The 144,179-nt window shown below is 45.9% G+C and overlaps 5 protein-coding genes and 2 long non-coding RNA genes across 8 annotated transcripts; 6 read left to right on the top strand and 1 right to left on the bottom strand.

Annotated features, from left to right (window-relative positions):
• The first annotated feature begins 34,861 nt into the window (after positions 1–34,861).
• Positions 34,862–35,425, top strand: LOC119181647 (programmed cell death protein 6). Its single transcript, XM_037432894.2, has one exon. The coding sequence runs from the start codon at positions 34,862–34,864 to the stop codon at positions 35,423–35,425; it is 564 nt and encodes a 187-aa protein (XP_037288791.2).
• A 16,677-nt stretch (positions 35,426–52,102) lies between these two features.
• On the top strand, positions 52,103–74,684 carry LOC119181648 (N-acetyllactosaminide beta-1,3-N-acetylglucosaminyltransferase 4). Its single transcript, XM_075874671.1, has 3 exons — positions 52,103–52,603; positions 74,041–74,142; positions 74,229–74,684. Exons 1-3 carry the CDS (start codon positions 52,103–52,105, stop codon positions 74,682–74,684), a joined length of 1,059 nt encoding a protein of 352 aa, XP_075730786.1.
• Positions 74,685–85,541: 10,857 nt separating this feature from the next.
• On the top strand, positions 85,542–140,628 carry LOC142774428 (uncharacterized). Of its 2 annotated transcripts, none has more exons than XR_012886393.1 (2): positions 85,542–85,680; positions 140,382–140,628. It is a non-coding gene; the product is annotated as an uncharacterized LOC142774428 (long non-coding RNA). The 2 variants fall into 2 exon arrangements; XR_012886394.1 differs by lacking the exon at positions 85,542–85,680 and adding an exon at positions 94,077–94,215.
• On the top strand, positions 88,706–89,819 carry LOC119180930 (beta-1,3-galactosyltransferase 5). The gene has a single exon (XM_037432071.2). It carries the CDS (start codon positions 88,833–88,835, stop codon positions 89,808–89,810), a length of 978 nt encoding a protein of 325 aa, XP_037287968.2. The 5' UTR covers positions 88,706–88,832; the 3' UTR covers positions 89,811–89,819.
• LOC119181641 (programmed cell death protein 6) lies at positions 105,124–105,899 on the top strand. Its single transcript, XM_037432889.2, has one exon. It carries the CDS (start codon positions 105,261–105,263, stop codon positions 105,822–105,824), a length of 564 nt encoding a protein of 187 aa, XP_037288786.2. The 5' UTR covers positions 105,124–105,260; the 3' UTR covers positions 105,825–105,899.
• Positions 128,795–134,206, bottom strand: LOC142774429 (uncharacterized). Its single transcript, XR_012886395.1, has 2 exons — positions 133,931–134,206; positions 128,795–128,941 (listed from the first exon to the last, which is right to left on the bottom strand). It is a non-coding gene; the product is annotated as an uncharacterized LOC142774429 (long non-coding RNA).
• Positions 140,629–141,762: 1,134 nt separating the features above from the next.
• Positions 141,763–142,585, top strand: LOC119181649 (ATP-dependent RNA helicase p62). The gene is made up of 2 exons (XM_075874670.1): positions 141,763–141,993; positions 142,081–142,585. The coding sequence occupies exons 1-2, from the start codon at positions 141,763–141,765 to the stop codon at positions 142,576–142,578; spliced, it is 729 nt and encodes a 242-aa protein (XP_075730785.1). The 3' UTR covers positions 142,579–142,585.
• Positions 142,586–144,179: the final 1,594 nt, after the last annotated feature.

Below are 144,179 nucleotides of genomic sequence, written 5' to 3'. Positions count from 1 at the left end.
CAGGAGACAATGGACAACCCTGACGGACCCCACGTGTTATGGAAAAGGCAGCACTTTCCCAACCATCCAGAACTAGTGTGCTTTTCAGACCAGGTTCATGAGATGGCACTCAATTTCCCTTCATGGAGCCAAGTCCAGAAGGATCTCTCAGTTGGTGTCATTTTGAAAAGCCTCTGTGGTGAACTTGGGTTATGCTGGAGAGTTTAGCTGCCTATCTAAGTGTATTTCTAGAACTTCCAGAATGAAAACCACTGCAATATTAGCACTGAACATAACACTTGATCTTTTAAACAAGCGACTACCAGATAAGAAAATTGCTTTGCTTGGCCCTGTTTATGTCTCTGCCTCGAAGTCTCTGCTACTATGTCTTTTTGTTTCGGTTGTACTTTCTAGACGATTTTCAGTAAAATGTGGGGCCAGCAGGGTTGCCACTGATGGCTGCGGTTCGCCAAATTTGCGAACCAAGAGGCCCATGGCGACCTTAACTTATGAATCACGACATGGTGAATTTTAGGGAATTTTCGGCTCCAGACTCGTCTGAGTTATGCATTCAAAACTCCGTGTCTTCAATATGAATGTGCGACAACTTTTTAGGGCGAAGCTCCTTGAGGCATGGGTCGTGCGCCTCCTGTATGTAGTTGACATTTCTCGTTTTATTCCTAAGAATTTTTGCTAGATGGCAGTACTTGTATATGATAAATAAATGATTGAAAGATGCAAGATGGCGGTACTAGATGGACGGACGGACGAACAGACATACAGACAAGTGGACGGGGGGACAAACGTAAAGGCAGATGGACGTGCGGGCGGACGGACGGACGGACGGACGGACAGACAGACAGACAGACAGACAGACAGACAGACAGACAGACAGACAGACAGACAGACAGACAGACAGACAGACAGACAGACAGACAGATGGATGGACGGACGCCGCCAGCGGATGATTCACGGTTCGCCGACAAAACCTTGCGAAGCTTCACCCTCCCTCATCATCATTGACTCCACGGATACACTGTGATTTTATGTACTTTTAATACTTTTAGTACTAAACCACGATATAAGACGTACGTTACGCGCAATTCAGTACGTCTGTACTGTTTCTCGTGTATGTCTTCTCAATTCATATAGATACTGAAGGCATTAGGTCAATGGTGCGTCCACCAGCAACATTCCAGCAAAGTTTCGGTCAACAGACTGCTTCGCATGCCACAAGGTGGTGGTATTATACTGAGTTTTTTTTAGTTTTTTTTTTAGCTTTAACCTTCTTTAGTGTTTCACTTCTTAAGTGGCTAAGTGATGGTTAACCGTGTGTCCCGACCACAGCTGCACCTGTCCTGAATGGCTTCTCAATTTCTTCTCTGCTGTAGTTTTTCTTCATTTGGTATGTAGAATTTAAGTTTGTTATTAGCAGACTTTTCCGGCCTCGGCTTCTTTTGGCAGCCTTCAGAAAGTGCACTGAGGCTAATGTGTAGCGTAGGCATGACCACACAAAAAGTGGGGAGCGGGAATTGTAGTGGTTAAGTGGAATTTTCGAATTTATTCCTGTTGCTTTGTAAATTACTTATTTGATAATTGGTAGCAGTGTTTCCACTCAAATTGAATATTCTAAATTTGCAGGAACGCTTCTGATTGATATGTGGAGTTTAACGTCCCAAAACCACCATATGATTATGAGAGACGCCATAGTGGAGGGCTCCAGAAATTTCAACCACCTGGTGTTCTTTTACGTGCACCCAAATCTGAGCACACGGGCCTACAACATTTCCGCCTCCATCGGAACTCAGCAGCCTCCGCAGCCGGGATGCTATCCCGCGACCTGCGGGTCAGCAGCCTAGTACCTTAGCCACTAGGCCACTGCGGCGGGGCAGGAAGGCGTCTCACGCTGCCCCCCCCCCTTTTTTTAACGACTGCTTTACCTTGTATTCGCTACAACTGAAACTATCACAAACTCTGGGGCACTAGCATTCAAGGACGCTACTGGTGCATGTATGCCCTTTCTCAGCGCTCTCATGGTGAAGTGGGTCATGTCACTACAAGCCCACTACGCCCTCCCACAGTGAAGCTGTGGACGCGACTGGCATGGAAAGACGTCTATATAATTTAAGGGCTATGGATGCTACTGTACTGAACGGGACTATGAACAGTTAACAATTTTTATTACTAGGCATGCACACATATACCTAGTGCTGACATTTTTTTGGCGAAATTTCAAGAAAAATGGCGACATTTGGCGACTTTTCACTGGTCGTTTGGCGAATGTTTCTCGAAAGTCAGTGGCAACACTGGTTGCCAGTGCCACGTCCGTACTTGGAGAGTACACGCAGCACTACATACCCGGTTTGTGGTGGTGGTCAAAGACATCTTAACCATTAAATTGTTACAGAGAGGTCATTCGGTTTCCGCGCAGCGGTCAAATGGAGGCCAAAGGTGCAGGATTGTCATGTACCTTGTGGGGCTAACACAAGGTGAGTACTCGCTAAGAAACTACTGCTGTAGCGCATGTGAACTCATGAGGCATGGCATCAAATCGAGAGCAGAAGTGCAGGTGGCGCCTGCTGCCATAATTAACGTGAGTGCGGCACCATTGAAGGAGTGCAGAAATGGTAGCCGATTCGAGAAGACTGACTGACAGCCATAAGACGGCTTTTACTTGTGGCTATAGTAATGATACAATTATGTGCTAAGTAAGGTATAACAAGCATTGTTGCTAGGCTAGTGTAGGTGGTAATAGCCCCTACTGTGAAGAGTAGGAGCAATATTAACCAGTAAAAGTGAGTAAACCTTGGTAAAATCCGGGTGGAAATTATGTTTTTCGCGATCGTTTTTGAGAAGAAGTACCATGCTCCGGAACACGGAGAATATGCCGACATGCGGGAAATGAACACAACATTAACTACATATATTTATGAAGCAGTTAGTTCAGCTGGATATGAAGCACAAAATTAAAATAAATTAACCAATGTCAACGAGACTACAAAGAACTTAAGACATTTTACAGATGACAGCAATATGAACTTACTCATGATTTCAGATATTATGTATGAGAACTAACAATCGCCAAATAAAGTCAGTTATGCAGGAAAAAAAGGTGACACAATCAATACAGCTATAAATATGTTTAGGAAGAAACAAATTGTCTGAATTCACCGTCATGGCGCAAATATTTTATGTGTCTCTGCCTACGAGGTTAGAAAGGTCATACGTGATTCTTTCGACAAAGACTCGATTTCATCACTGGTGGCGCTAAAAAAACATGAAATAAACTTTTGTCCCTTTACATTCAGTCCATAAACACATCAATGATGGGAGTGAGCTGTGAAAATGCCAAGGTTCCCCTAATATTGAAGGAACGAGTGTCACAGAACGAGCGCTAAAAAAAGGGCGTGACGCCAAATTCTTGCGATAACGGGCGGGAGAAACGTCGCGAAGTCAAAAGAAAAAAAAAAGGAAAGAAAAAGAAAACAAACGGCCAAGGCTCCCCGGGCGCGCGCTCTTCCCGCAGTAGCGTGGCTTCATCTACGAACCTCCTCACCCCACAACAGCGGCCGAGCAAGGCCGCGATTTTTCTAGAACGAAGGAGGCGTGGCCACGCTGAGATGAGTCATCGAACGCGGAGGGCAGTCGAACCGTCTCGCGCCTCTCCCCAGCCTTCGTTGCGCATCACGCCGACGAAATGAGGAGAACTTTCTGGAAGATGGCGCGGAAGGTATTTAATCGAGCAGCCGAGACGAGAAAGCAGGAGGAGACGGAAGTTAACGCCAGAGCGCGTAGGGATTCCGCCGTGTAGTCGGCGAAGGTTTTGGTCCGTAGGGACGAAGCCGGAGATGAAGAGGATTTCCACCTGAGGGGTGAAGGCTCGAGCTACAGGCAAGAGCGTGTGTTTTCCGCTATCGAGCGAAGACGCGTGGCAACAGCTGCGTGTGTGAAGCCGACGTGTTCGGGCGAAGAAGTTTGGAGCTTGGAGAGTGGCCAATTGAAGACGCGAGGTTTCCTGGAAAAGAAACTTCGAGGGCGCGGAACGACAACAACGCTGGACTTTGAGTGAGTGATTCTCGGAAGAGTATCATTCAGACTTTTGTTCCAAGGACTTTGGACTGAATAGGTTTTATATCTCTTTAGTCTTTAAGTGTCTTGGTTGGTCAATGCATGCGACTGCATTGTAGTGCGTATTGTTGTCTGTGTCCGCTGTTTCAAGTGTGGTTGATTGTACTGTGTAGTACGTTGTTTTTTTGGTGACGTATTGTATGTAACTATTGTAAAGTGTGCATACGTGTGTATTGTTTTTGATCTGCCGTTAATGAGAATATAATTTTGTTTGTTCATCAACTCTCGGCTTTGACTTGTTCTTTGGACCACAGCCGGCGTCCGCTGGCGCGCCGAAAAGGACCACTTCTAAATTGTCCACGCTTTCGTGGTGCGGTTCGGAGGGCCAATACTTCGGCCCTTGGAGATAGCCCGGCGATTGCCTCTCGAATTAACGGGACCTGGGTGTGACAACGAGAGAGTCTAAAAAACAATTCTACAAGCCTATTATATAAGAACTAATAAAAATAATCGCGATCGAAATTACAAATAGGCTGAAAGAAACGTTTGTCTGTAACAAGTCTGCTGTGCAAGCCGGCTACAGAAACCTATTTCATTTCATTTTCATTTTATTATACCCCTCAGGGCCAGAGGCATTACAGAGGGGGAGTGGTAAAAGCACAAAAAGGTAACAAAATAAAAGGAATAAAATATGCAAGTACAATAGAGACGCACTATAAGTTAGAAAGAGCCTGAGTATACAATATTAGCTACAGAATTGCGAAAATGTTTACAGTTATTAATGTTTACAATGTCAGCGGGAAGGCCATTCCAATCGCGAGAGGTTCGTGGTAGAAATGATTGATAAAAGTACTCAGTATTACATGAAGCGAATCCAACTTTGTGACGATGATCAGTGCGATGGGATACATAAGATGGTTGAGGGATGAGTCGATCGCGCAGATCAGGATGATGATACATTTTATGAAACAAGGCAATGCGTGACACTTTTCTGCGCAGTGATAATGATGGGAGGGAAAGGTCTGATTTCATAGAAGTTATGCTGGCGGTGCGACTGTAATTAGCGCGAATGAAACGTACAGAGTTGTTCTGAACCATCTCTAGAGCAGTAATTAAGTTGCTCTACATTAATTATGCTCTACAATCGGTGTCGTACTATCTTAGAACTTTAATCATAAAGTTTTTCAGACTACCAAAAGCATGAACACGCAATCACAACCCGATTGTACTGAAACTCCTAGAAAATTGTTCAGTTTATTGTCAAGCTTCTTGATTGACGAAGGAGACATCTGACGTGGCTATAAGAGACGACTTTTTTTCATCATCATAAATGCCTTGGCCCTCGCCAAGGCAGTTGTTCTTGTAAACGTAAGCTGCAAATACGAAGCAAGTGTGTTTGTCCAGTGTACGTGTAACAAAAAGAAACAAAGTACGTATTCTGCACACAGAGCATCACAGCTCTCATTATAAAATGACAAAATAAGTTCATTTTAGAAGAGCACAACTGCCAAAGCATTTGACGCAAAATTAAAACAAGACAACACAATTTCCACAACAGGGAACTCTAAATGCTTTTTTGATAAAAAATATTAGGTGCTCACTGCCGTTTAGTCGCCAAAAATAGAAAAACAAGACGAAAAATTATCAGGCGAATGAATATGAGAGCAGCTATCTACCTAAGAATGCCAATTGGTTTGGCCGACATTTTTTATAGCTCAACACACTCCTTCAAGGCAATACAACACAATTTTACGCAATCGCTGCGGCAAACCTTCTTTGATAAATTACAGATCAGTTGCACCATGATAAGTCATGCAACGTGTGACAATGCTGCCTTCCTTTTTGGCAAACGCTGCCCGTAGTTTGTTACGCACCACCGCGATTGAATTTGTACATACAAGTTGAAAGCAACATCGTTATATGCATGCGCATATCACAACTTGTCAGCAGAGAGTGGTTATATTACAAATAGCTGATCCCATTTATTTTCAACAGCGAAGCCTTTCTCTTCGAACCTTTTATGTCCAGGATCCATGGTAACTCAGTTGTGCATCATAAGTGCTTGTGCGCCACCGACAATTGGTAAATCCCGCTATCGACCCCTAGTGCACTAAACCTTGATGCAACAGTTAGCTCAACAATTGGTTATGTATCACGGAAGTCTCTGTGACCTATCAGAAAACAATCGTTATAAACGCACATCTGCTATAACGTGACACATTGTGGTTATAAGAGGCGGCTGCTTTACTAACACCTCAAAGCTTAACAAAGAGTGTTTAAAAGAGCAGCAATAAATTATATCTGAAAGACTCGCAAAACATAGAAATTTGTAAGCCTACCGAAAGGAACACCGCCATCTTCTCTGTTTCAATGGTGTCCTGCGTGCTTCAACGTTGGCTTGTTGCGTCCATACACATTTCCATGCATCAAATGGTGGTTTCTTAAAAAATTAAATGCGACAGCAGTGGGGTTTATGCCGCTACATTGATTCTGCGAGGCTCTCTATAGAACGCATCACTTTAGAGTGTTGTCCATTCATTGCGTAGCGAGCACTGCTGACGAAGGAATATGGACTTATTGTTCTTGAGTGCACCATCCTCGACAATTGCCTCTTGCCGGAAGGATGTGCTCCTAGACGTGATCAGGCCCACCAAGCACTTAAGAAAAATCCGAGTTCACCTCGCGCTTATAGGCATTTTTCATGTGGTAATTTGTATTTACATATGCGGTCTTTGTTTCCATTGTTTTCTTTTAGGGGCGAAGCTCCTTATAGCGGCACCCGTTCGTCCCTCCTAACCGTTGTAGTGTGTAACAAGTATAACATTTTGCCCTCGAAGGTAGTGCCGGTTAGAGATTTCTTCTGTGCCTTTTTGAACAATAAAAGATAGTGCTCAATGCACATTCCAATGGCTTCTAAGGGGGAATGAGAGAGAGAAGCATTCCGCTTTAATTAACGCGCACGCTGCGATCCCTATTAGCAGCCACTGGCATGTACATTGAGCACTATCTGACAAGAAAGGGTTGCTACGTTATACTCGCTTGGTGTAACCTCCTTAGTTTTAGAAAGGTTTAGCGAGCGTTGAGCCGCAGTGCCATGAATACAATGAAATAGTATATACCATGAACTCGAGGTGGTTAACGGTGGGAAGTAGATACGAAGCGCAAGCCGTAAGAAAGTAAAAGCCGAATTCCCCTATCTCTTCTTTCCCATTAGCAGCCATTGGCATGTACATTGAGCACTATCTGACAGGAAAAGGTTGCATCGTTATACTCGCTGGGTGTAACCTCCTTGGCTTTGGAAAGGTTTAGTGAGCTTTGGGTTGCAATGCCATGAAGACAATGAGCTAGTATATACCATGAACTCGATGTGGTTAAAGGTGGGAAGTAGATACGAAGCGCAAGCTGTAAGAAAGTAAAAGCTGAATTCTCCTCTCTCTCACTTCCCATTAGCAGCCATTGACATGTACATTGAGAACTATCTGACAGGAAAAGGTTGCTACGTTATACTCGGTGGGCATAATCTTCTTGGTTTTAGAAAGGCTTAGCGAGCGTTGGGCCGCAGTGCCATGAATACAGTGGACTAGTATATACCATGAGTTCGAGGTGGTTAAAGGTGGGAAGCAGACCCGAAGCGCAACCCGTAAGAAAGTGGGCGTGTGGCAGCTCTCGTTTAGTCCTTGGAATGTCCGCTGGATGGCGGTGCTTGTATATGGGGAATATATGATGAAAAGATGCGAGATGGCGGTACTTGGAGGGTTGAATAGATGGACAAACGGACACCCAGACAGATGCATGGATGGACGCATGAACGGACGCAGGGGCGGATGCATGGACGAACGCTGGGACGGACGCACGAACAGACGCACGCATGGACGGGCGGATGGACGCATGGACGGTCACACAGACGGAGGCATGGACGGACGGAAGCAAGAACGAATGGATGGACGAATGCTTCGCCCCACTCTCCATCATTCACTCCGTGGATATGCTGGAATTTCTTTTCCTATCCTCTGTTCTTTTCTTCCCTTCCTTAAGGGGCCCCAGCACTTTTTGAGCATGGTCAGAAAACGCCCCCGATCGGTAGTAGAGGCTCCCGACAACACGCGAGCGAAATATTATAGCACAGCACGTGGCCTTGAGTTCACAATAAATTATCGAAGTGAGCCAAAACTTGCTTTCTCTTCTTTCGATTAAAGGTGGAATATGCCCAAAAATCACACGTGAATTACCCATCTATCAGCCATTGACTGATTTGAACATGGCGCCCTCACTCGTTGCAGAGATTGCCGTGGGAGGCCACGACTTGTCCTCGCGTGTGCGCGCGGTCACCCCTGAAAAGTGCGTATTTGAAGAAGAAAAAAAAAAGAATCGGCAGATTCTGCAATGAGAATCGACGTTATGCGAAGTATGCGGAGGGAAGGTTACCGTGTTGCACTTTTTTACTGAGTGACACGTCATTAAATTGCGCTAAATATATGTGCAAACGTTGCATGCACAAACGTATGTTGAAGAGTTGCATATGTTTATATAACCACTCTTTGCACTTGCACAATGATGTTAACAGGAACATGCGTAACAGCAACACCTAAACGTGATGTGAAGCCCTCGTGCTTGTGAAGATGCTGGCCCTAGACACTGCTACATAAATCAACTTCAGTGCAAGGCACCTAAACAATTGACGTTAACATGCCGTGACGGCTGTATCAAAGTAGCACATATGTACTCTTGTGTAGGCAGCACTGCAAGCACTATTAACGTTTCACGAAGATTAGCGTCTATTTTAACAGTAGTCCCGAGACCTGGCGTAGCTTTGTGGTAGAATGCTTAACTGCCACGCAGGATGCTCGCGTTCGATTCCTGCTGAGACCCTAAAATTTATAATTTGCAATCGTCGGTGGTCAACGCTACATATGTCAGGTTTTTCTTAAGACTGCCATTTCTTCTATGCCTTCGTTCGGTAGACGCTACTGTTGTCAGGTATTTCTTAACGCTGACGCGTTCGAATCGCCTATGTGTGTTCTCGTCGTTCCTGGGTAGATACATAGTGTCAATCACCTGTGGCACATACCAACTTACCAGCGGTACCCCCCCCCCCCTTGCGTATGTGCCACTGTCTGGCTGGAAGTGTTTGACGACGCACGTGATGGCATTGAGACATTATTCATGTCTTGACCAACGCGTCATTATCGTCAAACGATCTTACCCTCCCATGCTAATTTTGGTTCACGCCAAGTTAAAGGGGGGACCACGAGAGCAACCAAACATAAGTGGATAGATAGATAGATAGATAGATAGATAGATAGATAGATAGATAGATAGATAGATACGCTCAAAGTCGCCCAAATTAGCTAAGAAATGCCTCGCATTTAAAAAACTAAAATTTCAGCATATCCCCGGGGTGAATTATGGAGAGTGGGGCGAAGCATTCGTCCGTCCATTCAATCTTGTTTCCGTCCGTCCATGCGTCTCTCTTTGTGACCATCCGCGCGTCCATTCTCCAGTTCGTGCGTGCGTCTGTTCGTACATCCACAAGTCAATCCGTGCGTCCATCCATGCATTTGCCCCTGCGTCCATCCATGCGTCCATCCATCCGTGCAGCCATCCGTGCGTCCGTCCATGCATCTGTCTGTGTGTCCGTTTGTCCATCAAGTCAGCACTCCAAGTACCACCATCACGCATCTTTTCATCATATATTCCGCATATAGAAGCACCGCCATCCAGCAGACATTCCAAGGACTAAACGAGAGGTGGACACGGTCACTTTCTTACGGTTTGCGCTTCGTGCCTACTTCCCACCTTTAACCATCTCGAATTCATGGTATATACTAGTTCACTGCATTCATTGCAATACGGCGCAATGCTCGCTAAACTTTTCTAAATCCAAGGAGGTTACGAGCAGCGAGTATAACGTATAGGAACCCTTTATTGTCAAATAGTGCTCGATGTACATGCCAATGGCTGCTTATGGGGAATGAGAGACAGGGAATTAAGCTTTTAAACGCACCCGCTACTATTTTTTTATTGTTCAACAACGCACAGGAGAAGTCTCCTATTGGCACCATCTTGTAGGTCAAAGCGTAAGACATGTTACAAACTACGACGAGAGACGAGCGGGTGCCGCTTTAAGAAGCTTCGCCCCTGAAAAAGTGGTGAAGGCTACGAGGCTCTGTGGCCCTGCCATCCTTTCCTGTCTGGCTGCCGGCACTTTTCTCGGGACGAGAAAAAAGAGGATGCAATTGCAGTATGCGACAAATTTTGTAACTTCACTCGCACGGGACGGATTCTTAAAAGTTTTGCGGCGTTGCAATCGTGAGACAATAAGCTTTTCAAATGAATTCATTCCGTGGGTATTTAAAAAAAGTATTGCAGGGTCCCCCTCCTAAGTTTTTTTTCTTCTATGCTCCCCTTCTCGAACGAGCAAACAGGCGTTGTGTTCCTCTAGGCGGCAGCTGTCAGATGAACCCTCCATATTTCCATTGCGTTATCTTGTTTTTGTGTATACAATTCAAATACTAAATAATGACGCACGCATCAAAAGGCACGCTTTCCTCACCCATCAGTGTCCCTAGATGTAGACAAGTTCAGAAGGATCACCTAGTTGGTGTCATTTTGAAAAGCCTCCGTGGTGAATTTGGTTAGGCTGGACAGTTTAGCTCCCTATCCAAGTGCCTTTCTAGTACTTGCGGTATAAAAACCACTGCAATAATAGCAGTGAACAGAACACAAGATCTTTTAAACAAGCGACTACCAGATAAGGAAATTGCTTTGCTTGGCCCTGTTTATGTCTCTGCCACGAAGTCTCTGCTACTACGTCTTTTCGATTCAGTTGTACTTTCTAGACGTTTTTCACTGAAGTATGGTGGCAGAAGGGTTGGCACTGATGACTATGCTTCGCCAAATGTGTGAACCTATAGCCCATGACGACCTGAAATTATGAATTGCAACATAGTGGATTTTCGGTAATTTATGCTCCTGTGTCGTCTAAATTATGCATTGAAAACTGCGTGTCTTGGATACGAATGGGTGGCAACTTTTTAGAGGCGAAGCTCCTTAAGGCGTGGGTCGTGCGTCTCCTGTATGTAGTTGCCATTTCTCGTTTTATATGCTTGGAATTTCTGCTAGATGGCGGTACTTGTATGTGATAAATATATGATGAAAAGATGCGAGATGGCGGTACTATATGGATGTTCGGACGGACAGACATACAGACTATGGACCAGCGGACAGACAGACAGACAGACAGACAGACAGACAGACAGACAGACAAATGGACGGACCCACGGATGGATGGGCGGACACGGCCAGTGGATGATTCACGGTTTGCCGACAAAAGCTTGCGAAGCTTCGTCCCACTCATCACCGTTCACTCCGTACATACGCTGAAATTTTTTTCTATTTTGATTACTTTTATTGCCAACCCCCGGTAGGAGGCGCACGTTACGCGCAATTCAGTACGTCTCCCCTGTTTCTCGTGTATGTCTCCTCAATTGATATGGATCCTGAAGGCATTAAATCACTGCAGCGTCCCCCAGCAACATTCCAGCAACGTTTCCGTCAGCCAACTGCTTCGCGTGCCGCAAGGCGGAGGTATTATACTAAGTTTTTTAGGTGCTTTAAGAGCTCTGAGCTTCTTTGGTGTTTCACTTCTTTAGTGGCTAGGTGACGGTTAGGCCGTGCGTCCTGACCACAGCTCCAGCTGTTCTGAATGGCTTCTCGACTTTCTCACTGCTGTAGTACTTCTTCATTTGGTATGTAAATTTTAGTTGGTATTAAGATACTTTTCCGGGCTCCACTTGTTTTGGCAGCTTTCAGAAACTGCACTGAGGCTAATGTGTAGCGTAAGCATGACAGCACAAAGAGTGGGGAGTGAGAATTTCAGTGGTTAAGTAGAATTCTCAAATTCATTCCCGTTGCTTTGAAAATAACTTATTTATTTATCAGTAGCCATGTTTCCACTCAAATTAAACTCTCTAAATTTGCAGGACGGCTTCTCACACTGTTCCTTTCTTGTTGTAGCGACTGCTTCGCCTTGTATTTGCAATTACTGAAGCCATCACAAACTCTGGGTCACTAGCATTCAGGGAGGCTACTGGTGCATGTATGCCCTTTCTCAGTGCTCTCAAGGTGAAGCGGGTCATATCACCACAAGCCCACTAACCCCTCCCACAATGAAGCTGTGGACGTGACTGGCATTTAAAGACGTCGATATAATTTAAGGGCTATGGATGCTACTGTGCTGCACGGGACTATAAATATTTAACAATTTTTATTACTAGGCATGCCTCACATATACCTAGTGGTGACATTTTCTGGCGAAATTTAAAGAAAAATAGCGACATATGGCGACTCTCCACTGGTCGTTTGGCGAATGTTTCTAGAAAGTCAGTGGCAACACTGGTTGCCGGTGCCACGTCCGTACTTGGAGAGTACACGCAGCACTACATACGCGGTTTGTGGTGGTGGTCAAACACTTCATAACCATTAAAGGGTTACAAAGAAGTCATTGGGTTTCAGTCCAGCGGTCAAATGGACGCCGAAGGTGCAGGAGTGCCACGTACATTGTGGTGCCTGCATGAGGCGAATACTCGGTGGGAAACCACTGCTGCAGCGCACGTGAACTCATGAGGCATGGCATCAAATCGAGAGCAGAAATGCAGGTGGCAACTGCTGCCATATCTAGCGTGAGTGTGGCACCATTGAAGAAGTGCAGAAAGGGTAGCCAATTCGAGGAGACCGACTGACAGACATAAGACGGCTCTTACTTGTGGCTATAATAATAATACAATTAAGGGCTAAGTAAAGCATAACAACTATTGTTGTTAGGCTAGCGTAGGCGATAGTAGCCCCTACTGAGAAAAGCAGGTGCAATTTCAACCAGTAGAAGAGAGTAAACGTTGGTAAAATCTGGGTGGAAATAATGCTATTCGCGATCGTGCTTGAGAAGAAATATCATGCTCCAGAACTCGCAGAATATGCTGACATGCGGGAAATGAACGCAAAAAAAAACTAGATATATCTATGAAGCAGTAACTTCGACTTCATATGAAGCACAAAAGTAAAACGTAACTCAATTCAGCGAGACTACAAAATACTTAAGACACTTCTACAGATAAAAGCCCGCGAGGCGGCTGAGGAGCTTGGCATCTCAGTCCCCACGTGGGAGCTGCCCGCAACACAGTGATCTGTGTTTTCGAGGACCAAATAAAAGTTTATCCAATCCAATCCAATCTACAGATAAAAATTATCTGAACTTATGATTTCAGATATTATGTATGACAACTAACAATCCGCAAATAAAGTCAGTTATGCAAGTAAAAAAAATGTGACACCATCAATACAGCTCAAATGGAATAATGTTTAGGAAGGAAAAAATTGCCCGAATTCACTATCACGGCACAGATGTTCCATGAGTAACTGCCTACGAGGTTAAAAAGGCCATACGTGATTCCTGCTGCGAAGACGGCATATAGTTGATTTTATCACTGGTGGCACTAGACATACATGAAATAAACTTTGGCGCTTTACACTCAGTTCATAAATACATCAATGATGCGAGTCAGCTGTGAAAATGTCAAGTTTCCCCTAATTTTGAAGAAACAAAAGAGTAATAAAAACAGTCCGAAAAGTATATTATTTAGGAACCAATAAAAATAATCACGACCGTAATTTCAAACAGGCTGAGAGAAACGTTTGGCTGTAATGAGTCTGCTGTGCAAGCCAGCTTCAGGAACGTATGCTCTGCAATCGATGTCGTACTATCCCAGAACTTTACAGCGTAAAGTTTTAAGCAGTACTGAAAGCAGGAACACGCAATCATCACGCGATTGTTCTTAAACTCCTAGAAAATTTTTCAGTCTATCGTCAAGCTCCCTTGAGTGAATAAGGAGTCATCTGACGTGGCTATAAGAGACAGCTATTCTTCATCATCATAAATGCCTTGGCCCTCGCCAAGGCAGTTGTTCTTGTAAACGTCAGCTGCAAATACGAAGCACGTGTGTGTCTGTCCGGTTGTGATGCAGGGTTCTTGTTGCTGATTTGTTTCTCCCGGGCTGAGCCTCAGAGAGTTTTGTTAATAAGGACAAAGCCGTTCGGTTTCCAAGAAACACACAAAAAGTTTAATTGAAAAGAAAAAAAGGCAAAGATTCCTCACAAAACAAAACACTTAATAAACAGTTGACTGGACATGACGAAACACATCTGTAAACACCCAACAAAAACGTTCAAAGTCAGTAACTAAACCTAACGTTCGAAAGGGGCTGAGTGATGGGAGTAGCGCAAGAGTATCGGTGCAGTCTCACCCACAAGTTGGTTTTCGGCGGTGATGAGAAACCGGAACGCCGTGACTCCTGCGTCACTGCGTGGGCTGGACGAGGACGAGGGAACGCTGGCTGCTGGCGACACGTCGAAAAGCCCTACCAAATCGTGATGGTTTCGGCTTGAGGAGCGTGGACACGTCGGAGACGGGAGAACGCAGGCTGGTGGCGACGCGTCCGGGAACTAGGGTCGACCTAGTCAAGCAGCTGGGCGCACAGCTCGGGCCCGGAGCCCGACGGCTGTAGCTCGCCTGCCGGAACCAAAGTCCGCAGGCCCTGGAAAGGAGTTCAGGACCGGATGGCCACGGTCCTTTGGAGCGGGAACCCGACAGCAGGAGGCCCCGGCCGGTGGAAGTCCTGTAGGCTCGGGTCCGGAACCCAACGGCCCATCTTCAGCGCCCGGTCCGGTGACGACCTTCCGCTTGCACTGCCTGCCTCGAATTCCCCTTGCTCTCGTCCCCCCAGGCTCCTGCTTCAGCTCTGGCCCACTTGTCTCGTTCTCATTGGAGATACTACTGTTTCGTGGTGTCAAGCCATTGGGCCTTGAAATCTCCGTGTTCGCTGCCCATTGGATGTTTTACCTTTTGTTTACTTCACGTCCTGCCACGCATCCTCGTGCTTGACGCTCTTTAACGTCGTCATTCTTGTTTAAGCAGCACCGCACGTGCACTCTGGTATTTCTCCTTTTGTTTTTTTTTTTTTTCCGTGACGCGCACTTTTCGAAGGCGCGCACTTTGAACGCGCACCACACATCACATACGCCCCCCTTTTATTCAAGTTTTTTTTTTTTTTAAAAAAAAAAAAAACTGCCGATGAGTGCGCGTTCTGCACTACGTCACAATTAAACCACATATTTGCACCACGCAGTTCAACACATCACCGGGCTACAGTTCGCTACATCGTCCAAATGTCCACACTTAAACTTTAGATTCACCCAATTGCATTTAAAAGTTCTGAAACCCGGAATAAACCTTTTTACTACAAAATCGACTATGGACAAAGCTACTTGTGTCCGCATCTAAAAGTCGAAGTCCAGAAAGAGCTACCGGTTTTCTAACCCTACACTCAGGTTATCGCGTCCCAAACCAGACGCACTGCCCTTCTCGCACGTTTCGAAAGTAACTGTGGCAAACATGCTTTTATGCACTTTCGCTGAAACGCGTGTCTGCGCCCCCGCCGGCCACATGAACGCTTACCGGTCACAGAGGAACAGGGCGCGGTCTCGAGCCGTCGGCGTCGACACGAAACGCACTGAGACACGAATGTCCAAATGCCACAATCTCTCACACAAATGCTTTCTTTTAGTTCACCATCTAATGAACACAAGCTCGGGGTGCCCTCAGCAAGCCCAAACGCTCCGACAAGCGTGTGAGGTTCCTGGATTCTTGAGAAGGGATGCCGTTGTGCTCGGTCATTATACAGCTCATCTTGAGTGGACTTAATTATAGGTTCAAAACCAATCACGTTCTCAGGTTCAAGACCCTGTCTGGCATTCTCCATACCTACTATCGAGCCCACCTCCGATTCGATACTGTTTATTTTGAAGAGTGCTTCAGCACTCCCATCGTGTTTTCTCGGACAAATAGCAGTTACGCTATCCTGTGAACTAGAATCCCCTCTCTCTCTGAGTGAGATATACGTATGGTCTAGGACCATTGACGTGGTGCCTGCTGCTACCTCTGTCGGTACAAAACAATCAGTGGCCACTATATCAGAGCCTTCATGGCATTCGCTGCCATCTTCCCAATGACGTTCTAGCGCTCCTTCCATGGAGCTATTGAGAGGTAGCCCTACCCCTTCCCGAAATGTGCTCGGCCTTTGAGACGTTCTGATACACACCTCATTCTGAATGGAACTTCTTTGTTCCCTGCTATCGAAGCTTTGCTCCACAACATTTTCCACAGCTTCTAGGTCGCCCATATCCAGGCGCTCTTCTTCATAGGTGCTTGGCCTCTCAGAGGTCCCCAAGCAGCTAACGGAAGTAATATGTTCCCAGCCAGAGAAGCTTTCCGTCGCTTCAACAAACTCCTCATGACTCCTGCCTTCTTGGCTGTCCACCTCTCTGCCTTCCTCTATCTGAGCTTCTCGCTCCGAAGTAAGGCTGTCGCGAGGTTCGAGGCCAACCTTGCAGGAATCGACTTCCCTCCAGCAAACGCTGCTATCGGAGCAAACATTCACCGCTTGCTCGACCTTCTGCATCGCCAGCTGCCCCCTTTTCGCCATCGCAAGCTCGAGTCGCCGCTCGAAGTCCACCCTCTCTAATTGGAGCTGCTGCTTCAGTATGCGTGTCTGACGCTCTAGCAACACTTTATTTTCACGCGTTACGCGCTCTAGCTCCTCCTTCTTAGCTCTAAGCACCAATTCAAGCTTTTCCTTCGCCGCCTTTCGTTCTGCAGCCCGTTGCTCACGCTCCCTCTCCATCCGCTCCTCGTACCATACTCTAAACTCCGCTCCCGTCAGTCCCATTTTATCCGCCAACTCAATTAACTCCCACGTGTTCGTCATCGTGTTAACCGCGTCAAAAAATCTACTGGAAAAACAAACGACTTTGTCCTGTCGCTGCGGACGCCAATTTGTGATGCAGGGTTCTTGTTGCTGATTTGTTTCTCCCGGGCTGAGCCTCAGAGAGTTTTGTTAATAAGGACAAAGCCGTTCGGTTTCCAAGAAACACACAAAAAGTTTAATTGAAAAGAAAAAAAGGCAAAGATTCCTCACAAAACAAAACACTTAATAAACAGTTGACTGGACATGACGAAACACATCTGTAAACACCCAACAAAAACGTTCAAAGTCAGTAACTAAACCTAACGTTCGAAAGGGGCTGAGTGATGGGAGTAGCGCAAGAGTATCGGTGCAGTCTCACCCACAAGTTGGTTTTCGGCGGTGATGAGAAACCGGAACGCCGTGACTCCTGCGTCACTGCGTGGGCTGGACGAGGACGAGGGAACGCTGGCTGCTGGCGACACGTCGAAAAGCCCTACCAAATCGTGATGGTTTCGGCTTGAGGAGCGTGGACACGTCGGAGACGGGAGAACGCAGGCTGGTGGCGACGCGTCCGGGAACTAGGGTCGACCTAGTCAAGCAGCTGGGCGCACAGCTCGGGCCCGGAGCCCGACGGCTGTAGCTCGCCTGCCGGAACCAAAGTCCGCAGGCCCTGGAAAGGAGTTCAGGACCGGATGGCCACGGTCCTTTGGAGCGGGAACCCGACAGCAGGAGGCCCCGGCCGGTGGAAGTCCTGTAGGCTCGGGTCCGGAACCCAACGGCCCATCTTCAGCGCCCGGTCCGGTGACGACCTTCCGCTTGCACTGCCTGCCTCGAATTCCCCTTGCTCTCGTCCCCCCAGGCTCCTGCTTCAGCTCTGGCCCACTTGTCTCGTTCTCATTGGAGATACTACTGTTTCGTGGTGTCAAGCCATTGGGCCTTGAAATCTCCGTGTTCGCTGCCCATTGGATGTTTTACCTTTTGTTTACTTCACGTCCTGCCACGCATCCTCGTGCTTGACGCTCTTTAACGTCGTCATTCTTGTTTAAGCAGCACCGCACGTGCACTCTGGTATTTCTCCTTTTGTTTTTTTTTTTTTCCGTGACGCGCACTTTTCGAAGGCGCGCACTTTGAACGCGCACCACACATCACACCGGTGTACGTGTAACAAAAAGAAACAAAGTACGTATTCTGGACACAGAGCATCACAGCTCTCATTATAAATTGACAAAATAAGTTCATTTTAGGAGAGCACAACTGCCGAAACAATTCACGTAAAAATAAAACAGGACAATACAATTTCCCCAACAAGAAAGAACTAATACATTTTAGATTAAAAAAAAGATTAAGTGCATACTGTCATTCCTTCGCAAAAAATACAAAAACAAGGCCAAAAATTATTAGGCGAAAGAATACAAGAACAGCTATGTACATAACAATGCCAAGTGGGTTGGCCGATAATATTAATAGCTCAACATACTCCTTCAAGACAATACGACTCAATTTTACGCAATCGCTGCGGCAAACCTTTGTTGATAAATTACGGATCATTTGCATTATGATAAGTCATGCAAGGTATGACAATGCTGCTTTTCTTTCCAGCAAACGGTGCCTGTAGTTTGCTACGCACCACCAAGGTTGAATTATATTACAAGTCGAAAGCAACATCGTAATCTACATGCACATATCAGAACTTGTCAGCAGAGAGAGGTTAAACTACAAATAGGTGATCCTATTTATTTTCAACGGCGAAACCTTTCTCGTCGAGCCTTTGATGTCCATGATTTATGGTAACTCTCTTGTGCAATATAGGTGGCTGTGCGCCACATACAATTGGTAAATCCCGCTATCAACCCCTAGTGAACTTAACATGAATGCAACAGTTAGCTCAACAATTGGTTATGTGCCACGGAAGTCTCTGTGACCTATCAGAAAACAATCGTCATAAACGCATATTTGCTATAACGTGATACTTTGTGGTTATAAAAGGCGGCTGCTATACTAACACCTCAAAGCCTAACAAAGAGTGTTTAGTAAAAAGCAGCGATAAAACATATCTGAGAGACTCGCAAAACATAGAAATTGGTTAGCCTACCAAAGGGAACACCGCCATCTTCTCTGTTTCAATGGTGTCCTGCGTGCTTTAATGTTGGCATGTTTGCGTCGATACAGATTTCCATGCACCAAACAGCGGCTTCTTGAAGAGGTATGTTGTACAGCAGTGGGGTTTGTGCCGCTGCATATATCCTGCGAGGTACTATATCGAACTCATTTTTGAGTGTTCCCCATTCATCGCATAGCGAGCACTGCTCACAAAGGATTATGGACTTATTGTGCTTCAGTGAACTGCCCTCAACAATTGCCTCTTCCCGGAAGGATGTGCTACTAAGCGTGATCTGGCTCACCGAGCACTTAAGGATAACCGATTTCGCCTCGCGCTTATAGGCATTTTTTCATGTGGTTATTTGTAACTACACAAGCAGTATTTGTTTTCCTTGTTTTTTTCCCCTATTTTCTGTTCTTTTCTTTCCTCCTAAAGGGGCCCCAACACTTTTTGTGCATAGTCAGGAAACGCTGCCGATCGGTAGTAGAAGCTCCCGACAACACGCGAGCTAAATATTATAGCACAGCACGCGGCCTGGAATTCACAATAAATTATCGAATTCGGCTAAAACTTGCTCTCTCTTCTCTCGATAAAAGGCGGAATATGCCCAAAAATCACACGTGAATTACCCATCTATCAGCCATTGGCTGATTTCCACATGGCACACTCGCTCGTTGGAGAGATCGCCGCGGGAGGCCGCGACTTGTCCAGGCGTGCCCGCGTGGTCACACATAAAAAAGGTGCGCATTCGAAGCGAAAAAAAAAAAAACGGCAGATTCCACGTACACGAGAATCGACGTTATGCGATGTATGCGGAGGGAAGGTAACCGTGCTGCATTTTTTTTATTTTATTGAGCAACACGTCATTAAATTGGGCTAAATATATGTGCAAACGTTGCATGCACAGACATAGGTTGAAGAGTTGTAGATGTTTTTATAACCAGTTTTTTGCGCTTGCACAATGATGTCAATCGGAATATGCGTAATAGCAACACCAGAAGCTCATATGAAGCGCTCGTGATTGTGAAGATGCTCGCCCTAGACACTGCTAAATAAATCAACTTCAGTGCAAGGCACCTAAACAATTGACGTTAACATGCCGTGACAGCTGTATCAAAGCAGCACATATGTACTTTTTCGTGTAGGCAGCACTGCAACCACTATTAACGTTTCACGAAAATTATCGTCTATTTGAAAAGTAGTTCCGAGACCTGGCGTAGCTTTGCGGTAGAATGCTTAACTGCCACGCAGGATGCTCGCGTTCGATTCCTGCTGAGACCCTAAAATTTATAATTTGCAATCGTCGGTGGTCAACGCTACATATGTCAGGTTTTTAAGTGTGAAAACACTTTATAAGCGACCCCAAACCATCCACCGCCATCGGCGGCGTCCGCAGTCTTTTCTCTATCTTTAAAAGAAAGAGGACTTGGCGGGCCGCAGCGCGACGCTCTACCGAATGAGCCACCGACGCGACGCTGATATCGGTGTCAGTAACGCGCCTTATACCCCCTCCCCCTTCGCTCGCTCCTCCGCTCTCCTCGCTCGCTGCAGCTGCGCGCGCGCCCCTCTCTCTCGCGCGCCCACCTTCTCTCTCAGTCTACCGTCGAGAGCGGGTCGTGAGGGGGAGTAAAGTTAAAATCCGTTGGCATTCGCCAGTGAGTTAACGTTAACTCCCCCGTGTGATCAAATTGCCATTCCCAGGAACCGTTACACCATAAAGGCACCATAGTGTGATTAATAAATATAATAGTGCGAATTAATAAATACCCCTCATAGCATAACCCCGTGTATTCGCACTTAACCATGTTCACCCTCGGGGAAATGCTTGGGATTTTTTCTTAAGATTGCCATTTATTCTATGCCTTCGTTGGGTAGACGCTACTGTTGTCATGTATTTCTTAATGCTCACGCGTTTGAATTGCCTATGGGTGTTCTCGTCGTTCCTGGGTAGATACGTAGTGTCAATCACCTGTGCCACATACCCACTTACCAGCGGTACACCCCCCCCCCCCCATGCATATGTGCCACTGTCTGACTGGAAGTGTTTGACGACGTACATGACAAGATTGTTACGTTATTCATGTCTTGACCAGCACGTCATTATCGCCAAACCATCTTACCCTCCCATGCTAATTTTGCTTCACGCTAAGTTAAAGGGGGGACCACGAGAGCTTGCAAACGTAAGACAGACAGACAGACAGACAGACAGACAGACAGACAGACAGACAGACAGACAGACAGACAGACAGACAGACAGACAGACAGACGCATGGATGGACGGACGAGGCCAGCGGATGATTCACTTTTTGCCGACAAAACCTTGCGAAGCTTCGCCCCACTCATCATACACTCCGTGCATACACTTAATTTTTCTATTTTCAATACTTTTAGTGCTAACCCCCGGTAGAAGGCGCACGTTACGCGTAATTCAGTACGTCTGTACTGTTTCTCGTGTATGTCTCCCTAATTGATCTGGATCCCGAAGGCATGAAGCCCCTGCTGCGTCCGCCAGCAACTTTCCAGCAAAGTTTCAGTCAGCAGACCGTTTCGCGTGCTGCAAGGCGGTGGTATTATACTAAGTTTTTTTAGGTGCTTTAAGAGCTTTGAGCTTCTTTAGTGTTTAACTTTTTTAGTGGCTAGGTAATGGTCAGGCCGTGTGTCCTGACCACAGCTCAAGCTTTCTTGAATTGCTTGTCGACTTTTTCACTGCTGTAGTACTTCTTCATTTGGTATGTAGAATTTAGGTTGGTATTAACATACTTTTCTGGCCTCGACTTTTTTTGGCAGCCTTCAAAAACTGCACTGAGGCTAATGTGTAGCGTAAGCACGACCACACAAAAAAGTGGGGAGCGGAAATTGTGTTGGTTAAGTAGAATTGTCGAATTTATTTTCGTTGTTTTCTAAATAACTTATTTGATTATCGGTACCCATGTTTCCACTCAATTTAAGTACTCAAAACTTGCAGAAAGGCTCCTCACGGTGTTCCTTTTTTGTTGTAGCGACTGCTTCACATTGTATTTGCTACTACTGAAACTATCGCAAACACTGGTGCACTAGCATTCAGGGACGCTACTGGTGCATGTATGTCTTTTCTCAGTGCTATCATGGTGAAGCGATCATATCACTACAAGCCCACTAAGCCCTTTCACAGTGAAGTTGTGGACGCGACTGGGATTGAAAGACGTCAATATAAGTTAAGGACTATGGATGCTACTGTATGGAACGGGGCAATAAATATTTAACAATTTTTATTACTAGGCATGTCACACATATATTTGCTGGTGATATCTCTTAGCAAAAAAAAAAGTGGCGACATTGGGCGACTTTCCACTGGTCGTTTGGCGAATGTTTCTCGAAAGTCAGTGGCAAAACTGGTTGCTGGTGCCACGTCCGTACTTGGAGAGCACACACAGCACTACATAGGCGGTTGATTGTGGTGATTGATTGATTTGTGGGGTTTAATGCCCCAAAACCAACATATATGATTATGAGAGACGCAGTAGTGGAGGGTTTCGGAGATTTCGACCACCTGGGGTTCTTTAACGTGCGCCCGATTCTGAGCACACGGGCCTACAACATTTCCGCCTCCATCGGAAATGCAGCCGCCGCAACCGGTATTTGATACCGCGACCTGCGGGCTAGCAGCCGAGTACCTTAGCCACTAGACCACCGTGGCGGGGCGGTTTGTGGTGGTGGTGGTCAAACACTTACTAACTAATAAGTGGTTACAAAGAAGTCGTTGGGTTTCAGTGCCGCGGTCAAATGGACGCCCAAGGTGCAGGAGCGCCATGTACCTTGTTGTGCTCGCATGAGGCGAATACTCGTTCAGAAACCACTGCTGCAGCACATGTGAACTAGTGAGGCATGACATCGAACCGAAAGCACACTGCAGAAGTTCAGGTGGCGCCTGCTGCCATATCTAACGTGAGTGCGGCACCATTGAAGAAGTGCAGAAAGGGTAGCCGATTCGAGGAGAGCGTCTGACAGACATAAGACAGATGTTACTTGTGGCTATAATAATGATGCAATTACGTGCTAAGTAAGGTATAAGAAGTATTGTTTGGCTAGTGTAGGTGATAATAGCCCCTAATGAGAAGGAAGAGTGAGAGCTATATTAACCAGTAGAAGTGAGTAAACCTTGGTAAAATCCGGATAGAAATTACACAATTCGCGATCGTCCTTCAGAAGAAATACCATGTTCTAGAACACAGAGAAAATGCCGACACGCACGAAATGAACACAACAGTAAGTAGATATATTTATGAAGCAGTTATTTTAGCTAGATATGAACCACACTATTTTAAAAAATAGTAACCACAGTCAACGAGACTACAAAGAACTTAAGACATTTTGCAGATGACAGCGATCTGAACTTACTCATGATTTCAGATATTATGTATGAGAAGTAACAATGGGCAAATAGAGTCAGTTATGCAAGTAAAAAAAGGTGACACCATCGATACAGCTATAAAAATGTTTAGGAAGGATCAAATTGCCGAATTCACCGTCATGGCGCAAAGGTCCCGTGTGTAACTGCCTACGAGGTTAGAAAGGCCATACGTGATTCCTGCGACAAAGACAGCATGTAGTTGATTTCATCACTGGTGGAGCTGAAAAACATGAAATAAACTTTTCGCTTTTTACATTCAATCCCTAAACACATCAATGATGCGAGTCAGCTGTGCAAATGTCAAGGTTCTCCTAATATTGAAGGAACGAAAGAGTGTAAAAAACAGTCCTACAAGCCTAATACGTAAATCCAATAAAAATAATCACGATCGCAACATCAAGTAGGCTGAGAGAAACGGTTACCTACAACGAGTCTGCTGGGCAAGCCGGCTTCAGAAACGTATGCTCTGAAATCAATGTCGTACTGTCTTGGAACTTTGCAGCATAAAGTTTTTCAGCAATGCTAAAACAATGAACACGCAATCACAACCCGATTGTACGGAAACTCCTAGAAAATTGTTCAGTTTATTGTCAAGCTCCCTTGATTGACGAAGGAGACATCTGACGTGGCTATAAGAGACGACTTTTCTTCATCATCATAAATGCCTTGGCCCTCGCCAAAGGCAGTTCTTGTAAACGTCAGCCGCAAATACGAAGCACGTGTGTGTCTGTCCGGTGTACGTGTAACAAAAAGAAACAAAGTACGTATTCTGCACACAGAGCATCACAGCTCTCATTATAAAATGACAAAATACGTTCATTTTGGAAGAGCACAACTGCCAAAGCATTTGACGCAAAATTAAGACAAGACAACACAATTTCCCCAACAAGGAACAACTCCTAATACTTATTTGATAAAAAAACTATTAGGTGCTCACTGCTGTTTCGTCGCAAAAAATACAAAAACAAGACAAAAAGTTATCAGGCGAGAGAATATGAGAGCAGCCATCTACCTAAGAATGCCAATTGGGTTGGCCGATAATTTTTATAGCTCAACACACTCCTTCAATGCAATGCGACACAATTTTACGCAATCGCTGCGGCAAACCTTCTTTGATAAATTACAGATCATTTGCACCATGATAAGTCGTGCAACGTGTGACAATGCTGCCTTTTTTTTTTGGCAAACGCTGCCCGTTGTTTGCTACACACCACCACGATTGAACTTGATTACAAGTTGAAAGCAACATTGTAATCTACATGCACATATCACAACTTGTCAGCAGAGAGTGGTTAAATTACAGCTAGCTGATCCTATTTATTTTTAACAGCAAAGCCTTTCTCGCCGAGCCTTTCATTTCCAGGATTCATGGTAACTCTGTGGTGCAATATAAATGGGTATGCGCCACAGACAATTGCTTTATCCCACTATCGACACCTAGTGAACTAAACATGAATGCAACAGTTAGCTCAACAATTGGTTATGTGCCACGAAAGTCTCTGTGACCTATCAGAAAACAATCGTCATAAACGCATATTTGCTATAACGTGTTACTTTGTGGTTATAAAAGTCGGCTGCGATACTAACACTTCAAAGCTTAAGAAAGAGCGTTTAGTAAAGAGCAGCGATAAAACATATCTGAAAGACTCGCAAAACATAGAAATTGGTTAGCCTACCGAAAGAAACACCGCCATCTTCTCTGTTTCAACGGTGTCCTGCGTGCTTGCACATTGGCATGTTTGCACACATATACATTTCTATGCACCAAATGATGGTTTCTTAAAAAGGTAAAGGAGACGGCAGTGGGGTTTATGCCGCTACATTTATCCTGCGAGGCACCATATAAAACGCATCGCTTTAGAGTGTTCTACATTCATTGCGTAGCGAGCACTGCTCACGAAGGTGTATGGACTTATTGTGCTTCAGTGCCCTACCCTCGACAATTGCCTCTTCCCGGATGGATGTGCTACTAGGCGTGATCGGGCCCATCGAGCACTTCTAACTTGTTTAAGGAAACCCGATTTCGCCTCGCGTTTATAGGCCTTTTTTCATGTGGTTATTTGTATTTACCCATGCGCTATTTGTTTTATTTGTTTTCTTTTTTCTCTCCTCTGTATTTTTCTCCCCTCCTAAGTTCTTTTCTTTTATGCTCCCCTTCTCGAATGAGCAAGCAGACGTTGTTCTCCTCTAGGCGGCAGTTTTCGGCTGATACCTCCGTATTTCCTTTGTGTCAGCTTGTTTTTGTGTATATAAACTAAACATTAAATAAAGACGCATGCATCAAAAGCCGCGCTTCCCTCAGGCTTATTTCCTTGCCGATATGCCTCGCAGGTTGATGGCTTCATTGTTACGTTTACCATGTTACACCGCAAGGTAAATAAATGATCATACAAATCTTAGTTAGTTAGTTAGTTAGTTAGTTAGTTAGTTAGTTAGTTAGTCTAAATTGTAATGATCACTTCTATAATAATACCAGCTGCTGCAAAAAAATTTAACTCAAGGATCCCATATATGCTTTGATTGATATATGGGGTTTAACGTCCCAAAACCACCATATGATTATGAGAAACGCCGTAATGGAGGGCTCGGCAAATTTCGACCACCTGGAGTTCTTTAACGTGCACCCAAATCTGAGCACACGGGCCTACAACATTTCCGCCTCCACCGGAAATGCAGCCGCCGCAGCCGGGATTCGATCCCGCGACCTGCGGGTCAGCAGCCGAGTACCTTAGCAATTAGACTACCGCGACGGGGCATTTATTCCGACCAAACCATCAGTCGTACCTTTTTTCTAAACAACCCCTGCATGTACAGATAAAGGACGAATAACCTGCGATAATAAATCACATTTACAGGAACAAGCAAGGAGACGTGTTTGTGATTCACTAGGCATATTTTTGCACTGAGCAGTAGACCTGGCCACGGGAAGCTCCCCCCCCCCTTCCCTTATATGCCCCCCCCCCAAGTCCAACCGAATTTTTATCTCATATATATTATATTGTGGTAGTATAGTAGAACAATATGGGATATATTGAGCTCCCCCGGCTGTTTCCGAACGTAGCACGTAGCTTCTTGTTCTCAAAATCTCTAGTGATATTCAGAGAAATAATGGCACTGCATAAAGAGGCATGACACCGTTTGGATTCTAAGGAAGAACATCTCAAGCAAATTCCACAAAGAAGAGGTGTTTTCTTACATCAGAGCTCTTCTGGATCCCGTGAATGATATGTTTGACGCAAACTACCATTTGACACGGCACGACTAAAGTAATTCGCAGCTGTTTTCACTAAAGACCTAACTGCGCAGAACAGTCGAAGAACAATTGACAGAGGGTGAATAACCGCCGTGCTCTTGCTTCAAACAAAGTACTGGAGAGGTCAAGGTGCGTACGAAACGCCAGCGAAACAGCTGAGACACTCGAACGCATTTACGAAGCTTTTTCGCCACTCGTCTTGATGATTCCTTAGTCTCGTCATGAAAGCTTTAGTGATTCTAACGGAGGAACGTTCCATTTCTTCTACTCGTCGTGGGATTTGAGCTTTCCGTCTATCAAGTTGGGTTTCGCTCTTCGTCAACGAGACGCGAAGCCACGAGTAAGACGTAAGGTTTGAATACGAGACGCAAACCTGGAGGCACGGTGAACTAACCACCAATCAGACGACCGTACTCATCGGTGTCGCTTCGAGTACAGATCTCTTCGAGAGTCGAGCATCGAAACGGGATACCTGGGGAGGCACGGCCCTCAAGATGAGCTTTGCCGTAGTCTTTCTGTTAGGGGTCAGGAAGCACAAAGAAAAGTGCTGGCAGAACACGATATTTACGAGGATGTCGTCCAGGGAGACTTCATCGACAGCTGCGAGAATCTCACCTACATGACCATGATGCTGATTCGTTGGACTCGAGCAAAAGGCTCAAAGGCTGAATTCGGGCTCAAGATCGACGGCGACATGATCCTCAGTGTGTATGACTTTGCCATCGTCGTGAACGGTTTGGAATGATTCAAGCGCTCAATGTGGAGTTACTTCTACCATGATCACGGACCCAATCGCAACGTAGATTGCAAGTTGTATGGGTCTCAAGAAGAATACGCGCCAGATACATATCAGACTTCTCTGGGACGGGGTATCTGATTTCCGGTGATGCCATTTCAGCACTAGATGACATTATCTACCCATGAGTGCTTCTTTCCTTTGGAAGACATCTATTTGACCGCCATTGTAGCTGAGAGGGCACAAGTAAGTCGTTTACGTTTGGATAGCTTCTCGAACGAACACAACTGGTACTACCAGCCATGTTCGAATCCCGAGAGTTGTGACATCGCATGGCTGGAGCCCAAGAGCCATGAGAAAACAACGGAGGCTTGCTGTCGGCCGCTTGAACTTCACACTTTGCGTGGGAATAAATGAGCACCAGACGGTGTCCTAGGAATCGGCGTCAGATATTGTTGTTCTTAGGAGGGCTAGTTGGTTTACGAACACTGTGGCAAGTTCCGAAATGAGACTTGGCACGAAGAATCAAACGCCTTTTTTGAAGAAAGGCAGAGAAAATGCAAGCAGCTGAACATTGACCAATAAAAAAAAAGAACTAAACGACCCATTATGCATTCACTGACAATTCCGACTGCTTCAACTATTTTTGTTAAAGGTTTACATGATGCACACAAAATCAAATTTCACGGAATTGTATTTACAACCAAAAACCAGAAACTAGTACCATCACTTGGCCGTTTATACAACACTGAATAATAACTGCTTGAACCGGGAAGACAAAAGTCAACAAAAGTAAAGAAGCTAAATGTAAAAAAAAAAAGATTTGTAAACAAATGACATGTCGGAAAATCTGCCACCAGGAACATCTTAACGACAACAAAACCATGTTACAGCAAACTAAGAAATTTTAATTGAGTCTCAATGTGGCTATTTTTTTTTCAAAGTGCTGCCGATGGCACGCTAACCCAAGTTGTTAATTCACTAAACGTACAATAAAAGTGTGGCGGTTTGGGCTAACTGGTATGACATAACGGCAGATATAGCGCGAAAACAGAACGACGATAGACAAGAGCGCTCGTCTCCTTCTTGTCCCTTTGTCATTCTTCTGTTCTCGCGCTATAGCTACCATCAGATACACGTAATGCATAAGAAGGGAAGAACCCGTGATAGCTCACCCTAAGTGGAACTCCTTGACAAAGAAATGAGATACCTAAAGCCTCCTTTACGACCATGCAACATGTCAGATGTTTTTGTTTTGGTTTTATTGTTCCTGGAATATTTTTATCGTAATTGAAGTGCCTAGTAAGGCCGTGCACACAACTACTGAATTTGCGCACATGAGCACAACTACTCACTTTACACGATCACGTCGATTTACTTAATAATGCTTAGCTCAAAGCGAGAAATTCCGACACAGGCAGCTACTTGCTGACTTCCTTGCATGAGACCAATTCAGACAACTCGTGGAATCTGTCTTATTTTTAAAAACGTTTGGTACAGTTGCTTGTTCAGCATTGTACAACCACGAATATTCTTTAGAAGATTTCATGCACCGTTTATTTGGGGGAAACGGAGCGCAAAGATGGCCAAAATGTGATTTTTAAATTGTCGTGACATAAATGTCCCAGCATTACTGCCATTTGTGTCCACAAAGTGGCGTGTGTTTACGCGCAGTGGAAAGCATTTGAATATCACCCCAAACATGCCTAATCCCGTGACTGCACCGCGGCAACTCGACTTTTAAATGACGTTTTCTCCATACACTACTTTTCGTCAGAAAACAAACATTTCCTCTGTGACCGCTGAAGCTATCAAATGCAAACTTTTGTGACTTCTTTCTAAATATCTATCATGCACCCTTTTTGAAGCAAGAAAATGTTGCCACCAGAATTGTATTTTTACAAAAGTTCTTTTAAAAAATGTTCTAAAATTCTAGTCATAAAACATTTATATTTCGACGCAAAGAACGGCCATGCCAACAATTATTAAGTCAAATTCACAAATGTACCCCGAACACATGTAATAACCACAAGACTTCTTCATTTTCCATGCAAAATTTCTTTAACAAAAGTTTTTTATTTGATTAGTCAGATAATTTGTTTAATATTTTACAACAATTTTGACTTTTGTTGCCAAATGAACAAAAGGTGCAGCGAAATCCCCATTTAAAAAACTTGCAATATTTTGTAAAGCTTGCTTTAAAAATGACACAGCGATGGGCAGTAGCAGTTGCACAGCAGTCTGTGCTATCCGTCCCCCTTAAGCCGACATTCTATGGTGCTTTGTTAGCATTTGTAAATAATTTTTTCTTGCTGTTGTTACCGCTGCAACCCACTTTAACAGCTTTCATCTTATATGAGGTTCACAGTATAACGAATAAAATACTTTAAAAATGACACAGGCTTGTATATGACCTTTCTTTGCGCCGTGACCCTTCGACAGCCAGACATCACTTATAGTATTCTGTTGAGCTGATGAGGCTACTCAAATTTTCGAGCTATTAACAGTGCAAGGCAGCTGTTATATAGCTGTATATGGTCTCCACGATCATGAGGCATGCGTAGGAATGTTTATTTTTCCGCAGCATATGTGTTTAGAAAAAGTGGTTAACAATTTAAAAGGTCATACATAGGTCCTACATAGTCATACATACATATCAAAGGTCATACATAGGCTGCGATTATAGTTGCGAATACCCATGTGCTGAAAGCATGGTAATCCATCGAAGCCCGTCGCACGCCAAATCTTCTCAAGAACGAATGAACTTATCCTCAATATTACAAGCGTATGTAATGCGAATTCTGTGCTTTTGCGTGTGAACACCGAGGTATGTTTATGAATTCTGCTGTACTTCTAAACTCCAAAATTATTTTGACGAGCTGGGGTTCTCTGACGTCTGTTTAAATCGAAGTAAGAAGGTTTTTTTTTTTTGCTTTACACACCAATCGAACAGCGACCGCTGTTTTCGTAATAAAATATCAAAGACCGCCTAACTATACTACTGTGGGTATAGAGCAAAATCCTTTGTATAAAGGGGCATTGAAACGGTTTTGAAGATTTCGTACAAGAGCATTCGGATGGTAATCAAGTCCTGTGCATAATTTGCAGGCCGAGTTAAGCTTTATGATTTCAGTGTTATTTGCATTACACCAATATAAACATGCTCACGCAGTGATCCAGACGGACGAGTTTTTGACTTCCTGCGTTCATTCTACGTAGCATTGTTTCATTGTGCGTAGAATAGGCGAGCGATCAGCAAAATTGAATAGTTTGCACGTGGCGTCATGGACGCAGCTTGAGAACGTGCCGGCTCTCCACGGTGGCGGCTTTGGTGACAAACGAGCTGCTGTGGTTAACCTGATGCAATGTGATAACAACGTTAAAAGAACGCCTCTGAGCGCGGATATCCTTCATATGATTTTTTGATAATACTGAGGTGACCGAAAAAGTCACGTCTTTCAATGCTGGTGCTACGACACGACAAGTTTTAGGGACGTCACTGCGAGACATCTATATGTCAAGCGTACGTCGCTTGAGCTCCGGTAAACAGTGAGCGTCATCTGCATGTTTTACAATGTGTAGACCGGCACTTCGCCATCGTGTTGATCGTAGCATTTCTTTTCACGGAGACCGTAAGCCACTCAAGAGCTACGTTGTGTGCTGCCAACCTAGCGACCATTCACTCGCAAAAGCTTGAAATCGGGGGAGCCGTTTCAGGTAAATGGCGAGCGGAATCCTCTATTTCGGTGTTGTGAGTGTCGTACTCACGCTATAGATCCAATTAGCGCGAAGATTTACTCCTCTGATGAGGTAACTTTCCACCTGAAGACAATACCGTATAGGCCAAGTTTACGCTTATCACTGATAGTACTTAAATACTTCACGATTTTCTTCATCGGTGGCCTTTTGGAGCCTAGGTGAACATAAAGATAAAGTGAATGAGAATGACTATATGCGTTTTGGCAACAGGTTATGCATATCTCAACTAATTAGAGCTGCTTCGTCTCCACAGCACGACGGTGTGCCGCCGGAGTTGATTGCAAAAGCCATGGAGAAGCTAGCGCAGCTCAACTATATAGTCGACTGTGCAGCCATCGGCAGCAGCGGCTGCGCATTAAAGCTCGCATTCACCTCCAGATAGCATCGCGACGTTCAAGAGGAATTCAAATCACGAAGTCTCCACGTCGATGTCACAGCACAGCCGACTTCCGGCGACAGGTACTTTACCCATGCGCCACCGGATTCGCATGCCTCGTCGAGCAAGGTCACGAAGTAGAGATCGAACATTTTCGAACGTGCGGAGCGCACAGGCTACTTTCTCTTGTGTTATTTTTGGGACCCGAATGCATTATGCATAACGTTTTTATTGCCTTCACTTTCTTTTCTCGCTATTTCTCCTTTCATATCGGTATATTACACTCGCTCTATGAGAACCGAACCTGCCGTAGACTTACCTCCGGCTCCTTGCCTATCTCGGCCCACACACAGTATTTTAGTTAATGTGTTTCGTGACCTGTACACGTGATACAAATGTTATCACGAGCATTGACGCCTCGTCACCTCCGGAGGAATCATCATTCACTGTTTTTGGTAATTGTTCACAAGACATGTCTGAAGTTTTTTTTTTAATATTCGTTTGAAGAACTCATGAGCAAGACTTCAATTACAACTAGATATTGCACGCAAGAGTACTCCTCAGTTTTTTCAATGGTTTAGGCTAAGGAGTGATCGTACTGTAGCTGCGTACTACCTTCGAAGACGACGATGAAAGCCCAGGTGGCCGTTCATGCTGCTGCATCTCAAATATCTTAGGTTATTGTTCATAGAAATCGTTGTAGATTTCACCCCAACACAAATCGTGGATAGGGAGCGTGGCGACGGATGTGAAATTCTTTCGTCACAGAATCTGTTTCAAATTCAGGATGGAAGGAAGAAAGAAGAAAGGATGGAAAGGAAGGGAAGTCAACCAGACGCGTTTCTGGTTTTTATCCTACGATGGGAGAAGGAGAATAATGGGTGGAAAAGATAGATAAATACAAAAAGGTAACATAAAACAATCATAGTTTCAAACTTCGAGAAACACATGTATATTTGTATTAGCCATATTTGTGATGATCGGAAAAACGCCGGATGATTTGGCAGGGAATGACCGCAATGTTAGCTGCGAATCAGTGCCTGTCTGTGTTCTTTTACTTCGTCATCATCTCGTGCGTGCTGTTCAACAAAGATGATCGAAGGGGACTCTGGCCCGTACAACCTTCTTTGCTTCTTTCAGAACTGATGCGCTACTTTTTAGCTTTGGGCAAAATTTCGCCACTTCAGAAATAGAGTATACATAGCAAATCTTTGCGGTGAATGTTGTTGCAATGTGACTAGCTGCAAAGCAGTTCGGTTGTAGCTGTTGCTTGTCTCAGTTTTTGTAATAGGTTTGTGTGAATTTCAGGAACGTCGTGTCCATGACGGAACAACGTCAGTGAAATCTTTTTACACCCCTACATAAAACACTTTTATGTTAGAACTGAAGTGATGGCCTGTTTCTCACAAAGCCCTTAACTTGGCCGCTGGATTCGCAAGAGTTACTATGAGAATATAAGCAGTGTCTTCTGCATGAACGTCAGAAACTTGTGTGGTCAAAGCACTGCTATTCAGATAATAACGAAACAAGTCTGACTGAGTAATGCAATGGGGCTGACTGAAACGCGTTATTTTCACATTTCATATTTTTTATTAAAAAATATGAAATAAAAGTAGGGATAAATAGTAGGGATAAAAAGCGGAATAAAAAGTAGGTATCAAATTCAGTCTTTCCGTATAATAAGGAATAAACACTAACAGAATATTTGATGACGTCTACTTAAGTTGTAAAAACGGATTCGGTTGTATCAGTGCACTGGTAATGACATTCACTATGCTACAAAAAACTGTCGAGTTACCTTGACGAACCCCAGCCCAAGGGTCATAGAACCAAACTATGAGAAATTCGAAGGAGCTATACATATTCCAGTTGTTTGGAAAAGTGTTTCTGCGAAGGCTTTCTTTATGTTGAAAATGTACGACAGGGGACAAGTTATGGTTCGCTGTTCTGTCTTCTGCACGACAAGAACAAAGCAGGGAGCGTGTAAAACTACGTTTGCGGGAGAAAGTACTTCATGATGCCTTTTGACAGCGTAACTTAGCGATCACAACTCCATGGTGTACTATGGCACGATGTTTTCGAGACTATCAAGACTGGCCCAATGTACAAGCCCTTTTCTACAGACTGTACAGAGAAAACAAATGAACAGCTGTACATAAGTTCGTGTTTAATGGAAAGGGAGAAATGGGCAGGGGGATCCTGGAGTGGATGAGAGAGCAAAAGAGACTGTACACAGAATTCTTGCGTCCTCATCGGCTTCAGAAATATAGCCGCCTCGTAAAAGCTGATGGAAGGCGCATGGTAATAACCAGTCCGTCTTACAATGCTTCCTCTGATGCATCAACTGTTCGCTATGCATGTGTGCGCTTTCAGTTATCCCCAAACTGACGTTTACCTTTTTGACGCGACATCCTTAACAAGCTCGTTTCGCAGAAATTCTGGTGTCGGCATCGGTGTCCACGTCGTTGTTTCTGAATGAGAAATGATTGTTGTTAATGATCGAAAAATTAAAAAAGGTCAAAATATTATGAATAATACAAAACTTTGGTCCGAGTCAGCATTGAACTGGAGTCGTCTGCGTGGCAAACATGTATGCCTCAGAGCCGCAATATAGCTCAAAACGTATTCAGAGCAAAACACAACATAAATGTCATGTATAGCAAGAGAAGCCGCTACAATGCACGCAATAATTCGTAGCATAAGCGCGGAATCGCGCCAGGCGTCAAAAGATGGGAACTGTGCAAAGATTGGTTTTTTAAAGCCCATTCATTACAAATCACTGATGCATGTGTGTTGTTTTAGAGACACGTATTGGGCCCTTCGATGCTTCGCAAAAGGAACAATTAGGACGTAGTGGCACTTAACACACGCACTTGCAGTAGATGATCTGAGACAGTTTGAAGCGGCCACTCTTACGTCAACAGTTGTTCTGATTGAGGCCTGCATCGAGAATGGGAGCTGTGCTAGCAGTTTAGAATGTAGTAATCATAGAACCCGATACGCTACCGCCTTCTAATCTTGCAGATGAAGCTCAAGTGTCGTCCAAAATTTTGTCTTCTGTAGAGGTACTATAGGAAAATTATTGGCTTGCTGGTTTGGCTCGGCTTGGCAGGCCTTATGTGGGACTATACGGGTGATGCGTGGTCTAGCCTCCATCGTCTCTGGACCCAAATAAGATTTTCATCATCAACATCATCATCATAAACTTATTATTAGTTGGGATAGTTCAAACCAGCCGGGTTGTCATTATTGATATCTTATTCGGAGCACTAATTTGGCACTCGGCATGCAAAATTGAACTAGGCATACGTACGTCGGCCTCCGGTCTTTAACCCACGGCATAGTACCGTGCGATTCACTTCCAAGCTAAGAAATACCGCCAGCGTCGTCCCGTGGCTAGCGATGTCTTCGTACGGATCGTACGGCTCCTACAGACCTCAGACGCCAAGAGCCGACGTCAACTACCTACGCGATATCTTCAACAAGGTCGACAAGGATCGCAGAGGGCGCGTAGACGCGGTCGAGTTGCAGCAATGTCTCTCCAACGGCACCTGGAAGCCCTTCAATCCGGAAACGGTGCGCATGATGATCAACATCTTCGACCGCAGCCGCAAGGGCACGCTGAGTTTCGATGACTTCGTGTCCCTTTGGAACTACATCAACGACTGGCTTCGGTGCTTCCAGGACTACGACAAGGACCGCTCGGGTTCTATCGACAGAAACGAGCTTCGCGACGCGCTCAGAAGCTTCGGATACAGTCTGAGCGACGGAACGATCGATCTCCTGCTCATGAAATACGACCGTGAGAGGAAAGGATCAATCACCTTCGACGACTACATCCTGTGCTGCGTCACTCTTCAGACATTCACCAGTGCCTTCAAGAGTTACGACACCGGCATGGACGGTTACGTCACGATAAGCTACGAAAACTTTCTAAAGCTCGGGCTCGGCAATTTTATGCCATAAACTTAGAACCCTCCGACTCGTAACGTGCTCAAAATTTTCATGGGATTTTTTATAAACTGATGGTTTTTACGAAAACTCTGAGGCCAAGCAATATATTGTAGTGTTGAGGTGTTCGGAGGATTCTTGCGGCCTGCCACCGATATGTTGCCCACCGTGAGAACTTTATGTTGGCTTGAAGTTTTGCCTTAACGTTGATTGAAGTGCAGTAAATGTGAAGACTACAATCATTTTCATCAACTGGGGATAGCGTACCCATTGTACCAGTTTTAAATTTTAAAAATCTCGATGTAACGGACTATACAAATTTGCATACTGCGCCAGCCTCTGCACTTTTTGGCATCTTAAAGTGGGCTTTAGCGCAATAAACAGGGACAAGACAAGCACCACACGAACATAGTGGTAATGCTTTTTGTGGTCCATTTGTTCCCACTTTTTTTTTGCGCTAAAGTCTACCATGATATTGAACTATTTCGCCTAGCAAGCCAGCCTTCCGATTTATTTTTTTTTTCGCGGGGAGCGTTAGGAGGCATTTCCACATTTGAGAGTTAACCGCATATGTTCCATCTTGTACACACAAGTAAATTTTCATTCACCTCAATCTGCTTCGCGTGTTTTTGTTCCGCAGCACATTTCGGCTACATGCACCACCATGTTAATCATAACCATCAAATTTCTCATTTTTCTCCTTGCGTCCATATCAGGGCCAAAACCAATTCCGTAATTCGTCAATCTCCCGGTGCTCTTTTGTTGCGGTCAATTTATCCCCATCAACTTGCCAATCTCGACCACCAGGTCAGCAGCCGAGCATCAAAACGACAGCTCCACCGCGGCGAACATCGGTGGCCAATAGTCGACCGAATGTTGGCAACTTGTTAAAGGGGGATGGATAGCAAAAGCAAGTGTGCAACTACTACTGGGCATCGCTCTGTTGTTTTTCAAGCAAGCTCCACAGCATTTTTCAAATTGCTTGAATCAAAATTTTACTAGATGTTTTGTGAATAGGGCATGCAAATAGAAAGTCATTTTAAAAATATTGAAAAAGCTAACATTCTACTGTATTAATTGTTTAACAAATATTTGTGAAAAATATTTTGCTTGCCAGTAGAATGGTGAAATCTCTTCTTGTTATTACACGTGCCTAGGGAACGATGTAAGATACAAAAAACACCGTTAGGTTAGGTTAGGTTAATTTGGTTTTTTATGGCGCAAAAGCAGCTAAGGCTATGCTGCACCAGACAAGACTTTCAGAAATGGACACTAAAAAGATGAGATTTCAAAGCTTATTTAACAGGTTACATTCTTTCAGAAACTTTAGCAAGTCAAGCAGAGGTACTAGAGCGTCATCTCCTAGGAACAAAGCAGGGTGTAAAGGTACGTGTTGTTTGTATAGCTTGCTGAAATGTTTTTGTCTCTGTGTTTCAATGGTAGGACATGTGATTAGGATGTGCATAAGTGTTAACGCTTCTTGGCATTTTTCACACGTTGGTTGTTCTTCCATTGCGAGTAAGAAGTTGTGTGTCAGGTGTGTGTGTCCAATGCGAAGTCGGCATAATACAACTTCAATAAACCGTTGCTGGTGACGGCAGGTCTTCCATTCCCCGAGTGTAGGTTTCACCAGGTGGAGCTTATTGTTCGTGCAGGTGTCCCATTGCTTTTGCCATTTTGCTAGTAGGGCCAGGCGAATTGTTCTCTGGATATCTTTAAGGGGAATTTTTACTTTTGTTACTGTTTTATGGGCTGCCTGGGAAGCATACTTATCTGCTTTTTCGTTTCCGGGTATCCCAACATGACTTGGGACCCAGCAGAAACGAATGCAGGTTGCCTGGCTGTTTAAGTATACCATGTTTAGAATGTCGCCTACTATAGGCTCACATTCGGATTTTATATGCAGTGCTTTTAGTGTGCTTAGTGAGTCGGTGTATATGATTGCTTTCTTGTATTTTTCAGCGATGATTTTCCGAACTGCTTCACTCAAGGCATAAGCTTCAGCTGAAAAAATAGAAAAACTACGAGGTACTTTCACAGAAATTGCGCTTTTCGTCGTCACAATCCCAATACCCACGTGGTCCTCCGTTTTTGAGCCATCTGTGTAAAATTATTCGTAATCCCTATATTCGTGCTGAAGTGTATAAAATTCTTGGATTATGTGTTCTAGTGGGGTGCTTTTTTTGTTGAAACGGCTTAGTGAAAATTCGCATAGCTGTAACAGGTCAAACCATAGCGGCAGTCTTGGTGGTTTAATAGCGACATCTAGTGATCCATCAGGGATGGTATAAAAGCGGTAGTATTCCTCGAAACATAGGACAAGTGGTTTGATTAGTTTCAGTTTGTTGAGGTAGTGTGAGCGCGAGTCACATTTTGCGGCAATTTCATAGCAGATGTGTTCAGGTGACGACCTTATTCTTAGAACATATGACAAGGTTAGTAATGCTCTTCGATCACATAGAGGGGGCTCATTGCATTCTTTGTGTAGACTTTGCACAGGTGATGTTCTGTAAGCACCATTTGACAGACGGAGACCGAGGTTGTGTATAGGGTCAAGACGGCGGATGTATGAGTTTCGCGCCGAGTCGTAGACTATGCATCCGTAGTCTAAAATACTGCGTACAAGAGATCGGTAAATACGTATAAGTCAGAGTCGATCGGAACCCCAGTGTTTATGGGAGACTACTTTGAGCACATTAAGTGCTCTGTTTGCCTTAGTTTTCAGTGCATTTGTGTGTGGGAGAAAGTTTAGTTTTCGGTCGAATGTGATTCCTAGAAATTTTTGTTCTTGTTTTACCGGCATGTTGATGTTGTATAGTTTGAGCGCGGGTTCAGGGAACAATCCTCTCTTTTGCGTAAAGAGAACAGCTGTGGTTTTTTGGGCTGAAAAGCGGAAACCATTTTGGTCGGCCCATTTCGTAAGCCGAATTATTGTAATTTGGAGTTGCCTTTCACAGGATGATAGGCTGGAGGCTCGGCATGCAATTTGGAGATCGTCAACATAGATGGAGTGCATGACTGTACGGGGTATAGTCCTGTTGATGGAGTTTATTTTCACTATAAACAGGGTGGTGCTCAAAACGCAGCCCTGTGGTACACCATTTTCTTGGACAAATATTCGTGACAGTACCGTACCCAAACGTACATGAAAAGTTCTATTCGATAAAAAATTGTGTAAGCAGTTCAGCATTCTTCCGCGAATCCTTAAGTTAGCTAGATCTCTGAGAATTCCGTATCTCCAAGTTGTGTCATATGCTTTCTCTAAGTCAAAGAAGACCGAGAGACAGAACTGTTTGTGTAGAAATGCTTGTCGTATTTCTTGTTCCAGCCTAACAATGTGATCAGTGGTGCCCTTTTTGTATCCGCACTGGTGTGCGTCTATTAGGTGCTCCGATTACAGAGTGAAGGTAACTCTCATATTTATCATGCTTTCGTAAGTTTTTGCGAGGCAACTTGTTAATGCAATGGGCCTGTAGCTACTTGGGGTTGTTGGGGGTTTACCAGGCTTTAGGAATGGTATCACTATGGCTTTTTTCCAATCTTCAGGCATTATGCCAGAGTCCCATATTTTGTTGAAGAATTGGAGAAGTGCCTTCGCGGATGCTTGGGATAGGTGTGCCAACATTGTGTAGTTTATCTGGTCAGACCCTGTTGCCGTTTTTTTACCGGCAGAAAGTATCCTGTTCAATTCGTGCAGCGTAAGCAGAAGGTTATAACTTTCATTTGAGGTACTGCTAGTAGGCAATCTTTGTCTTTCTGCATTTTCTTTATATTTCAGGAATGTATTGGTGTAATTTGCTGAGCATGACACCTTATAAAAGTGTTCTCCTAATTGGTTGGCCTGGTCCTCTAGTGTTGATTGTGTGTCTGGACTTGTAAGCAGTGGTATTGTGTAGGAGGAGTACTCTCCCTTGAACTTCCTCACCCTGTCCCAGGTGTGTTTAGATGTCACTGAACTGTTAATTGATGATATGCATTTTTGCCATGAATCCTTTTCTGTCTGTCTTCGAATAAATCGGGCTCTGGCTTTTGCCTGTTTGAAGTTGATGAGGTTGGCGTAGGTGGGGTATCTTCGTAGAATTCCCCAGGCCTTATTTTGTAGTTTTTTGGCATCAGTACACTCGTTTGTCAACCAAGGGTTGAATTTCTTGCGTACGATGCCGGATGATTGCGGTATAGCTTTTTCTGCTGCTAAGATTAAAACTTTGACGAACTTTTCGTTTAGTTCGTCAACAGAAAGCTCCGTTGAGAAAACTTCATCGAGCTTAGCGTTTTCTGTGAAAACTGTCCAGTTCGCTAGCTGCAGTTTCCACCGGCGTGGCCTGCTTGTTAAAGTTGGGTAAGATGGTATGAGTTTTATGATGCCGGGTTGATGATCACTACCATAAGACGTGTTGACGACGTCCCATTTAAAATGGTTACAAATACACGATGAACACATGGCGAGATCTAAGCAACTAAAAGTGCGAGAGGTTGGTGAAAAGTAGGTAAAAGCACCGGAATTAAGAAGGCAGATGTCATTCGATAAAATGAAATCTTCCACGGCTTGCCCTCTTGCGTCAGTTTTGTCGCTACCCCAAAGGGTTGATTTACCATTGAAATCCCCAACTAAGATAAATGGTTTTGGCAACTGTTCCACTAGATTTTCTAGGTTTTTGGTGGTGAAAAGGGTGTGAGGTGGGATATACAGTGAGCAGATGGTGATGGTTTTGTATGATAGAATGGTCACGGCTACGGCCTCGAAAGATGTGTTTATTTGGACATCTCGTGTAGGAGTGCTGCCCTGCACCACTATGGCTACTCCTCCTGAAAGACAGTTGCAATGTTCGCGGTCCTTTCGGGCAACTTTGAAGCCTTTTAGGAAATGACTGTGTTTTGCACCAAGATTTGTCTCTTGGAGGCAAAAGGCTACTGGTGAGAATTTCTTAATGATGTCCTTTATGTCACCTAAGTTATGAATTAAGCCTCTACAGTTCCATAGTACGATAAAAGCCATGGCAGAATAAAGTTAAGTAAATATACTTCATGAGATTGATCGGTATAAAAGATGATAGGTGACAATATTACGAAATAGAAATAGAGAGAAATACGATAACCATTACGGTTATCGCTTTTTTATTGTGGTTACTGGGACTTTGTCCTTGTCCTGTTTGGTACGCTCGAGAGAGCGCTTGTCCTTCGGTGTCGATGACACCGGAGTTTTGTGGTCGATCTGCATTGCCTTGTCTGAGGCGCTGGAAGATCGAGAGTGAGGCGCTGAGAAACTGATCTCAGGCCTTGGCATTCTATTGTGTTTAGGGCCCAGGGAGACCGGAGTCTGCGAGCCCTTTGATGTGCATGGAGCAGCTGGCGCTGCTTCTTTTACGGGGGCGGTTTGAGTCACCATAGCACCACTGGGTGTGGTAGCGGTCGACTCCTGAGGCCTTTGTGACGCTGCCCCCGACTGCGTCACATCGGCGTAACTTCTGTGGAAAAGGTACGATAGCCGTGTTCGCGCTTCGCTGAATGATATTTTAAAAGCGAAGCTCCTTAAGGCGTGGGCTGTGCGTCCCCTGTATGTAGCCACCTCTCGTTCAGTTCTAAGTATTACGCTAGCCACCGCCCGATCTAAAGGGTACAGCCATATCCATCCGTCCATCCGTCCATCCGTCCATCCGTCCATCCATCCATCCATCCATCCGTCCGTCCGTCCGTCCGTCCGTCCGTCCGTCCGTCCGTACGTCCGTCCGTCCGTCCAAAAGATGCAAGATGTTATAAACTAGACGGCGGTACGTGTAGTTGATTATGAAAGATGCGAGGTGTTATAAAATAGGAATGATGCCACATATGGCGCGTGTCATCGTTCGATATAGTGCGGCGACGTACGCTAGGGGGAGCGTTGCAATAAAATCGAGTGGGCGAAATGTACGGAGGATTCATGGTTTACCAGGCTTACCTCCGGAGCTTCGCCCACTCATCATCATTCACTTCGTGGATATGGCGGCATTTTTTTTTGACGGTCAGAGCGATCACTTCTTTTTCTTTTTTCCAACATGGGCATGACCGGGAATACGCTGGGTGTAACCCGTCACAGTTAACACAGTGGGGTGAGGATGAACAGTTTTCTGATTTGTGGTCGTTTGCGCTGCATTTTGCGCATGTTTCTTTGCCTCTGCAAGAGTGCGAGGCGTGTCCGAATCTCTGACATTTGAAACAGCGCCTGGGGTTGGGAATGTAGGGTCTGACATTTATATTTAAGTACCCAGCCTTAAGAAAGGTGGGCATTTCACATGTTCCAAAGGTTAGTATTACGTGTTTGGTGGGCAATTCCTCATTATTGCAACGAATTACAATTCTTTGGACTTTGATGACGTTTTGGTCTTGGAAACCTTCGAGGAGCTCTTCGTCACTAAGGCCTAAGAAGTCCTCCTCAGAGATTACTCCCCTGCTGGTGTTTAGAGAGCGATGGACCGAAACGGTGACAGCTGTTTCTCCAATGCTGGTTAGTTGGGATAGCTTAGGCACTTGGTCTTTTTCGGTTAGCTCCAAAAGGAGGTCACCGCTTGACATTTTGAATGCTTTGTATGTGGGTCCTATTTTTTTCTTTTAGGCATTTAGCCACCAAAAATGGGGATAATTTTCTTATAGGTGTGCTGTCACTGTGGATAATGTGGTACTTCGCGAAAGTAACTTTAGTTTCTTTCGAGACGTGATAACTTGCTTCGGTGCGGCCTCTCTTGCGAGACCGATCAAGGTCGGCGGATGCTTGTAAAGCCATACAAGTATGAATGTGTTCGGTAACAGTGGCGACCACCCACCACGGAGCCCAACAAGGGGACGCGGTTGGACTTGTTAAAACAAGCCCTCCCGACGCCAGCCGTACGCTGTCACTATAACCCAATGTAATTATCCAAGGTGGGATACCTACACAAGGTTAACCCTTGCCGCCATGAATATCGGAAGAAAACGGAAGAGAGTAGAAGACAGGCCAGATAAATAGTAAGAGATAAAGACGAAGATGTAGGGAGAGAGAGATAGGAAAAGGCGACTGCCGATTTCCCCTGGGTGGGTCAGCCCAGGGGTGCCGTCTACGTGAAGCCGGGGCCAAAGGGGTGTGTTGCTTTAAAGGTCCAATCACCCAGCATCAGCTCAACCCCCAGGATCCCCTTTTCCCCGGACACGGCAAAGCCACGCACGGCTAGGCGTGGGAGGGAGTAGAAACTCCCCCGTTAGCTCGGGTCCGTGGTGTCGCTACACACCAAACGCCTGCTTGCGCAGGCGCCCCGGCGGGAAAAAAAAACACCGTGGCCAAGGGTATCCATTTGAACAAATATAATTACAGGCATGACCATCCTTCAATTAAAAATTCAGACGTGTGATGGTTAGAGATTTAGGGCTTCTTTCTTCAAGATAACGTTCGCAAAAATACAATTTTGGTCACAAGGCTATTATTTTTCTTCAGTAAGGGCGCATGTTACGTAAAAGAAGTAATAAAACTTTGAACTTGAAAGCTGCAGTGCTTACATATAAATTTTTCCTCTCCTGGCGAAAAGTAGTGTTTGAAGAAAATGCCACGTAAAGTTCGAGCTGTCGCAGTGCGGTCATGGAACCAGGCGCGTTTGGGGCCATCTTTAAATGCTTTCCACTGCGCGTGTCAGTAATGCTGAAACATCATGCTATCGAAATCAAAAAATAGCATTTTTAGTCAATTTCGCACTCCATCTCTTAAAGCGTGCTGTCAGGATAGCTTATAGGGTTCATGATTAGAGACTGAAGTTTGAGAAAACGATTATTTTGTTCTTTGTGCTTTTATCAACCCTCCAGAAACACTTGAGCAGATATTTTGTGTCTGCCCAGCATACGCACGTGAACGATAAACACTGATTTCTTCTACTGAACTATATCGCAGTAGGTCATTAACTGATGAGACCATGTTGGGCCCTTGGCCAGACACCAACAGTGCAACTGCGGTCACAAGAGCAGTTATAACCTTTTTGGAAACAACTGGACTATGTGCGCGGTTATGAAATGTGTCTTAGCTAGAAAGAACACTACATACTCACATCTCTATCTCACCATCGTCATTCATTAATCTTTCTTTTCCCCTTTCCCTTCCCCCAGTGTAGAGTAGCAGGCTAGAGCAAGCTATCGCTCAGGCCGACCTCTTAGCCTTTCTGTAAATAGACTTACCTCCTCCTCTTATCACCCCTCTTTAATCACATATTAAAGGTTAAAATGGGCACAAATTAGAGGTTACGACTTATAAACACGTATAGAGGTTCAAATTGCCTTTTATAGAGCTTTGATGATGCCTAAGTTTTTTTATATTTTTACCCTTGCGCCTAAATGCATTAAGTGCATATAAATTCCCAATTTGTAAATAAACGCCTACATATACTATATCAAACCCCTAATTTTGCTTTCGAGGACAATTTCATTCAGACCACTATTTAGACTACTGGGCAAATCATACTGTTGGAAACTATGGGGTTTCAACTTAGACTTACACTACAGTAACTTAGGTTAGGTTCGAAAAAGAATAACTGAGGCTGATTTGAATTCAAAACACACACATTATTATATATATATATATATATATATATATATATATATATATATATATATATATATATATATATATATATATATATATATATATATATATATATATATATATATATGCCACAAGTAAACATCGCTTACTTGAATGCAGGAACAGCGCAACCTAGAAGTAGTTACTTCGTAACTACGGAAGCGAAAAAAACAAGGACAGAAAGGAGCGCTCTTTTCTGTCCTTGTTTTTTCGCTTCCGTAGTTACGAAGTAACTACTTCTAGGTTGCGCTGTGCCTGCATTCAGTTATGTCCTACCAACTTGCCCAAGCTTCCACGCTTCATCGCTTACTTGTAGCAAGGTTTGGTTATCCCCCAAGAACCGAAGTTGTAGGCTAGACATTTCAGGAGCCGATGCACACGGGGCCCGGTTCCACTATCATGTTCTGCGCTTAAAGGTGAAGTTGAAGCGTCCTTCAAATTTTGTTTGTAATCTACTTCTTAAGGTGCTCCTCGATAGGGTAGAAACTGACCCTACGTGATTAGACCCGGCCGAATCGAGGTTTCTTTCCCTTCAGGTCTTGTAGCAGTGTGGCTATCTGCTCATGTGCTACCCTCCTCAATAATGCGAACGAGAGACCCAGGAGAGTGTTGATTTGACAGCGGACGCTTCGAACACCGCGCTACAAATAAAGGGGAAAAAGTCAAGTAGATACCTCTTCTTGGAATCGGTATAACACGAAAGCGAAGCGGGCCTTCACAAAGGTAGCTGAGCGTTCATTGTGCATTATTTCGCCACAAGTACGAAGGAATGAATGGTACAGCAACAAATTGCAAAATCACGCGAAGAAGGACAAGCCTGCAGCTCGAAACTTCAAGCGTACACCTCAAGCAGAAAGCCCACACGGAGTGAGCATACACAGGGCATGTGCGGACTATATAGCAACTGTCACAGCTCAACACTGAAAGCGCGCTATTCAAACAGGATTACTCACGGAAAGAACACTCAAGTATGCAGAGGGCAACGCGAGGAACTGTCACGATTATTACTTCTTCCTGTATGAGAAGCGTGCTCGTTTCGTCGACGCGGCCGCGGCAGCGAGTGAAGTGACCTTCGCGCTCCCCCAAATGACGAGTCTCATAAGCGCGTGTTCAGGGGGGACCGCACTCCGTGGAAGCAGCAGGTATAGAAACGCTAAACTTGATGACCCTGAGAGCACATCCAAAGCGAGACCTTCGCGGCATCTGGCTACTGATGGCAAAAACGCGTGAAGTTACGAAAACTCTGAGGGCCATTAAACAGTATATGGTGTATTAAGTGGATTGCCCTTAGCATTCTTGACCTAATATGTTTCGTGGGGTAGTGGTCAGCGCCACGCGCTTAAGATAAAGTCGTCGCTGGTTTGACTCCACACGGCATATCCTATACTGCTCGTTTTTAGGGGCGGAGCTCCTTATAGCGGCACCCGTTCGTCCCTCGTAGTCGTAGTGTCTAACCAGTCTTACATTTTGACCTCCAAGGTGGTGCCGGTGGGAGATTTCTTCTGTGAGTTGTTGAACAATAAAAAATTCGCGGAGTGCGCGTTAACTAAAAGCCAAATTATCCTGCCTCTCATTCCCCCTTAGCAGCCATTGGCATGTACATTGAGCACTATCTGACAAGGAAGGGTTGCTACGTTATACTCGCTGAGCGTAACCTCCTTGGTTTTAGAAAGGTTTAGCGAGCGTTGGGCTGCAGTGCCATGAATACAGTGAACTATTATATACCATGAACTCGAGGTGGTTAAAGGTGGGAAGTAGACACGAAGCGCGAGCCGTAGGAAGTGTGCGTGGCCTCCTCTAGTTCAGTCTTTAGAATGTCCGCTGGATGGCGCTGCATATGCGGAATTTATAAATGAAAGACTGCAGGCATAGATACAGGATGAGGGCGTGCTGGGGGAACTGCAGAATGGGTTTCGGAAACACAGGAGATTGGAAGACAATCTGTTATCACTGACGCTGTGCATCGAAATATCAGAAAAGGAACAAAGGCCCCTGTGGCTAGCATTTTTAGATATCAAGGAAGCGTACGCTAGCGTGGTTCAAGAGGAATTGTAGGGAATACTGGACACACTAGGCGTGGAACATGTTGTCACTAATCTTTTAAAGGATATCTATAAAGGTAACAAGTTAGTTATAAAGGGGGAAAAACAGGTATCCAAGCCTGCAGAGGTCAAACGGGGGCTTAGGCTGGGGTGTCCCCTGTCACCCTTATTATTCATGATGTACATACAAGGATCAGAGGCCAAATTAGAGGGAAGTGGACTGGGCTTCAACCTTTCTTTCGTAAAAACAAAGAAACCTCATTGAACAGGCACTACCAGCATTGATGTACGCAGATGATATAGTGCTAATGGCTGACGACATGAAGATTTGCAGATATTGGTGGACATCTGCGGTAATGAGGGAGATGGGTTAGATTTTAGATTCAGTAACGAAAAATCAGCGGTCATGATTTTTAATGACAATGAAGGTAGTGAGCTTAAAATACAGGAGGTCACGCTAGAAATAACAGATAAATGCAAATATCTGGGCGTATAGATAAGCAATGGGGCCGAGTACCTAAGGGAACACGAAATATACGTGACGCCTAAAGGTAACAGGAATGCAGCGGTAATGAAAAACAGGGCACTGTGGAATTACAATAGGTATGATGTTGTCAGAGGAATATGGAAAGGGGTCATGGTTCCTGGTCTGACGTTCGGCAATGCGGTCTTGTGCATGAGATCAGAAGTTCAAGCAAGATTAGAAATTAAGCAACGTGGAATAGGTAGGCTTGCCTTAGGAGCTCACGGGAATACACAAAATCAGGGAGTACAAAGTGATATGGGATGGACATCATTTGAGGGCAGCGAAGCTAGCAGCAAGATAAAACTTGAGAAGCTATTGAGGGACATGGGGGAGGAGCGCTGGGCTAGGAAGGTAGTCAGCTCCTTGTACATGAAGAATGTCGATACAAAATGGAGGAAGCGAACCAGGAAGTTGACTGGTGAATACTTAGCAAACAGCAGGTGGCCAAACTAAACAGAACTATCGGTTAAGAAGAAAGTGAAGGAAACGGAGACTGACATGTGGAAAATGGGCATGATTAAGAAGTCGGCACTAGAGGTCTATCGAACTTTTAAGCAGGAAATTGCCAAGGAAAGGATCTATGATAATACTCGGGGTAGTTCTCTACTGTTTGAGGCAAGGACGGGAGTACTGCGAACCAAGACATATCGGGCCAAATACGAAGGGGTAGACACAGTATGCAGTGCGTGTGGAGAGGAAGAAGAAACTGCCGAACACTTGATAATGTTCTGTAAAGGGCTTCACCCTTGTTACGGCTTGGAAGGAAGAAGCGCCGCTCCGCCGTCAGCTCTATCGCCGGTCACGCCAGCTTTCCTGTCGCCCAATGAGTCGCCGAGGCCATCAGTCACCGCTGCTGCTTGAAGGGACGACAAAAGGGTCCGCATTTGAAGGACGGGAACTCGCCTTTGCTTGCTGCTTGGTCTGGATAATTGCTCAAATCTTCGACAGCGTCTGTCAGACTGGGCGCCGAAGGGATTGAGAGCCGAATCTCCAGGCCAAACTTAACACCCTTTAGTTCAGGATGATGGCGCAGAGTTTTTCAAAGCACTGGGGTTTAAGGATCGGGAGGGCAAACTAGACTTTAAGCGGGTAGACTTAACTAGAAGGAGGTTATCTGATTGGTGGCTAAAGCCAAGGCACGAGTGAAAATTAAACTCTTCACTCCAAAGTACGAATCCTCAATCTCACTTTCTAAGGAAAAAAATAAATATAGTTTTTGGTTCATTAAGTATTACGGCTTGGTGGCGCTAGCCACCGCCCGATCTAAAGGGTACAGCCATATCCATCCATCCATCCATCGATATAAAGGAAAGACTGCAGGCATGGATAGAGGATGAGGGCGTGCGGGGGGAACTGCAGAATGGGTTTCGAAAACACAGGAGGTGTGAAGACAATCTGTTCTCACTGACGCAGTGCATTGAAATATCAGAAAAGGAACACAGGCCCCTGTGGCTGGCATTTTTGGATATAAAGATAGCGTACGATAGCGTGGGTCAAGAGGAATTGTGGGGAATAATGTACACACTAGGCGTGCAACATGTAGTCACTAATCTTTTAAAGGATATCTATAAAGGTAACAAGGTAGTTATAAAGTGGAAAAACAGGTATTCAAGCCTGCGGAGGTCAAACGGGGGCTTAGGCAGGGGTGTCCCCTGTCACCCTTATTATTCATGATGTACCTACAAGGATTAGAGGCCAAATCAGAGGGAAGTGGACTGGGCTTCAGCCTTTCTTTCGTCAAACAATGAAACCTCATTGAACAGGCACTACCAGCATTGATGCACGCAGATGATATAGTGCTAATGGCCGACAACAATGAAGATTTTCAGATATTGGTGGACATCTGCGGTAATGAGGGAGATAGGTTAGATTTAAGATTCAGTAACTAAAAATCAGCAGTCATGATTTTTATTGACAATGAAGGTAGTGAGCTTAAAATATAGGAGGTCACGCTAGAGATAACAGATAAATACAAATATCTGGGCGTATGGATAAGCAATGGGGCCGAGTACCTAAGAGAACACGAAATATACGTGACGCCTAAAGCTAACAGGAATGCAGCGGTAATGAAAAACAGGGCACTGTGGAATTACAATAGGTATGATGTTGTCAGAAGAATACGGAAAGAGTCACGGTTCCTGGTCTGACGTTCGGCAATGCGGTCTTGTGCATGAGATCAGAAGTTCAAGCAAGATTAGAAATTAAGTAACTTGGAATAGGTAGCTTGCCTTAGGAGCTCACTGGAATACACCAAATTAGGGAGTACAAGGTAATATGGGATGGACATCATTTGAGGGCAGGGAAGCTAGCAGCAAGATAAAACTTGAGAAGCTATTGAGGGAAATGTGGGAGGAGCCCTGGGCTAGAAAGGTATTCAGCTACTTGTACATGAAGAATGTCGATACAAAATGGAGGAAGCGAACCAGAAAAATGACTGGTAAATACTTAGAAAACAGCAGGGGGCCAAACAAAAAGAATTATCGATTAAGAATATTGTGAAGGAAGCTGAGACTGATACGTGGAGAATTGGCATGATTAAGAAGTCCGCACCAGAGGTCTATCAAACTTTTAGGCAGGAAATTGCCAAGGAAAGGATCTATGATGATACTCGGGGTAGTTCTCTACTGTTTGAGGCCAGGACTGGAGTATTGCGAACCAAGACATATCGGGCCAAATACGAAGGGGTAGACACGTAAGCAGTGCGTGTGGAGAGGAAGATGAAACTGCCGAACACTTGATAATGTTCTGTGAAGGGCTTCACTCTATAGTTGAGGATGATGGCGCAGAGTTCTTCAAAGCAGTTGGGTTTAGGGACAGGGAGGGCAAAATAGAATAAGCGGGTAGAATTAACTAGGACAACAAACATAACTATGCAACAATGGCACACGTTGTTGATACAGTTGTTGATAGTTGAAAATAGTTACGCCGGTGTGCTTTGTAATTAGTAGCCCTTTAATAAACCACCCGTTGCGAAACTGACATGTTCTGACGGTTGGTATGATTCTGCGCTTCTGCCACTGAAGATAACATGTGTTAATGACCCCTCCTTGCACTACATAACATTGATATTGTTTTTTTTTCGTTCAGAAATATTGAGCTCAGACGTGGCTATGTGACAGAAAACTTGCTTTTCCCGCAGACGTCCTGCGTTAAATGCCCTCTTGAACAAAATATTTTTCCCTGCTTTATTTCAATCTATTCAGAATTATCGCTCATGGACAACGCTGACACGAACCCCGGCGAAACGAGCTCTTTTACGGCATTGCTATAGTGGAGAGATCGCATTCTGCGAATTGTGCCTGAAGAAGGACAATTGCATGGCTATGTTGAACCGTTAGCTTCTTTGTGCTACCATAAAAAAAATCCAGAAATTTCGCCTTAACCTGGGAGGCGATGCTCACCCTTGAGGACCTGCAGACCAACAATTCGTCGCCAGGGCCAAGAGGGCAGTAGAAGCCAGAGAGTTCCTGGACTAAGGAGCCCTCCCACCTCAGCGTGACACCAGCCATTGCCCGGCGCACTGTTTTGAAAATAAACGTTTATTTCTCTCTCTCTCTCGCTGTCCTGTCACAGATAAATGAGGCGCACAGTTTCGCTTTGCAAATGGCATAGATGCCTACACTTACTTTGCCCAAGATTACGGACATTTGAATCTTGAAGTGTCTTTTGCCTTCCTATTCCCGCGCTTAAAAGGTGCTTTCAAAATGCCCAAAAATTTGGCCTTTGTGAATTATACAGTAAGCTTACAACGCAACTAAATACGCTGTTTAGTCTCCTTATGTTAATGAACCTGAAACCTGGTATTTAAGAAGTTTAAGAACGGTTTAACAACTTTCAACTAGATGTTTCTAAGCGTTTAACAATAAGAACTACCTGACAATGATGCCCAGGAAATATAGGGTACGTTATTAGCAGTAATTTGAACAACTCCGAATGAAGAGAGGTTGAAGAAAAAAAAATACCCTGCGGCAATGTATTTGTTCGTTCACTTGACATTTATATTACAATTACCTCTAATAACATCTCCTATATTTTTTTTCCTGTTTGTTCTCAATATTATGTCTAACAAAGGAAATGAGCCCTTAAATTTACGCTTCTCTTCAGTTGGCATCCTTTGATTGATATAGAAGAAATTTCAATAAGTTATGGGTGGCCAATAGTTGACGAAATTTCGGTAACTAATTAAGGTACGCTGGCTGGCCACCCATAGCTGGTTTATGATCATAAGAAACTTAAACAGCGCAACTAAACCCGGTGCTCAGACTTATACTAGGCAGCTTGGTAACCGGAATTCGGGACGTTTAAAATGCCGTAACAACTTTCAATTGACCGTCGGTGTGGGTTCTATCAACTTTCGCTAGTATCATAATATCTGAAGTTTTACATCCTAAACATTTCACATGAAAATGAGAGAGCGTTGTAGAAGGCTCCGGAAATATTGGCCTTCTGGTGTTCTCTATAGCGTCCTAATATCACACACTACACTCTAGCATTCAATTCGCCTCCCCAGAATTGCGACTGCCGTAAGTGGGACTGAACCCGCGAACTTCGGGCCTGCAACCAGGCATCTTAGCCTCTACACCGGTGCGGTGTACACACCGTAAGCTTCGCGTTGTGGTGTGTAAACATCTGGGCATCTCCAAACCATGTCTTACCGAGCAACACTGGAGTAGTCAAACAGCGCTGCAGTTTCTTCCTTTCAACGTCTAAGCGTACAATTTTATAAAAAGTATACGCTTCTGCATTCTTTTCATATTCTTTGCCTGGCACACAATCATCATCGTTAGTGGCCGCGCCAAGCAGCGATTTTTTCGGCACTACACCCACGCTGCTGTGGCGTAAGCAGCTCTGGAACGTGCAGATCATGGCTTGTTGGAATGTGGTTTGAGCTGTCATACCATGGAATCCTGGTAGGATATATAGATACAATTAGGTGCCCCTTGTAGTCCTCAATCGGTGTCAATTCCTCAAACGCTATCGTGTGAAAACCATGACAAACATCTATTACCATTCCAAACACCCTGCGGCTTAAAGGTTACTCACCAAACGAAAAGATCGAAGCATTGTAAGCTCATACCACTCACTGAGGCAAGAAAACAAACTAAAAGACGTCACAGTGACGTCACTCAGCTTGCACCTGCTACAATCAAAAGTTCAAAAAGCTCACGTTTAGTAAGATTTGCCAGCTAGAGAGCAATAGAAGAGTAACACGCATAGCTTTCCAAGTTTTTCGCTGCTCCCATCGGCAGCACGTGGATCTTGCCATGAAAGCACCATTTCTTCGAACACGACGGCACTTTATACCACTGCAGGCGCTACCGTTTCGTATCATTGTGTGCATCCTCTATTTCCTATATCAGTTTATGCTACCCTCTTCATCAACGAGATGTGGCGATCATAATAGAGAAGTATCGTTTCAATACCAAACGAAAGTAAAATTTTGTGTACGAACTGCCAACCGAACCACCATACTTATAGGCGTTGTTTCGAGCGCTGACAACTTCGAGAGTCGAGCGGCGATCCGGGATACCTGGGGAAGAACGGCCCTCAAGATGGGCTTCGTCGTAGTTTTTCTGTTGGGAGCGACACCATACCAGGAAGTACAGAGGAAGGTGTCGGCAGAACACGACATTTACGGCGACGTCGTCCAAGGAGACTTCGTCGACAGCTACGAGAACCTTACTTACAAGAGTGTGATGCTGCTCCGCTTGGCCCGAGAAAAGTGCTCAGATACTGACTTCGTGCTCAAGATAGACGACGACGTGCTGCTCAGTGTGTGGGACCTTGCTGTAGTAGCGAATAGTTTGGGAGGAATCAAGCGCTCAATGTTAGGTTATCTGTATCGCGGCTTCCGACCCCATCTGAACGTAGCTTCGAAGTGGTGCGTGTCTAGGGATAAATACGGACCAGATACGTATCCGGACTTCCTCTTGGGCACGGGATATCTGATTTCTAGTGACGCCATCTCCACACTAGAGGACGTTACTCACGACGAGTGCTTCTTTACTCTCCAAGACATTTACATGACCGGTATCGTCGCGGAAAGAGCGCAAGTAAGTCGTTTAGCGTTAGCTTGCTTCTCCTACAAACACGAACAATATGATCAACCTTTTTCCGAACCCAGAGTCTTCACGTTTCACGGTTGGAGCCCAGCGATGTTAAGGAGTCGATGGAGACGCACTGTCGACATCTTGAACTTCACACTGTGCGTTGGAATAAGACCCAGATGGTATCCTAGGCCTTCATAAACAAGATGACTGTTTGACATTTTTGCTGAGATCTTGTTATTGGCGTTCCCCAAGGCTGACCTGCCACTCGTCCCCACGGCCACACCAGCGGCCGCTGCAAGCTCTTGCAGCAGCCAGGGTAACCCAGCAGCTAAGGAGGTCCCCTCGACCTCTGGATCAATATACGAAAGGCCAATTGGACCCATTGGAGTGAATCATGCTTTATTTGTGCCGTTGTAAAACGTTTACTGGAGAGAACATTTCTAAAGTAACTGACCGCATTTCTACTGGGTATATTATAATAAGAGCGCTGATCTATGGACAGATATACCAAATGTTTACGGAGCAAACCGAGAATAATTATGCGTTACGGGAATCGAAGCAAATACCAAGCGTCCTCAAAGTTTTTTTTTTTTACAAGTGTTATTGATAACATTCCCTGTTGTTTTTATTGGGGTCAATCACCGGCACAGTAACTATAGATTTTCGTTTTTTGTTTGATCTACAATAACTTATTGCCACCCACGTTAACTTTACCGCCCTTCCAGTTGATCACACCTCTCGCAACCTGCGTGTGTACAGAAGTTTGCCATACAAGTCTCCAGTATACACAGACGGCACTGAAAAAAGGGCACATCTCATTAAACGCTGATCGTTTATTTTGACATTAGGATCAATTTTCTGATGGTGCACTTGCTGACATTGACGCTATCGTGACGTCAGGCTACAGTATCAATTCTGGTGACTGCGCCGGCAGAATGCGCCGGCATAGCTCTTCTGGATAACGCCAGACACCAAGACATTCAAAATGGCCCCTCGCACGAGCGTCACCAACGGAGTCAAGGAGCGGAGATGTCGTAGAAGCATACATCCCGAGAATTGCAGAGAACTGTTAAAATGTATTAGTACCGTGTCATGATGTTTGCGTTTGGTATTAACAGAATATAGCCTTTAATATGATGATGTAATTAACTTTTCTGGGTGCACTTCCATTTGTCTGCACAATTTCTAGGGATTAGAATTTCGTATGACGCACCTGCCATCCGATGTCATCAATATATATATATATATATATATATATATATATGATTCAAATACAGAAGTTCCGTGGGTCCGGTGCAAATATAATTAAATAAAGGAGCACACTTACAAAAATTGGATAGTTTTTTACTCTACGCTTCGGCCGTGGCACGGCCTTCGTCAGGATTAACAGAAATACGAGTATGTGGCTGCTATTGTGGGCAGGCATGAACACGCGAGTACAAAACACGTGCGATCAGCATGTGAGTGTCACAAAACTTTTGAAACAGTCGTGACTAGACTAAAAAATGATTAGAAAAAAATATAATACAATAGACAAGATTATGGGCATGTAAAGAGGCATTTGTAACATTCACCATTGAGAACGATGATCACGCATGAAAAAAATATGATAACCTTTAGAAAGAAGAGAATACGTTAGGGATGCTTCTTTATATATTTCGCAAAAATGCGGACGTCAGGGCATCGTAGAAAGGCCTGACACTTTGCCTACGCATTCGTTAATGACGGATAACAAACTATTGAATTTGTGAATGAAGAACGATACTCGAATTTCGCGATCATGGTGTGATTTAAAGCCTGATTCTAATAGCGTCACCATAATCTTGTCAAACGAATGACCTGGTAGATGAAAATGCTTGGACAATGGGAGATGTGGCAAACTGTTTACGTGTGATTTTTTATTGTTGAAACGGATACGAAAGGATGTCTCGGTTTTACCGACGTATTGCATGTGGCAGATTGAGCATTCAAGTAAGTAAATGATGCTGCTGCTATCGCAGTTTAAGTCCCCTTTAATCCTAAGTGAAAAGTTAGATGCAGTGCTTTTAGCAACAGTCGCAGTGGTTATGTGCGGACAAACTTTACATTGCGGTTTTTTTACTGGGGTGACAACCAACAGGAGCAATTAATCTAGTCTTGGAAGAAGTTACCATGTGGCGCAAAAGCAAAATTACAAGTTCCTTGATCTCCGTTATACTACCTTAGATCTCCGTTATACTACGTTGATCTCCGTTATACTATTCAGTGAAGATGTCCTTAAGCCGATCGCTCTGTTTCAATAGGTTGTAACGCTTTCTGAGTATATGCGACACGTTAGGAATAGATGCAGAATGCGTTAGAACGATGTTAGAACGGAAGGTGGCGCTGGTCGTTTGTCCATATCGATGAGCTCTTCCCGGTCGAGACATTTGGCCCGCTGGAGAGCGTTGTCGATTATTTGTGAAGGATATTGGTGTTCAGTTAATGCTTTACGGAACTGGTCACAGTTGCGAGTGAATCCCCTGTTGTCCGAACAAATTCCTTTAAAACGGATAGCTTGGCTATAGGGGATACTTGTTTTGCAGTGTTTGACATGTCTGCTTTTAAAATGAAGATATCTTTGTCGGTCAATGGATTTCCTGTAAAGGTTCGTCATTAGTTTACCATTGCTTAAAGCTACACTGACGTCAAGGAAGTTTATGGTGAATGGTGAATAAGAGTGGGAAAAGGAGATGTATGGTGCCACGTTGTTGAAATCTGCAATGAAATATTGTAATCCCGCTCCACCATTGTGCCAAATTAAGAAAATGTCGTCAATGAAGCGTTTGTAATAAAGTGGTTCAAAGTCACGAGGGGCGAGAAAGTTATTTTTTAGGATACCCATGAAGATGGTCGCATAACTGAGACCTATTTTTGTGCACATCGAGGTGCCGCTGGTTTGAACATAATGTTCACTGTTAAATTCAAAGTTGTTAAGCTCGAGTATCAGTGCTAAAATAGTGCCCGAGGTGGAACCGTCGATGGGTTTGTCATTTACCAAGTCATTGTATGCTTGAAGTACAGAATGAATCCCGTCCGCATGGGGTATATTTGTGTACAGTGACACCACATCCAGTGTGACCAGAAGAGCCTCACTCGAAACAAGCATATTTACAATGTCACGCAGAAAGTGATTAGTGTCCTTGACATATGAAGAAAAGTTAGGAGGAATGGAACTAATTAAGCTGTCTGCATATCGAGACAGGCTTTCCGTGATGGTCCCTATTCCTGAAGTTATTGGCCGGCCTGGATTGTTTTGTTTATGAATCTTAGGAAGCGGATAAAATCTACCAGCTACCGGACTCAGGGGAACTAAGGATTTAAGCGCAGTTTCTAGAATTTTATTTTTTCGTACAAGCTCCTTTAAAGTTTATTTTACTTTGGTACTGAATTCCTCCGTTGAGTCGTAGCTCAAATGTCTGTAAAATGTGTGGTCATTCAATTGTCTGTGGGCTTCACGAAGGTAATCAGCCTTATTTAATATTACGATTGTTCCACCTTTATCAGCCGGTTCGATGACGATGTCTCGGCAAACCATGGTTTGGATCGCTTATTTTTCTTTGTCGCTTAGGTTGCGGTGAAACGGCGATTGCTTTTTGTATGCTTCGAGTACATCTCGCTGCACTGCTCGGATGTAAATATCGAGACATTTATCCCTTTGGGAAGGGGGAGTCCAGTGCTTAGTAGAAAAAAACGCTGTTTTGATAGACAGAGGCCGATTATGAAAGTATTCGCGTAAACGCATGCTTCTTTCAAAATTGTGTAAGTCACTGATTTGTTGAAATTTATTGTATCCTCCAGTGGCAGGATAAAAGTTTAAACCACGGGAAAGAACGCTCAATTCCTCAGCCAATAACGTGGCACTAGAAATATTCACTATATTTCCAGCTTCTGCGGAGCACGAATGCACTGAAGACGTTGCGTCATCAGGAGTGCTGACGCTTGTGCAAATGTTATCGCGCATCAATTTGTCGCTGAGCTCGTGAATCTTATATATATATATATATATATATATATATATATATATATATATATATATATATATATATATATATATATATATATATATATATATATATTTGTGTGCATGTGCGTGCGTGCGAGTGCGTGTGTGTGCGAGTGCGTGTTGTGAGCGCTGACTGAGCGGTTCATCACCTTCACCTGAGCATACAAATAGTGCTCGGTTGCTGGCTCGCACGTCTGCATTGAAGATACAATCGTCACTCCTTCGTACCTGACGTCGTCTCAAGTGGTGGAGGTGCTGGGTAGCGGCTAAAACAGTGGGTGGAGCGTGTCTCAGAACTTCATCTCGCACTCTCGTGCCAGTTGGCCTACCTCGCCGCAGTGTTAGCAGCGGTGTTTGGAGCGTGTGGACCAGAAGTTGCGTGCTATGCGCCCACGTTCTTTGCAGCGGTAGCAGACGTCCGCCACTGCGTCGTTTCTTCCGGCCTCTGGGCAGTCCCGCCTGATGTGTCCCAGGTCTCCGCAGTTGTAGCACTTGCGGTCATCCCGCACGCTGTTTAAGCAGTCCCGCGAGATGTGACCCAGCTTGCCGCGCAGGTAGCACTTGTGTTGTACACGTATCCCGAAGGAGTACGGCCACCAGCGTGGGTCCGGTCTTAGCGAGCCGCAGGGCACGCGTTAACCGTCGCCGTGGCGGGAACACGATACTGCTCAAGTCGCAACACTTTATTGTGGCAACACCAAACGCAGTACAGCCCGTTGCAAAAAGGCGCGGCGGGAAAGCAAGTAGGCTTATCCACGCCACGGGCACAAAGTACTACACAGGGGTGCCACGAGCACGTCTCCGCGGTAAAGGTGATCCACGGAGACACCGGAACAAAGGCCCGGTTGCTCGAGCGAGGGCAAAGGCGCTCGCGTTGGCTTCGAAGGGAGACGGGTCGGCGTAGCGAGGCCACGCACTAGGACACCGTACCGCCCTTCGGCCGTGCGTACGCAGCGGGGCAACAACAGGTGAGCGTTCGCCTTGGGCGCGTGGCGCCGTCAGCGAAGTCCGACGAGCCCCCGACTGACGGGAGTCGACGGACGGAGAAGATTGCGTGGCTCACCGTTTGCTGTCCCGGAGAGTATCTGACCGCTCCCGACGCAGCGCGCGAAAACCTCTCGGGGTTCCCCGCGCGCGACGCCACAGTCAACATCCGCTTCCGGGTGAGGGAGTTAAACGTCACTCCGCTCTCCCACCACGGCAGACAGCAAAGGAGTGCAGACATGTCGGGACATGAGAACGGCAGAAAAGGCGGCAAAGCCCGCGCAAAGGCAGCGGGCTAGCCTCAATTCCCACATTCCCTCTCCTAAATTTGCCCTTTACCGGTCTGTAAAAGGCAGCCGGACGTCACCCATGCAGTTAAAATGACACTGCTATGAGCGACAGCTAACCTCAGTCCAGCCCTGTTACTGCTGCTAAAAATGATTACAAATGAGGAACAAAAACATAAATAACAAAATAAACACATGACACTATACAAATAACTGCGGAAGGGAGCACAGCAACGTGTCACTAGTGTTCGTGGTGCTGAAGGGGGATAGCGTCCAGTGCGCGGAGGGGCGGAAAAGGGCGTGACAGTGTCCGCTGGGTGCGATGCCCGAGTGCGAGGTCAGAGGTACGGGAGGGGGCTCAATGATGGCTCGTTGCGGGTTTTGATAAGCAGCGAGTCCGACGAACGCTGCGTCGGCTGTGCTTCGGAGGCCCCGCATTTCTGGCTCGATGATGGAGCTGGGACGTTGCGCGAAGCCGGGCCTCTCCAGTGGTCAGGGAGGCCGAACCACAACTGGCTGCGAGGCGCCCTGGCGTTGGCCGGCAGCATATAGCTGCTTTCAGCTGGCCTCGCGCAGGAGCCATGGTGGGAAAGGCAGCGTGGCTTCTTCGGCGACGGCCGAGAGCAGAGCACAGCCAGACGGTCTGACGTCAGTGGGTCAATGACCCCCCAGCACCTCCAGCGTCCGCATCGATGGGGGGAAGCCATGACGCACTCTTCGCGGGGTCGCACCGAAGCGTCACGCACTTACACACGCACGCACACACACCGCCGACGGCTGCGCGAGCGTAGGCGCAAAGCGTCCTTCGTCTCTCTCTCCCGGCAAGCACCGACACAGCTCCCTCCGCGGTAGACGAAACGAACACGGGAAAAAAAGTAAAAACAGAGCAAAATGACACACAATATCTGGCAAAAAAAAACACAAAACACAGATAACACTTAATATTAGACAAAAGAAACATAAAATACACATGAACACTTCAAAAAAAAGAGAAACACTGGCAGCAGACAGGGCGGGGTCAACTCCTTTACGAGAAAAGGCCGTAAAGAAGCTAACCTATACGGAGGCTAGACAGTAAACTGAGGGCCTTCGGTTGCGGAGAAGTCCGCCGTCCGGCGCGAAATCACAAAAAGGTGACCGCTTCCTCAGATTATACCGGTGCGGGGTCCGAATGCGGTCCGCCGCTCCGGGTGTGCCCCGTTGCTTGCGCGAAGTGCCGATGGGCTCTGGCGCGAGCTCGTGAGACCGTGATACAAAGGGTTTCAGGTCTGCGATATGGGCACGGCTGAGTTTTCCCGTATGGGAATCTTTCAGCAAGTACGCGAGTGGAGTGCAAGCTTTCTCCACTCGGTACGGACCAAGCCACTTAGGAGCGAGCGAGGTTAAGAACCCCTTACTGGCATCGCTAAGGGCGTGGTTGCGCTTCAGGACAAGATCGCCCACCTCAAAAACTAGGTCGCGATGCTTGCGGTCATATTGGGCCTTCTGCTGAGCCCTGGCCGACGCCAAACTTTGCCTTGCTTTGCAGAAAGCTCGACAAAGCCTGTCCCGAAGTGCCAACGCGTAAGCAGAGCAGTCTGCCGGCGCCTCCTCGTTCTCGAGCTGGCATTGAGTGACGCTGGTCACCGGATTTGCCAACTCCCTTCCAAAATTTAAGAAGGCGGGCGAGAAACCAGTTGAGCGACTCTCGGATGTTCAAATAGCGAACGCGAGCTCACTCAAATGGTCTGCCCAGTCCCTTTGACTTTCGGCAAAGGCCGCCAACATCGGTTTGAGCGTACGATTGACGCGCTCCGTCAAATTGGACTGGGTATGGTAGGGTGAAGTAGTGCAGTGATCAATTCCGAGGGAACGGCACGTGACACCAAACACCCGAGTGGTGAAATACGAAGCATTGTCAGTGATGAGCCTTTCCGGGAAGCCGAACCGGCAAAACACTTCCTGCAGCTTCTCAAGCACCGCTCGCGCTGTCACCTTTCGAAGTGGGAAAAGTTCCACCCATTTCGAAAAGTGATCAACGACTACCATCAGGTGAATGAAGCCCTGCTTACTTCTGGGAAATGGTCCCATTAGATCGCAGGTGGCCACTTGCCACGGGCGCTCACTGACAATCGGTTTCATCAGACCGGGCGGTTTGCCACCCCTTGATTTCACCGTTTGACAGACGCGGCAAGAACGGCAATAGCGAAAAATGTCTCGCTTCATGCCGGGCCAAGTCACAACGCGGCTCAGTTTTGCAAAAACTTTCGAGCCACTCAGGTGACCGGCCATGGGTTCGTCGTGAGAGGATCGCAACAGTGCGGCTCTCAGACTTTTGGGCATAACCACCTTAAGCGGGTCTATGGACTCGTCATCAGTGGCTATATACTTCAGCAGGAGCCCGTCATGGTCCAGCAAATATGAATCCGCCGGGGACTCAGCGACACACGCTGGTTCGAGCCCCCTATTCGCGCCCGCTGCAGGGCAAGCAGCGTCACGGCGCTCCGTCTCGTCGAGACAGTCGTTATCGGCGCCCGCTGCAGGACAAGCAGCGTCACGGCGCTCCATCTCTCTGAGACCGTCGCATATTTCGCGACAAAACGGGTCACTTTGCTGGGCCTTCAGAAGCTCTTCTCCGCTGAAAGCGATGCCCATTCTCGCTAAATGGGGGAGTCTGGTATCGCGCCCACTCAGGACCGCAGCAACAACCGCTTGAGTCGGCGTTACGGGTTCGCTCTCGGCCTCGTGGCCTTCGGAAAGTTCCCCCGCTCGGCCGCTTCGCGGTGCGCCGCTTACCTGGTTAGCAGCCAAGGTTTGTCCGCATGGGGACTCACCCTTCACGCCGAATGGCGGCGAAGCTGCTGTTTCGCCCCTGACGCTTGCAAGTGCTAAGGCACCGCTAGCGGCTGTCGCACCGGGATCAAGGTCCTCGGCTGACAGTGGGGCACGAGATAGCGCGTCAGCTACCACGTTGGTGCTCCCCTTTCGATACTGCACCGAAAAGTCATAGTGCTGTATCACGAGAGCCCAGCGCGCCAGCCTGCCGGCAGGCTCACGGAGCCGCATCAGCCAGCTGAGCGCACTGTGATCCGTTTGCACTACGAATTTCGTCCCATCAAGATAGACGTCAAACTTCCGCAGTGCAAACACGATGGCGAGGCACTCCTTTTCGGTCACGGAATAATTTTTCTCCGCAGAGACCAAGGAGCGGCTGGCAAAGGCCAACGGCTGCAACACGCCATCGTATTCCTGTAGGAGAACAGCTCCTAAACCCAGATCGCTCGCATCAGTTTGTACAACGAACGGTCTGGTCAGGTCGGGGAGCTTGAGCTGTGCTGTCTCCGCTATGGCGTTAGACAGTCGGCAAAACGCCTCCTGCTGCTCAAGTCCCCATTGCCACTCGGCAGACTTACCCAAGAGTTTGCTCAAGGGCGCCTGCAGTCGGGCACAGGACGGAATGAAGGAACGGTAAAAGTTGACCATTCCTAAAAAGCGGCGAAGGCCACGTACGTCCTTGGGCACGGGAAATTCGAGAATAGCTCGAAGTTTCTCCCGATCCGGCTCTACTGAGCCTTCGCCCAGCGTAAACCCGAGCAACTGAACACGGGTCTACGCTAATTGGACCTTAGCGGGGTTAAGTGTCATCCCGGCGGTCCTCACCCTCTCGAGTACATCGGCAACATGGGCCAAATGCTCTTCGAAGGTTCGTGAATAAATCACGATGTCGTCGAGGTAGCACATGCAGTATGACCACTTTGCTTCCCCGAGGACGCGGTCCATGAGTCTTTGAAACGTCGCAGGAGCATTGCAAAGACCAAAGGGCATACGAGTAAACTCGAACAACCCTCTGTGGGACGTGAACGCAGTTTTACACTGGTCACGGCTACCCATCCGGACCTGTAGGTAACCTTTAGAGGCGTCAAGCGTGGTAAAGTACCGTGCATCACCCAGGTTACCTACGATGGAGTTTATCGTGGGGAGCGGATAGGCATCCTTACGAGTCACTCCATTCAGACGGCGATAGTCGACGCACAGGCGATGTCTGCCATCTTTCTTAGGCACTAGTATAATTGGAGACGCCCAGGAGCTTGACGAGCGGCGAATAATGCCAGCCGCAAGCATGTCATCTAGCAACCCATCGATAATCTGCCTTTTGGCGAGACTGACGGGCCTGGGGTTACACTTCAAAGGAAGCGCGTCACCAGTTTCGATCACATGGCTCACAAAATCGGTGCAGCCAGGTTGATCGGTGAAGAGCTCGTCGTACTGACATAACAGTGTCGACAGACGAGCCTTCTGTGCTTCATCCAACTGAGTCGCGCAGGCGACCAAAGGATGTAGTGCCTTTTCGTGTCGTGTCGGTCGATCCACGCAGGGGTTTCGAGCCGACGAGCGCGGAACGCCAGGGTACGACCCCGGAGTTGGCGCACGACACGGTTCGTGCCGCGCCTCTCGTTCCCGAAGGGGACTGCGAGAGGGCAAATGCGGTGAGCGGGGGCTTGGCCCCGAACTCTGCGCAGGACACGTTTCCGACGCTTCTGCCGCAAAGGCGACGGTAAGCGCCGGCGGGCTGATGAACGGCTTGAGTTGGCAAAATGGGCCATCACGATAGCCGCCATTCGCAATGTCCACAACGATACCGGTTTTAAGGAGAAAGTCCCGACCGAGAATCACTGGAACATTGAGCCCTGGAAGATGAACAAGACGGCAGCGTCTCATTCGATCTCCCCATCTGACAGTCAACCTTGCAGCGCCTGCCGAATGGGCCACGCCTTTCGCAAGGGTGAATGTCGTTCGGCTGTCCCGCAAGCGCACCGAGTGCTTCTGCAAGTGGGACAACACCCGTTCGCCGAACAACGAGGCCCTAGTGCCCGTGTCCAGCAAAGCCGAAAATTCACGGCCGGCAATGGTGACCGGAATGAACGGCGCGTGCGTATCAGCAAGAAAAGTGCTTGCCCTGCACGCAGAGGGAAGAAGCAAAGGTTGGGTCGGTCGTGCATTCACGAACGACCCGGAAGCCCGTTTCCCTGCCTCGCAGGAGGCCTGGATCCGGTGCATTCCCTTGCTATGTGCCCTCTTTCACGGCAGCGGTAACAGCGCACTCCATCACGGTCTGTATTCCCAGACGGAGCAGCTTCGAGCTGTCGTGATCGGCTCGCTACGTTATCGTAGGATACGTTTCTGCGAGCCGCACCTCCTACATTACGTTGGGCGAAAAGCGTCCCTGTATGGAGGTTTCAGGCGGAGCAGCGCAGGCTGCCCGCCTTTCATGCCTAAAGGGGTCAAGAGCGCGAGCGCTCAACTCCCACGCACAGCCGGTTGCAGCCGCAAAGGCGGCGCCGAGAGGCTGTTGCCGTTGGGGAAGGGTCATGGCCCCTCTCCAAGCGCAGCGCGGCTCAAGGGCATCGCTGGCTGGCGGCGGCGGGCGATAGGCACGCGCGGCGAAAATGTCGCCTTGGATGCGCTTCGCCTCGGCGGCCGACGCTTCCAAATCACTGAAGCGGCCGCCGCGCAGGTATGCCGAAAAAGTCGGATGTGCCTGCCGTATCACCCGTTCGACGCGTTCCTCGTTCGAGGCTCGGGGCTCAGCGATAGAATTAACTTCATCCATCGCCCGTACATACTCCTGTAAAGACTCGTCAGGAGCTTGTGTACGGAGCTCGAGCTCTCGCCGCATCCTACTTTCGTAGTCAGCGGGTAGGTATTCGCGCAAAAAGACCGCACGAAATTCCTCGAGGTTTGCTGCACGGTAACCGGAAAGCCGATACCATCTCGCCGCCGTGTCAGTCAGTGCAGCTGGAACAACACGTTCGAGCACCACCTTATCCAAACCCATCGCTGTCTGATAACGTGACAGAGAGTCGAGGTAATCTCGGGTGGTGAGCTGATCACCGTATCCGCTGTAGGTTGGCACAGGCAACATAACAGCGGGGTGACCGCTTTTCGGACCAGCCGAAAGCGTTTGCACAGCTCCCGAGAGTGCTTGGATCATCTGCACGGCGTTTTGCAGCAAAGTCTGCGTCGTCGCACCGGCTTCGTAGGAAACCGTTGGTGCGTTAGCGGCGCGGTCGAGCGAAGACGAGCAGTCGCCCAGCTCGATCAGTGGGGCGGTTTCAAACAGACCACCGCCCTGCGCGCCATTCCCAGAGCAAAATAGCCTCCTTATGGGATTTGCCTGTTGTCGAACCAAAGGCGCACTTGGTGCGGCTACCATCGACAATTCAGGCGCCTGCTCAGCGTGCGTTCGAAGTGTCAGTTGCACGGCTGATAGCGGGCAAAAGTCGGCGAGGGCCCCGTCAATTCCGCAGGGAACCGACTGCGAGCGCTGTGCCGACGAACTGCCATGCATGCCGAAGGGCGCATTAGCAGTCGGAGGCGCTTTGGCGTAACGTTCAGGTAGGGCAAGAGGCCCATTCCGAAGCGATGCGCCGTCTCCAAAGGGAGCGGCTAGGCGCCTCGTGCGTCACCGCAATAGGGGGTGCCGACACGGACGGGTGTCGAAGGCGCTTGTGCGTAACGTTCGGGTAGGGCAAGAGGCCCATTCCGAAGTGACGCGCCGTCTCCAAAGGGAGCGGCTAGGCGCCTCGTGTCGTCACCGCAATAGGGGGTGCCGACACGGACGGGTGCAGTAGGGTTCCCGTCAATAGAGGCAATGGCCTCCGTGTGCAACGTGGCATCCGCTAAAAGGGACAGCGGACAAAAGTCCCGCGAAGCAGCCATGTTGCGACGAGCCGAATCGCGCAGGCGAACTGACTCGCTAAGAGCAGTCAAAAGCTAGAGCTTTTGATACAGCGTTGGGCGCCAGTGTGGTGTACACGTATCCCGAAGGAGTACGGCCACCAGCGTGGGTCCGGTCTTAGCGAGCCGCAGGGGACGCGTTAACCGTCGCCGTGGCGGGAAACACGATACTGCTCAAGTCGCAACACTTTATTGTGGCAACACCAAACGCAGTACAGCCCGTTGCAAAAAGGCGCGGCGGGAAAGCAAGTAGGCTTATCCACGCCACGGGCACAAAGTACTACACAGGGGTGCCACGAGCACGTCTCCGCGGTAAAGGTGATCCACGGAGACACCGGAACAAAGGCCCGGTTGCTCGAGCGAGGGCAAAGGCGCTCGCGTTGGCTTCGAAGGGAGACGGGTCGGCGTAGCGAGGCCACGCACTAGGACACCGTACCGCCCTTCGGCCGTGCGTACGCAGCGGGGCAACAACAGGTGAGCGTTCGCCTTGGGCGCGTGGCGCCGTCAGCGAAGTCCGACGAGCCCCCGACTGACGGGAGTCGACGGACGGAGAAGATTGCGTGGCTCACCGTTTGCTGTCCCGGAGAGTATCTGACCGCTCCCGACGCAGCGCGCGAAAACCTCTCGGGGTTCCCCGCGCGCGACGCCACAGTCAACATCCGCTTCCGGGTGAGGGAGTTAAACGTCACTCCGCTCTCCCACCACGGCAGACAGCAAAGGAGGGCAGACATGTCGGGACATGAGAACGGCAGAAAAGGCGGCAAAGCCCGCGCAAAGGCAGCGGGCTAGCCTCAATTCCCACACACTAGAGAGACAGGCCAGCACCACTCCTTCTCTCGTCCGGCTTGCAGTCCCTGGAGATGTGTCCCTGCATGTGGCAGATGTAGCAGGTATTTTCCTGCTCCTTGAAATCGCGTGCAATGTGGCCCATCTCCCGTTCCACTTGCGACGGGAGTGAATCGCACGGCAAACTGACCGAAGATTCGTCGTCGTGTGGACTAGCATCCACTGATACACTATACCCAATATCAGAAGACATCGTCACGTACGCCGTGCAAGCACTGAATTAATTAAAAAACCGCCCTTTGTATATGCTCTGCGGCTCACACCAACAGGTGTTCAAGTCACGCATTAGAAACGACGAGTTTACAGGGCCCGTTTGCACACAATGTAACAGAAATGGTCGAGCGGTAATGCGGAAACCAGTTGCGTGACGACGTACAGAGGAATAAGAAACCATCCACAACAATGGGGAGACGTCAGTACTCGCTTTGCGATAGATCGATGGCCTTTTATCTCTCTAAAGAGGGGGCCACATGCAGTACTTATGTTTGGCACGAGAAAAAAATTAAGATGTGATGTTGGAAACAAAGCGCTGTCTCCTTCATTTAAAACGAAACTAAAGTGCAGCATTGGCCCACTATAGACTGGTAAATTATTCTTTACGATCTTTGCTCGCGTTCCATTCGGCACCAAAAGCCCGTCACTGGGCCAAACCAAAGTTCCGAAATCATTTCCTTTAATTCACGTGCCAGGTAGAGGTGTGAGCAAAAGTGTGCAGAACACGGGATCACTTGGCCACGGGATCCACGTGATCACAGGAACAAGGGGATAAAATTTATTTTGTGTGCTTGGCTTCATTAAGTTTTGCAAGGCTAGCTACGCTTATCCGTGAATCAAGCGGCATAAATAACTACGTGATCCCGGCGCTGGAACCGGCACCATCGCCACCTCTACGTCAAAAAAAAATGACCCCGTATCTGCATGTTACACCGCAAATGTCGTCGAAAGACGATAGTCTTGCGTCTGGAGAGAGTGAATGACACATTTATTTGATCTGCGCGAGAAAACTGGTGAGTGGTATTCTGGAGGCGCAGCGAGTGTCTCGAGCGTGCAGGGGAGGCGAACGAGTGCATCAAGTCACGTTACACGTGAAACTTGAGCGTTGTCTGGCAGTTATCCTAGAAAACGAAGTGCGCGGCGTGTGCGCCCGTCTCGGAGGCGATAAGGTGTAGAACGCAAGGCGACGGGTAGGGGCCACCACCGTGTCGTCTTAGCAAACCGCTGGAAACACTTGCTTTTTCGTGCAAGCGTTGCATGGTCAGCGCAGCGTGATGAACGCTACGGTCCTTAGAATTACTTATGTATGCTTTTTGTAGTATAAATACACACATGCAGAATATTGACGTGTTGTTGTGGTTTCTCAAATATGCGCAATAATTGCTTTTCAATTGACAATCGCACAAGTCTGAATGCTGAAGCTTGATTTAAATTGGTAGGCGCTGCGGATGAAGTCGGCCGTTTGGAGTATCGTTTGATCACTTTAGTGCTGTTTATGATACCGTTAAGGGTGGACAGACAGACAGACAGACAGACAGACAGACAGACAAAGACGCACGGATGGATGGACGGACGCGGCAAGCGGATGATTTATGGTTCGCCGACAAAACCTTGCGAAGCTTCACTCCCCTTCATCATCATTCACTCCATGGATACCCTGTGATTTTTTCTAATTTATTACTTTTAGTACTAAACCCCGATATCAGGCTCACGTTTTGCGCAATTCAGTACGTCTGTACTGTTTCTTGTGTATGTCTTCTCAATCCATATGGATCTTGAAGGCATTAAATCACTGCTGCCTCCGCCAGGAACATTCCAGCAAAGTTTCTGTCAGCAGACTGCTTCGCATGTCGCAAGGCGGTGGTATTATACTAAGTTTCTTTAGGTGCTTTAACAGCTTCGAGCTTCTTAAGTGTTTCACTCCTTAAGGTGCTAAGGGACGGTTAGGCCGTGTGTCCTTACCACAGCTCCAGCTGTCCTGAATAGCTTCTCAATTTCTTCACTGCTGTAGTACTCCTTCATTTTGTATGTAGAATTTAAGTTTGTTATTAGCATACTTTTCGGCCTCGGCTTCTTTTGGCAGCCTTCAGAAAGTGCACTGAGGCTAACGTGTAGCGTAAGCATGACCGCACAAAAAGTGGGGAGCGGGAATTGCGGGGGTTCAGTAGAATTTTCGAATTTATTTTCGTTGCTTTGTAAATAACTTATTTGATTATCAGTACCCATGTTTCCACTCAAATTAACTACTCTAAATTTGCAGGGAGGCTTCTCACGCTGTTCTTTTTTTTTCTGTTGTTGTAGCGACTGCTTCACCTTGTATTCACTACAACTGAAACTATCACAAACTCTGGGGCACTAGCATTCAGGGACGCTACTGGTGCGTCTAGCCCTTTCTCAGTGCTCTCATGCTGAAGCGGGTCATATCACTACAAGCGCACTAAGCCCTCCCACGGTGAAGATGTGGACGCCACTACATTGAAAGACGTCAATATAATTTAAGGGCTATTAATGCTACTGTAATGAACGGGATTATGGATAGTTAACAATTTTTATTACTAGGCATGCCACACATATATCTAATGGTGACATTTTTTTGGCGAAATTTAAAGAAAAATGGCGACATTTGGCGACTTTCCACTGGTCGTTTGGCGAATCTTTCTCGAAATTCAGTGGCAACACTGGTTGCCGTTGCCACGTCCGTATTTGGAGAGTACACGAAGCACTACATACACGGTTTGTGGTGGTAGTGGTCAAACACTTCTTAACCATTAAATGGTTACAAATAGGTCATTGGGTTTCAGAACAGCGGTCAAATGGAGCCCAAAGGTGCAGGAGTGTCATGTACCTTGTGGTGCTAGCATAAGGTGAGTACTTATTAAGAAACCACTGCTGTAGCACATCTGAACTCATGAGGCATGGCATTAAATCGAGAGCAGAACTGCAGGTGGCGCCTGCTGCCATATCTAACGTGAGTGCGGCGCCATTGAAGAAGTGCAGAAAGGGTAGCCAATTCGAGAAGACCGACTGACAGACATAAGACGGCTTTTACTTGCGGCTATAGTAATGATACAATTAGGTGCTAAGTATGGTATAACAAGTATTGTTGCTAGGCTAGTGTAGGAGATAATAGCCTCTACTGAGAAGAGCAGGAGCAATATTAACCAGTAGCCCCGCCGCGGTGGTCTAGTGGCTAAGGTACTCGGCTGCTGACCCGCAGGGCGCGGGTTCGAATCCCGGCTGCGGCGGCTGCATTTCCGATGGAGGCGGAAATGTTGTAGGCCCGTGTGCTCAGATTTGGGTGCACGTTAAAGATCCCCAGGTGGTCTAAATTTCCGGAGCCCATCACTACGGCGTCTCTCATAATCATATAGTGGCTTTGGGACGTTGAACCCCACATATCAATCAATATTAACCAGTAGAAGTGAGTAAACCTTGGTAAAATCCGGGTGGAAATAATGCTATTCACGATTGTTCTTGAGAAGAAATACCATGCTCCGGAACACGGAGAATATGCCGACATGCGGGAAATGAACACAAGAGTAACTACAAATATTTATAAAGCAGTTATTTCAGCTGGATATAAGCACAAAAGAAAAAAAAAGTAACCACAGTCAACGAGACTACAAATAACTTAAGACATTTTACAGATGACAGCAATCTGAACTTACTCATGATTTCAGATATTATGTATGAGAACTAACAATCGGCAAATAAAGTAAGTTATGCAGGTAAAAAAAGGTGACACAATCAATACAGCTATGAATATGTTTAGGAAGAATAAAATTGTCCGAATTCACAGTCATGGCGCAAATGTCCCATGTGTAACTGCCTACGAGGTTAGAAAGGGCATACGTGATTATTGCGACAAAGACGGCATGTAGTTGATTTCATCACTGGTGGCGCTAAAAAACATGAAATAAACTTTGTCCCTTTACATTCAGTCCATAAAGACATCAATGATGCGAGTGAGCTGTGAAAATGCCAAGGTTCCCCTAATATTGAAGGAACGAAAGAGTGTAAAAAACAATCCTACAAGCCTATTATATAAGAACTAATAAAAATAATAGCGATCGCAATTTCAAATAGGCTGAAAGAAACGTTTGCCTGTAACAAGTCTGCTGTGCAAGCCGGCTACAGAAACTCATGCTCTGCAATCGGTGTCGTACTATCTTAGAACTTTACAGCATAAAGTTTTTTCAGCAAGACTAAAAGCAGGAACACGCAATCATTACAAGATTGTACTGAAGCACCTAGAAAATAGTTCAGTTTATTGTCAAGCTCGTTTGAGCGACTAAGGAGTGATCTCACGTGGCTGTAAAAGACAGCTTTTCTTCATGATCGTATATGCCTCGACCCTGGCCAAGGCAGTTGTTCTTGTAAACGTCAGCTGCAGATACGAAGCGCTCGTCCATTCCAGGAAAAAGCACACGTTTCAATAGGTGTGTGCACGTGCGTATGTGTGCGCGTAAAAGCGTGTGTTTGTCTGATGTACGTGTAACAAGAAAAAACAAACAAAGTAGGTTTTCTGCACACAAAGTATCACAGCTTTTATTTTAAAATGCCAAAATAAGTTCATTTTAGGAGAGCACAACTGTCAAAACATTTGACGCAACAATAAAACAGGACAATACTATTTCCCCAACAAGTAAGAACTCTTAATGGAGGCGGACATGTTGCAGGCCCGTGTGCTCAGATTTGGGTGCACGTTAAAGAACCCTTGGTGGTCGAAATTTCCGGAGCCCTCCACTACGGCGTCTCTCATAATCATATGGTGGTTTTGGGACGTTAAACCCAACATATCAATCAGAAAGAACTCCTAATTCTTTTTCGATAAAAAAATATTAGGTGCCCACTGCCGTTCCGTCAGAAAAAAATACAAGTTAAGACAAAAATTATCAGACGAATGAATATAAGAACAGCTATCAACCTAATAATGCCGATTGGTTTGGCCGATAATTTTTGATCTCCTTCAAGGCAATACGACACACACTCCTTCAAGGCAATACGACACAATTTTACGCGATCGCTGCGGCAAACCTTTATTGATAAATTACGGATTATTTGTACCATGATAAGTCATGCAACGTGTGACAATGCTGCCTTCCTTTTCAGCAAACGCTGCCTGTAGTTTGCTACGCACTACCACGATTGAATTTGATTACAAGTTCAAAGCAACATCGTAATCTACATGCACATAATGTGTCAGCAGAGAGTGGTTAAATTACATTTTTTACAGCAAAGCCTTTCTCGCCGAGCCTTTCATTTCCAGGATTTATGGTAACTCTGCGGTGTATTATAAGTAGGTATGCGCCACAGACAATTGCTTAATCCCGCTATCGACACCTAGTGAACAAAACATGAATGCAACAGTTAGCTCAACAATTGGTTATGTGCCACGGAAGTCTCTGTGACCTATCAGAAAACAATCGTCATAAACGCATATTCGCTATAACATGGCACTTCGCGGTAATAAGAGGCGGCTGCTATACTAACACCTCAAAGCTTTACAAAGAGGGTTCAAAAGAGCAGCGATAAAATATATCTGAAAGACTCGCAAGACATACAAATTTGTTAGCCAACCGAAGGAAACACCTCCATCTTCTCTGTTTCAACGGTGTCCTGCGTGCTTGCACATTGGCATGTTTGCGCCCATACACATTTCTATGCACCAAACGATGGTTTCTTAAAAAGGTAAAGGAGACGGCAGTGGGGTTTATGCCGCTACATTGGGTGCACGTTAAAGAACCCCAGGTGGTCTAAATTTCCGGAGCCCTCCACTACGGCGTCTCTCATAATCATAGAGTGGTTTTGGGACGTTAAACCCCACATATCAATCATTATGCCGCTACATTGATCCTGTGAGGCACTATACAGAACGCATCGTTTTAGAGTGTTCGCCATTCATTGCGTAGTGAGCACTGCTCACGAAGGAATATGGACTTATGCTTCAGTGCAATGCCCTCGACAATTGTCTCTTCCCGGAAGGATGTGTTACTAGGTGTGATCAGGCCCATCGATCACTTCTAACCTGTTTAACGAAAACTGATTTTGCTTCGCATTTAAAGACGTTTTTCATGTGGTTATTTGTATTTACATATGCGGTATTTGTTTTCTTTGTTTTTTTCTCTCCTCTGTCTTTTTCTCCCCTCCTAAGTTCCTTTCTTCTATGTTCCCCTTCTCGAACGAGCAAGAAGACGTTGTTTTCCTATAAGCGGCAGTTGTCGACTGATACCTCCGTGTTTGCCGATGACATTGCATTGCTGAGTAACTCGGGGGACGAATTGCAACTCATGATTACGGAGTTAGACAAGGAGAGCAGAAAGGTGGGTCTTAAAATTAATCTGCAGAAAACGAAAGTAATGTACAACAACCTCGGCAAAGAGCAGCGCTTCGAGATAGGTAATAGTGCACTTGAAGTTGTAAAAGACTATATCTACTTAGGGCAGGTAATAACCGCAGAGCCGAACCACGAGATTGAAGTAACTAGAAGAATATGAATGGGGTGGAGCACATTCGGCAAGCACTCGCAAATTATGACAGGTAGATTGCCACTAACCCTCAAGAGGAAGGTATATAACAGCTGTATCTTGCCGGTACTTAGCTACGGAGCAGAAACCTGGAGACTTACAAAGAGGGTTCAGCTTAAATTGAGGACGACGCAGCGAGCAATGGAAAGAAAAATGGTAGGTGTAACCTTAAGAGACAAGAAGAGAGCAGAGTGGATTAGGGAACAAACGGGGGTTAAGGATATCATAGCTGAAATCAAGAAGAAGAAATGGACATGGGCAGGGCATGTAGCGCGTAGACAGGATAACCGCTGGTCATTAAGGGTAACTGACTGGATTCCCAGAGAAGGGAAGCGGGTTAGGGGGAGACAGAAGGTTAGGTGGGCAGATGAGATTACGAAGTTTGCGGGTATAAATTGGCAGCAGCAAGCACAGGACCGGGTTAACTGGCGAAACATGGGAGAGGCCTTTGTCCTGCAGTGGACGTAGTCAGGCTGATGATGATGATGACCTTCGTGTTTCCTTTGTCACCTTGTTTTTTGTGCATACAAACCAAATGAAAAATAATGACGCATGCATCAAAGGCCGCGCATTCCTCAAGCTTATTTTTTTGGCGATATGACTCGCAGGTTAATGGCTTCATTGCTACGTATACCGTGCTCCACCGCAAGCTAAATAAATCATATTGCAAACCTTAGGTTTTAGTTTAGTTTCAGTCAGCCAGTCAGTCAGTCAGCCAGTCAGTCAGCCAGTCAGTCAGTCAGCCAGTCACCCAGTCAGTAAGTCAGCCAGTCAGTAAGTCAGCCAGTCAGTCACTCATTCAGCCAGCCAGTCAGTCAGCCAGTCAGTCAGTTAGCCAGCCAGTCAGCCAGCCAGTCACTCAGCCAGCCAGTCAGTCAGCCAGCCAGTCAGTCAGCCAGTCAGCCAGCCAGTCAGTCAGCCAGCCAGCCAGTCAGTCAGCCAGCCAGCCAGTCAGTCAGCCAGCCAGTCAGTCAGCCAGCCAGTCGGTCAGCCAGCCAGTCGGTCAGCCAGCCAGTCAGTCAGTCAGCCATCCAGTCAGTCAGTCAGTCGACATTTTTTGTAATGTTCGCTCTAATAGTAATACCAGCCGCTTCGACAAATTGAACTCAAGGATCACATATATGCAATCTATTCCAACCAAACCATCAGTGTTATCTTTTTTCTAAGCAAACCTCGCAAGTATAAATAAAGAACGAACAACCTGCGTTATTAAATCACATTTACAGGAAGAGGCAAGAAGATGTGTTTGTGATTCACTAGACATCTTGTTGCACTGAGCAGTAGACCTATAGCTACGGAAGCAGTATACCTAGCCCCCTTCCCACACACGCCCCCCCCCTTCCACCCAAAGTCCAACCGAATTTTTATCTCATGTATAATATATTGTGGTAGTATAGTAGAACAATATAGGATATAATGGGCTCCCCCGTCTGTTCCCGAACGTAGCACGTAACTTCTTTTTCTCAGAATATCCAAAGATTTTCAGAAAAATAATGGCACTGCATGAGAGGCATGGCACCGTTTGGATTCTGAGGAAGAACATTGCTAGCCAATTACACGAAAAACAGGTGTTTTCTTCCATCAGAGCTCTTCTGAATTCTCCGAATGAAATGTTTGCCGCAAACTAGAGCTTGGCACGGCACGACTAAAGTAATCCGCAGCTGCTTTCATTAAAGGCCTAACTGCGCAGAACAGTCGTAGAACATTTGACGGATGGTGGGTAACCAATGTGCTCTTGCTTCAAACAATGTATTGGAGAGGTCAAGGTTCGTACGAAACGCCAGCGAAACAGCTGAGTCACACTCACGAATGCATTTTATGAGCCTTTTTCGCCACTCGTCTTGACGGTGCCTTCATCTCGTCATGAAAGCTTCAGTTATTCTAATGCAAAAACGTCCTATACCAGTGCTAGCATTTCTTCTGCTCACCGTGGGTGTTCAGTTTTCTGTCTATCATGTTGGGTTTCGCTCTTCGTCGACGAGATGCGGAGCCACGAGTAAGGCGGTAAAGTTTGAATACGTCACGCAAACCTGGAGGCATTGTGACCCAACCGCCAACCAGACCACCGTACTCATCAGCGTCACTTCGAGTGCAGATCACTTCAAGAATCGAGTGGCGATACGGGACACATGGGGAGGCACGGCCCTCAAGATGGGCTTCGTCGTAGTCTTCTTGTTTGGGCGACACCGGACCAGGAAGTACAAAGAAAAGTGTTGGCAGAAAACGATATTTACGGTGACGTCGTCCAGGGGGACTTCATCGAGAGCTACGAGACTCTCTTCTACAAGACCGCGATGATGATTCGTTGGACTCGAGCAAAATGCTCAAAGGCTGAATTCGTGCTCAAGATCGACGACGACATGATCCTCAGTGTGTGGGACCTCGCCGTCATCTTGAAAGGTTTGGAAGGAATCAAGCACTCAATGTGGGGCTACTTGTACCGTCATCACGGACCCAATCGCAACGTAGCTTCCAAGTGGTATGTATCTGAAGAGGAATACGCGCCAGATACATATCCAGAATTCCTCTCTGGCACAGGCTTTCTGATTTCGGGCGACGCCATTTCAGCCCTGGATGACGTTATTCACGACGAGTGCTTCTTTCCTCTGGAAGACATCTATTTGACCGCCATTGTAGCTGAGAGGGCACAAGTGAGACGTTTGCATTTGAATGGCTTCTCGAACGAACACATCGGATACTACTAGCCATGCTCGATCCCGATAGTTGTGACATCACATGGCTGGAGCCCAAGAGCCCTGAGAGAACAATGGAAGTTTGCAGTCAACCGCTTGTCACACCTGTCCCGTTTATTAGGGAGGCAATCGCCGGGCTAATTCCAAGAGCCAATGTATCGGCCCCCCGAACCGCACCACGAAAGCGTGGACAATTTAGAAGTGGTCCTTATTGGTGCGCCAGCGGACGCCGGCTGTGGCCCAAAGAACAAGACAGAGCCGAGAGTTGATAAACAAACAAATTATATTCTCAATAATGGCAGATCGAAAATAATACACAAAAATGCACACTCCACAATAGTTACATACAATACGTCACCAATCGGACAACGTACTACACAGTACAATCAGCCACACTCAAAACAACGGACACAGACAACAATACGCACTACAATGCAGTCGCATGCATTGAACAACCAAGACACTTAAGGACTAAAGAGATAGAAAACCTATTCAGGCCAAAGTCCTTGGAACAAAAGTCTGAATGATACTCTTCCGAGAATCACTCACTCGAAGTCCAGCGTTGTTGTCGTTCCGTAGTTCTCAGTTTCTCTTCCAGGAAACCTCGCGTCCTCAAATGGCCACTCTCCAAGCTTCAAACTTCTTCGCCGGAAATCCGTCGGCTTCACACACGCAGCTGTTGCCCGCGTCTTCGCTCGATAGCGGTAAACCCACGCTCTTGCCTGTAGCTCGAGCCGTCCCTACGGACCAAAAACTTCGCCGACTACACGGCGGAATCTCTACGCACTCTGGCGCTCACTTCCGTCTCCTCCTGTTCTGTCACTACGGGCAGAACCTTCGCCGACTACACGGCGGAATTCCTACGCGCTCCGGCGCTAACTTTCCGTCTTCCCCTGTTCTCTCGTCTCGGCTGCTCGATTAAATACGTTCCGCGCCCCTTCCAGAACGTTCTCCTCATTTCGTCGGCGCGACGCGCAGCGAAGGCTGGGGAGAGACACGAGACGGTTCGACAGCCCTCCCCGGAGGATGATTCACTCGGTCTGACCACGCCTCCTTCGTTCTAGAAAAATCGCGGCCTTGCTGGGCCGCCGATGTGGGGTGAGGAGGTTCGTCTGTGAAGCCGTGCTTCTGCGGGGAGAGCGCGCGCCCGGGAGCCCTGGATGTTTGCTTTCTTTTTTTTTCTTTTTACCTCGCGGCGTTTCTGCCGCCCGTTGTCGTAAGGATTTGGCGGCGCGCTCTTTTTTAGCGCTCGTTCTGTGACACTGCCCCCCACTTTAAGAATATTATCTCATAATATTCAAAACCACACAAACGAGCGTGAACAGTCACCACACATTCTCACAGACTGTAACACAATCCGTCGCTCATGACACTTCACATTCACAATATATCACTCAATACAATCTTATATTGTAGTTCGATTCCACAGCACATGAAATATAACCACAGGCACATGATTACAACACTTCATCACACATTCCAAACAATACAAACGTACAAGGTTCTGTCTATACAACAATTATACAACACTATACATCACATCACAGCACAACACTTCGACACTTGTGACACAGGATAACAAGAACATTAACACAACATATGTCACTCAGCCCTGCCAAACACATTCTGATTCCACCTCAGCACCTATCTTGAGTACTTCGAACAGCGCTTGCGCCCCTTTTTGCGGTGTTCGCTCGATCTCTTCTTGTGCTTCCACGTTCTTTTTCGGGGAGCCCTTTCCAACGACGATATCTGAGGCGTCGTCTCAGCCATCGTTGTCTCTTCCGACACCGTTAATGCGTCATTACATTCGACGGGTCCTGTCTGTGTATTTACCCGCTTGATGATGCCTCTACATCTTGCCCGGCTGGCCAACTCCGTCTCCTTTACACTGTCAGTCGGTTGAGGTCGTGCCGACGTACGTCCAGTTGCTCGGCCTGTGAACTTATTCGACACGATCGTCTTCTCCTTCGCTGTCTCTTGCGCCGCAGCTTCACCTTGGGCTCTAGTGAGATCCGTCACTGGCTGCTCCTCCACTGTATCTCGCGGCCGCTGTGTTGGCGAGGGCTCTATCTTCGGGTCTTCTCCCAAACATTCTGGATCATTCGGCCCTCGCGCCCCGACGATGTTTCCGATGACAAGGTCGTAAAGGGGGGTCGTCATTCATAGAGCGGTAACTTTCCCGCTGAAGTACGGGGTTTCCACCTCAATCTCTGCTTCGGGAAGTATCCGGACCGTACGGTCAATTAGGCAAACCGGTTTCGTTCTGCCTGTCAACTCACTTTCCCGTACCAAATTTCTCCGAACGATAACAGTGGAGCTGCCGGTATCTCTTAACACCGTAACTTTTTTGCCCGCAACTTTTCCAGGCCGCGCTGGCATTCCTTTCGTAACACCGGTTGGCTGTTTTGACATTACAGCACCGACAATAGGAATTTTCTCCCCATTTTTCAATTCTACGAATCCGTCGGTGACGGCATTATTATCGGATTTCGGTGCCACTTGCACACAGGATACCTGGTGAGTTTGACTCGCTCCGTTTCGACATGCATCTGCTTTGTGCCCAGTCTGACCACACTTAAAACATTTCACTACCATAGGGCTCGTAAAGATCGTTCGACAGTTTTTCGCGCGATGACCCACTCGGTTACACAGAAAACATCGCGGAATGTTCTCTGGTGCACGCTTCTTTTCTTCGGGAGCCAATTTCTTCGAATCATCGGGACACTCCTTCTTTACTTTGGCCAAATTAGTGCCACCTTGCACTTCCAAGAATTGATCAGCCAATTCAAGCATTCCTTCAAGTGAGTCAGCCTTCCTCTCTTTTAAGTACAGTGACAGGCTTGGGTGGCAACTAGTAAGAAATTGTTCTCTAATTAGGAGCTCTCTAAGCTCATCGTACTCCTGCGCTGTTCCTGAAAGTTCAATCCATCGGTCGAAATAATGGCAAAGTCGGGCGGCATACTGCGTAGCCGTCTCACCATCAGTTGGCTTTCCTGTCCGAAATCTGTCCCGGAATCCTTCCACAGTGAATCTAAATCGCTTCAACAAAGCAGTTTTCACCTTTGCATAGTTGGCTGCATCGGTCGGCGTCAGCCTACCGTACACACTGAGCGCTTCACCGCTTAAGCAAGTACTCAAAGCAGTTGCCCATTGATGTTCCGGCCAATTCTGGCTCTTCGCAATCGTCTCAAATCGGTGGAGGTACGCGTCTAGGTCGTCCTTCCTTTCATCAAACGCTACGAGCAGCTTGCTTGGGTTCAAGCGGAAGCCGTGATCCTCTCGTTCGCTGCTTTCAACTCTAGCTTGGACCGGAGTTTCACTTCGCTGTTGCAAACGGAGCCGCTCGAGTTCTATCTCGTGCTGTCGCTGCCGTTCCCTTTCCTCTCTTTCTTCTTTCGCCCTCTCAGCTGCCAGTCTTTCTTTCTCCAGCTCCAACTTCAATTGCAGCTCTCTTTCTTCTTTCAGCTGTCGCTCTTTTGCTTCTCTTTCTTCTCTCGCCCTTTCAGCTGCCAACCTCTCTCTCTCCAACTCAGCTTCTTTTTCCGCTTTGGCTCTTTCGACCGCCAACTTTTCCCTTTCCAGCTCAGCTGCCTTTTCCTCTTTGACCCTCTCTTTTTCTTCTTTTTCCCTCTGGGTGACCCACTTCCGTAGTTCGGCGCCGGAAAGACCCATCTTCTCACCAAGCGCAACTAACTTTTCGAGATCCATTGTGTCTCGCAACTCGCAATTAAAACCTTGCCGCGTGCAAAAAGTATCTGCCTAAATCGGTCTATCGGAACACTCCCCTGCACTCGTTAACGAGAACACTGAACAACACACAAAATCGTTCCGATAGCACTATCAACAACTCGAGGCTCTTTCTCACTACTTTGGACACACTGTGCACCAAAAGGTCCTGTTTCGCGGACGCCAGATTAATTGTCACACCTGTCCCGTTTATTAGGGAGGCAATCGCCGGGCTAATTCCAAGAGCCAATGTATCGGTCCCCCGAACCGCACCACGAAAGCGTGGACAATTTAGAAGTGGTCCTTATTGGTGCGCCAGCGGACGCCGGCTGTGGCCCAAAGAACAAGACAGAGCCGAGAGTTGATAAACAAACAAATTATATTCTCAATAACGGCAGATCGAAAATAATACACAAAAATGCACACTCCACAATAGTTACATACAATACGTCACCAATCGGACAACGTACTACACAGTACAATCAGCCACACTCAAAACAACGGACACAGACAACAATACGCACTACAATGCAGTCGCATGCATTGAACAACCAAGACACTTAAGGACTAAAGAGATAGAAAACCTATTCAGGCCAAAGTCCTTGGAACAAAAGTCTGAATGATACTCTTCCGAGAATCACTCACTCAAAGTCCAGCGTTGTTGTCGTTCCGTAGTTCTCGAAGTTTCTCTTCCAGAAACCTCGCGTCCTCAAATGGCCACTCTCCAAGCTTCAAACTTCTTCGCCGGAAATCCGTCGGCTTCACACACGCAGCTGTTGCCCGCGTCTTCGCTCGATAGCGGTAAACCCACGCTCTTGCCTGTAGCTCGAGCCGTCCCTACGGACCAAAAACTTCGCCGACTACACGGCGGAATCTCTACGCACTCTGGCGCTCACTTCCGTCTCCTCCTGTTCTGTCACTACGGGCAGAACCTTCGCCGACTACACGGCGGAATTCCTACGAGCTCCGGCGCTAACTTTCCGTCTTCCCCTGTTCTCTCGTCTCGGCTGCTCGATTAAATACGTTCCGCGCCCCCTTCCAGAACGTTCTCCTCATTTCGTCGGCGCGACGCGCAGCGAAGGCTGGGGAGAGGCACGAGACGGTTCGACTGCCCTCCCCGGAGGATGATTCACTCGGTCTGACCACGCCTCCTTCGTTCTAGAAAAATCGCGGCCTTGCTGGGCCGCCGATGTGGGGTGAGGAGGTTCGTCTGTGAAGCCGTGCTTCTGCGGGGAGAGCGCGCGCCCGGGTGCCCTGGATGTTTGCTTTCTTTTTTTTTTCTTTTTACCTCGCGGCGTTTCTGCCGCCCGTTGTCGTAAGGATTTGGCGGCGCGCTCTTTTTTAGCGCTCGTTCTGTGACACCGCTTGAACTTTACACTTTGCGTGGGAATAAATAAGCACCAGATGGTGTCCTAGGAATCAGTACCAGATATTGTCGTTCTTAAGAGGGCTAACTGGTTCACTAACACTGTGACAAACTCCGAAATGAGACTTTGCTTGAAGAATCAAACTTTTTCTTTGGGGAAAGGCAGAGAAAATACAGGAAGCTGAACAATGGCGACAAAAAAGCGCAATACAAGACACTTTATATTGACTGAACTTCACGATTGGTTTCACCATCAGTTTTGATTAATGTTTACATGAAGCTCGGAAACGAAAATTTTATGGCATTGTTATTACAATCAAAAACAACAAAAAAGACCATGGCATGGCCGTTGGTACAACACTGATTAAAAACTGCTTAAACCAGGAAATCATAAGTCAACAAAAGCCAAGAACCAAAGTATAAAAAATGTTTGTAATCAAATGACACGTCTAAAAGAAACTGCAACCAGGGGCAACGTAACGACCACATAAGCATGTTGAAAACAAACTACGTGAACTGAAATGAGGTTCAATGTTGCTATTTTTAAGTGCTACAGAGAGAGATAGAGAGATAAAGATGCAAGGAAAGGCAGGGAGGTTAACTAGACGCACATCCGGTTTGCTACCCTACACTGGGGAAGGGATAAAGGGGAGAAAAGAGGTTGCAGAAAGATGAGAAGGTACACACAATCACGAGCACACTCGGGGAGCACACACAGTGTACAGGCGGTCGCTCAGGTTTGTTGACTTTAGGTAAAGCAGCAGTGCTTTACTTGCTTTCTGCGCAACTGAGGCAGATGCCCAAGGTCCTAGTATTTTCTGCACACAAAATGGTCTGGGGTCAAGTCGATTCAAAACCATCCCGAGCTGGCATCGCTGTGTGCCGTAGCAAGCGCAGTTGCACAGGACGTGTTCGATGGTCTCTTCAGCTCCGCAGTAGTCGCATGTAGGAGTGTCTGCCATACCAATGCGAAAGGAGTACACCTTTGTAAATGCAACACCCAACCAAAGGCGGCATAACAGTGTCGCATCGGAGCGGGAAAGTTGTGATGGTAGCTTTAGCTTGAGCGAAGGATCCAGTTCATAAAATTGACACCTTTGGAAGCTGGTAGACGACCAGAACGTGCGTGTGAGATCTCGAGCCAGCAGGTAAAGTTGTCTTGCTGCATCATTCCTTGATAGAGGAATCGGGACTACACGGGTTTCTTCATGGGCTGAGCGGGCTGCATCATCGGCTAATTGATTTCCGGTAATACCGATATGTCCAGGCAGCCATTGATATATAATATCGTGCCCTCGTGCTAGAGCTTCATGATGGCAATGTCTTATTTCTTGTACCAGTTGGTCATGACTCCTCCTACGCATGGCAGACTGCAAACTCTGAAGCGCTGCCTTCGAATCACAGAATATGACCCATTTTCCTAGACGTTCTTGAACGAGATATTGTAAAGCAGCCCTTATAGCAGCAAGCTCTGATGCCGTAGATGTAGTCATATGCGACAACTTAAACTTGATTGTCATTTCTGCAGCCGGAATTACAGCGGCACCTGATGAGCTGCTGGACGAGACGGACCCATCAGTGTATATCTGCGTTCGGTCTAAGTACAACTCATGTAATAATAGCAGTGTTGCTTGCTTCAATGCTACTCTGGAGTGACTGCTTTTCTTTTTGATTCCCGGAATTTCTAGACGTACTTGCGGCTGGTCGAGGCACCACAAAGGACAAGCCGTTCTCGCAGCTGGCGTATATCCTGATGGAATGCTGTTTAGGTACTTGGCTATGACGTCTGAAAACGTAGCACGTGGTCTTCCGGAAGGTAGAAGGGCCAAGTGGTGGTCGGGGACACGGCTAGCATGTCGAATGTGCGCTCTGAGGCAATCCACAACTATATATGTCCTGACCCGAAGGTCTTTGGCAAGCATTATTGTGGCATAAGTAGAAGCGCATCGGGGCAGTCCTAGGCAGATACGCAGTGCCTGACCCTGCAAACTCTCCAATGAATGAGTATTCAATTTGCATGTGTTAGTCAGTGCTACAAATGGCATAATAACACATGCTGATAATTTACCAAGGGCACACATAATGCGCAAGAAGGGAGGAGCTTGTATTAGATCAGCATAAGTAGAACGCCTTGACAAAAACGCTAGACACCTTGAGTCTCATTTAATATTATGCAACTTGTTGTCAACTGTTTTTCCTTTGATTTTTATTGTTTCTGGAATGATTTAATTGTACTCTACGGGCCTAGTAAGACCATGCGAAGAACTACTCAATGTGTGCACATGAGACTTTACACGATCATCTCTATCTACCTTGTAATGCTTGACGCACAGCTCAGGCTACTACTCACCGACTTCCTAGCATGAAGTAGATTCAGACAACTCGTGGGATCCGCCCATTTTTTTATAACTTTATATATAGTTGCTCATTTAGTAGTGTACAACAATCAATATTCTTTTGCACATTGCATGCATCGTTGTTTAAGCCGAAATTATATGAAGTTTTGTTAGCGTTTGTAAATGAATTCTGTTTCTTACTGTTGTGCATGCCGCAACCTTCTTTCATGGCTTTGGTGTCATGTTAAGTTCGCAGTACATTTAATAAAATGTTTTATAGTAACACAGGCTAGTGTATGACCTTCCTTTGCGCCATGACCCTTCGACAGCCAAACATCATTTAGAAATGTGCTAGGTTGTTATATGGTGGATTTGGGACGCTCAACGCCACATATCAATTATTAATATGCTGGGTCGATGATTTCAAACTAATTTCGAATTATCCGTTTACGAACTATTAGTACTGCACGACAGCTATAATAAAGCTATCTATGACCTCCACGATCGAAAGCATTCGTATAGGAAACATCAAAAGTCATAGACTATGATTAGCAGTCACCCATGTGCTGAAAGCCTGGCAATCCATCGAAGCCCGTCGGACGCAAGAACTGCTAAGGAACGAATCAACTTAATTTTAACAATCTAAGTGTATAGAACGGAAAATCTGGGCTTCTGCGCGCGAACACCGAAATATGTTTGTAAATTGTGCTGTAGTTCTAAACTCCGGAATTATTTCGACCACCCATGAGGTTCTCTGACGTTCATTTAAATTTACGTATGCAACTAAGGTTGCATGGCGGGCTTGTTGATTATTCATGTTGTTCAAGGAATAGCGCATCTAGGGCGGGACAGAGAAGAAGACACAGAACACATACACGGCACTAACTTTCAACAATGCGGTTTAATCCGAGAAACAGCAATACTTATACCCAAACATGGCGCGTCGCAACCACGTGCTAGAACCAGAAAATTGTGATCTATTGCAACTCATGCGACATCCAAATAATGCAATTCTTTCAATGGTAATGATACCGATGGCTTGCTTATACATGCGTCCCCAAACTTGGCAATGAATTTCGCATCTATAATGAGCCTTGTTATTCGGTTAGTGCTTCTTCCGATTATGCTGGTGCGATTAAAGATGGGTTGGCATCCGCATTATTTGCAGTGAATTGCAAGAAAACCCTCAGGCTGTGCCTTGGCCACGTTATTCTTGTGTTAGTTCAGCCTATCACAGCTATATAGGCCAAACCGGTAGATGCATCAATGATGCATCTACACTCGCAGCTAAGTACACTCGCGGCTAAGTGTACCTCGCTGTTGTCACCGTCTGGCTGTTTGCGGCCACGTCCACTAGGGAGATGCGGCAGCACATGCACAGCGTTGGCTGCGTCCGTCACGTTAACTGTTTGCTTCCAGGTACAGTTGCATATGTGTAGGTGAGTTGTTCTCTATTTATTAAAGATGGCATGTGACACAGGTGCTACTTCCACAAAGACAACGTGGTCCGAAGATGAGAAACAGGCGCAAAAATATCACATACGTTGTGCTACAAATCCGTCAATCGCCACTGCCATCGTTTCCAAAGTACACTTCGCTTCCTCGTGTAGCAGCGAACCGCCAAAATGACACCTCGTGAGCGTAAGTACACTCGCTCAAAGTACACTTAAGTTGCTACGTGTGACAGGGGTATAAGTTTTCTGCGTTCACGGTGATTTGCATTACACCAATATAAATATGCTAATACAGGGACTCGGGCGGACAAGTTCCTGGCTTCCTGCGTCCGTTTTATGTAGCATTGTTTCATTGGGACTAGTTAAGACAAGCCAATCAGCAATATTTAGTATTTTCCACGTGACGTCATGAATCCAGCTTGTGAACATGCTGGCACTGCGCGATGGCGGCTTTGGTGACAAACAAGCTGCTGTGGTTTACATATCTCAATGTGATAACGACGTGGAAAGAACGCCTCCTAGCGCGAATAATGCGCATGTGATGCTTTGATAATACTTACGTGATCGCCAAAGTCACGTCCTCTAATGCTGGTGCTCCGATACGACAGGTTTCAGCGACGTCGTTATACTGCCAGACATCTTTGTGTCCAGCGTTGCTCCGGTAAACAGCGAGCGTCATATCCACGTTTTACAACATGTAGACGTGCGCTGCGCGATTGTTTGACCTTCACGTTCCTCTTTTTGGAGACCATGTCACCCAAGAACTGCGTTGTGTGCTGCCAGTGTAAACACCACTGGCTCGCAAAGGTTGACATCGTGGGAGCCATGTCAGGTGAAAGGCGAGCGGAGTCCTAGTTTGGTGGTGCTATGAGCGTCGGGCTCACGCTGTCCAATCAGCGTCAAGATTTACTTCTCTGCTGCTGCAACTCCGTACCTAGGGACAAGACCACAGTGGTGAAGTTTACGCTTATCACTGATAGTACTTGAATACTTTGTTTTTTTTTTCTCCATCGTTGGTTGTTTGGAGATTGTAGGCGTACATGAGAATATATTGGGGCTGGCTGGATGCGTTTCGGCAACAGGTGAAGCATATATCAACCAATGAGAGCTGCTTCGTCTGCAAAGTACGACGGCGTGCTGCCGTCAGTTGATTACAAAAGCAACGGAGAAGCTAGCACAGCTTAACTGGTTGACTGCAGTCATCACCTGCAGCGCCTGCGCGTTCATGCTCGCATTCACCTCCAGATACCATCGCGATGTTCGAGAGGAAATCAAATGACGAGGATTCCACCTAGTTGGTGCAGCACAGCAGATTTCCTGCGATAAGTACTTACCCATGCACCTCCGAATTTAATGCCTCGTCGAGCAGTGTCCCGTTGTAGAGACCGAACATTTTAGAACGAGTGAAGCACACAGGCTACTTCCCCTTGTTTTATTTTAAGTACCAAAATACGTAAGCTATAACAATGTTGTTGCCCTCGCTTTCTTTCTTGTAATTTTCGCTTTCATATCGGTGTATTACACTCGCTCCATGAAAACTGAGCTTGCCGTAGTCGAGTCTCTGGCTCGTTGTCTATCTTGGCCCAGACACAGCATTTTAGTTGATATGATAGGAGACCTCTGCGTGTTACAAATGTTATCACGAGCGTATGTCTCATCACCTCAGGAGGAATCATCATTCACTGTTTCCTCGAACTGTTCATAAGACATGTCTGAATACTTTTTTCTGTATTCGTTTCAAGGACTCGTAAGCAAGGCTTCCGTTACAACTAGATATTGCACGTGAGAGGACGCATTAGTTTTTTTTTTTTTTTAATGGTTCAGGCTGTGGAGTGACCGTATTGTGGCTGCGTATTGACTTCAAAGACAATGAGCAAAGTGCAGGTGGTCGTTTTCGCTGCTGCATCTCAAAGGTCATAGGTTATTATTCAGAGCAATTGTTGCAGGTTCCACCCCAACGTAAATCGTGGATAGAGAACGCGGCGATGGATAGGCAATGCTTGTCACAGAATCTGTTAACGAAGACTTTTAACCATTCCAGCCTCAGACGGTGATGGGAGTGGCTCCCGAAAAGAATTTAGCAGAATATATATTTGGCCGTTTCGCACACCTCCGTTCAACAGGTACGTGTTCACATTTTCGCTTGCTGCTTAGAAACAAGTAGCACGTTCAGATGGTACTTCACTAAACAGGAATACGCATGGAGCGCAAGTAAACAATTCAGGCTCAGCCGGCTAGCCCGCCTCGGTGGTGTCGCAATTACAACGCTCAGCTGCTGGCCCAAAGGTCGCGGGTTCGACCTCGGCAGCGGCGGTGGCATTTTTATGGAGGTGAAATGTTACCCTACATTTACTACCCCGTTGAATAAACTATGCAAAGTGATCGCATGATCTTTTTTATTGTTCATTTATTTTTGTCTTGTTTTCATGCTTTTTTTCTTTCTGCAGGCTACACCTGAATATTTGCTGTTCCCTTCCAATAACATTTTAGTTGAAACTAGCGCTTGTCCAGCGTCATTCGCTCGTCTTACGTACGTGCAAGCAGTGGGATAGTCAGGGTGAACAGTGGAAGTGCCTCAGACAGGCTGGCCGACCTTTCGATAGGAGGACCTATGTCCTCCTACCTAGCTAAATGTGCATGTAGCTAGCTAGCAAGCCAGCTACATGCACATATCACAACTTGTCAGCAGAGAGTGGTTAAATTACAGATAGCTGATCCTATTTATTTTTTACAGCACAGCCTTTCTCGCCGAGCCTTTCATTTCCAGGATTCATGGTAACTCTGTGGTGTATTATAAGTAGGTATGCGCCACAGACATTTGCTTAATCCCACTATCGACACCTAGTGAACTAAACATGGATGCAACAATTAGCTCAACAATTGGTTATGTGCCACGGAAGTCTCTTGGATCTATCAGAAAACAATTGTCAAACGCAAATTTGCTGTAACATGGCTCTTTGTGGTTATAAGAGGCGGCTGCTATACTAACACCTAAAGCTTAACAAAGAGCGTTTAGTAAAACATATCTCAAAGACTCGCAAGACATAGAAATTTGTTAGCCTACCGAAGGAAACACCTCCATCTTCTCTGTTTCATTGGTGTCCTGCGTGCTTGCACATTGGAATGTTTGCGCCCATACACATTTCTATGCACCAAACGATGGTTTCTTAAAAAGGTAAAGGAGACGGCAGTGGGGTTTATGCCGCTACATTGATCCTGTGAAGCACTATATACAGAACGCATCGTTTTATAGTGTTCCCCATTTATTGCGTAGTGAGCACTGCTCACGAAGGAATATGGACTTATGCTTTAGTGCAATGCCCTCGACAATTGTCTCTTCCCGGAAGGATGTGTTACTAGGCGTGATCAGGCCCATCGATCACTTCTCACCTGTTTAAGCAAAACTGAATTTGCCTCACATTTAAAGGCATTTTTCATGTGGTTATTTGTATTTACATATGCGGTATTTGTTTTCTTTGTTTTTTTCTCTCCTCTGTATTTTTCTCTCCTCCTAAGTTCCTTTCTTCTATGTTCCCCTTTTCGAACGAGCAAGAAGACGTTGTTTTCCTATAGGCGGCAGTTGTCGACAGATACCTCCGTATTTCCTTTGTGTCACCTTGTTTTTTGTGTATACAAACCAAATAATAAATGATGACGCATGCATCAAAAGCCGCGCTTTCCTCAGGCTTATTTCCTTGGCGATATGCCACGCAGGTTAATGGCTTCATTGCTACGTTTACCGTGCTCCACCGCAAGGTAAATAAATCATATTACAAACCTTTAGTTTAGTCAGTGAGTCAGTCAGTCAGTCTGACCAGTCAGTTAGTCTGACCAATCAGTCAGTCAGTCAGTCAGTCTGACCAATCAGTCAGTCAGTCAGTCAGTCTGACCAATCAGTCAGTCAGTCAGTCAGTCAGACCAGTCAGTCAGTCAGACCAGTCAGTCAGTCAGTCAGACCAGTCAGTCAGTCAGTCAGACCAGTCAGTCAGTCAGACCAGTCAGTCAGTCAGACCAGTCAGTCAGACCAGTCAGTCAGTCAGACCAGTCAGTCAGACCAGTCAGTCAGACCAGTCAGTCAGTCAGACCAGTCAGTCAGCCAGACCAGTCAGTCAGACCAGTCAGTCAGTCAGTCAGTCAGTCAGTCAGCCAGTCAGCCAGTCAGTCAGCCAGCCAGTCAGTCAGCCAGCCAGCCAGCCAGCCAGTCAGCCAGCCAGTCAGCCAGCCAGCCAGCCAGCCAGTCAGCCAGCCAGTCAGTCAGCCAGCCAGTCAGTCAGCCAGCCAGTCAGTCAGCCAGTCAGTCAGCCAGTCAGCCAGTCAGTCATCCAGTCAGTCATCCAGTCAGTCAGCCAGTCAGCGAGTCAGTCAGCCAGTCAGTCAGCCAGTCAGTCAGCCAGTCAGTCAGCCAGTCAGTCAGCCAGTCAGTCAGCCAGTCAGTCAGCCAGTCAGCCAGTCAGTCAGTTAGTCGACATTGTTAGTAATGTTCGCTCTAATAGTAATACCAGCCGCTTCGAAAAATTGAACTCAAGGATCACATATATGCAATCTATTCCAACCAAACCATCAGTGTTATCTTTTTTCTAAACCCTCGCATGTATAAATAAAGGACGAACAACCTGCGTTATTAAATCACATTTACAGGAACAGGCAAGATGATGTATTTGTGATTCACTAGACATCTTGTTGCACTGAGCAGTAGACCTATAGCTACGGAAGCAGTAGGCCTAGCCCCCTTCCCACACACGCCCCCCCCCCTCCACCCAAAGTCCAACCGAATTTTTATCTCATGTATAATATATTGTGGTAGTATTGTAGAACAATATAGGATACAATGGGCTCCACCATCTGTTCCCGAACGTAGCACGTAACTTCTTTCTCTCAGAATATCCAACGATTTTCAGAGAAATAATGGCACTGCATGAGAGGCATGGCACCGTTTGGATTCTGAGGAAGAACATTGCAAGCAAATTCCACGAAAAACAGGTGTTTTCTTCCATCAGAGCTCTTCTGAATTCTCCGAATGAAATGTTTGCCGCAAACTAGGGCTTGACACGGCACGACTAAAGCAATCCGCAGCTGCTTTCGTTAAAGGCCTAACTGCGCAGTACAGTCGTAGAACATTTGACAGATGGTGGGTAACCAATGTTCTCTTGCTTCAAACAATGTATTGGAGAGGTCAAGGTTCGTACGAAACGCCAGCGAAACAGCTGAGTCACACTCACGAATGCATTTTATGAACCTTTTTCGCCACTCGTCTTGACGATGCCTTCATCTCGTCATGAAAGCTTCAGTTATTCTAATGCAAAAACGTTCTATACCAGTGCTATCATTTCTTCTGCTCACCGTGGGTGTTCAGTTTTCTGTCTATCATGTTGGGCTTCGCTCTTCATCGACGAGATGTGGAGCCACGAGTAAGGCGGTAAAGTTTGAATACGTCACGCAAACCTGGAGGCATTGTGACCCAACCACCAACCAGACCACCGTACTCATCAGCGTCACTTCGAGTGCAGATCACTTCCAGAATCGAATGGCGATACGCGACACATGGGGAAGCACGGCCCTCAAAATGGGCTTCGTCGTAGTCTTCCTGTTGGGGGCGACACTGGACCAGGAAGTACAAAGAAAAGTGCTGGCAGAAAACGATATTTACGGTGACGTCGTCCAGGGGGACTTCATCGAGAGCTACGAGAATCTCACCTACAAGACCGCGATGATGATTCGTTGGACTCGAGCAAAGTGCTCAAAGGCTGAATTCGTGCTCAAGATCGATGACGACATGATCCTCAGTGTGTGGGACTTTGCCGTCATCTTGAAAGGTTTGGAAGGAATCAAGCACTCAATGTGGGGCTACTTGTACCGTCATCACGGACCCAATCGCAACGTATCTTCCAAGTGGTATGTGTCTGAAGAGGAATACGCGCCAGATACATATCCAGACTTCCTCTCTGGCACAGGCTATCTGATTTCGGGCGACGCCATTTCAGCCCTGGATGACGTTATCCACGACGAGTGCTTCTTTCCTCTGGAAGACATCTATTTGACCGCCATTGTAGCTGAGAGGGCACAAGTAAGACGTTTGCATTTGAATGGCTTCTCGAACGAACACATCTGGTACTACCAGCCATGCTCGATCCCGATAGTTGTGACATCGCATGGCTGGAGCCCAAGAGCCCTGAGAGAACAATGGAAGTTTGCAGTTGACCGCTTGAACTTTACACTTTGCGTGGGAATAAATCAGCACCAGATGGTGTCCTAGGAATCCGTACCAGTTATTGTCGTTCTTAGGAGGGCTAACTGGTTCACTAACACTGTGGCAAACTCCGAAATGAGACTTTGCATGAAGAATCAAACTTTTTCTTTGGGGAAAGGCAGAGAAAATACAGGCAGCTGAACAATTGCGACAAAAAAAAAGCGCAATACAAGACATTTTATATGGACTGACCTTCACGATTGGTTTCACCATCAGTTTTGATTAATGTTTACATGAAGCTCGGAAACGAAAATTTTATGGCATTGTAATTACAACCAAAAACAACAAAAAAGACCATGGCTTGGCCGTTGGTACAACACTGATTAAAAACTGCTTGAACCAGGAAATCATAAGTCAACAAAAGCCAATAACCAAAGTATAAAAAATGTTCGTAATCAAATGACACGTCTAAAAGAAACTGCAACCAGGGGCAGCGTAACGACCACATAGGCATGTTGAAAACAAACTACGTGAACTAAAATGAGGTTATATGTTGCTATTTTAAGTGCTACAAATGGCATAATAACACACGCTGATAATTTACCAAGGGCACACATAATGCGCAAGAAGGGAGGAGCTTGTATTAGATCGGCAGAAGTAGAACACCTTGACAAAAAAGCTAGACACCTTGAGTCTCATTTAATATCGTGCAACTTGTTGTAAACTGTTTTTCCTTTGATTTTTATTGTTCCTGGAATGATTTATTTGTACTCTACGGGCCTAGTAAGACCATGCGAAGAACTACTCAATGTGTGCACATGAGCACAACTGCTCACTTTACACGATCATGTCTATCTACCTTGTAATGCTTGACGCACAGCTCAGGCTACTACTCACCGACTTCCTCGCATGAAATCGATTCAGACAACTCGTGGGATCCACCCGTTTTTTAAAACTTTATATATAGTTGCTTATTTAGTAGTGTACAACAATCAATATTCTTTTGCACATTGCATGCATCGTTGTTTAAGCCGAAATTATATGGTGTTTTGTTAGCGTTTGTAAATTAATTCTGTTTCGTACTGTTGTGCATGCTGCAACCTCCTTTCATGGCTTTGGTGTCATGTTAGGTTCGAAGTACTTTTAAAAAAATATTTTATAGTAACACAGGCTAGTGTATGACCTTCCTTTGCGCCGTGACCCTTCGACAGCCAAACTTCACTTGGAAATGTGCTAGGTTGTTATATGATGGATTTGGGACGCTCAATCTCACATATCAATCATTATTATGCTGGGTCGATGATTTTAAACTAATTTCGAATTATCCGTTTACGAACTATTAGTACTGCACGACAGCTATAATAAATCTATCTATGACCTCCACTATCGAAAGCATTTGTATAGGAAACATCAAATGTCATAGACTATAATTAGCAGTCACCCATGTGCTGAAATCCTGGCAATCCATCGAAGCCCGTCGGACGCAAGAACTGCTAAGGAACGAATCAACTTAACTTTAACAATCTAAGTGTATAGAACGGAAAATCTGGGCTTCTGCGCGCAAACACCGAAATATGTTTGTAAATTGTACTGTAGTTCTTAACTCCGGAATTATTTCGACCACCCATGGGGTTCTCTGACGTTCATTTAAATTTACGTATGCAACTAAGGTTGCATGGCGGGCTTGTTGGTTATTCATGTTGTTCAAGGAATAGCGCATCCAGGGCGGGACAGAGAAGAAGACACAGAACACATACACGACACTAACTTTCAACAATGCGGTTTAATCCGAGAAACAGTAATACTTATACCCAAACATAGCCCGTCGCAACCACGTGCTAGAACCAGAAAATTGTGATCTATTGCAACTCATGCGACATCCAAATAATGGGATTCTTTCAATGGTAATGATACTTACACATGCTACTTATGGCTTGCTTATACATGCGTCCTCAAACTTGGCAATGAATTTCGCTTCTCTAATGAGCCTTGTTATTCGGTTAGCGCTTCTTCCGATTATGCTGGTGCGATTAAAGATGGGTTGGCACCCGCATTATTTGCAGTGAATTGCAAGAAAACTCTCAGGCTGTGCCTTGGCCACGTTATTTTTGTGTTAGTTCAGCCTATCACAGCTATATAGGCCAAACCGGTAGATGCATCAATGATGCATCTACACTCGCGGCTAAGTACACTCGTGGCTAAGTGTACCTCGCTATTGTCACCGTCTGGCTGTTTGCGGCCACGTCCACTAGGGAGATGCGGCAGCACATGCACAGCGTTGGCTGCGTCCGTCACGTTAACTGTTTGCTTCCAGGTACAGTTGCATATGTGTAGGTGAGTTGTTCTCTATTTATTAAAGATGGCATGTGACACAGGTGCTACTTCCACAAAGACAACGTGGTCCGAAGATGAGAAACAGGCGCAAAAATATCAAATATACGTTGTGCAACAAATCCGTCAATCGCCACTGCCATCGTTTCCAAAGTACTTTTCGCTTCCTCGTGTAGCAGCGAACCGCCAAAATGACACCCCATGAGCGTAAGTACACTCGCTCAAACTACACTCAACTTGCTACGTGTGACAGGGGTATAAGCTTTCTGCGTTCACGGTGATTTGCATTACACCAATATAAATATGCTAATACAGGGACTCAGACGGACGAGTTCCTGGCTTTCTGTGTCCGTTCTGTGTAGCATTGTTTCATTGGAACTAGTGAAGACAAGCCAATCAGCAATATTTATTAATTTTCCACGTGACGGCATGAACGCAGCTCGTGAACATGCTGGCACTGCGCGATGGCGGCTTTGGTGACAAACAAGCTACTGTGGTTTACATGCCTCAATGTGATAACTACGTAAAAAGAACGCCTCCTAGCGCGAATAATCTGCATGTGATGTTTTGATAATACTCACGTGATCGCCAAAGTCACGTCCTCTAATGCTGGTGCTCCGATACGACAGGTTTGAGCGACGTCGTTATACTGCCAGACATCTTTGTGTCCAGCGTTGCTCCGGTAAACAGCGAGCGTCATATACACGTTTTACAACATGTAGACGTGCGCTGCGCGATTGTTTGACCTTCACGTTCCTCTTTTTGGAGACCATGTCACCCAAGAACTGCGTTGTGTGCTGCCAGTGTAAACACCACTGGCTCGCAAAGGTTGACATCGTGGGAGCCATGTCAGGTAAAAGGCGAGCGGAGTCCTAGTTTGGTGGTGCTGTGAGCGTTGGGCTCACGCTGTCCAATCAGCGTCAAGATTTACTTCTCTGCTGCTGCAACTCCATACCTGGGTACAAGACCACAGTGGTGAAGTTTACGCTTATCACTGATAGTACTTGAATACTTTGTTTTTTTTTTTTCCTCCATCGTTGGTTGTTTGGAGATTGTAGGCATACATGAGAATATAATGGGGCTGGCTGGATGCGTTTCAGCAACAGGTGAAGCATATATCGACCAATGAGAGCTGCTTGGTCTGCAAAGTACGACGGCGTGCTGCCGTCAGTTGATTACAAAAGCAACGGAGAAGCTAGCACAGCTTAACTGGTTGACTGCAGTCATCACCTGCAGCGCCTGCGCGTTCATGCTCGCATTCACCTCCAGATACCATCGTGATGTTCGAGAGGAAATCAAATGACGAGGATTCCACCTAGTTGGTGCAGCACAGCAGATTTCCTGCGATAAGTACTTACCCATGCACCTCCGAATTTAATGCCTCGTCGAGCAGTGTCCCGTGGTAGAGATCGAACATTTTCGAACGAGTGAAGCACACAGGCTACTTTCCCTTGTGTTATTTTAAGTACCAAAATACGTAAGCTATAACAATGTTGTTGCCTGCACTTTCTTTCTTGTAATTTTCGCTTCCATATCGGTGTATTACAATCACGTCATGAGAACTGAGCTTGCCGTAGTCGAGTCTCTGGCTCGTTGTCTATCTCGGCCCAGACACAGCATTTTAGTTGATATGATAGGAGACCTCTACGTGTTACAAATGTTATCACGAGCGTTGATGTCTCATCACCTCAGCAGGAATCATCATTCACTGTTTCCTCGAACTGTTCATGAGACATGTCTGAATACTTTTTTCTGTATTCGTTTCACAAACTCATAAGCAAGGCTTCCGTTACAACTAGATATTGCACGTGAGAGGACGCATTAGTTTTTTAATGGTTCAGGCTGTGGAGTGACCGTATTTTGGCTGCGTATTGACTTCAAAGACAACGAGGAAAGTGCAGGTGGTCGTTTTCGCTGCTGCATCTCAAAGGTCATAGGTTATTATTCAGAGCAATTGTTGCAGGTTCCACCCCAACGTAAATCGTGGATAGAGAACGCGGCGATGGATAGGCAATGCTTGTCACAGAATCTGTTAACGAAGACTTTTAACCATTCCAGCCTCAGACGGTGATGGGAGTGGCTCCCGAAAAGAATTTAGCAGAATATATATTTGGCCGTTTCGCACACCTCAGTTCAACAGGTACGTGTTCACATTTTCGCTTGCTGCATAGAAACAAGTAGCACGTTCAGATGGTACTTCACTAAACAGGAATACGCATGGAGCGCAGGTAAACGATTCAGGCTCAGCCGGCTAGCCCACCTCGGTGGTGTCGCAATTACAACGCTCAGCTGCTGGCCCAAAGGTCGCGGGTTCGATATCGGCAGCGGCGGTGGCATTTTTATGGAGGTGAAATGTTACCCTACATTTACTACCCCATTGAATGAATTATGCAAAGTGATAGCATGATCTTTTTTATTGTTCTTTCATTTTTGTCTTGTTTTCATGCTGTTTTTTTTTCTTTCTGGAGGCTACACCTGAATATTTGCTGTTCCCTTCCAATAAAATTTTAGTTGAAACTAGTGCTTGTCCAGCGTCATTCGCTCGTCTTACCTACGTAAAAGCAGTGGGATAGTCAGGGTGAACAGTAAAAGTGCCTCAGACAGGCTGGCCGACCTTTCGATAGGAGGACCTATGTCCTCCTAGCTAGCTAGATGGCTAGCTAGCTAGCTAGCTAGCTAGATGTGCATGTAGCTAGCTAGCTACATGCACATATCACAACTTGTCAGCAGAGAGTGGTTAAATTACAGATAGCTGATCCTATTTATTTTTTACAGCAAAGCCTTTCTCGCCGAGCCTTTCATTTCCAGGATTCATGGTAACTCTGCGGTGTATTATAAGTAGGTATGCGCCACAAACAATTGCTTAATCCCACTATCGACACCTAGTGAACTAAACATGAATGCAACAGTTAGCTCAACAATTGGTTATGTGCCTCGGAAGTCTCTTGGATCTATCAGAAAACAATTGTCAAACGCAAATTTGCTGTAACATGGCTCTTTGTGGTTATAAGAGGCGGCTGCTATACTAACACCTCAAAGCTTAACAAAGAGCGTTTAGTAAAACATATCTGAAAGACTCGCAAGACATAGAAATTTGTTAGCCTACCGAAGGAAACACCTCTATCTTCTCTGTTTCAACGGTGTCCTGCGTGCTTGCACATTGGAATGTTTGCGCCCATACACATTTCTATGCACCAAACGATGGTTTCTTAAAAAGGTAAAGGAGACGGCAGTGGGGTTTATGCCGCTACATTGATCCTGTGAGGCACTATATACAGAACGCATCGTTTTAGAGTGTTCCCCATTCATTGTGTAGTGAGCACTGCTCACGAAGGAATATGGACTTATGCTTCAGTGCAATGCCCTCGACAATTGTCTCTTCCCGGAAGGATGTGTTACTAGGCGTGATCAGGCCCATCGATCACGTCTAACCTGTTTAAGCAAAACTGATTTTGCCTCGCATTTAAAGGCATTTTTCATGTGGTTATTTGTATTTACATATGCGGTATTTGTTTTCTTTGTTTTTTTCTCTCCTCTGTCTTTTTCTCCCCTCCTAAGTTCCTTTCTTCTATGTTCCCCTTTTCGAACGAGCAAGAAGACGTTGTTTTCCTATAGGCGGCAGTTGTCGACAGATACCTCCGTATTTCCTTTGTGTCACCTTGTTTTTTGTGTATACAAACCAAATAATAAATAATGACGCATGCATCAAAAGCCGCGCTTTCCTCAGGCTTATTTCCTTGGCGATATGCCTCGCAGGTTAATGGCTTCATTGCTACGTTTACCGTGCTCCACCACAAGGTAAATAAATCATATTACAAACCTTTAGTTTAGTCAGTCAGTCAGTCTGTCAGTCTGACCAGTCAGTCAGTCTGACCAGTCAGTCAGTCAGTCAGTCTGACCAGTCAGTCAGTCAGTCAGTCAGTCTGACCAGTCAGTTTGACCAGTCAGGCAGTCAGACCAGTCAGTCAGTCAGTCAGTCAGTCAGTCAGTCAGTCAGTCAGTCAGTCAGTCAGTCAGTCAGCAGGTCAGCCAGTCAGCCAGTCAGCCAGTCAGTCAGACAGCCAGTCAGTCAGTCAGTCGACATTGTTTGTAATGTTCGCTCTAATAGTAATACCAGCCGCTTCGAAAAATTGAACTCAAGGATCACATATATGCAATCTATTCCAACCAAACCATCAGTGTTATCTTTTTTCTAAGCAACCCTCTCAAGTATAAATAAAGGACGAACAACCTGCGTTAATAAATCACATTTATAGGAACAGGCAAGAAGATGTATTTGTGATTCACTAGACATCTTGTTGCACTGAGCAGTAGACCTATAGCTACGGAAGCAGTAGACCTAGCCCCCTTCCCACACACGCCCCCTCCTCCACCCAAAGTCCAACCGAATTTTTATCTCATGTATAATATATGGCGGTAGTATAGTAGAACAATATAGGATATAATGGGCTCCCCCGTATGTTCTCGAACGTAGCACGTAACTTCTTTCTCTCAGAATATCCAACGATTTTCAGAGAAATAATGGCACTGCATGAGAGGCATGGCACCGTTTGGATTCTGAGGAAGAACATTGCAAGCAAATTCCACGAAAAACAGGTGTTTTCTTCCATCAGAGCTCTTCTGAATTCTCCGAATGAAATGTTTGCCGCAAACTAGGGCTTGACACGGCACGACTAAAGCAATCCGCAGCTGCTTTCGTTAAAGGCCTAACTGCGCAGTACAGTCGTAGAACATTTGACAGATGGTGGGTAACCAATGTGCTCTTGCTTCAAACAATGTATTGGAGAGGTCAAGGTTCGCACGAAATGCCAGCGAAACACTCACGAATTCATTTTATGAACCTTTTTCGTCACTCGTCTTGACCATGCTTTCATCTCGTCACGAGAGCTTTAGGGATTCTAACGCAAAAACTTTCTACACTAGTGCTAGCATTTCTTCTGCTCGTTGTGGGTCTATCAAGTTGAGTTTCGCTCTTCGTCAACGAGATTCGCAGCCACGAGTAAGGCGGTAAGGTTTGAATATGTAACGCCAACCCGGAGGCATTGTGAACTAACCACAAATCAGACCACTGTACTCGTCGGCGTCGCTTCGAGTGCGGATCCCTTCGAGAGTCGAGCGGCGATACGGGACACCTGGGGAGGCTCAGCCCTCAAGATGAGCTTCGTCGTAGTCTTCCTGTCAGGGGCCAGGAAGTACAAAGAAAAGTGCTAGCAGAACACGATATTTACGAGGATGTCGTCCAGGGAGACTTCATCGACAGCTACGAGAATCTCACCTACAAGACCGCGATGATGATTCGTTGGACTCGAGCAAAATGCTCAAAGGCTGAATTCGGGCTCAAGATCGACGGCGAAATGATCCTCAGTGTGCATGACTTTGGCGTCGTCGTGAACGGTTTGGAAGGATTCAATGTGGAGTTACTTCTACCGTGATCACGAACCCAATCGCAACGTAGATTGCAAGTTGTATGGGTCTCACGAGGAATACGAGCCAGATACATATCCAGACTTCTCTGGGATGGGGTATCTGATTTCCGGTGATGCTATTTCAGCACTAGATGACGTTATCTACGCATGAGTGCTTCTTTCCTTTGGAAGACATCTATTTGACCGCCATTGTAGCTTAGAGGGCGCAAGTAAGTCGTTTACGTTTGGATGGCTTCTCGAACGAACACAACTGGTACTACCAGCCATGTTCGAATCATGAGAGTTGTGACATCGCATGGCTGGAGCCCAAGAGCCTTGAGAAAACAATAGAGGCTTGCTGTCGGCCGCTTGAACTGCGCACTTTGCGTGGGAAGAAATGAGCACCAGACGGTGTCCTAGGAATCGGCGTCAGATATTGTTGTTCTTAGGAGGGCTAGTTGGTTTACGAACATTGTGGCAAGTTCCGAAATGAGACTCGGCACGAAGAATTAAACGCCTTTTTTGAAGAATGGTACAGAAAATTCAAGCAGCTGAACATTGACCAATAAAAAAAAAGAACTAAACGACCCATTATGTATTTACTGACAATTTCGACTGCTTAAACTATTTTTGTTAAAGGTTTGCATGATGCACACAAAAGCAAATTTCACCGAATTGTATTCATACCAAAAACCAGAAAAAATACCATGACTTGGCCGTTTGTACAACACTGAAAAATAACTGCTCGAATCGGGAAGTGAAAAGTCAACAAAAGCGAAGAAGCAAAATGTAAAAAAAAAGGTTTGTAAACAATTGACATGTCTCAAAATCTGCCACCAGGAACAACTTAACGACAACAAAACCGTGTTACAGCAAACTAAGAGATTTTAATTGAGTCTCAATGTTGCTATTTTTTTTCAATGTGCTGCCGATGACACGCTAACCAAAGTTGATAATTCACTAAACGTACAATAAAATTGTGGCGGTTTGGGCAAGTTGGTATGACATAACGGCAGATATAGCGCGAAAACAGAACGACGACAGAGGGACAAGAGCGCTCGTCTCCTTTTTGTCCCTTTGTCATCGTTCTGTTTTCGCGCTATAGCTAGCATCAGATACACGTAATGCATAAGAAGGGAAGAACCCGTAATTGCTTGCCCTAAGTGAAACTCCTTGACAAAGAAATGAGATACCTAAAGCCTCCTTTAGGACCATGTAACTTGTCAGATGTTTTTGTTTTGGTTTTATTGTTCCTGGAATGTTTTTATCGTACTCGAAGTGCCTAGTAAGGCCATGCACACAACTATTGAATTTGCGCACATGATCACAACTACTCACTCTACACGATCACGTCGATTTACTTATTAATGCTTAGCTCAAAGCGAAAAATTCCGACACAGGCAGCTACTTGCTGACATCCTTGCATGAGACCGATTCGGACAACTCGTGGAATCTGTCTTATTTTTAAAAACTATTGGTACAGTTGCTTGTTCAGCATTGTAGAACCATGAATAATCTTTTGAAGATTTCATGCAGCGTTTTTTGAGGGGAGACGAAGCGCAAAGATGACTAAATTGTGATTTTCAAATTGTCGTGGCACAATATCCCAGCATTACTGGCATGTGTGTCCACAAAGTGGCGTGTGTTTACGCGCAGTGGAAAGCATTTGAATATCACCCCAAACCTGCCTGATCCCGTGACTACACCGCGGCAACTCGACCTTTAAATGACGTTTTCTCCATACACTACTTTTCGTCAGAAAACGAACATTTCCTCTGTGACCACTGAAGCTATCAAATGCAAACTTTTGTGACTTCTTTCTAAATATCTATCATGCACCCTTTTTGAAGCAAGAGAACGTTGTTTTCACCAGAATTGTATTTTTACAAAAGTTCTTTTAAAAAATGTCCTAAAATTTTAGTCATAAAACATTTATATTTTGACGTGAAGAACGGTCATGCCAACAATTATTAAGTCCTATTCAGAAAGATACCCCGTACACATGTAATAACTGCCAGACTTCATCATTTTCCATGCAAAATTTGTTTAACAAAAGTTTTTTATTAAATTAGTCAGATAACTTGTTTATCATTTTTGCAACAATTTTGAATTTTGCTGCCAAATGAACAAAAGGTGCAGTAAAATCCTCATTTAAAAAACTTGCAATATTTTGTAAAGCTTGCTTTAAAAATGACACAGCGATGGGCAGTAGTAGTTACACAGCTGTCTGTGCTATTCGTCCCCCTTAAGCCGACATTCTATGGTGCTTTGTTAGCATTTGTAAATAATTTTTTCTTGCTGTTGTTCCCGCTGCAACCCACTTTTACAGCTTTGATCTCATATGAGGTTCACAGTATAACGAAACAAATATTTTAAAAACGACACAGGCTTGTATAAGACATTTCTTTGCGCCGTGTTCCTTCGACAGCCAGACATCACTTATAGTATTCTGTTGGGCTGATGGGGATACCTAAATTTTCGAACTATTAAGAGTGCAGGACAGCTGTAATATAGCTGTATATGGTCTCCATGATCATGAGGCATGCGTAGGAATGTTTATTTTTCCGCAGCATATGTGTTTAGAAAAAGTAGTCAATGATTTAAAAGGTCATACATAGGTCATACATAGTCATACATACATATCAAAGGTCATACATAGGCTGCGATTATAGTTGCGAATACCCATGTGATGAAAGCCTGGCGATCCATCGAAGCCCGTCGCACGCCAAAACGTCTCAGGAACGAATGAACTTATCGTCAATATTACAAGCGTATGTAATGCGAATTCTGTGCTTTTGCGTGTGAACACCGAGGTATGTTTATGAATTCTGCTGTACTTCTAAACTCCAAAATTATTTTGACGAGCTGGGGTTCTCTGACGTCTGTTTAAATCGAAGTAAGAAGGCTTTTTTGCTTTACACACCAATCGAACAGCGACCGCTGTTTTCGTAAAAAAATATCAAAAAACCACCTAACTATACTACTATGGGTATAGAGCAAAATCCTTTGTATAAAGCGGCATTGAAACGGTTTTGAAGATTTCATACAAAAGCATTCGGATAGTAATCAAGTCCTGTGCATAATTTGCAGGCCGAGTTAAGCTTTACGATTTCAGCGTTATTTGCATTACACCAATATAAACATGCTCACGCCGTGATCCAGACGGACGAGTTTTTGACTTCCTGCGTTCATTCTATGTAGCATTGTTTCATTGTACGTAGAAAAGACGAGCAATCAGCAAAATTTAATAGCTTGCACGTGACGTCATGGACGCAGCTTGTGAACGTGCCGGCTCTCCACGGTGGCGGCTTTGGTGACAAACGAGCTGCTGTGGTTAACCTGACGCAATGTGATAACAACGTGAAAAGAACGCCTCTGAGCGCGAATAACCTTCATATGATGTTTTGATAATACTGAGGTGACCGAAAAAGTCACGTCCTCTAATGCTGGTGCTACGACACGACAAGTTTTAGGGACGTCACTGCGAGACATCTATATGTCCAGCGTATGTCTCTAGAGCTCCGGTAAGCAGCGAGCGTCATCTGCCTGTTTTACAATGTGTAGACCGGCACTTCGCCATCGTGTTGATCGTAGCATTTCTTTTCACGGAGACCGTAAGCCACTCAAGAGCTACGTTGTGTGCTGCCAACCTAGCGACCATTCACTCGCAAAAGCTTGAAGGTAAATGACGAGCGGAATCCTCTATTTCGGTGGTGCTGTGAGTGTCGGGCTCACGCTATAGATCCAATTATCGTGAGGATTTACTTTTCTGATGAGGTAACTTTGCACCTGAAGACAATACCAAATTGGCCAAGTTTACGCTTATCATTGATAGTACTTAAATACTTCACGATTTTCTTCATCGGTGGCCTTTTGGAGCCTAGGTGTACATAAAGATAAAAAGAATGAAAATGACTATATGCGTTTTGGCAACAGGTTAAGCACATCTCAACTAATTACAGCTGCTTCGTCTCTACAGCACGACGGCGTGCCGCCGGAGTTGATTGCAAAAGCCATGGAGAAGCTAGCACAGCTCAACTATATAGTCGACTGTGCAGCCATTGGACGCAGCGGCTGCGCATTCAAGCTCGCATTCACTTCCAGATAGCATCACGACGTTCTACAGGAATTCAAATCACGTAGTCTCCACGTCATTGGCACAGCACAGCCGACTCATAGGTACTTTACCCATGAGCCACCGGATTTGCATTCCTCGTCGAGCAAAGTCACGAAGTTGAGATCAAACATTTTCTAACGTGCCGAGCGCACAGGCTGCTTCCCCTTGTGTTATTTTTAGTATCGAAATGCATAAACTATACCGTTTTTATTGCCTTCACTTTCTTTTCTCGCAATTTCTCCTTTCATATCAGTATATTACACTCGCTCTATGAGAAATGAACCTGCCGTAGCCTTGCCTCCGGCACCTTGCCTATCTCGGCTCAGACACAGTATTTTAGTTCATGTGATTTGTGGCCTCTACGTGATACAAATCTTATTACGAGCGTTGATGCTTCGTCACCTCCGGTGGAATCATCATTCACTGTTTTTGCTAATTGTTCCTAAGACATGTCTGAAGTTTTTCTTTTTAATATTCGTTTCAAGAACTCATGAGCAAGGCTTCAGTTACAACTAGATATTTCCCGCAAGAGTACGCCTTAGTTTTTTAACCGGTTTAGGCTGAGGAGTGATAGTACTGTAGCTGCGTATTGCCTTTGAAGACAACAAGGAAAGCGCAGGTGGTCGTTCACGCTGCTGCATCTCAAAGGCCTTAAGTTATTATTCATAGCAATTGTTGTAGGTTCCGCCCCAACGCAAATCGTGGATAGGGAACGTGGCGACGAATGTGCAATGCTTTTGTCGCAGAATCTGTTTCAAATTCAGGAGGGAAGGAAGGAAGAAGGAAGGAAGGAAAGAAAGAAAAGTCAACCAGACACGTTTATGGTTTTCTATCCTACGCTAGGGTAGCGAGAATATTTGGTTAAAAAGATAGATCAATACAAAAAGGTAACATAAAACATTCATAGCTTCGAATTTCGAGAAACATGTATTTTATCAGCCATATCTGTGATGGTCAGAAAACGCTGGATGATTTGGCATGAAATGACCGAAATGTTAGTTTCGAATCAGCGCCTGTATGTGTTCTTTTACTTCGTCGTCAGCTCGTGTGTGCTGTTCAACCAAGATATTCGAAGAGGACTCTCACCAGTACAACCTTCTTTGTTTCTTTCAGAACTGCTGCGCTACTTTTTAGCTTTGGGCAAAATTTCGCCGCCTAATAAATAGTGTATACATAGCAAATATTTGCGGGGAACGTTGTTGAAATGTGGCTAGCTGCAAAGCAGATCAGTTACAGATATTGCTAGCCTCAGTTTTTGTAATAGATTTTTGTGAACTTCAGCAACGTCCCGTCCGTGTTGGGATAACGTCAGTGAAATCTTTTTCACCACAACACTTTCGTGTCAGAACTAAAGTGACTCATTCATTCATTCATTCATTCATTCATTCATTCACAAGCTTTATTTGTGTCCCGAAGCCTGGTACTTTCAGACCGAGGCGGGCCGCGTCCACGTCGGTACCGCCAGGCCGAGCCTTGTGGCGTCATCGTGGACCTTCTGGGCTGCCCGTCGTTGGTCTTGATGAGACGCGCTTCGCACCATCGTCTGCCAGTATAGTCATTGTTCTTCGGAGTCGGCGAGAGTCACGGGACAGCCCGCCAGCATGTGTCTGATCCCAATGATGCCATCGCACGCGTCACACTTGTCTTGAATGTTACTCTCATGGAGAATTTTATGTATGGCCTGTTTGTCACAAAGCCCTGAACTTGGTCACTGGATTTGCTGAAGTTACAATGAGAATATAAGCAGTGTCCTCTGCATCAACGCCAGAAACTTGTGTGGTTAAAGCACTGCTATTAAGATAATGGAACATGTCTGACTGAGTAACGCTATGGGACCGATTGAAACGCGTAAATTTCACATTTCATATTTTAATTAAAATGATTCCTGGTGGAATAAAAGGCAGAAATCAAATTATTTCCTTCCGTATAATAAGGAATCAACACTACAGAAATTTGTTGAGGTCTACTTAAGTAGGTAAAAAATATTCGGTTGTAGCAGTCCACTGTAAATGGAATTCACTGTGCTACAAAAACTGCCGAGTTACCTTACCGTACCCCAGCTAAGGGTCATAGGACCAAAGGATGAGAAGTTTGAAGGAGTTTTACATATTCGAGTTATGTGGAAAGGTGTTCCTGTGGAGTGCTTTCTTTATGTTGAAAATGTTCGACAGGGGACAAGAAATGGTTCTCTGTTCCGTCTTCTGCTCGACAAGAACAAAGCAGGGAGCGTGGAAAGCCACGTTTGGAGGAGAAAATATTTTATGATGCTTTTTGACAGCGTAACTTAGCGATCACAACTCCACGGTGTACTATGGCACGATGTTGTTTTCGAGGCTATCAAGATTGGCCCAATGTCCAGGCCCTCTCCTACAGACTGTACAGAGAAAATTAACGAACAGCTGCACATATATCATTGTTTAATGGAAAGGGGGAAATGAGAAGGAGGATTCTGGAGTGGATGAGAGAGCATAAGAGACTGTACACAGAATGCTTGCGTCCTCATTCACGTCAGAAATATAGCCACCTCGTAAAAGCTGATGGAAGGCGCATCGTAATAACCAGACCATCTTACGATGCTTCCTCTAATGCATCATCTGTTCGCTTTATAAATATGCATCTGTGCGCATTCAGTTCTCCCCAAACTGACGTTTACCTTTTTGACGCGGTAGTGTTAAAGAGATCGTTTCGCGAAAATCCTGGTGTCGGCGTCAGTGTCGGCGTCATTGTTTCTGAGTGAGAAATTATCGCATTGTTATGACCGGAAAAAATGCAAAAAAGATGAATATATTATGAATAATAGAAAATACTTTGGTCCGAGGAAGCATTGAACTGGGGCCGTCTGCGTGGTAAACAAGTATGCCACAAAGCCACAATATAGCTCGAAACTTATTCAGAGCAAAACACAATATGAATGTCATGTATAGCGAAAAAAGTCGCTGCAACGCACGCAATATTGCGTAGCGGAAGCGCGGAATGGTGTCAGGCGTAAAAAGATGGCAACTGTCCAAAAAGCTGTTTTAAAAGCCCATTAATTACAAATCACTGATGCATGCGTGTTGTCTTAGAGACACGTATTGGGCCCTTCGATGGTTCGCAAAAGGAACAATTATGGCGCAGTGGCACAACACATGCGCTTGCAGTATACCTTCTAAGACCGTTTGAAGCGGCCAATCTCACGTGAACAGTTGTCCTGATTGAGACCTGCATCGAGAATGGGAGCCGTGCTAGCAATTTAGAACGTGATAAGCATGGAACCCGATACACTGCTGCCTACTACACTTGAAGATGAAGCTCAAGTGTCCTCCAAAATTTTGTCTTCTGTAGAGATACTATAGGAAAACTATTGGCTTGCCGGTTTTGCTCGGCTTCGCAGGCCCTATGTGGGACTAGACGGGTGATGCGCGGTCTAGCCTGCGTCGTCTCTAGACCCAAATAAGATTTTCATCATCAACATCATCATCATAAACTTATTAATAGTGGGGATAGGTCAAACCAGCCGGGTAGGCATTATTGATATCTTATTCGGAGCACTAGTTCGGCACGCGGCATGCAAAATTGAACTAGGCATACGTACGTCAGCCTCCGGCCTTTAACCCAATGCGCAGTTCCATGTGATTCACGTCCAAGCTAAGAAATACCACCAGCGTCGCCCCATGGCCAGCAATGTCTTCGTACGGATCGTACGGCTCCTACAGACCTCAGACGCCAAGAGCCGACGTCAACTACCTGCGCGATATCTTCAACAAGGTCGACAAGGATCGCAGTGGGCGCGTAGACGCGGTCGAGTTGCAGCAATGTCTCTCCAACGGCACCTGGAAGCCCTTCAATCCGGAAACGGTGCACATGATGATCAACATCTTCGACCACAGCCGCACGGGCACGCTGAGCTTCGACGACTTCGTGTCCCTTTGGAACTACATCAACGACTGGCTTCGGTGCTTCCAGGACCACGACAAGGACCGCTCGAGTTCCATCGACAGAAACGAGCTTCGCGAAGCGCTCAGAAGCTTCGGATACCGTCTGAGCGACGGAACGATCGATCTCCTGCTCATGAAATACGACCGTGAGAGGAAAGGATCAATCACCTTCGACGACTACATCCTGTGCTGCGTCACTCTTCAGACGTTCACCAGCGCCTTCAAGAGTTACGACACCGACATGGACGGCTACGTCACAATAAGCTACGAAAACTTTCTAAAACTCGGACTCGGCGTTTTTATGCCATAAACTTAGATCCCTCCGACTCGTAACGTGCTCGAAATTTTCATGGGATTTTTTATAAACAGATGGTTTTTACGAAAACTCTGAGACCAAGCAATATATTGTAGCGTTGTGGTGTTCGGAGAATTCTTGCGGCCTGCCACGGATATGTTGCCCACCATGAGAACTTTCTATTGGCTTGAAGTTTTGCCTTAACGTTAATTGAAGTGCAGTAAATGTGAAGACTACAATAAATTTCATCACCTGGGGATAGCGCACCCATTGTACCAGTTTTAAATTTAAAAAATCTCGATATAACGGACTATACAAATGTGCTAACTGCGCCAGCCTCTGCACTTTTTGGGATCTTAAAGTGGACTTTAGCGCAATAAACAGGGACAAGACAAGGACCACACGAACATAGTGGTAATGCTTTTTGTGGTCAATTTGTTCCCACTGTTTTTGTTTGCGCTAAAGTCTACTATGATACTGAACTATTTCGCCTAGCAAGGCAGCCTTCCGATTTTTTTTTTTCGAGGGGAGCGTTAGGAGGCATTTCCGCATTTGAGAGTTAACCGCATAAGTTCCATCTTGTACACACAAGTAAAGCTTCATTCACCTCAATCTGCTTCGCGTGTTTTTGTTCCGCAGCATGTTTCGGCTGCATGCACCACCATGTTAATCATAACCATCAGAATTCTAATTTTTCTCCTTGCGTCCATATCAGGGCCAAAACCAATTCCGTAATTCATCAATCTACCCGGTGCTCTTTTGCTGCGGTCAATTTATCCCCATCAACTTGCCAATCTTGACCACCAGGTCAGCGGCCGAACATCAAAACGACAGCTCCACTGCGGCGAACATCGGTGGCCAATAGTCGACCGAATGTTGGCAACTTGTTAAAAGGGGATGGATAGCAAAGGCAGGTGTGCAACTACTACTGGGCATCGCTCTGTTATTTTTCAAGCAAGCTCCACAGCATTTTTCAAACTGCTTGAATTAAGATTTTACTAGATGTTTTCTGAATAGGGAATGGAAATAGAAAGTCATTTTAAAAATATTGAAAAAGCTAACATTCTACTGTATTAATTGTTTAACAAATATTTGTGAAAAATATTTTGCTTGCCAGTAGAATGGTGAAATCTCTTCTTGTTATTTCACGTGCCCAGGGAACAGTGTAATATACAAATAACACCGTGGCCAAGGGTATCCGTCGGAACAAATATAATTACAGGCATGACCATCCTTCAATTAAAAATTCAAACGTGTGATGATTAGAGTTTTAGGGCTTCTTTCTTGAGAATAACTTGCGCAAAAATGCAATCTTGCTCAGAAGGCCATTATCTTTCTTCAGTAAGGGCGCATGTTGCGTAAAAGAAGTAACAAAAGTTTGAACTTGAAAGCTGCAGTGCTTACATATAAATTGTTCCTCTCCTGGCGAAAAGTAGTGTTTGAAGAAAATGCCATGTAAAGTTCGAGCTGTCGCAGTGTGGTCACGGAATCAGGCGCGATTGGGGCCATCTTTAAACGCTTTTCACTGCGCGTGTTATTGCGCCGCTACGTGGAAGCGCTTGTCAGTAATGCTGAAACATCATGCTATCAAAATTGAAAAATCGCATTTTTAGTCGATTTCGCACTCCATCTCTTAAAGCGGGCTGTCAGGATAGCTGATAGGGTTCATGATTAGCGACCGAAGTTTGAGAAAACGCTCATTTTGTTCCTTGTGTTTTCATCACCCCTCTTTAATCACAAGGTAACGGCTAAAATGGACACAAATTAGAGGTTACAAATTATAAACACGTATAGAGAATCAAATTGCCTTTTATAGAGTTTTGATGAAGCCTAAAATTTTTTATATTTTTACCCTTGCGCCTAAATGCTTGTAAGTGCATAGAAATACCTAATTTGTAAATAAACGCCTACATATACTATATTGAACACCAAATTTTGCTTTCGAGGACAGTTTAATTGAAACCGCTATTTACACTACTGGGCAAATAATACTGTTTGAAACTATGGGGTTTCAACTTACACTTACACTCCGGTAACTTAGGTTAGGTTCGAAAAATAATAACTGGGGCTGATTTGAATTCAAAACACACACACACATACATTATATATATATATATATATATATATATATATATATATATATATATATATATATATATATATATATATATATATATATATATATATATATATGCCACAAGTAAACATCGCTTACTTGTAGCAAGGTTTGGTTATCCCCCAAGAACCGAAATTGTAGGCTAGACATTTCAGGAGCCAATGCACACGGGGCCCGGTTCCGCTATCATGTTCTGCGCTTAAAGGTGAAGTTGAAGCGTCCTTGAAATTTTGTTTGTAATCTACTTCTTAAGGTGCTCCTTGATAGGGTAGAAACTGACCCTACGTGATTAGACTCAGCCGACACGAGGTTTCTTTCCCTTCAGGTCTTGTAGCAGTGTGGCTATCTGCTCATGTGCTACCCTCCTCAATAATGCGAACGAGAAACCCAGGAGAGTGTCGATTTGACAGCGGACGCTTCGAACACAGCGCTACAAATAAAGGGGAAAAAATCAAGTTGATACCTCTTCTTGGAATCGGTATAACACTAAAGCGAAGCGGGCCTTTACAAAGGTAGCTGAGCGTTCATTGTGTATTGTTTGGCCACAACAACGAAGGAATGAATGGTTACTGCAACAAATTGCAAAATCACGCGAACAAGGACAAGCCTGCCGCTCGAAACTTCAAGCGTACACCTCAAGCAGAAAGCCCACACGAAGTGAGCATACACAGGGCATGTGCGGACTAAACTGTCACAGCTCAAAACTGAAAGCGCGCTATTCAAACAGGATTACTCACGGAACGAACACCCAAGTATGCACAGGGAAACGCCAGCAACTGTCACGATTATTACTTCTTCCTGTATGAGAAGCGTGCTCGTTTCGTCGACGCGGCCGCGGCAGCGAGTAAAGTGACCTTCGCGCTCCCCCGAATGACGGGTCTCATAAGCGCGTGTTCAGGAGAGACCGCGCTCCGTGGAAGCAGCAGGGATAGAAACGCTAAACTTGATGACCCTGAGAGCACATCCAAGGCAAGACCTCTGCGGCATCTGGCTACTGATGGCGAAAACGCGTTAAGTTACGAAACTCTGAGGACCATTAAACAGTATATGGTGTATTAAGTGGATTGCCCTTAACATTCTTGACCAAATATGTTTCGTGGTGTAGGGGTCAGCGCCACGCGGTTAAGATAAGGTCGTCGCTGGTTTGACGCCACGCGTCATATCCTATACTGCTCGTTTTTAAGGGCGAAGCTCCTTATAGCGGCGCCCGTTCGTCCCTCGTAGTCGTAGTAGTAGTGTGTAACCAGTCTTACATTTTGACCTCCAAGGTGGTGCCGGTGGGAGATTTCTTCTATGCTATGTTGAACAATAAAAAATTCGCAGAGTGCACGTTAACTAGAAGCCGAATTATCCTGTCTCTCATTCCCCCTTAGCAGCCATTGGCATGTACATTGAGCACTATCTGACAAGAAAGGGTTGCTAAGTAATACTCGCTGAGCGTAACCTCCTTGGTTTTAGAAAGGTTTAGTGAGCGTTGGGCTGCAGTGCCATGAATACAGTGAACTAGTATATACCAAGAACTCGAGGTGGTTAAAGGTGGGAAGTAGACACGAAGCGCAAGCCGTAAGAAATTGTGCGTGGCCTCCTCTAGTTCAGTCCTTGGAATGTCCGCTGGATGTCGCTGCATATGCGGAATATGCGGATAGATTATGCACTGATGTCACATAGAATTTATGATAAGCTCAGGGGAATGCACATAGATGAAGGTGGCTCCAGAAGTCTGGGTAGTGATCACAAACGTATCAAGCTAAGTTTTGGAAGATCAGTGAAAGTGGGAAGGAGACAAGATGAGCAACTACAGGAAAATTTTTATGCAGAAAGGCAAATTGAAATAGCCACTAAACAAATTGAGAAAGTAATCACGGAGGATAATAAGACAGTGTGGACATACACGAATCTAATTACTCTTTGAGCTAGAGCTTGCTAAGACGCGTGACAAGTCACCCAGGGAAAGAAAACAAACCCAAAGGTTGGTGGGATGAGGAAGTTAAGATAGCCATAGGAAAACGTCAGGAAGCCTCTAGGGAACACAGACATGCTAAGCAGCGGGGTGAACTGACAGATGATGTTGAAAGAAAATGGGAAACTTTTCTAAGCTGTAGAAGGGATGCATCCCTTCTGATCAATGAAGGGATTAGAAGAAAGGGAGCTCAGTGGCTGGCAAAAGTACATAAAAAAGATAGAAAGGCAGCTGCGAAATTTTGGAACCATCTAAACTCCCTAAAAAATGAGACGAGCCTAGAGCAGAGTTTTATAACTACAGCCCAAGGTGCTAGGCTAGAAGGGGACGAAGCTATTGAATATATAAGAACAAGGATGACAGAAAAATTTCAGTAAAGAAGTACTTTATGCACCACAATAGACAAGGAGGAATCAAGTGGTGCAATGGCTCCATTTTCGCGAGAGTGGGAAAGGGCTGAGAAAAGGGTTCCTAGTAGTACATCAACAAGCCCAGATGGCACTCCAATTAGGCTGATAAAGACATTAGGTCTGAAGTCTAAGCAGGCTTTGAGAGAGGCAGTGAGCAGAATAATAATCGATGGTGAAGTTCCCGATGGATGGAAACTTAGCAGGATGAGCATGATCTATAAAGGAAAGGGGGACAAAGCTGACATAAACAACTACCGTCCTATGACAATGACATCAGTGGTCTACAGGCTGGCGATGCAGATTATAAAGGAAAGACTGCAGACATGGATAGAGGATGAGTGGGTGCTGGGGGAACTGTAGAATGGGTTTCGGAAACACAGGAGGTTAGAAGACAATCTGTTCTCACTGACGCAGTGCATCGAAATAGCAGAAAAGGAACACAGGCCCCTTTGGCTAGCATTTTTGGATATCAAGGGAGCGTACGATAGCGTGGTTCAAGAGGAATTGTGGGGAATACTGGACACACTAGGCGTGGAACATGTAGTCACTAATTTTTTAAAGTGTATCTATAAAGGTAACAAGGTAGTTATAAAGTGGGAAAAACAGGTATCCAAGCCTGCAGAGGTAAAACGGGGGCTTAGGCAGGGGTGCCCCCTGTCACCCTTATTATTCATGATATACCTACAAGGATTAGAGGCAAAATTAGAGAGAAGAGGACCGGGCTTCAACCTCTCTTTAGTCAAACAAGGAAAACTTATTGATCAGGCACTATCAGCATTAATGTACGCAGATGATATAGTGCTAATGGCCAACAACAAGGAAGAACAACAAGGTAATGAGGAAGATAGGTTAGATTTAGATTCAGTAAGGAAAAATCAGCAGTCATGATTTTCAATGACAACGAAGGTAGTGAGCTTAGAATACAGGGGGTCACGCTAGAGATAACAGATAAATACAAATATCTGGGCGTATGGATAAGCAATGGGACCGAGTACCTGAGGGAACACGAAATATACGTGACGACTGACGGTAACAGGAATGCAGCAGTGATGAAAAATAGGTCACTGTGGAATTACAATAGGTATGATGTTGTGATAGGAATATGGAAAGGGGTCATGGTTCCTGGGCTGACGTTCGGCAATGCGGTCTTGTGCATGAGATCAGAAGTTCAAGCAAGACTAGAAATTAAGCAACGTGGAATAGGTAGGCTTGCTTTAGGAGCTCACTGGAATACACCAAATTAGGGAGTACAAGGTAATATGGGATGGACATCATTTGAGGGCAGGGAAGCTAGCAGCAAGATAAAATTTGAGAATCGATTGAGAGAAATGGGGGAGGAGCGTTGGGCTAGGAAGGTTTTCAGCTACTTGTACCTGAAGAATGTCGATACAAAATGGAGGAAGCGAACCAGGAAGTTGACTGCTAAATACTTAGCAAACAGCAGGTGGCCAAACCAAACAGAAGTATCGGTTAAGAAGAAAGTGAAGGAAACGGACACTGACATCTGGAAAATGGGCATGATTAAGAAGTCCGCACTCGAGATCTATCGAACTTTTAAGCAGGAAATTGCCAAGGAAAGGATCTATGATACTACTCGGGGTCGTTCTCTACTGTTTGAGGCCAGGATGGGAGTACTGCGAACCAAGACATATCGGGCCAAATACGAAGTGGTAGACACAGTATGCAGTGCGCATGGAGAGGAAGAAGAAACTGCCGAACACTTGATAATGTTCTGTAAAGGGCTTCACCCTATAGTTAGGATGATGGCGCAGAGTTTTTCAAAGCACTGTGGTTTGGGGACCGGGAGGGCAAAATAGACTTTAAGCGGGTAGACTTAACTAGAAGGAGGTTATCTGATTGGTCGCTAAAGCCAAGGCACGAGTGAAAATTAAACTCTTCACTGCAAAGTACGAATCTTCAAACTCACTTTTTAAGAAAAAAAAATGAAAATAGTTTTTGGTTCATTAAGTATTATGGCTTGGAGGCACTAGCCACCGCCCGATCTAAAGGGTACAGCCATTTCCATCCATCCATTCATCCATATAAAGGAAAGACTGCAGGCATGGATAGAGGATGAGGGCGTTCTGGGGGAACTGCAGAATGGGTTTCGGAAACACAGGAGGTTGGAAGACAATCTGTTCTCACTGACGCAGTGCACCGAAATATCAGAAAAGGAACACAGGCCCCTGTGGCTAGCATTTTTGAATATCATGGAAGCGTACGCTAGCGTGGTTCAAGAGGAATTGTGGGGAATAATGGACACACTAGGCGTGCAACATGTAGTCACTAATCTTTTAAAGGATATCTATAAAGGTAACAAGGTAGTTATAAAGTGGGAAAAACAGGTATCCAAGCCTGCAGAGGTCAAACGGGGGCTTAGGCAGGGGTGTCCCCTGTCACCCTTATTATTCATGATGTACCTACAAGGATTAGAGGCCAAATTAGAGAGAAGTAGACTGGGCTTCAACCTTTCTTTCGTCAAACAAAGAAACCTCATTGAACAGGCACTACCAGCATTGATGTACGCAGATGATATAGTGCTAGTGACCGACAACAAGGAAGATTTGCAGATATATGTGGACATCTGCGGTAATGAGGAAGATACGTTAGATTTCAGATTCAGTAACGAAAAATCAGCAGTCATGATTTTTAATGACAATGAAGGTAGTGAGCTTAAAATACAGGAGGTCACGCTAGAGATAACAGATAAATACAAATATCTGGGCGTATGGATAAGCAATGGGGCCGAGTACCTAAGGGAACACGAAATATACGTGACGCCTAAAGGTAACAGGAATGCAGCGGTAATGAAAAACAGGGCACTGTGGAATTACAACAGGTCTGATGTTGTCAGAGGAATATGCAAAGGGGTCATGGTTCCTGGTCTGACTTTCGGCAATGCGGTCTTGTGCATGAGTACAGAAGTTCAAGCAAGATTAGAAATTAAGCAACGTGGAATAGGTCGGCTTGCCTTAGGAGCTCACGGGAATACATCAAATCAGGGAGTACAAGGTGATATGGGATGGACATCATTTGAGGGCAGGGAAGCTAGCAGCAAGATAAAACTTGAGAAGCTATTGAGGGAAATGGGGGAGGAGCGCTGGGCTAGGAAGGTATTCAGCTACTTGTACATGAAGAATGTCGATACAAAATGGAGGAAGCGAACCAGAAGATTGACTGGTAAATACATAGAAAACAGCAGGGGGCCAAACCAAAAAGAGTTATCGATTAAGAAGATTGTGAAGGAAGCTGAGACCGATATGTGGAGAATCGACATGATTAAGAAGTCCGCACTAGAAGTCTATCAAACTTTTAGGCAGGAAATTGCCAAGGAAAGGATCTATGATAATACTCGGGGTAGTTCTCTACAGTTTGAGGCCAGGACTGGAGTATTGCGAACCAAGACATATCGAACCAAATACGAAGGGGTAGACACGGGAAGCAGTGCGTGTGGAGAGGAAGATGAAACCGCCGAACACTTGATAATGTTTTGTGAAGGGCTTCGCCCTATAGTTCAGGATGATGGCGCAGAGTTTTTCAAAGCAGTTGGGTTTAGGGACAGGGAGGGCAAAATAGACTTTAAGCATGTAGAATTAACTAGAAAGAGGTTATATGGTTGGTGGCTAAAGTCAAGGCACGAGTGAGAATTAAACGCTTCACTGCAAAGTACGAATCCTAAACCTCACTTTTTAAAAGGGGAAAAAATAAATCTACTTTTTGGTTCAACAAGTATTACGGCTTGGTGGCACGAGCCACCGCCCGATCTAAAGGGTACAGCCATATCCATCCATCTAGTCATCCATCCATATGAAGAAAAGATGCGAGATGGTGGTACTTGGAGTGTTGAATAGATGGACGACTGGACACACGGACAGATGCATGGACGAACTCACGGATGGCTGCACCGACGGATTGATTGATTTGTGGGGTTTAACGTCCCAAAACCACCATATGAATGTGAGAGACGCCGTAGTGGAGGGCTCCGGAAATTTTGACCACCAGGGGTTCTTTAACGTGCACCCAAATCTGAGCACACGGGCCTCGACATTTCCGCCTCCATCGGAAATGCAGCCGCCGCAGCCGGGATTTGAACCCGCGACCTGCGGGTCAGCAGCCGAGTACCTTAGCCACTAGACCACCGCGGCGGGGCATGCACCGACGGATGGACGCATGAATGGACGCAGGGGCGGATGCTTGGACAAACGCAGGGATGGACGCACGGATGGACGTGCGGACGCATGAACAGACGCACGCACGTATGGGCGGATGGACGCATGGACGATCACACAGACGGAGGCGTGAAGGACGGAAGCAAGAACGAAGGGACGGACGGATGCTTCGCCCCACTCTCCATCATTCACTCCGTGGATATGCTGCCATTTTTTATTTTGGTCAGAACTCATTCATATCGTTGGTTCTTCAAGCTTCTCCCCGATCAGATAATCATTTGACAAACCATCAATAATGTATCTGTTGTTTTGTTGCGCAAGGGCCATTTCATGGCCAAAGAGCGCCAGTTCATCTTACTAAAAATATGGATTGTCAAACTATCGACCATATTCTTGAAAATCTATTATAAGTACAGTCGGAAAGTTCCCATTACGACATAACGCGTCCTTTTGCGAGTTGACCAAGTGCCCACCCCGTGTTTGTAGGACAACAAGCGTAACTATGCAACAATGGCACATGTTGTTGATACAGTTATTGATAGTTGAAAATAGTTACGCCTGTGTGCTTTGTAATTAGTAGGCCCTTAATAAAACCACCCGTTGCGAAATTGACATGTTCTGACGGTCGGTATGATTCTGCGCTTCTGCCACTGAAGATAACATGGGTTAATGACCCCTCCTTGCACTACATTACATTCATATTTTTTTTCGTTCAGAAATATTGAGCTCAGACGTGGCTATGTGATAGAAAACTTGCTTTTCACGCAGACGTCCTGCGTTAAATGCCCTCTTGAACAAAATATTTTTCCCTGCTTTATTTCAATCTACTCAAAATTATCGCTCACGGACAACGCTGACACGAACCCCGGCGAAACGTGCTCTTTTTTGGTATTGCTATAGTGGAGAGATCGCATTCTGCGAATTGTGCCTGAAGAAAGACAATTGCATGGCTATGTTGAACCGTTAGCTCCTTTGTGCTACCATAAAAAAATTGCAGAAAATTCGCCATAATGTGGGAGGCGAAGCTCACGCTCGAGGACCTGCAGACCAACAACAACTCGTCGCCAGGGCCAACAGGACAGTAGAAGCCAGAGGGTTCCTGGACTAAGGAGCCCTCCCACCTCAGCGTGACACCAGTCATTTCCCGGCGCACTGTTTCGAAAATAAACGTTTATTTCTCTCTCTCTCTCGCTGGCCTGTCACAGATAAATGAGGCGCACAGTTTCGCTTTGCAAATTGCTTAGATGTCTACGCTTACTTTGCCTAAGATTACGGACATTTGAGGCTTGAAGTGTCTTTTGCCTTCCTATTCCTGCGCTTGAAAGGTGCTTCCAAAATGCCTAAAAATTTGGCCTGTGTGAATTATTACAGTAAGCTTGAACAACGCAACCAAATATGGTGTTTAGTCTCCTTGTGATAATGAACCTGATACCTAATATTCACGACGTTAAAAACGGTTTAAAAACATTAAATGTTACTTCAGCATCTAATAATAAGAACAACCCGACAATGGTGCCCAAGAAATTAAGAAATTATAGGGTATGTTATTAGCAGTAATTTTAAAATAACTCTGAATGAAGAGAGGTTGAAGAAAAACTGCCCCGCGGCAAGTTATTTTTTCGTTCACTTTTTTTGCTTCACGTATATATTACAATTACCTCTAATAACATCCGCTATATTTTTCTTCCTGTTCTCAACGTTATCATGTCTAACAAAGGAAGCGATCCCTTAAATTTACGCTTCTTCTCTTCAGTTGGTGTCCCTTAAATGATATTGAAGAAATTTCAATTAGTTATGGATGGCCAATAGTCGACAAAATGTTGGTTACGTATTAAGGTACGCTGGCTGGCTAGCCGTAGTTGTTTTATGATCATAATAAACTTCAACAGTGCAACTAAACCGTGTGCTCAGACTTATATTAATCAGCCTAATAACCAGAATTCAGGACGTTTAAAAATGCTGTAACCACTTTCGATTGACCGTCGGTGTGGGTTCTATCAACTTTCGCTAATATCATAATAACGGAGGTTTTACATCCCAAATATTTGACATGAAAATGAGAGACAACTTTGTAGAAGGCTCAGTAATTGTTGGCCATCTGGTAGTCTTTAATGGGTCCTAAAATAACACAGGACACTGAGATCTCTAGCATTCAATTCGCCTCCACAGAAATGCGACTGCCGTAGCTGGGACTGAACCCGCGAACTTCGGGCCTGCAACCAGGCAGGCATCTTAGCCTCTACACCGGTGCGGTGGACACACCGTAAGCTTCGCGTTGTGGTGTGTAAGCATCTGGGCATCTCCAAACCATGCATGTTTTACCGAGCAACGCCGGAGTAGTCAAACAGCACTGCAGTTTCTTTCTTTCAACGTCTAGGAGTACATTTGTAGAAAGTATACGCTTCTGCATTCTTCCCATATTCTTTGCCTGGCACACCCTCATCGTCGTTAGTGGCCGCGCCAAGCAGCGATTTTTCCGCCACTAAACCGACGCTGCTGTGGCCTAAGCAGCTCTGGAACGTGCAAATCATGGATTGTTGGAACGTGGTTTGAGCTGTTATACCGTGGAATCTTGGTAGGATATATAAATACAATTAGGTGCCCCTTGTAGCTGTCAATTCGTGTCAATTCCACAAACGCTATCGTGTAAAAACCATGACAAACATCTATTACCATTCCAAACACCCTGCGGCCTAAAGGTTACTCACCGAACGAAAAGATCGAAGCATTGTCAGCTCATACCTCATTGTCATTGTCATACCTCATAGCTCATTGCCAGCTCATACTTACACTGATGCAAGAAAACAAACTAAAAGACGTCACACTGACGTCACTCAGCTAGCACCTGCTACAATCAAAAGTTCAAAAAGCTCACGTTTAGCAAGATTTGCCAGCAGGAGAGCAATAGAAAAGTAACACGCATAGTTTTCAAGTTTTTCGCTGCTCCCATCGGCAGTACGTTGATCTTGCCATGAAAGCACCATTTCTTAGAACACGACGGCACTTTATACCACTGCAGGCGCTACCGTTTCTTATCATTGTGTGCATCCTCTATTTCCTATATCAGTTAATGCTACCCTCTTCAACAACAAGATGTGGCGATCATAATAGAGAAGTATTGTTTCAATACCAAACGAAAGTAAAATTTTGCGAACGAACTGCCAACCGAACCACCATACTTATAGGCGTTGTTTCGAGCGCTGACAACTTCGAGAGTCGAGCGGCGATACGGGATACCTGGGGAAGAACGGCCCTAAAGATGGGCTTCGTTGTAGTTTTTCTGTTGGGAGCGACAGCATACCAGGAAGTACAGAGGAAGGTGTTGGCAGAACACGACATTTACGGCGACGTCGTCCAAGGAGACTTCGTCGACAGCTACGAGAACCTTACTTACAAGAGTGTGATGCTGCTCCGCTTGGCCCGAGAAAAGTGCTCAGATACTGGCTTTGTGCTCAAGATAGACGACGACGTGCTGCTCAGTGTGTGGGACCTTGCTGTAGTAGCGAATAGTTTGGGAGGAATCAAGCGCTCAATGTGGGGTTATCTGTATCGCGGCTTCCGACCCCATCGGACCGTAGCTTCCAAGTGGTACGTGTCTAGGGATAAATACGGGCCAGATACGTATCCGGACTTCCTCTCGGGCACGGGATATCTGATTTCGAGTGACGCCATCTCCGCACTAGAAGACGTTACTCACGACGAGTGCTTCTTTACTCTCGAAGACATTTACATGACCGGTATCGTCGCGGAAAGAGCGCAAGTAAGTCGTTTAGCGTTGGCTGGCTTCTCCTACAAACACGAACAATACGATCAACCATGTTCCGAACCCAGAGTCGTGACGTCTCATGGTTGGAGTCCAGCGATGTTAAGGAGTCGATGTAGACACGCTGTCCACATCTTGAACTTCACACTGTGCCTTGGAATACAACCCAACCAGATGGTATTCTAAGCCTACATAAACAAAATGACCATTTGACATTTTTGCTGAGCTCTTGTTATTGGCGTTCCCCAAGGCTGCCCTGCCACTCATCCAGACGGCCACACCAGGGGCCGCTGCAAGCTCTTCCAGCAGCCAGAGTAACCCAGCAGCTAAGGAGGTCCCCTCAACCTCTGCACCAATATATGAAAGGCCAATTGACCCATTGGAGTGAATCATGCTTTAGCAGTGCCGTAATAAAAAGTTTACTGGTGAGAACATTTCTAATGTAACTGAGCGCATTGCTACTGGGTATAATATAATCAGAGTGCTGATCTATGGACAGATATACCAAATGTTTACGGAGCAAACCGAGAATAATTATGCGTTACGGGAATCGAAGCAAATACCAAGCGTCCTCAAACTTTTTTTACAAGTGTTATTGATAACATTCTCTGTTGTTTTTATCGGGGTCAACCACCGGCACAAACTATAGATTTTCGTTTTTTGTTTGATCTACAATAACTTATTGCCACCCACGTTAACTTTATCGCCCTTGCAGTTGACCACACCTCTCGCAACCTGCGTGTCTACAGAAGTTTGCCATACAAGTCTCCAGTATACACAGACGGCACTGAAAAAAGGGCACATCTCATAAAACGCTGATCGTTTATTTTGACATTAGGATCAATTTTCTCATGGTGCACTTGCTGACATTGACGCTATCGTGACGTCAGGCTACAGTATCAATTCTGGTGACTGCGCCGGCATAGCTCTTCTAGATAACGCCAGACACCAAGACATTCAAAATGGCTCCTCGCACGAGCATCACCAACGGAGTCAAGGAGCGGAGATGTCGTAGAAACATACATCCCGATAATTGCAGAGAACTGTTAAAATGTATTAGTACCATGTCATGATGTTTGAGTTTGGTATTAACAGAATATAGCCTTCAATATGATGATGTAATTAACTTTTCTGGGTGCACTTCCATTTGTCTGCACAATTTCTAGGAATTAGAATTTCGTACGACGCACCCGCCATCCAATGTCATCAATATATATATATATATATATATATATATATATATATATATATATATATATATATATATATATATTTGGCTTATATAGATGGCGCTGACTGTCGCTCCTACTTCTAAATTCACAGATAAACCCAAAAAAGTGGATGAAGGGAGGGCCGCTGTGATAGCTCAGTGGTTAGAGCATCGAACGCGTAATTCGGAGGTCGTAGGTTCGATTCCTGCTCACAGTTGGTAATTTTTTCATCCACTTTTCTTTCTTCTTATTTACATTCCATTGGTTTTAATAACTTCCCCTGTACATTCCTTGGCATTACTGTCTGGTATATCTCATATATATATATATATATATATATATATATATATATATATATATATATATATATATATGATTCAAATACAGAAGTTCCGTGGGTCCGGTGCAAATATAATTAAATAAAGGAGCACACTTACAAAAATTGGATAGTTTTTTACTCTACGCTTCAGTCGTGGCGCGGCCTTCGTCAGGATTAACAGAAATACGAGTATGTGGCTGCTATTGTGGGCAGGCATGAACACGCGAGTACAAAACACGTGAGATCAGCATGTGAGTGTCACAAAATTTTTAAACAGTCGTGACTAGACTAAAAAATGATTAGAAAAAAATATAATACAATAGACAAGATTATGGGCATGTAAAGAGGCATTTGTAACATTCACCATTGAGAACGATGATCACGCATGAAAAAAATATGATAACCTTTAGAGAGAAGAGAATACGTTAGAGATGCTTCTTTATATATTTCGCAAAAATGCGGACGTCAGGGCATCGTAGAAAGGCATGACACTTTGCCTACGCATTCGTTAATGACGGATAACAAACTATTGAATTTGTGAATGAAGAACGATACTCGAATTTCGCGATCATGGTGTGATTTAAAGCCTGATTCTAATAGCGTCACCATAATCTTGTCAAACGAATGACCTGGTAGATGAAAATGCTTGGACAATGGGATATGTGGCAAACTGTTTACGTGTGATTTTTGATTGTTGAAACGGATACGAAAGGATGTCTCGGTTTTACCGACTTATTGCATGTGGCAGATTGAGCATTCAAGTAAGTAAATGATGCTGCTGCTATCGCAGTTTAAGTCCCCTTTAATCCTAAGTGAAAAGTTAGATGCCGTGCTTTTAGCAACAGTCGCAGTGGTTATGTGCGGATAAACTTTACATTGCGGTTTTTTTACTGTGGTGACAACCAACAGGAGCAATTAATCGAGTCTTGGAAGAAGTTACCACGTGGCGCAAAATTATAAGTTCCTTGATTTTCGTGATACAACCCGAGGTGATTCAGTGAAGATGTCCTTGAAGGCGATCGCTCTGTTTCATTAAGCTGTAACGCTTTCTGAGTATAGGCGACACGTTAGGAATAGATGCAGAATGCGTTAGAACGATGTTAGAATGGAAGGTGGCGCTGATCGTTTGTTCATAACGATGAGCTCTTCCCGATCGAGACAATTGGCCCGCTGGAGAGCGTTGCCGATTATTTGTGAAGGATATTGTTGTTCAGTTAATGCTTTACGGAACTGGCCACAGTTGCGAGTGAATCCCCTGTTGTCCGAACAAATTCCTTTAAAACGGATAGCTTGGCTATAGGGGATACTTGTTTTGCAGTGTTTGACATGTCTGCTTTTAAACTGAAGATATCTTTGTCGGTCAATGAACTTCCTGTAAAGGTTCGTCATTAGTTTACCATTGCTTAAAGCTACACTGACGTCAAGGAAGTTTATGATGACTGGTGAATAAGAGTGGGAAAAGGAGATGTATGGTTCTACGTTGTTGAAATCTGCAACAAAAGATTGTAATGCCGCTCCCCCATTGTGCCAAATTAAGAAAATGTCTTCAATGAAGCGTTTGTAATAAAGTGGTTCAAGGTCACGAGGGGCGAGAAAGTTATTTTTTAGAATGCCCATGAAGATGTTCGCATAACTGAGACCTATTTTTGCGCCAATCGAGGTGCCGCTGGTTTGAACATAATGTTCACTGTTAAATTCAAAGTTGTTAAGCTCGAGTATCAGTGCTAAAATAGTGCCCAAAGTGGAACCGTCGATGGGTTTGTCATTTACCAAGTCATTCTATGCTTGAAGTACAGAATGAATCCCGTCCGCACGGGGTATATTTGTGTACAGTGACTACACATCTAGTGTGACCAGAAGAGCCTCACTCGGAACACGCATATTTACAATGTCACGCAGAAAGTGATTAGTGTACTTGGCATATGAAGAAAAGTTAGGAGGAATGGAACTAATTAAGCTGTCTGCATATCGAGACAGGCTTCCCGTGATGGTTCCTATTCCTGAAGTTATTGGCTGGTCTGGATTGTTTTGTTTATGAATCTTAGGAAGCGGATAAAATCTACCAGCTACCGGACTCAGGGGAACTAAAGATTTAAGCGATGTTTCTGGAATTTTATTTTTTCGTACAATCTCTTTTAAAGTTTATTCTACTTTGGTATTGGATTCCTCGGTTGGGTCATAGCTCAAATGTCTGTAAAATGTGTGGTCATTCAATTGGCAGTGGGCTTCACGAAGGTAATCAGCCTTATTTAATATTACGATTGTTCCACCTTTATCAGCCGGTTTGATGACAATGTCGTCTCGGCAAACCATGGTTCGGATCGCGTGTTTATCTTTGTCGCTTAGGCTGCGGTGAAACGGCGATTGCTTTTTGTATGCTTCGAGTACATCTCGCTGCACTGCTAGGATGTAAATATCGAGACATTTATCCCTTTGGGAAAGGGGAGTTCAGTGCTTAGTAGAAAAAAACGCTGTTTTGATAGACAGAGGCCGATTATGAAAGTATTCGCGTAAACGCATGCTTCTTTCAAAATTGTGTAAGTCACTGATTAGTTGAAATTCATTGTATCTATCCTCCAGTGGCAGGACAAAAGTTTAAACCACGGGAAAGAACGCTCAATTCCTCAGCCAATAACGTGGCACTAGAAATATTCACTATATTTCCAGCTTCTGCGGAGCACGAATGCACTGAAGACGTTGCGTCATTAGGAGTGCTGACGCTTGTGCAAATGTTATCGCGCATCAATTTGCCACTGAGCTCGTGAATCTTTTCTTATATTTATATATATATATATATATATAAGGGGAAGAAGTGTATACCTAAGGGCTCGTTTTTCCGTGTTTTTAACACAATAATAATGAGATATAACAGACAGTAATGCCAAGGAATGTACAGGGGAAGTTATTAACATTAATGGAATGTAAATAAGAAGACAGAAAAGTGGATGAAAAAATTACCAACTGTAAGCAGGAATCGAACCTACGACCTTCGAATTACGCGAAGGTTCGAATTACGGAAAATTCGAAGGTCGTAGGTTCGATTCCTGCTTACAGTTGGTAATTTTTTCATCCACTTTTCTTTCTTCTTATTTACATTCCATTAATGTTAATAACTTCCCCTGTACATTCCTTTGCATTACTGTCTGTTATATCTCATTATATATATATATATATATATATATATATATATATATATATATATATATATATATATATATATATATATATATATATATATATATTTATATATATATATATATATATATATATATATATAGTGCCACAAGGCAGTAGTGGGATTGGGGCATAAAGCGGTAGAGGGTCCCTGGCTAAAAGGGAAGACTACGAAGTGGATAGAGACTGGTTCCAGCCCGCCAGTGCGCCAGGCATTGTGATCGCGTGTATTCGTTGTAAATATCTGTAAATATACGTTTTCTTGTAAGATTATTGGTGGAGGTGCTGGGTACGCCTACCTGGCTTTTCCGGCAAACCAACACGGAACTTCGGAGTGGTCGCCACCTTCATTTTTCTGCAATGGCTCAACAGGCCCACCCACAAGAGCAACAGCAGCCGCAGCTGCAGCAGCAGCAGCAGCAGCAGCAGCAGCAGCACCAGCACCAGCACCAGCACCAGCACCAGCACCAGCACCAGCACCAGCACCAGCAGCACCAGCACCAGCACCAGCAGCACCAGCACCAGCAGCAGCAGCTGCCTCCTCTGATTCTCCTGCCTCCACGAGACCCCGGACCCTTCTCGGGCACAGGCAAGGACAAGGTGAATGTTGAAGATTGGGTCGCTTTGTACGAGCGCGTGAGCGAATACTATAGGTGGGACCCTACGTTGATGCTGGCCAACGTTGTATTTTACTTGCGGGATACGGCGCTCACCTGGTACGAGACGCATGAGTCGGAGTTGACCAGCTGGGACGTTTGCAAACTGAAGCTTCTCGAGTTATTCAGCAGGCCATTTGGGCGACAGCAGGCCGCAAGGAAAGACCTGGAATGTCGCGTGCAGACATCGACAGAATCGTATGTATCTTACATACAGGACGTATTGGGCCTCTGTCGAAAGGTGGACGAGAACATGAGCGAAACTGACAAAATCGCTCACATATTGAAGGGAATTGCCGATGACGCGTTCAATCTGTTGATCGTTAAAGATTGCGCCATCGTCGACGCGGTTGTGAAGGAGTGTCAGCGCTTCGAGCACGCCAAGAACCGTCGCATAACCCGCCAGTTTGCGCGTCTGCCTAACACTGCAGCCACTTCGACCTGTGAAGACAGCCCCAAGTTCACGCAAGCTACATCGTCCGAAAATGTCACCCGAATCGTTCGTCGCGAACTCGAAGCAATGGCTCCTGCAGCCATCGCCTCTGACGGTCCTCAAGACAACGCATCCACCGTCTCCCTCATCCAAGCCGTCGTTCGCCAAGAAATAGCAAATCTCGGCATCACACCTGTTTGCGCTGTTCGCACCACCGAGAGCTCGGCTTCTGTTAACCAGATTCCGGTGTACCCTTCACGCTACCCTTCCCGCTACCGGAACCCTGCTGAATGGAGAACGTCGAATGATAGACCAATCTGCTTTCACTGCTCTCGCGCCGGCCACATTGCACGCTACTGTCGCAATCGTTGGTCATCCAATTCATCTTGGAACACTGGGACATGGCGTCGCTTTGAAGGCAGTTCTCGCCGCTTTTCTACTCCGTACGATCCACAGCCTGCTCCTACTAACGTTCAGGGCCGAAGGTTCAGCCGGTCGCCATCACCCCAAGGCCGCCGATCTTTTTCCCCGATGATTCCTCGATCCAGGTCCCCTGCACGACCTGGGCCCTCAACCTCGGGAAACTAGACCATGCAGCTCCCGGAGGTGACGCTGCATTAACGACCCATTCTGCAAATCCTCTGTTGACGATTCCTACATGCCGCAATATTTTGGACCTTTTGGTGGATGATGTTACCGTTACAGCCCTGATAGACACTGGTGCACAAATTTCAGTCATGAGCGCTGCTCTCTGTACTAAACTCAGAAAAGTGATCACGCCTCCTATTAAGTGTGCAGTAATGCTTGCCGATGGGAGCACATCTGCCGTTCTCGGCATGTGTACCTCTCGCGTATGTATTGCTGGGCGCCAGACCGTCGTATTGTTCACCGTGCTTGAGCAGTGCCCACATGACGTGATTCTTGGCCTCGACTTTCTCTCTGCGCACTCCGCCCTTATCGACTGCTCGACAGGTCTTCTTCAGTTGGAACTGCCTTTTGGCGCCGCTGTTGCCCATGACGCTCAAAGTCGCCTTTGTGCCACCGAGTTCCTGCATCTTCCACCGCAAGCCGCGACTTACGTGCAGCTCGTGTGTGATCCGCCTGTGCGCGATGGTGAATATGTCGTTTCACCTATTACCGACGTTGTGCTAAAGCACTCCATTGCTGTCCCGCACACCGTGGTGAGAGTATGCCACAATCAGACCCATCTGTCTCTTTTGCACTTTGGTTTCTCCACGCATGTGCTGCCTGCTGGTATTAAACTAGGCGTCATGTCGTCGCTGCAAGAGTGTGATATTTCTGAACTGTCGGCTCAGCAACCTACTCCGCATGTCAACTTGCTCACTGCGCCCAACCTGTCAAGCATTGACATTGCCAAAATGATAGCGCCAGATCTTTCGCCCTCCGAAGCACAAGACCTCCACCGTCTGTTGACATCCTATGCGGACATATTCGATCTTGACAACCGCCCTTTAGGCCAGACATCAGTTGTGACCCATCACATCAACACCGGCGATGCCAACCCAATTCATCGCCGCCCTTACCGCGTCTCCGCCGCCGAACGCTCTGTCATCCAGAAAGAGGTCGAGAAAATGCTCGCCAAAGGCGTCGTCGAACACTCATCTAGTCCGTGGGCATCCCCGGTAGTGCTCGTCAAGAAGAAGGACAACACATGGCGGTTTTGCGTCGACTATAGACATCTCAACAAGGTCACTAAGAAGGACGTTTACCCTTTACCAAGAATAGATGACGCCCTTGACTGCCTTCATGGCGCAAAGTTTTTCTCGTCCATTGACCTTCGATCTGGTTATTGGCAGATCGCTGTTGACCCACGGGACCGAGAAAAAACAGCATTTGTAACCCCCGATGGGTTATATCAATTTAAAGTAATGCCGTTTGGGCTTTGTAATGCGCCGGCCACCTTTGAGCGCATGATGGACTCCCTTCTGCGCGGCTTCAAATGGTCCACTTGCTTATGCTACTTGGATGATATAATTGTTTTTTCACCGACGTTCGCAAGCCATCTAGAGCGACTGTCCAGTATTCTCCAAGTATTTCGCAACGCTGGTCTCCAGCTGAACTCTTCCAAATGCCGTTTCGGCCGTCGCGAAATAGCTGTACTTGGTCACCTCGTTAACGCATCTGGGGTACAGCCCGATCCGGACAAAATTCGCGCATTGACTCAATTTCCCGTGCCCTCTTCTCATAAGGATGTCCGGAGCTTCCTTGGTTTGTGCTCCTATTTTCGCCGCTTCATCCGAAATTTCGCCGATATTGCGCGGCCTCTCACCGAGCTTCTTAAAAAAGACGTCCCATTTACTTGGAATTCGCCTCAGAGTGCTGCATTTTCGGCGCTCATTGCAGCCCTCACGACTACGCCAATATTAGCCCACTTCGATCAGACTGCCCCGACAGAAGTTCGTACGGACGCGAGTGGCCACGGAATTGGTGCTGTTTTAGCTCAGCGTCAGCATGGACGTGACTGTGTCATCGCCTACGCCAGCCGCCTTTTATCCCCTGCCGAGAGGAATTATTCAATCACCGAAAGAGAGTGTCTTGCTCTTGTTTGGGCTGTCGCTAAATTTCGCCCGTACCTCTTCGGCCGCAGTTTTACTGTTGTAACTGATCACCATGCACTCTGCTGGCTTTCCTCGCTAAAGGATCCCACGGGACGTCTCGGTCGTTGGTCTCTACGCCTCCAAGAATACACCTTCTCGGTCGTGTATAAATCTGGTCACCTCCATCAAGACGCCGACTGCCTGTCACGGTATCCAGTGGATCCACCAGACGCCACAGAGAGAGCTACGGAGGCTTGCGTCTTATCAATATCAGACTTTCTTGATATCGCTTCTGAGCAACGCCGCGACCCGGATTTACTTCCCATCATAGAAAGCCTGAGTTCCGCTACTCCACCCACTTCTCTGAACTTGTATTTCCTTCATGAAGGAGTTCTCTACCGCCACAACATGCGCCCTAACGACCCTGACCGCCTTCTCGTCGTGCCTTCCCATTTGCGTGTAGATGTTCTCCGACAGCTTCACGATGAACCTGCCGCTGGTCACCTGGGAGTCACTCGCACTTATGATCGCGTCCGGCGCCGTTTTTTCTGGCCACGCCTATATCGCTCGGTGCAAAAGTATGTTGCCAGCTGCGACCTTTGTCAACGTCGAAAACGACCAACATCGCTTCCAGCTGGCCTTCTTAACCCTATTGAGATCCCTACTGAACCATTCTACCGCGTAGGGCTCGACCTTCTCGGGCCATTTCCCACTTCTGCATCCGGGAACAAATGGGTTGCCGTGGCGACCGACTACGCGACACGTTATGCGATCACCCGCGCTCTTCCAACCAGCTGCGCTACCGATGTCGCCGACTTTCTGCTACATGACATCATATTGCATCACGGCGCTCCTCGACAGCTCGTTACTGACCAAGGCCGATATTTTTTATCTCGCGTCGTCCAGGATATCGTACGTTCCTGTTCCACGAACCACAAGTTCACAACGGCATACCATCCACAAACTAATGGACTTACAGAGCGCCTAAATCGCACTATCACGGACATGTTGTCAATGTATGTTTCTCCAGACCACCGTGACTGGGACGCAACGTTACCCTACGTCACCTTCGCTTACAACTCCTCCAGACATGACACCGCAGGCTATTCCCCGTTCTACCTTCTTTATGGACGGAAACCCTCTCTGCCTCTTGATACACTCCTTCCCGCTGGTTCAAGCTCCCCTGTCACATACGTCCGCGATGCCATAGAGCGAGCCGACGCAGCACGACAGATTGCCCGAGAACGACTCATGCTTTCTCAAGCCTCTCAGAAAGATCGATACGATCGTCACCACCGTGAAGTTTCGTATGCACCAGGTTCTCTCGTACTCTTGTGGACCCCATGTCGTCACATCGGCCTCTCCGAAAAACTTTTATTTCGCTATGACGGACCATACAAAGTCCTTCGCAAGATCAGCAACCTCACCTACGAGATACAGCGAGTCGTCGACGAAGCGCACTCAATGCCACCACCATCCACTGTTGTGCACGTCGTCAGACTGAAGCCTTATGTGTCACCCAACACTCCCCTTTCGTGACAAGCGCCGGGTCGGCGCTTTAACGCCGCGGGGTAGTGCCACAAGGCAGTAGTGGGATTGGGGCATAAAGCGGTAGAGGGTCCCTGGCTAAAAGGGAAGACTACGAAGTGGATAGAGACTGGTTCCAGCCCGCCAGTGCGCCAGGCATTGTGATCGCGTGTATTCGTTGTAAATATCTGTAAATATACGTTTTCTTGTAAGATTGTAAGATTAAACGACATATATATATATATATATATATATATATACAGTGTGTGCGTGTGTGTGTGCGTGTGTGTTGTGTGCGTGTGTGTTGTGTGCGTGTGTGTTGTGTGCGTGTGTTGTGAGCGCTGACTGAGCGGTTCATCACCTTCACCTGAGCATACAAATAGTGCTCGGTTGCTGGCTCGCACGTCTGCGTTGAAGATACAATGGTCACCCCTTCGTACCTGACGTCGTCTCAAGTGGTTGAGGTTCTGGCTAGCGGCTCGAACTGTAGGTAGAGCGTGTCTCAGGACTTCATCTTGCACTCTCGTGCCAGCTGGCCCACCTCGCCGCAGTGTTAGCAGCGGTTTTTTGGAGCGTGTGGACCGGAAGTTGCGTGCTATGTGCCCACGTTCATTGCAGCGGTAGCAGACGTCCGCCACTGCGTCGTTTCCTACGGCCTCTGGGCAGTCCCGGCTGATCTGTCCCAGGTGTCTACAGTTGTAGCACTTGCGGTCATCCCGCTCGCTGTTTGAGCAGTCCCGCGAGATGTGGCCCAGCTTGCCGCACAGGTAGCACTAGAGAGACAGGCCAGCGCCACTCCTTCTCTCGTCTGGCTTGCAGTCCCTGGAGATGTGTCCCTGCATGTGGCAGATGTAGCAGGTGTGAAGAAAGAGCGTATTTTTCCACTCCTTGAACTCGCGTGCAATGTGGCCCACCTCCCGTTCCACTTAGGACGGGAGTGAATCGCACGGCAAACTGACCGAAGATACGTCATCGTGTGGACTAGCATCCATTGATACACTATACCCAATGTCAGAAGACATCGTCACGTACGCCGTGCAACCACTGAATTGAAAAACCGTCCTTTGTATATGCTCTGCGGCTCACACCAACAGGCGTTCACGTCACGCATTACAAACGACGAGTTTACAGGGCCCGTTTGCACACAATGTAACAGAAATGGTCGAGCGGTAATGCGGAAACCAGTTGCGTGACGACGTACAGAAGAATAAGAAATCATCCACAACAAGGGGGAGACGTCAGTACTTGTTTTGCGATAGATCGATGGCCTTTTATCTCTCTAAAGAGGTGGCCAGATGCAGTGCTTATGTTTAGCACGAGAAAAAAATTAAGATGTGATGTTGGAAACAAAGCGCTGTCTCCTTCATTTAAAACGAAACTAAAGAGCAGCATCGGTCCACTATAGACTGGTAAATTATTCTTTACGATCTTTGCTCGCCTTCAATTCGGCACCAAAAGCCCGTCACTGGGCCAAACCAAAGTTCCAAGAACATTTCCTTTAATTCACGTGCCAAGTAGAGGCGTGAGCGTAAGTGTGCAGAACACGGGATCACTTGGCCACAGGATCCACGTGATCACAGGTACAAGGGGATAAAATTTATTTTGTGTGCTTGGCTTCATCAAGTTTTGCAAGGCTAGCTACGCTTATCCGTGAATCGACCAGCATGAATAACTACGCGATCCCGGCGCTAGAACCGGCACCATCGCCACTTCTACGTCAAAAAAAAAAATGGCACCGTATCTGCTTGTTACACCGCAAATGTCGTCAAAAGACGATAGTCTTGCGTCTGGAGAGAGTGAGTGAAACATTTATTTGATGTTCTGCGCAAGAAAACTGGTGAGTGGTATTCTGGAGGCGCAGCGAGTGTCTCGAGCGTGCAGGGGAGGCGAACGAGTGCATCAAGTCACATCACACGTGAGACATGAGCGCTATCTGGCAGTTACCCTGGAAAACGGGGCGCGCGTCGTGCGTGCCCGTCTCTGAGGTGATAAGTTGTAGAACGCAAGGTGACGGGTAGGTGCCACCACTGTGTCGTCTTAGCAAAGCGTTGGAAACACTTGCGTTTCGTGCAAGCGTTGCATGGTCAGCGCAGCGTGATAAACGCTACGGTCCTTAGAATTACTTATAATGCCTTTTGTAGTATGAAAACACACATGCAGAATATTGACGTGTTGTTATGGTGCCTCAGATATGCGCAATAATTGCTTTTCAATTTACAATCGCACAAGTATGAATGCTGAAGCTTGATCTGAATTGGTGGGCGCTGCGGATGGAGTCGGCCGTTTGGAGTATCGTTTGATCACTTTAGTGCTGTTTATGGCATCGTTAAGGGTAGACAGACAGACAGACAGACAGACAGACAGACAGACAGACAGACGAAAATTTTTACGTCGGAAGGCCCAAGAAAGACCATCTTCTTTAAAAATGGAACGTTCATGGACTAAAGACAGCGACACCCAGTTGCCTTTTTGGCTGTGAGTGTGTCGGAGAGAGTGACATGAGAGGCCAACTGATGCGACGGGATGCGCATGCGCACCGCAGTAGGCGTCTCGTCACTAGATGGCGCGTCGATGCCTTTGGCCACGCGATCGCGTAGTCTGCACACTTACGTTCACGCCTGTGTGTCAGTATGTGGCTCTAAATTAAAGACTGATGTTCTAGTAGACCGGGAACGATTCTCGCTGTAGCACGAGGACCCACATGAATGGAGAAGGAACAAGACGGGACATAGGACCAAATAACAAACTTAAGTGTTCATTACACGTGATTATGCATATATGCAATATAGCGCAAATGAAACAAAAAATTGATTGATTTGTGGGGTTTGACGTCCCAAAACCACCATATGATTATGAGAGACGCCGTAGTGGAGGGCTGCGGAAATTTCGACCACCTGGGGTTCTTTACCGTGCGCCCAAATCTGAACACACGGGCCTACAACATTTCCGCCTCTATCGGAAATGCAGTCGCAAAAAAAAGGAAAGGGAAAAGTGAAAATCTAATCGACCCTGGAAGTAAAGCTGGTGACTGGCGTGGCAAGATGAGCATTTAATTTTGAGAAGATTGAAGGCCACATTTTTCTGGTGAGCTCGTCAGACCATTTCACGAGACAAAGTATGATTGTGGCGGTTAGATGCTTTTATGCGATAGTATGGCAGCAATAGTGAGCCCAAAAAAAAGCCCATTTGTGTCAAGAATGTTAAAAAAAATCGCCTTTGTTTTACTCACTTATTCATTCAAGAAACTTGTCCAATTGGGTTAGGGGTCAACTTATTTCATTTAAAAAGTTCGGGCCAATGACAACCCTAAACGCTCTGACATCTGTTATATTTAGTTGTAACTATTCCAAAAGGCTGATCCTTTTCATTCTGTGAAAATGCCACGCCAAGCAGCAGAAAATTAGTTGCCTACACTGAATGTTTTTTTGTTATTGCTTTGAGTCCAGCATTTCGAGTTGGACCAACTGTGTGTTTTGAGAAGTTATCAATATATTATCTACTAGCCAGTCCCGAAGAGTTTTTTCGGGACAATGGGGGCAGAGGTAACTTGCTGAAAGCCTTCACTATTTTTGGAAAGTGGGCGCCCATACGGTGTTAGCGTTTTCTTCTAGTGCCCATGTTTGTGTGCGCACCTAAAAGTCCAAAAAAGAATTTTTATGACGTACGCGTATTTCACGCTTATCTTGTACTGAAAAGTTCATCGTGTTCGCCATTTGTCGCGTTTGGTTTTGTCGGAAATTTCTCCGCATTATTAAAAGGCTCATGGATCACAAGAAACTTGAAGTGGTCAAGTCTCACCGTAGCAGTTGCCAAACTTGCAAATCTAGACCCTCCACCACTAGCTACCCATTATTTCTTTAAAGGAAAAAGTTGAAACTTTGCCGAAATCATGGGATTGTAGGGGAGAGTAAGTAGACCATGGTGGGGTCTGTGGAATTTAACTCTCGAAACTTCCCCCCCCCCCCCTCCTGAACGTGCACCTCTACCCACGCACTATCGTGACAGTCATAGAAGCTGAAGCAAGGCTGGGAAATACCGTATGCGGAACTGTTTGTTTACGTGAATTTGTGCCCGGAAAATGAAAACTCGAAACAAAACAGCGATACGCACTGCGTACTGTTAGGGCGAGAGAAGTCGTCGGTCATCTGCCAAGCGGTAAAACGCGTCGGTTTTTAAACATGTGCCATCGAACATCCCAGCGCTCTCGCTCTATCGAATGAATTTGAGCGTTCGCGTCCTGCGCGCAAACTCGACAGAATTATCTCAAACAGCCACGAAGTTTCTCAAACATTATGACGTGGTCTGCCCCGAGCGTTGCTAACAGCCTGTGCTCGTGAAATTCGAATAGATCTAAATAAAACACGCATCGCAATATAAACAATCTGCACCCTCTTGGGAGTCTTTTCGTCACGTAAGGGTGACGGTTGAGTACTCTTCCTGGAAAACGCGGTGCTTGCAATGGTTCTGTTTATGCTAACGTGTCGAGCGGATCTTGATACGAGAGCAGAGGTTCACGGTGTTAAATGAAAGTGAACACAAATGATTAGTAAATGAGTCTTCTTTCACGATAGTGAGATCACCCTTCTTGACGTGGAAAGAAGGCTCTTCGCACGCGACAGAACACGTGAAAAAAAAAAAAAGGCGGGTGGTGATCGAATTCAACTTTGAACTCACTGTGACGTCACATATTGTGCCGTTTATTAGAACCAACATCGTCTCAGTCGGTATGGTGAAAATAAAATACGTTGAACAAAGAGGAAGCCGGAGACTTAACGCGCCAGGTTTTAGAAATATTTAGAAACCATAATGTGGCCAGAACAAGAGAAAAAATTGTTAAAATCTTCCATGTCACGCTGACGTGCATGTTGCTAGGCTTAGGCGCTACAGTTAAAGATGAAACTTTAGGCTTCATTTTCTCCTCGATTATTGAACCAATGGCAGTGAAATTGAATGTTGTGTTTCCGAACACAACTGCTGAAGTCGACAGATAACAAGCAAAAAAAAATATAGGGCAGCCACTTTCGTGGTGTCCTAACTTTATAGTGTAATTATTCTCAGTTAAGTTCAAAATAAATTTACGTGTCTAAAAAATTTCAATTTCCGTCCGTGAGCACCCAACGCATGCACAACTTTCGGATTACGCGTCTGATATTCTAAATTTTCACCTATTACAGAGATCGATCCTGCATCTGCGTTTTTTCGTAGGATATTTATGTGTACCTATTACCTTAGAATGTTATGTAAGCGCCCATTGTAGCCATGGCGGCGATTTTGTGGAACACACCTTTTTTTTACCAGAGGGCGTCATGGGTGGCACGTGATCTTCGTACGGGGAGGCGGCTCGCTAATGAACACTTTAGTAATACCTAAGGAATCAAGTATTCCGCGACGCAACCTTCTCTATAAAAGCACCAAAGACACATTATCATTCGAAGGTTGCGAGTTTCGATCCGACCGACGGGAAGCATGATTTCTCGTCCACGTCAATTCCTTTCAACTTAGGTTTAAATAATTACACTACAGTTGATAAATCACACGATATTCCCAATGCGTTCTTTGAGACGTAGGTCGACTTCCTTACAGAAAAACTAGCCACTCTTAAAGTTCTCATTCTATTGTACCTTCATGGCGGAGGCTTCGTCCCGTCAGGCTTCATGCCGGGAGTAGTACGCGAGGGTTTATTGGTCAGCCGCCTCCTCGTGAAAAGATTATGCGCCCCGTCATGCGCTATATTGCGAAAATTAATACGTTATGTCTTTTTTTTATCACAAAGTGCAGCATTTGACGTACTCGGTGGCACTGCAGTGAAAAGCATGAACGCTTACCTTCAATGCCAAATCGTTTTGCAGGTGTTGTTCCCGTGCATACTGCCAGATGCGATAGATGTGCTGGCAAGGAATGGGCGGCTTTCGGTCTTCTTGCAAAGCGAACCCCTCGCAGTTCGCTTTCGACGCCTCAGCCACCGCAAACAACTATCGGCTTCGACGGTATTAAGCAGCTGCTCTTTAGCGCTGGCATCCCTTCCGGCAACCCGCAACGGTGACGCCCTGCCTGCAAACTGGACATTCCTGTTCACCTGACCTCGGCGCATGCGCAGCCGAAGTGGGCGTCACATGACCGACTTTCTTCGTATTCTGCAGCGACATTGATGCGTGGTGCCCTCTGCAACTGCGCAACCGCAGTGGTTCTGGCCACCCTTCGTAAAAGTGGCGATAACTAATCGGCGATCAACCACTGCAGCCGTGGTCTAACGGTTAGGGAGTCCGACTCGGCTGCGGGAGGTGGCATGTTCGAAACCCACCGCGGAATACCCACCGGTAAAATTGGGCACGCCCGGCCAGGCGCCCGGCTTTTTCAGGGTGTTGCGCTTGGGGGAAGCCTCACAAACCCCGCTAAGCCCCTCGGGGCGAAAACCCAGTTTCGAACGCAAACCTAGCCTGCAAAGGTGGTTCTTGACGTGGTCCCCACGTAGATGACCTTCGGGTCGGTTAAAACCAAGAGTTCACGAGTTCGCATCCGTGTGACATGTCAGACACAGAGAAGAGTTGTTTCTCACACTCGCGAAAGCTACAAAGCGTTCCTACCATCAACCATCCTCTCACTGCGTCACTGCCTTTTCGGCGCTGACGTATGTCACACAGCCTCCCATGGGATCGGTGGCACATGCATCGACAAGCATGAACACTCACCTTCAATGCCAGTCGTTTAGCAAGTAAACTGACATTATTCGTTAGTTAGTAAACTGACTACAGGCACTCGTTTCCTGGTTTTTTAAACAGCCCGCCGTATTGTATTGCGATTGCTAGAGATCGTACACCCGCTGACAAATCAAGTCGGGACGTGCGAGCGACGTCCGCAATCTGATAAAACTAAGGTCACTTGTTTCATCTAGAGACCTTAGCTAAAACTGCATCACCGTGCCATCTGACTTGCGATTGAGCGTGCGCATCCTTTTAATTTCGCAGCCATATGTTTTCACTTTCTTGCAGCGTACCAGTGATTACATGTAGCGGTTCATGCTAGGCATCGCTTTCTTCATACCGCGACACGCTCAGTTCAATGGGGTCACGGTGGCGGTGAAGTGTACGCGGCTCGCTTCACAAACAACGCAGAGCAGCCGAACTTTTTCGTTTAACGCGCTGGTGTTAAAAGCTCCTTTCGCACTAATTCCAGTGTCGGTGTCCACGTAAGCGTCGTCGGTAGTGGGCAAAAAATTAGCGCTTTCTGCGTGGCACAAATGTCTTCAATGTTACGCACACAGGCTTTCTTTTCATCACAGAACGTCGAGGCTAATTATAGAGAAAGCGGTGCCAAGTTATTTCGATCAGATTCTCGTTTTCTACTCTCGTCCTTCTCGTTTTATCGTGGTTCAAAGAGCTCACACTTGGAGTACAGAGAAGCAGGGAACGTCTACTCATTCTTCAACACGTTTTGTTCTTTTCAGCTGTCCAGCTCATCACTGCTCTCACATGTTTTCGTAAGTTTCTGCAGCCACGCGAAACGCGTTGTGATTTACATGCTCTCTCTATAGAGGATATTGCAAGCTCCGAAGAAGCGTGATTACAGCTAATAGTTCCGAAGACTTGCATAGTTTGGTATCCTGTCGGAAATCTTGCCGATCAGTGTCCGAGCATGACCGCGCACGTGATGCAACGGTTTCACTGTATTTAATGACAACTCAATATGGCATCAAGTGCTTAAGCTGGCGAATTTACTGCTCACAAAGAGATGCTTCTCAATAAAAAGTCGCATGGTACACCTGTCTCTACAGATTGATTGATTGATTGATATGTGGGGTATAACGTCCCGAAACCACCATGTGATTATGAGAGACGCCGTAGTGGAGGGCTCCGGTGATTTCGACCACCTGGGGTTCTTTAACATGCGCCCAAATCTGAGCACACGGGTCCACAAAATTTCCGCCTCCATCGTAAATGCAGCCGCCGCAGCCGGGATTCGATCCCGCGACCTGCAGGTCAGCAGCCGAGTACCTTAGCCACTAGACCACCACGGCGGGGCACCTATCTCCACTGAAACATCGATTTAAAAAACTGTAGTTATCTAAAGCCAGTCAGAGGTGCGCCGTGTGACCATAAATTTATCTGCACAGTCGATGGCATAAGCACCTTGCCGTGGTCTCCCTTCGGTGCGGATGCAGCCCGGTAGAGAATGTGTGGGCTCGAATAAAGTGGGGTCTGTCCAGGTACAACTTGTCCAGGCCAACGTCGGACGCGCTGTGAAATGCGATTCAAGAAGAGTTGGAGGCTCATCGGTCGGAGGGTGATTATGTCGCCTTGTTATACGAATCTATTCCAAGAATGATGTCAGGAATGATTTCCGTGAACGGCCACTTCACGCTCTATTGAATTTTTTCACAAAGAATGTGAAGGGAGCAGAGGTGATAAGCTTCGCCGCTGCTATTTTTCGCTCGCCTTCAGTGTCTTTCCTTTTTTTTTTTCTTTGAAGCCCAACACATGACCTCGCCTATTGCAACAATCTCTTTTTTTTTTCGAGTTCATTCTGCTCTTTCGTTGCATGTGCAAGGTGATCTACCTGCATCTTGTTATATTATGTTTATAAACTGAAGCATTCTTTAGCCTCCACGCCTATACGCTTTCGATGCCCTCGTTCGTGTTTCACTAACACATGGTACGCTTCAACTAAAACAAACGTGCAGAGAAGAGAAATAATGACATGTGTGGCACCGGTTTGCCACTGAGACAAGATATGCTATCTTTTTAATTATGGCGCAACGAGTCGTATACACTTCACCGCCACCGCGCTACCATTGAACTGAGCACGTCACGGAATGAACAAAGTGACGCCTAGCACGAAACGCTACACGTAATCACTGGTACGCTGCAGTAAAAAGATATGGCTGCGAAGTTGAAAGGACGCGCATGCACCCTCTCCACGTTTGATGGCGCGGCGATGCAGTTTTATCGGATGGTGGTCATCTCTCGCACGCCCCGACCGATTTTGTCAATGGGTGTACGCAAGCTATTGTAGAGTTGTTGGTATCACCAAAAGATTTCAAACAAAACCGTGGTCCCAACACAACCGAAAACGAAACCTTGATATTGTGGAGGTGCTCAACGAAATACGCCCCGGGCAGGCGTCGCTGTATACGGAACAAAGTTGAGCCAATTCGCCAAAAGTAAACCGAGAGCGACAAATGTTTTGATGGTGTCAGGAAGCGCTTTACTAAAATATTGCTCGTTCATCGCTGCTGTCTAGAAAGAACTCCACGATGTTTGCACACTTGCCGAACAAAGTGCACATAAAATCGCATTCATGGAACTTTGCACGATTTGGAAGACCGAGCACGAAGATCAAACTCGGTGTTCTTTCACATTAAACATGCTGATACTTAAGCGTGGGCTTATTGCGAAGCTTTCATAGTAAAGAATTGTAACACAATAGTAATCATAATATTCAAGGTATTACGTCCTGAAACCACGATATATTGTCTTGTGGCCGTGACGTCGGCGAAGGCAACACTCGGCGTGTGAAAGAAGAAACTCTATTTGGCTTAATGGCCGGTAAATGAAAAGGTAGATTACAACGGAACACACTGGCACTGATAGCAGCGAGCCCCGCCGCGGTGGTCTGGTGGCTAAGGTACTTGGCTGCTGGCCCGCAGGACGCGTGATCGAATCCCGGCTGCGGCAGCCGCATTCTCGATGGAGGCGGATATGCTGTAGGCCCGTGTGCTCAGAATTGGGTGCACTTTAAAGAGCCCCAGGTGGTCAAAATTTCCGGAGCCCTCCTCTAGGGCGCCTCTCATAATCATATGGTGGTTTTGGAACGTTAAACCCCATGTATCAATCTGATAGCAGCGACCAGAGCGTCAGCCGCCAATCGACGGGTCATCGTTGCGACGCGCCGTTTCCTATACATCACACGTCGAACTTTCCAGCCTTATCGCCGGTGCTCTCGTAAGCTCTGGAATACTGTTGAGTGTTCGTGTCCCGTGCGGAATCTTCACAAAATGATCTGCTGGAAGCGTGAAGCTTCTCGAACACTGAGACGCAATCTGCGCCAAGTGTGCTCACAACATTTGTGGCTTTCAACGGAGCACATCAAAATGATAACACGCGTGGCATTGTCTCTTTCTGATAAAGCGTCGTCCCGATACTTAAAACATTGATTGATTGATATGTGGGCTTTAACGTCCCAAAACCACCATATGATTATGAGAGACGCCGCAGTGGAAGACTTCGGAAATTTTGACCACCTAGATTTCTTTAACGTGCTCCGACATCTGAGCACACGGGCCTACAGCATTTCCGTCTCCATTGAAAATGCAGCCGCTGCAGCCGGGATTCAATCCCGCGACCTGCGGGTCAGCAGCCGAGTACCTTAGCCACTATATCACCGCGGCGGGACATCCTTAAAACAAAACACCAGAAAAGAATGCAAGCAACAAATGGCAACAATAAAAAAGTACGCCAAAATAGTGTATTATTGGGTTGGTTGGTTTGACATCTGGCATAAAAGAGCTAAGCTTGAAAGGAAGTGAAGATTATTTAGAAGAAAGACGCTCAACTTGGAATTGAGTTTATTATGAAAATTGACTCGCGACAAAAACAAATCCGCAGGCGCAGTCACTCTAGATTGTCACTCATAAAAAAGAAATATCTGGGTAAAAACGGGTTAAAAATCTACGATAACATGAAAGGGGTACGTTTATTTAGTTTATATACTTAACTGCGGTAAATAAAGTTCTTTCACTCACTGTCAGATGCACCAACGGTGCACTGTTGCACGCTTCTGCAACAATCTTAATCATCTCTGCCTCAGCGATCTTTCTCTCGTGCCGGCCGTTTGCTCTACTCGTTACGTCCCCACCTTCGAAAATTGCATTCCAGTCCCATGCACTGCAATGCGCAGGAAAGTGTTCCCCATCATTTGGGGCATTCTCTGTATCTGCGTGCTCTCTGAGTTTCTCATTAAGGCCTCGGCCCGTTTGGACAATGTAAGATTTACAAGTGAGTGGTATCTTATCCTACAACTTCCGTATCACAGGGGACAGATATTTTCTTAAGCTTCTTCACGGCTGCCTTTAATTTTTACCGTTTGTGCACTCTTGTCGGTGAAACCTCATGACTGATACTGAGTGACAGAAAGTGGGCAAGATTGCCCCAGTCACCAAAGAAAGGTGTGCCGTCTTCACACCGTATAAGTGCCGCCCTATTTCACTCACCAGTGTTTGTTCGCAACTAATGACACACCGTACATTCACACAGTTGTGCACACAGTTCATTTTTGACAGTCTGCTATTTTTTTTCACCCTGAATCAACATAGATTTTACAAAGGTTCTTTCTGGAGACAAACAACTCGCGTTGTTCATGAATTACAATATTTGTCACCTCGATCTAAACATTCCAGATGATGCTCTGTTTTTAGATTTCGAAAAGGCATTAACAAGGGGCCACATCGGCGACTATTTTTGAAACTTCCATGATTAAACCTTACCTCTTTTCTTTTGGACTGGATTCGTAGTTTTGTTTTACTAGTCGGGAGAACTTTGTTGATGTTAACAAGCATTTCTTCAAGCAGAAGCCCTGTTTGGTGTGGAGTACCCCAAGAAATCGTCTTAGACCCACTAATTTTTCTAATATATATTGGGGATCTCTCCGCCAAGATTGCACCTAACAGACGTCGGTTCACGTATGACTGCGTCGTTTATCGCCCTATTCATAGCGATCGTGACTTACGATCCCTACAAAAGGGCCTGGATAAGATCACTGCTTGGTGCAGTGAATGGGTTTTCTTGATAAGCATTATCTAAACACTGCTAGTTTCTTTTTACCCCACATGCGAAGTTTCTCCAACGCAGTTCATCCTGCGCAACACTGCGATTTCTCCTGTGAACTCGTGGACGTACCTAGGGGTTACAATATAAAACGATTATTTCTACTCATCTCACATCACGCGATTCATCAACCATCAACCAAGACTAACCGCTCATTTGGATACTTTCGAACACGGGTGCACCTGGCTACCCCATGAGTCAAACTGTTAGCTTATGTAACATGCATCACGCCTAAATTAGAGTAGGCATGCTTTTCTTGAAAATTGCATCAATCGAAGCTGATTAAAGCAATTCAAACAGTTAAATTCATACAGATTGTTACATCTATTCAGAGTATTCACTCCACGGTAGACTGTCACAAAAAACTAAAATCCGAAGCACATGTATATAACTTGAAACTAGGACGCCTTAAATCTACGCTGCGTCTTTTTCACTAATTTTACTATTTCTGTTCTAGCACTTCAATAAGTTTTTCTGCTCATCGTCCGCCTTGCCACACCAAAGCAGTGCACGGACCACGGCGCACCTACTCTTCTCCTTCTTCGTGAAAACAGCCAGGGACTAAAACGCACCACCCAGAGACGCTAAAATCTAATCCGACCCGCAAGGAACTGAGTAATTGTCACCTCATACCAGCCCATCCATCGTGTAAAATGCCAAAGCCGAATATTTCGTGCATGAATAAATGAAAATTTTAAAATGTTTCTCGTTTCTCTGACACAAGTTGCTCATAGAATGTGCAAGAACTTTTTGACGCAAGACATTCTACAGCCACCTACTAGACGCAGAATACTGCCCATTGAATGGTCGGCTACTGCTGGTTTTTGTAGTCGATGACATTACACAGTGCAACAAACTCCGAACAAGTCAAGGTGTTCACATGTGCAATGTTGCAAAAAGAATCCATGTCTCCGATGAGAAGTGTGGTAGCTTGGGCTAGTTGGTATGGCATGACGATAGTTATAGCGCGAGAACAAAACGACGACACAGAGACAAGAAGGACACGCTCGTGTCTTTCGTGTCCTTCTTGTCTCTGTGTCGTCGTTTTGTTCTCGCGCTATAACTATCGTCTCCGATGAGATGCTGACGGGGAACTCTTTTTTTTTTTTGCTAACGTTTCGTAGAAATACCATAAGCACTTATTTTCTCGCTCATTTAAAAATTGTCTTTTTCAGGATTTCCTATTCTTTCTTTAATCCCACTGCCGTGTGCATGATGGCGAATTTCTCTTAGTGAGTCAGCCACTCAGCTGGGACCCAACAAACCAACCAACAATGGGGGTAGATCTAGGTGGTAGATCCATACGTACATACATGAATCCTGTTAGCGTAAAAGGTGTGGAAATGGTCCAGTAGTACTTACTTCAAGTGTGAGGTGGAAAGTCTTTTCTTCGTTGTTATTCCTGGAGCGAAAAGGCGTTCTTGGGGATGATGTAAGCACTACAAGGTTAATTAGGAACGCATCGAGGCCGTGAAACCCGTTGGTAGCAAGCTAAAGAACATGGATAGCAGTCTAAGAGTCTCGTAATGTCCTTTTACTTTCGAACTTTCATTGTTCTTTTTCAATTAGGCTCACCTGACACCTCGATTACAGTTATTTTTATAGCACTTGTATTTTTGACCATCCTATCCAGGTGAGAGTCACTTATGAATGCTTGTCTCCCCAAAACTTTCGCACATGGCCTCTCAGTGGGCATGCGCCACAGTATATGATGCAATCATTATCAACAAGGAAGTTCCCATACCGACCACCGAACAGCTACGCCGCTTATATACGTCCGCAGCAATCGCTTTTCTCCCACAGAGCAGCACGGACGAAGTCCTGTCCAAGCGAACAACATGGTACAGCAACAGAAACGAATCAGGGGTGAATTCATCGGTAACAGATTTCCAATGGGCAAGTTGCATGGGTCCGACATGTATCGGAACAGCAAGGTGGGATGGTTCCTTCGCAAGCCAAACTGGAAGAACATACAGCTGCAGCAGTTCGAGAAGAACCTGTACCAGGAACACCCGCACACGGCAGGCCGTTCAATGGCCGAAGTGGAAGACTACAGAAATGCCAACGGTGTATCGGTCAAAAAGAACGACGTCCCGAAACCCATACTCGCCTTGGAAGAGTCCAACTTTCTGGACTACGTCATCAAGGCAATATAGGCACAACGCGACTACACGTCACCGACGTGCATCGAGGCCCACTGCTGGCCCATCGCACTCTCTTGCAGGAACTTTCTTGGCATAGCGGAGACGGGATCACACAAGGCGCTCGCCTACGTCCTTCCGGCCGTCATAAACGTCAGCCGCCAGCCTCCCCGGCAACGGCACGAAGGCCCCATCGCCTTAGTCGTAGCTCCGACGCGCGAGCTGGCCAAGCAGATTCACATCGTGGCCTCAGAGCTTGGTGAGCACGCCGGGCTGGGCAGCGTGTGCGCCGTGAGTGGCGACTGCAGAAGAGGCCAGTGCGCAGAGCTTCAGAAGGGCTGCCATATCCTCGTGGCCACGCCTGGACGCCTCATAAAGTTCCTCGATGAGAGCAAGGTGAATCTGCACCACTGCACTTACCTCGTCCTCGTCGATGTGGACCGCATGATATGGGATACAAACAACACGTCCTCCAAATTGCCGAGCTTTGTCGGCCAGACCACCAAACGATAATTTGAATCAGTTCCTGGCAAAAGCGCCTAAAGCCACTCGTGGAGGATTTGCTCGACGACTATACGTGGAAGTAAAGTTTAGTGCGACGCTGGTGCCTGTTCAGAACAGCGTGGAAATTACAGTCGACGTGTGCCGAGAAGAAGAGAAAGAGGCGAAATTGGCCGAACTATTGGAGGACGTCCTCAAGAAAAAGACAGACAGAGCCGTGGTGTTCACTGAGAGGAGGTGGAAGGTCGAGAAGATTGCCTTCCAACTGCGACAACGTGGCTGGCCCGCCATAGGCCTTCACAGCAAGAGGGACAAAGAGGAGCGTGAATGGGTCTTGTCATTGTTTAGCAGCATTGCAGAGACGGTGCTTGTGACGACCGACGTGGTTGTGCAGGACGCGGAGTTGGGGAAAGTGCGGATGGTGGTGAACTATGACTGTCCGGGCTGCTCGAAAGTCTACGCGCACAGGTCAAGGCATGTGGAGCTAGATGACAAACCGGGCATGGTGCACACGTTCGTTGTTCTGACCCAACATCGGCAGGCCGAAACTCTGGTGGAAATTTCGGACAACGCAAAACAACCCATCAGTCCTGAATTCTACAGAATTGTGAAAAATGTTTCTCTCAAGCAGTAACGGGACCCATATTGGTGGTCTTTGGGGTGCTCTCGGGGTAAAGTTGTCCCCAGAAGCAGCTCGACATACGATCGCACGCTCTAAAAATTTTATATACTTTTTCAATACAGCCTGCTTATTAGTACACCGCATATTACAATGTCTATGGCAGATGAACATATACCATAAATATGGCCCACTGGTTTTTGTTCTGTAGTTTATTATTCAAAATTATTCGAATTGTTAATACGATATCAGACTAGATAAGCATTTTTTGGAGCTGTCAAAATTTGCGAAACATCAAAATTCTTTTCAGAGCTAAGTTAAAAACGATGTAATTCCCGAATAAGCTTAAATCTTTATTGCAGCTGTCCTCGTGCAAGGAAGTGCAGTTTCACCTGTTTCAAAAAGTTTATCGGGATTTTTCGCTAGCTGCAGTTGCTTGTTTACTTTAAGATACAACGTACCCATAATACAACACGTTTGTTGATCACATGCGTTCACGTGCACAAAACGCAATAAATTTTGGTCAATTCTAGTTTTTATTCATTGTAATGGCCAATAACATAGAGGGCATGTTTCTTCTTTCTCTTTTTTTTCGATTAGCCTTGAAGGGTACATTAGCCCTCGACACACGCCTGAATATTTTTCTTCGCTGTTGGTCCTTGCAATCATCACAACAATCGATCGTGAGCTCAAATATTTTTCTTGAGTGGGCAAGAGTACATTGCCGTTATGTCCAAAGCGCTCCTAAACCACTCCGAGCTAAAAGGCAAGAGAGCACGTTATTTCTCGCCTTCACTACCCTTCCTTCACACTGCATCTTCATTACGCCACTCTTTTGCCCTTGAAGCATTTGTTGTTGTTCTTGTTGACCTTCTCTTGTGGCTCATGCCCACTGTGGGTGTATTTGTAGAGCGTCCGTGTTCTTCCTCGTCTTCTCCTCATATCATAGATTGCAGGAGAAAGCCCAGTAAAAGGTTAAACTTCCACTATTTTT

This window comes from Rhipicephalus microplus, chromosome 10, assembly GCF_043290135.1.
Source record: "Rhipicephalus microplus isolate Deutch F79 chromosome 10, USDA_Rmic, whole genome shotgun sequence".
In the NCBI taxonomy this organism is placed as follows: Eukaryota; Metazoa; Arthropoda; class Arachnida; order Ixodida; family Ixodidae; genus Rhipicephalus; species Rhipicephalus microplus.
This window is presented reverse-complemented; position numbering and strand designations above follow the sequence as displayed.

What these genes read in the sequence shown, in the direction of transcription:
- LOC119181641 (XM_037432889.2), top strand. Translation starts at nt 105,261, where the DNA reads ATGTCTTCGTACGGATCGTACGGCTCCTACAGACCTCAGACGCCAAGA.
- LOC119180930 (XM_037432071.2), top strand. Translation starts at nt 88,833, where the DNA reads ATGAAAGCTTCAGTTATTCTAATGCAAAAACGTTCTATACCAGTGCTA.
- LOC119181648 (XM_075874671.1), top strand. Translation starts at nt 52,103, where the DNA reads ATGGGCTTCGTCGTAGTTTTTCTGTTGGGAGCGACACCATACCAGGAA. An exon ending in TCGTCGCGGAAAGAGCGCAA is followed by an intron (nt 52,604 to 74,040) that starts GTAAGTCGTTTA and finishes ACCGCCAACCAG; the next exon opens with ACCACCGTACTCATCAGCGT. An exon ending in CCCTCAAGATGGGCTTCGTC is followed by an intron (nt 74,143 to 74,228) that starts GTAGTCTTCTTG and finishes GACGTCGTCCAG; the next exon opens with GGGGACTTCATCGAGAGCTA.
- LOC119181647 (XM_037432894.2), top strand. Translation starts at nt 34,862, where the DNA reads ATGTCTTCGTACGGATCGTACGGCTCCTACAGACCTCAGACGCCAAGA.
- LOC119181649 (XM_075874670.1), top strand. Translation starts at nt 141,763, where the DNA reads ATGGTACAGCAACAGAAACGAATCAGGGGTGAATTCATCGGTAACAGA. An exon ending in ACTACAGAAATGCCAACGGT is followed by an intron (nt 141,994 to 142,080) that starts GTATCGGTCAAA and finishes AAGGCAATATAG; the next exon opens with GCACAACGCGACTACACGTC.